Here is a 144,179-nt window from a genome sequence, read left to right on the forward strand (position 1 = left end):
GTACCCGCTAACTAGCTAGCCATTTCACATCCGTTACACTCACCCCCCTTTCAACCTCCTCCTTTTCCGCAGCAACCAATGATCCGGGTCAACAGCATCAATGTAACAGATTAAATTTACGTCGCCCCCTCGCCCCGACACGGGCGCGAACCAGGGAACTTCTGCACACATCAACAACGGTCGCCCACGAAGCAGCGTTACCCATCGCTCCACAAAGGCCGCGGCCCTTGCAGAGCAAGGGGCAACCCTACTTAAAGTCTCAGAGCAAGTGACGTAACTGATTGAAATGCTACTAGCGCGTACCCGCTAACTAGCTAGCCATTTCACATCCGTTACACAGACATATTTGTGCCTCTACAAATAAATGTTTAATACAAACATTTGTAAAATATAGAAAATTATTTATTTGAAAACAATACAAATATAACCATTATATCAGATCTTTCAGCACTCTGACGGAGTTGACTTTAGAGTTAATGTTTTATGGAGTTGACAACATTTTTGCTTTTGTTCTTCATTCAAGTGATATACAAGTTTTTCCTCAGTTGCTTTAAGGCTCTAGAACATAATTATATCATGTCCTATCTTAATCTATCAGACAGATGGAGTCAACAGTTTATGGTTGTGACAATGGTGATTTCAATATTGTTTGTTTAAATCTATCAGAAGTAGAAATCTTTACAGATCATGAGTTGTCTTGTTGCACTACATGTAATGAGGACATGAAGAAGGGGGTCCTTATGGTGTAACTGACTCTGTTAATTTCTGATTCATTTAGGATTTTAGACAAATCTGTCAGAGTTGACCAAATCTCCGGACACATTTTTTTTTAAATCATAGTTTTGAAAGAAATAATCTTTAAAGTCAGAGAGGGCCATTGAAATTTAGATTCTTTGCTCTGGACAAGGACATTTTTTAGCATAGAGCTGGCATGTACATTAACCATATTTAAAATATTTGGACAATTCCAAAAGCAAATCTTTGCCCTTGTAAAATTCCACTAAATGTATTTTTTAAGCTCAAATAATGCAACAAAATAAAAAATGTAAACTATAAAAAAGGATTGTCCCGACTTTCAAGAATCCCGGAGTCAAGATTTGTCACTCATGAAAACAGAGATTATAATGTATGGATCTGGAGAAAACTTAAGCACTTTATGACATTTGCTGATATAGAAATATGATTTCATTTAATTTACTATTGCAATATGAACTAAATATATTGTTTTTTACAAGTGACATGAGATCTAAAGTGTTATTGTGTACATATGCAATTTCACTGAGTGCATAATGGCCTCTATCTTATTGCAGTGGAAAAGAGTACTGAAGCAATCCACTAGAGGCCACAGTTGTCTGAGAATTGAATATACAGTGCATTCAGAAAGTATTCAGAACCTATGACTTTTTCAATATTTTGTTACGCTACAGCCTTATTCTAAAATGAATAAAATAAAATAAAAATCTGCAGCATTGAAGGTCCCCAAGAACACAGTGGCCTCCATCCTTCTTAAATGTAAGAAGTTTTGAACCACAAAGACTCGTCCTAGAGCTGGCCGCCCGGCCAAATTGAGCAATCGGGGGAGAAGGGCCTTGGTCAGGGAGGTGACCAAAAACCCGATGGACCCTCTGATAGAGCTCTAGATTTCCTCTGTGGAGCTGGGAGAAAGGACAACCAGAGATGGTTGTCCTTCTGGAAGGAGCACTGCAGCACTTCCCCAATGAGGCCTTCATGGTAGAATGGCCAGATGGAAGCCACTCCTGAGTACAAGGCACATGACAGCCCGCTTGGAGTTTGCCAAAAGGCACATAAAGACTCTCAGACCATGAGAAACAAGATTCTCTGGTCTGATGAAACCAAGATGCCAAGCGTCATGTCTGGAGGACACCTGGCACCACCCCTATGGTGAAGCATGGTGGTGACAGCATCATGCTGTGGGATGTTTTTCGGTGGCAGGGACTGGGAGACTAGTCAGGATCGAGGGAAAGATGAAAGGAGCAAAGCATAGGGAGATCCTTGATGAAAACCTGCTCCAGATTGCTCAGGACCATAGACTGGGGTGAAGGTTCCCCTTCCAACAGAACAACGATCCTAAGTACACAGCCAAGACAACGCAGGAGTGGCTTCGGGACAAGTCTCTGAATGCCCTCGATTGGCCCAGCCAGAGCCCTGACTTGAACCCATTCAAACATCTCTGGAGAGACCTGAAATAGCTGTGTAGCGATGCTCCCCATCCAACCTGACAGGGCTTGAGAGGATCTGCGGAGAAGAATGGGAGAAACTCTCCAATTACAGGTGTGCCAAGCTTGTAACGTCATACTGTAACCGTTATACTGTAATGCTGTAATCGCTGCCAAAGGTGCTTCAACAAAGTACTGAGTAAAGGGTCTGAAAACTTTCTGAAGGCACTATAGTACCATCAAGTCACCCGCTTCAGAGTGTGAGTACAATGCCATTTGAAGTTAATTTGAAGTTTGGCTCATTTGAAGTTTGTTTGCAGTCTTATTATTTGTTCTATTACTAATCAGCATGATTGAGGGCTTTGTACTATTAATAAACATTTATTTTGTATTTTGGTGTTTTGAATGTGCCTTTAAACATACCTGTATTCATATTGGAGGACGGTGATTATATTTAGCAGACAAGCTCCTCATTCACTCCTCCAATCTATTTCTCTTTGTCCAGACTACATGATTATAATGGTGGGGCCTTGACTGGCCACATGGCAGCATTGGCAGTCTTGGAAGGCTAGACTTCTCTGGGGCAGACAGACTGGTGTTCCCTGGGTAATAACTCCCAGACAGGAGAAGCTGTCACAGATCAGAGTTATTCATTAATAGGTCTCATCATCTCACCACTGAGTCCAGTCTCTCCTCAGTTAAGTTGATGTAGCCTGTGGGAGCATCTCCATTGGTTACCTGAATCACCTTGTTCTATACAAAAGGTAAAGGAAGAAGAAGTGTTTGATCATATCCGTTTGAAGACGTAGCACTAATGTTTAACTTTTTACCCAATGGGAGATTCAAAGTCAGCTAGAACTCTTTAAAGTGGACCTGGTGAATGTAGATTAAAATAATTAAATGTCACCTCTATTCCGTGACGAGAACTATTCAACGCTGGTCTGACCAATCAGAATCCACGTTTCAAGATTGTTTTGATCAAGCGGACTGGGAAATGTTCCGGGCAGCCTCAGAGAATAATATTGATTTATACGCTGATTCAGTGAATGAGTTTATAAGGAAGTGCATTGGAGATGTTGTACCCACTGTGACAATTAAAACCTACCCTAACCAGAAACCGTGGATAGATGGCGGCATTCGCACAAAACTGAAAGTGTGAACCACCACATTTAACCATGGAAAGATGACCGGAAATATGGCCGAATACAAACAGTGTAGTTATTCCCTTCGCAAGGCAATCAAACAAACAAAATATCGGTATAGGGTCAAAGTGGAGTCGCAATTCAACGGCTCAGACATGAAACATATGTGGCAGGATTTACAGGCAATCACGGTCTACAAAAATAAGCCAGCCACGTCACGGACATCGACGTCTTGCTTCCAGACAAACTAAACACTTCTTTGCCCCCTATGAGGATAATACAGTACCACCGACGCGACCCACTACCAAGGACTGCGGGCCCTCCCTCTCCTTCTCCGTGGCCGATGTGTGTAATACATTTAAACGTGTTAACCCTTGCAAGGCTGCAGGCCCAGACGGCATTCCTAGCTACGTCCTCAGAGCATGCGCAGACCAGCTGAACATATTAAATCTCTCCCTATCCCAGTCTGCTGTCCCCACATGCTTCAAGATGGCCACCATTGTTCCTGTACCCAAGAATGCAAAGGTAACTGAACTAAATTACTATCGCCCCGTAGCACTCACTCTGTCATCATGAAGTGCTTTGAGAGACTAGTCAAGGATCATATCACCTCCACCTTACCTGCCACCCTAGACCCTCTTCAATTTGCATACCGTCCTAATAGGTCCACAGACGATGCAATCGCCATCACACTGCACTATCCCATGTGAACAAGAGGAATGCCTATGTAAGAATGCTGTTCATTGACTACAGCTCAGCAATCAACACCATAGTACCTTCCAAGCTCATAATTAAGCTTGAGGCCCAGGGTCTCAACCCCGCCCTGTGCAATTGGGTCCTGGACTTCCTGACGGACCACCCTCAGGTGGTGAAGGCAGGAAACAACATCTCTGCTTCGCTGATCCTCAACACTGGGGCACCACAAGGGTGCGTGCTCAGCCCCTCCTGTAGTCCCTGTTCACCCATGACTGCGTGGCCATGCACGCCTCCAACTCATCAAGTTTGCAGACGACACAACAGTAGTGGGCTTGATTACCAACAAGGGTGAGACAGCCTACAATGAGGAGGTGGGTGCACTCGGAGTCTGGTGTCAGGAAAACAACCTCTCACTCAACGTCAACAAAACAAAAGAGATGATCGTGGACTTCAGGAAACAGCAGAGGGAGCACACCCCTATCCACATTGACGGAACAACAGTGGAGAAGGTGGAAAGTTTTAAGTTCCTCGGCGTACACATCACGGACAAACTGAAATGGTCCACCCACACAGACTGTGTAGTGAAGAAGGCACAACAGCGCCTCTTCAACCTCAGGAGGCTGAAGAAATTTGGCTTGTCACCTAAAACCCTTACAAACTTTTACAGGTGCACAATTGACAGCATCCTGTCAGGCTGTATCACCACCTGGTACGGCAACTGCACCGGCCACAACCGCAAGGTTCTCCAGAGGGTGGTGCGGTCTGCAGAGCGCATATCAGAGGGCAAACTACCTGCCCTCCAGAACACTTACAGCACTCGATGTCACAGGAATGCCAAAAAGATCAAGGACAACAACCACCCGAGCCACTGCCTGTTCACCACGCTACCATCCAGAAGGCGAGGTCAGTACAGGTGCATCAAAGCTGGGACCGAGAGACTGAAAAACAGCTTCTATCTCAAGGCCATCAGACTGTTAAACATCCATAACTAACACAGAGAGGCTGCTGCCTACATACGGACTTGAAATCATCGGCCACTTTAATAAATGGATCACTAGTCACTTTAATAATGGCACTTAACTAATAATGTTTACATATCTTGCACTCCTCATCTCATATGTATATACTGTATTTTATACCGTCTATTGCATCTTTCCTATGCCGCTCTGTCATTGCTCATCCATATATTTACATGTATATATTCGTATTCCATCCCTTTACTTAGATTTGTGTGTATTAGGTAGTTGTTGTAGAATTGTTAACCATGTGTATGTGACCAATAGAATTTGATTTGATGATTTAATTTGATTTATCAAAGGTGTACAACGTGGCGAGCTAGGTGCTTGCAGACACTTCTGGCCAAACAGGGGACACTGCATTAGGCATTTCCACTGCCGTATCTGCTCCATCATTCAATATTTCATACAGCTCTCCAAATAGTGGCCAATAACAACTGAATTATTCAGGAGGTTTTACATCAGGATGACTGAATCACAGACAAACAACAGACACTGCATGTGTTTAGTCCTTTAATGGATTGGCTAGGAAGGCAATCAATTACTGTTTCCATTTTATAGCTTCCATTGTCTGAGGGCACCTTTTGTTTGTGGGACGCAAAGTCAATCAATCAATCAAGTTTATTTTATATAGCCCTTCGTACATCAGCTAATATCTCGAAGTGCTGTACAGAAACCCAGCTTAAAACCCCAAACAGCAAACAATGCAGGTGTAGAAGCACGGTGGCTAGGAAAAACTCCCTAGAAAGGCCAAAACCTAGGAAGAAACCTAGAGAGGAACCAGGCTATGAGGGGTGGCCAGTCCTCTTCTGGCTGTGCCGGGTGGAGATTATAACAGAACATGGCCAGATGTTCAAATGTTCATAAATGACCAGCATGGTCAAATAATAATAATCACAGTAGTTATCGAGGGTGTAGCAAGTCAGCAACTCAGGAGTAAATGTCAGTTGGCTTTTCATAGCCGATCATTAAGAGTATCTCTACCGCTCCTGCGGTCTCTAGAGCGTTGAAAACAGCAAGTCTGGGACAGGTCAGGGTTCCATAGCCGCAGGCAGAACAGTTGAAACTGGAACAGCAGCAAGGCCCGGTGGACTGGGGATAGCAAGGAGTCATCATGCCCGGTAGTCCTGACGCATGGTCCTAGGGCTCAGGTCCTCCGAGAGAGAGAAAGAAAGAGAGAAGGAGAGAATTAGAGAGAGCATACTTAAATTCACACAGGATACCGGATAAGACAGAAGTACTCCAGATATAACCAACTGACCCTAGCCCACCGACACATAAACTACTGCAGCATAAATACTGGAGGCTGAGACAGGAGGGGTCAGGAGACACTGTTGCCCCATCCGATGATACCACCAGACAGGGCCAAACAGGAAGGATATAACCCCACCCACTTTGCCAAAGCACAGCCCCCACACCACTAGAGGGATATCTTCAACCACCAACTTACAATCCTGAGACAAGGCCGAGTATAGCCCACAAAGATCTCCACCACAGCACAACCCAAGGGGGGGGGGGGGGGTGCCAACCCTGCCATAAGGAAAGTAATTTGTTGACTTCCTGTTTAAGTGACCGCTTGTATCTCAGAACTAATTCCTGATAATGGGTTTCTGTGTTCCTTGTTTTACAAATTGTAATGAACATTTTTTTCAAGTTGACATGTAAATTATATTGTACTTTAGGCCTATATGCTTAAATAATTGTAATTTGCCAGAACGTGAATTTCACTGTCATAAGGAAACTCTTTATTTTACCACCCAATGCGAAATAACAAAGCAATCAAACCATCTTCACTGGACCTTACATAATTCCTCTGAATCTTTAATGTCCACAAAAATTTTAAAAGGCAGTTTGGTGCCCTCATTTTCCAATGGGTTTGGCAAGCTCTCACTCAGTCTCTGTAGCGTCATGAAAATCACAAATACAGTTCCCTCCACTAATACTGGCACCCTTGGTAAATATGAGCAAAACAGGCTGTTAAAAAAAAGATTTATTGTTTTTCCTCTTGGTCTTTCATTCAAAATATTCACAGAAATCTAACTTTTAATTACAGTAAAATAATTTAAAGAAAAAATGTATTCTTAACATAAAACATTTTTTTTTATATATGTGTGCCACAATTATTGGCACCCCTTCATTCAGTACTTTGTGCAACCTCCCTTTACCAAGATTACAGCTCTGAGTCTTTTCCAACCTCCTTACGCATTATAGGAGAACACATGGCAAGGAATCTGAGACCATTCCTCCATACAGGATCTCTCCAGATCCTTCAGATTCCGAGGTCCACGCATGTGAACTCTCCTCTTCAGCTCATCCCATGGGATTTATATGGGGTTTAGGCCAGGGGACTAGGAATGCCATGGCAAAACCTTGATTCTGTGGTCAGTGAACCATTTTTGTGATGATTTTGAGGTGCGCTTTGGTTCATTGTCCTGCTGGAAAATCCAACCAAGGCCCAGTTTCAGCTTACTAGCAGAGGCAGTCAGGTTGTGATGTAATATCTGCTGGTACTTGATGGAGTCCATGATACTATGTATCCTAACAAGTTGTCCAGGGCCTTTGGAAGGAAAACTGGCCCACAATATCAAAGATCCACCACCATACTTCACAGTGGGGATGAGGTACTTTTCTGCATGGCTATCTTTCTGTCTACATCAAACCCATCTTTGGTGTTTGTTTCCAAAAAGCTATACTTTGGTCTCATCTGACCATAGAGCCCGGTCCCATTGAAAGTTCCAGTAACGTTTGGCAAACTGTAGGCGCATGAGTTTGTTGTTCAATGACAGCAAAGGCTTTTTTATGGCAATCCTCCCAAACAACTTGTGGTTATGTAGGTGGTGTCTGATCGTAGTTTTGGAGACTTTCTGACCCCAAGACCCAACTAACATTCGCAATTCTCCAGCTGTGATCCTTGGAGATTTTTTGGCCACTCTAACCATCCTTCTCACTGTGGGTGGGGTCAGTATAGACACACATCCTCTTCCAGGCCGATTGTTAACATCTCCAGTTTCTTTAAACGTAATTATTGCCCTGATAGTGGAAATGGGCATTTTCAACCATTGAGCTGTTTACTCATAGCCATTTCCTGATTTGTGCAGCTCAACAACCTTCTGTCGCACATCATTACCGTATTCTCGGGTCTTTGCCATAGTGATGGATGACTATGGGAACTTGACCTGTATGTCACCTCATATTTATACCCCAGTGAAACAGGAAGTCATGGCTTACCATTTAAGTAATCCTAATCACTCAGGTGAATTTAAAAACGTAAAATATGAATGGAAATATACTTCAGTTAGATAAGAATTTCTAGGGGTGCCAATAATTGTGGCACACATTTTGGAGAAAAACATTTATTTCATTTACTTCACATACATTTTTTCAATCAATTTACTTCTATTAAAGGTTTGATTTTTTGTGAATATTTTTGAATGAAAGACCAAGAGGATAAACAGCAAAGATTTCTTTTTACAGCTCATAGATCTCATACAGCTTTTTTGCTCATATTTACCAAGGGTGCCAATATAAGTGGAGGGCACTGTACATCTTCTCAAGGAGTCTGAGAGAGTGTCTATGTGCCAGTTCAAGGCTTCAAGATAGGTACATTAACTAATACTGTATCATGATAATAAATCACAACATTCAGATTCTGCTTCAACATTTTTAATCAGTTCATTCAGAGCAAGCTGAGAATACAAGCACACAAGCACACAATCACAACACATCTGCAGTATATGACATCGTATTGTCATCATTTCACACGGTTTGAGTACATTAGCATCAAACTGACAGCATATAGTTCAGAGTGTCATAGCACCGAGGTGTGGTGTGCTCAACACGTTAGTTACTGTACTGGGGGGCAGGCGCTAGGAGCCGGTGGGCTGTGGAGGTTTAACACACTGAACCCTGACAGGCAGCAGAGAGCAAGGTGGTCTGGGGATACAATAGACAGTAGCAGACACACAACAGCATATGGGAGGAGGACTGCCACATACTGTAACACACTGGCGGACTGCAGGTACACAGACATAAGAGAGACAGGGTGAGAGTAGCACTCACATTCAATGTGAATTGATCTCATATCAATGGTTCCAGACAGGCAGCTGCATGTTCCAAAAAGCGATTTTGATCTTCTAATCCTGGCCCACATCTTATCTTTTTACACTGAACTACTGAGCCCATTGAAGAAAGTGGAGGTGATTGAGTAAATACAAAATCCTATTTCCTATATCATACATATGCTCATTTTTAACACTATACATGGTTTTGCACACAAATAGCATCACAGCTTTGTAATGGATAAAATAAAGACATATCATTAAAGAGGGGTGTATTATCAGAAATACATCAGTTTTCATACTGTATCAAATAACTGGAAAGTTGACAAAGTGGTTCTCACATTGAAGAAGGCAGTAGAACCACGTGTGTGAAGGCAGAACTACAAAGCTGGTGGGTTGACATAACAGCTTCAATAGGCACTAGAATACTACGTGCCATCTTTTGTACTGTAAGTCAGTGACAGTTTTGTTGTTTGTTTGTGTAGACACTTATGGTATGAGATCAGACTATCACTACACATGCAGTTATTCTGGAAATGGTTTGCCCCCTTTGATTTCTCATGAATGATTTCAATTACAAACTAGATTGTGACCGTGGGAATAGGATACTTGAATGCTACTATACAACCAGAAAGAGGGCCTTGCATGCAAGCTGTAGAAATGACATTACAGTTCAGCTAGTTCCTTAGCAACCAAATTGATGAAACCAGATATCTTCCCGAATAATTAAATGAAAATTAGGTCCAAAGAGTGGAGTCACTGTAACCAGGAAACGCTACAGTAATTAAGATTTTATATCTGCAGAGACCAGATAGTCATTGCAGTCTAAGAGATGGAAAAGAAGAGAGACAGTCCATCACCACTATAAGGATAGATAGTCAGAAAAATAATCAAAACCTCTCACTGCCTTCAACAGCCATTTAAGAGCCATATACGGTTCTCTACGTATACTATGTGTATCAATGACTCTCTGTTTTACAATGGTTTTCTTTCTACAAAAGATTGACAAATGCAACAAAATAATGTGCAAAATCTGTGCTGAACTTATAACAGAGAGAGTAAGTGTACACTCACACACACACACCCGCGATCACACAGACACGCACAAAGCACTATAGTTAAACGACAGCCTGGTGAAAACGTCAAAATGTCAACTTAAAAGCTCCACATCTAGTGCGTATACATAGAGATGAGGAACATGAAGGAAAATACAGAGAGAAAGAGATAGACCAAATGGATGAGAGTCCTCTAATTCATTAGGCAGCCTTTAATTCCCTAATTAAAGTAGTGCAGAGATGTTTTGTTTTTACTTTTTTGCCTCAGCCAGTCTATTGCTTATCTCTTTGCTCTTCTTTGAGATAACGCCTCCCTCTGGCTTGGACTCGTCTGGCTTGGTGCTCGTGGAGGTTTTCTTCTTGGTTGACAGTGCACCAGCGATGGTCTTCTCTTTCGCCTTTTTCACCATTTTGCTCGTTGTCGTTGTCTTTTTTGCTTTGGTTTTTGTCTTGTCCACCTACAGAGGCAGAGAGGAGGACATTTTGTACTTAACATCTTCCTAAAACTGTAGGTAGACTACGCAGCCAAAATGTCATCAGTACAGGTTACAGTATCATCTTTGGACTGATACTGTATGCTACAATGAAACAAAGAGCTCATGAATCTCTAAGGTGAACACTGGCAATTCATTTCCTGGAGATGTTACAGTAAATATTTATTCTGAGCATGCAATACATGCAGTTACATACTGTTACTAACATCAAATAAAAAGAAAAGAGCAAATGACACCATCTTGTTGGTAATATTTGCAATGCGTGGTTAGAACAAAATCTCTGTTTAGAAAAAACGGTTGTGTCTAAAATACAAACTTACAGTATGAAGTTGGGGTTAGTCTATGAACAGCTAACATGATATGCACAATCCTATTCCCTTTCCCTTGGACTAGACTATATTTTTGGTCAAATTCAACAAACTATGATTTTTTGTAAAGAAAATTGTGCTATTTTCCCTTTGTAGAAGGTGCCTCTCCTGACACCAATCAAACTAAAGGACTGAGAGGTGAAATGTCATGGAAAACAATACATTAATTTAATGAATCCAAGCTCTCTTGGTGGTCTTGAGAGAGGCAGTACAAACTCTGAGGATGTGGCTGACAGCTTTGCTGAAGGATTGAATTGTCTGGCAGTTTGGTGGCTAGTGTGGCAGTTTGGTGGCTAGTGTGACCCTAGTCCTGTTGGTTAAGGTGCATTAATCAAGGTGTGAGTTAATTTGAGGTCAACCTCCATGCCTTCCAGAATAAATTGACAACACACCTGTCTACAGCAGATCTAGAATAGAGCTGCTCTCAGTCTCAGAACAGTCCTACAAGAGTGAGAGATGGAGGGGCCATTTAAACACAGCATGCAGACACATGAGACGTTCCTACCGCTCACAAACATGCATGTGGAGATTTAATTAACTCTGATTGATTACATAAGTTTAGTGATGTGCTAATGCTTATCTTAATTTTGTAGTTTAGAAAGTTATTCTGGGACTTTACACTGTACAACATTACAAAGTTATTAGGACCTGTCACGACTTTTGCTGAAGTCGGCTCCTCTCCTTGTTCGGGCGGCGTTGGGCGATCGACGTCACCGGCTTTCTAGCCATCGCCGCTCCCTTTCTCATATGTCCATTTGTTTTGTCTTGTTCCATACACACCTGGTTTTCATTCCCCAATCAATCTACATGTATTTAGTCCTCTGTTCCCCATCATGTCTTTGTATGTAATTGTTTATTGTTACGTGATTATTTTGTCAGGCGCTGCACTTTTGTTATAGACCGTGTTTGTGGCACTAGTATGTTTTATGTGCTGTCGTTGTTGACCGGTATTAAAGTGCGCCTGTTTAATATACTCCGCTCTCCTGCACTTTACTTCGCCTCCCATATACACGCCTAACAGGACCATGAAACAGGCTACAGGGATGTTTGTAATATGTAGGATTTCCTAATCAAATTTCATGATCTAAATTGTTATTACTGTAGCACATAAATCAAAATAGTATATTGCTTGGAGAACATATACATGAAAACAACCATGTCCAATGTAACTAATGCAGTTTGAAGTTTAATTAGCATTATTTGGATTTACCCTAATTTTCACTGAGACATAAACATGAATTGGCCCGTCACAGCAACGGGTTTGAAAACTCGAAATTGAACATGTATTTTGTGCAATTAGAAACACATTTTAACATAAAATAGACAGTGTTCATTGTCACATGCATGTTGATGTGGGCTCACCTTGGTGGTCTCCTTGCCGCCTGGCTCATTGTACAGGCTGCGTATCCTCCTGCGCTCCAGCAGCTTGTTGTCAGTGGGCTGCACCTTAGCCTGCTCCCCCTTGTAGGTGGCGCTGTAGCTGGTCTCCAGGCTGGACTTGTCCTTGTCATCCACAGGCGGTTTGTACTGAGACTGGGGCTTGGTTGACTTCACTGGCTTCACATCTTTGTACGCCTTGAACTCATTTCTGAAAAACAATGAATCAGCAAACTCAGCATTAGTTCCACTGTTCATCATCAAAAAAATCATAGTTTTATTATGAATCCCAGACAAACAATGTTGTTGCCCAAAATCTGTGGAAGGAAATGGACTGAAATGACTCATCAGATTTACAGCCAAAGTCTACACAGGGAGGGTAGCATGACTCGTTAGTCACTTTACTCCCCATTACAGTAATTACAACACAGGGCTGGTTCCTTTCACCCACAGATGACAACTGCAAAACATTCTACACATTTTACACAAAAACAAATTGACCATGCAGTCAAAAATGAGGGAAACAAATGAGGGAGAGCCCCTCCAGAGAGGCCTTAGGGATATACAGAGCTCCTTTACTGCCTTGGCCCTGACATGATGTGCTACTGTATTGATCTGGTAAAACCATAGAGAAGGATGAAACGGGGAGAAATCAATGCTGCAGCAGCTATCTATGACAATATTAGATCACAGGACACTGAAATTAGAGAACATACTGTATGTTAGATCAAATATCTCACAAAAATAAAACATTTAGGAAGAATCTAGAAAAAAACGGACATGTACAGTTCATGATGGAGAGGTAGAGTGGGCTTTCTTGAGTAGATTATATAGCCCAGTAGGGATGATGTGTGTTTTATTGTCAATAGACTGAAGGCTACATGCATCTTGGCTTTGCGACTGCTAGTACAGTAACTACCAAAAATGCATGCATCAATTATTAATCAATTGTATTTAGATGTTGTGCACAATACGTTCTTAGCTTACCAACATGTGCACAACATTTAAATAAATTGATTAATAATTGATGCATGTATTTAGGTAGTTACTGCAATGATATATTAACATGTTGTGTAATAAATTGTACATTGAGTATTGTCCAGACAAAACAAAATATTGTGTTAGGCCTTTTTATTAAAATACTTTTGGGCTCCACAATAAAGTAATTTGTGGCCTACATTCCATGTTTAATTTAGGGTTAACATATTTAAACTGTGAAAAAATATATATTTCAGAGGCAGAACATGTGTGCATATTGTAATTCAATAATAAACATTCAATGAAATACATAGTCCCACTGTAGTCAGATTCTCACCTATAAGAGCTGCCAGTTGAGACGACCTGTTTAATCTGTCTGTTCAGCGCGTCTGCTGCTGCCCTTCCTTTCCTCTCCACAGTGACATCTGCCGGTGGCTGTACCTCCATTTTGGCACTCAATTTCTTCTCTACAGTTTTCTCCTTCTTCACTGGTTTCTTTTTCCTCTCTTTGGATACTTTCTCTTGCACCTTTTCTTCAATTTCACTCTTCTCCACACCGCTCTCGTGCTCTGTAGTTGCATGCTTTGTTGTGGTCCCAACGCCCCGTTCTTGGGCATCGAAGGAGGCAGTTGGGCTGGGTTTGGGGATCCAGGGGTGGTCTCCCTTTTTCGGGACAGGCCATGGCTTATAATCCTTCTGATACTGTGTTACGTTGTGGAAAGGTGTCGCGGAGGGGTGATATTCATTCTTGGGTTTGCAGCTGGGCTCCGGGCGTATATCTTTCCATTCCCTGAAATCCTGGCGCATCACAGACGCACTACAGCCATGTTTTCCTGATGCGGCACCAGTCGCGGGCGGTGCCTTTACCGCCGCCACCGCCTCCTGTTCACTGTGAGAAGGCTGGGTTTCTATGGTGATGGGGCCGGTCCTCGTCTGTCTAGATGGAGGCTGAGGGTGGAGATGTTGCACCTCAGCCACATCCGAATATTTCGTGAAAACCAAAGGCACAGCGATGTCTGCTTTGTCTAACTCACTCCAGAAGCGGTTAATGCAGCAAGCCCGTGTGATGCACGGCCAGGCCATAATCAACGATGGATATATAATAACCTATGCACTTAAAATCTGAATCAACGTTTTAGGCTACTGATGAGAGAGGCCTGAATGAACGTCCTACTCACTGACCAGAGACGGGAAAATGATGCTCCCTGCGCCCACTCAGATTCTGTCCAGTCAGAACAATGTACGTGTCTACCTATGTCTCTATTTTTCAGAAATCCTACGATGCTTGCTGGATGGTAAGAAATTGAAGAGCCTTATAATACAAATGAGGAAAGTCCTTTGTAGGCTACTAGTTCTACACAGCTAATATAATTTAAACTGAAATAGACTGAATTTGCCATTGCATTCGCGGTCTGTATCGGCTTTCTGGTTGCGCATCAGAGGGGCCCCACCCCGCTACGTTCCAGAAACCTCAGAAGGGTCTGCACGGTGAACTGTCACCTGGGTCCGTCACCGTTAGGCCGCAAAGAGGGAGGAGATGCTGCCTGGTTAACCCTCCCTTTCCCGTGGATGATGTACAGACACGGCAGACGTCGGTCTAGTGTACAGTATAGTATACCTCAGCACTCACATACTATAAATTAGAATGTATGGCGGGAGATGTACAGTTAACTGCCAAAATAATGGAAAAACTTGAGTATAAATTAGGGATACAAAGTATCACGAACTCAGGTGTGGTTCCTGAGTTAATTAAGCAATTAAAACCATCATGCTTAGGGTCATGTATAAAAATGGCCATTATTTTGGCTACTATGGCTATGTCCCCATAGGATGACATTGTCCCCATCCTCAGGGCATGAGTGGTCACTGAATGGTTTGATGAGTATGACAATTGTAACGACCTGGGTGTCGGGGGGTGTGAAATCAGACGCAGGAACAGCAGAGCTTCAATACGTTGATTCTTTAATGCCCAACTGGCAAACAAAATGTCCAACACGGACTTACTGGGTGTCATAAACAACTGTCCAAAAACACGGGAGACAAACCCAGTCCACAATACATAAACCACTCCCGAAATCCAAAGCTACAAACGAACAATCCTGCACAAAGAAGCGTACGGGCTGGCTGACTAATAAAGCCACACTAATTACCAATTACCTAAACACAGGTGATACAAATAAACACATAAGGAGGGGGAGGAAAAAGAGTCAGTGGCAGCTAGTAGGCCGGTGACGACGACCGCCGAGCGCCACCCGAACGGGAAGGAGAGCCTGCCTCGGTTGAAGTCGTGACAACAATTATGTAAACCATATGCCATGGTCGTCTCAGTCACCAGATATCAACCCAATTGAATACTAATGTGAGATTCTGGAGCGGCGCCTGAGGCAGCGTTTTCCAGCACCATCAACAAAACACCAAATTATGGAATTTCTCGCGGAAGAATGGTGTCACATCCCTCCAATATAGTTCCAGACACTTGTAGAATCTATGCCAAGGTGAATTGAGGCTGTTCTGGCTCGTGTTGTGACCCAACACCCTATTAAAACACTTTATATTGGTGTTTCCTTTATTTTTGGCAGTTACCTGTATATGTATAGCCTAAAGCTCTGTGAGTAGGCTTTAGTTATAGCATCAATACTGAATAATTATGAGTAGACCTATGGTGCTTGAGGGTAGTGGGGTGTGATTCAATGTGCTTTCCTATTTTATTGAGTATGTGAAGGTCACAAATATCAGTCACAGAAACACTGTTGGGAACAAACAGAAACACAGAGGGATAGAAAAAGCTACAAATAGTTGGAACAACCAGTACATTATTCAAAACATCTACACATGGCTGAGAGTAACACCAATTATAATGGAGGGACATATTAGATAGGCTTTGGGAAAGGATAAATTGCACAATTGTTTGGGTTTCATATCATGTGGGAAAGTTATCTGATGAGCCAATATGAGGCTTATAATGCGTTTAGGCATTTTGTTTCCATCAATGAGACTAGAAGTGGAATTGATGGATAGCCTACCTGTCATTGCTCATCAAATCAAATCACATTTTATTGGTCACATACACATATTTAGCAGAAGTTATTGCGAGTGTAGCGAAATGCTTGTGTTCCTAGCTCCAACAGTGCAGTGGTATCTAACAATTCACAACCATACACACACATCTAAAAGTAAAAGAATGGAATTAAGAAATACAGTGGGGCAAAAAAGTATTTAGTCAGCCACCAATTGTGCAAGTTCTCCCACTTAAAAAGATGAGAGAGGCCTGTAATTTTCATCATAGGTACCACTTCAACTATGACAGACAAAATGAGAAGAAAAAAATCCAGAAAATCACATTGTAGGATTTTTTATGAATTTATTTGCAAATTATGGTGGAAAATAAGTATTTGGTCACCTACAAACAAGCAAGATTTCTGGCTCTCACAAACCTGTAACTTCTTCTTTAAGAGGCTCCTCTGTCCTCCACTCGTTACCTGTATTAATGGCACCTGTTTGAACTAGTTATCAGTATAAAAGACACCTGTCCACAACCTCAAACAGTCACACTCCAAACTCCACTATGGCCAAGACCAAAGAGCTGTCAAAGGACACCAGAAACAAAATTGTAGAACTGCACCAGGCTGGGAAGACGGAATCTGCAATAGGTAAGCAGCTTGGTTTGAAGAAATCAACTGTGGGAGCAATTATTAGGAAATGGAAGACATACAAGACCACTGATAATCTCCCTCGCTCTGGGGCTCCACGCAAGATCTCACCCCGTGGGGTCAAAATGATCACAAGAACGGTGAGCAAAAATCCCAGAACCACACGGGGGGACCAAGTGAATGACCTGCAGAGAGCTGGGACCAAAGTAACTGAGCCTACCATCAGTAACACACTACGCCGCCAGGGACTCAAATCCTGCAGTGCCAGACGTGTCCCCCTGCTTAAGCCAGTACATGTCCAGGCCCGTCTGAAGTTTGCTAGAGAGCATTTGGATGATCCAGAAGAAGATTGGGAGAATGTCAGATGAAACCAAAATAGAACTTTTTGGTAAAAACTCAACTCGTTGTGTTTGGAGGACAAAGAATGATGAGTTGCATCCAAAGAACACCATACCTACTGTGAAGCATGGGGGTGGAAACATCATGCTTTGGGGCTGTTTTTCTGCAAAGGGACCAGGACGACTGATCCGTGTAAAGGAAAGAATGAATGGGGCCATGTATCGGAAAACCTCCTTCCATCAGCAAGGGCATTGAAGATGAAACGTGGCTGGGTCTTTCAGCATGACAATGATCCCAAACACACCGCCCGGGCAACGAAGGAGTGGCTTCGTAAGAAGCATTTCAAGGTCCTGGAGTGGCCTAGCCAGTCTCCAGATCTCAACCCCATAGAAAATCTTTGGAGGGAGTTGAAAGTCCGTGTCGCCCAGCAACAGCCCCAAAACATCACTGCTCTAGAGGAGATCTGCATGGAGGAATACCAAAAATACCAGCAACAGTGTGTGAAAACCTTGTGAAGACTTACAGAAAACGTTTGACCTCTGTCATTGCCAACAAAGGGTATTTAACAAAGTACTGAGAAACTTTTGTTATTGACCAAATACTTATTTTCCACCATAATTTGCAAATAAATTCATTAAAAATCCTACAATGTGATTTTTCTGGATTTTTTTCTTCTCATTTTGTCTGTCATAGTTGAAGTGTACCTATGATGAAAATTACAGGCCTCTCTCATCTTTTTAAGTGGGAGAACTTGCACAATTGGTGGCTGACTAAATACTTTTTTGCCCCACTGTATTCTTATTCCTATATTTAGATTCGTGTGTATTAGGTAGTTGTTGTGGAATTGTTAGATTACATGTTAGATATTGTTGCGCTGTCGGGACTAGAAGCACAAGCATTTCGCTACACTCGCAATAACATCTGCTAACCATGTGTATGTGACCAATGAAATTTGCTTTGATTTGGTCCACACCTAAAGTACCGTCTGTGAGAATGTGGCTTTCTCAAGCTTCTGCTATTCTATCCCAAGAAACTTACCTACGATTTACACCAGAAGTCTGATACATTTAGGAAAATCTGGTCTCCATTGTGGTCCTATGTAGTCCTCCCATAAATGCCCCATGTTATACTTATGTTTGTATATATTTTTTTCTCTATTTTGACTGCCTTTTTGTATAATGTTTTGCTGAATGCTTATTCCTTTTACTGTACTTAGTCTTTGTGGTATGCTTTGGTTGTCTATGAAACCCCTGTTAAAAGAAAATAACGTTCTAATAAAAAGAGAATTACAAAAAACTAAAGTATAAGTTCCCCAAAGCAGCCAACCACAATCAGAGGAAAACTGGGTGGTGTCAGAGTCGTGTGTGTGTATAGGTGGCAGGGAAGTCAGGCGCAGGAGAGTCAAATGGAGTGTAAATGGAGTCTTTTAATATATGTCCACTTAACATTCACCATACACTAATATGTAAATGCATAAAATAAACATGGGTACGAGGACCCGTCGCGCACCTATACAATCATAAACAACACTGACATAAAACAATCTCTGACAAAGACATGAGGGGAAACAGAGGGTTAAATACACAACAGGTAATGAATGGGATTGAAACCAGGTGTGTGGGAAGACAAGACAAAACCAATGGAAAATGAAAAATGGATCAATGATGGCTAGAAGACCGGTGACGTCGACCGCCAAGCACCCGAACAAGGAGAGGCAACGACTTCGGTAGAAGTCGTCACAGGTGGACTGTAAGAAGCACTCAAACTTTGATAACGTCAGCACCCATCATTGCTGAGGAGGCCAAAAAAAGATTAAGCTAACTCATCCTGCTAGGGTGTTATGTCATCCTGCATTGGAGAGTCAGTTTGGAGGCAAGCAAGCTGCAGCAGCATGGGCTAGTAAGTCTAATCAAATCAAATGTTGTCACATGCTTTGTAAACAGGTGTAGACTAACAGTGAAATGCTTACTTACAGGCCCTTCCTAACAATGCAGAGAGAGAAAAAAAAAAAATAGGGACATTGATAGGGACAAGGAATAAATACACAATGAGTAACAATATTTTGGCTATATACACAGGCTACCAGTACCGAGTTGATGTGCAGGGGTACGAGGTAAGTGAGGCAGTTACACTACACCAAAAGTATGTGGACACCCCTTCAAATTTGGTGATTTGGCTAGTTCAGCCACACCCGTTGCTGACAGGTGTATAAAACGAAGAACACAGCCATGTAATCTCCAAAGATTGGCAGTAGAATGGGTCGTAATGAAGAAGTCAGTGACTAGCAACGTGGCACCATCATAGGATGCCACCTTTCCAACAAGTCAATCCGTCAAATTTCTGCTCAGCTAGAGCTGCCCCGGTCAACTGTAAGTGCTGATATTGTGAAATGGAAACGACTAGGAGCAACAATGGCTAATCCGTGAAGTGGTAGGCCACACAAGCTCAAAGAACGGGACCACCGAGTGCTGAAGCGTGTAGCCTTATTCTAATATGTGTTAAATAGTTTTTCCCCCTCATCAATCTACACACAATACCCCATAATGACAAAGCAAAAACTGTTTTTTAGAAATGTTAGTGATTATTATTATTTTTTTTTTTAAATTAGATTTACATAAGTATTCAGACCCTTTACTCAGTACTTTGTTGAAGCACCTTTGGCAGCGATTACAGCATCGAGTCTTCTTGGATATGATGCTACAAGTTTGGCACACCTGTATTTGGGGATTTTCTCCCATTCTTCTCTGCAGATCCTCTCAAGCTCTGTTAGGTTGGATGGGGAGCGTTGCTGCACAGGTATTTTCAGCTCTCTCCAGAGATGTTCGATTAGGTTCAAGTCCGGGCTCTGGCTGGGCCACTCAAGGACATTGAGACTTTTTCCGAAGCCACTCCTGCATTGTCTTGGTTGTGTGCATATGGTCGTTGTCCTGTTGGAAGGTGAACCGTCACCCCAGTCTGATGTTCTTAGTACTCTATAGCAAGTTTTCATCAAGGATCTCTGTGTACTTTGCTCCGTTCATCTTTGCCTCAATCCTGACTAGTCTCCCAGTTCATGCTGCTGAAAAACATCCACCACAGCATGATGCTGCCACCACCATGCGTCACTGTAGGGATGGTGCCAGGTTTCCTCCAGATGTGACGCTTGGCATTCAGGCCAAAGAGTTCAATCTTGGTTTCATCAGACCAGAGAATCTTGTTTCTCATGGTCTGAGAGTCTTTAGGTGCTTTTTGGCAAACTCCAAGCGAGCTGCCATGTGCCTTTTACTGAGGAGTGGCTTTCATCTGGCCACTCTACCATAAAGGCCTGATTGGTGGAGTGCTGCAGAGATGGTTGTCCATCTGGAAGGTTCTCCCATCTCCACAGAAAAACTGTAGAGCTTTGTCAGAGTGACCATCGGGTTCTTCGTCACCTCCCTGACCAAGGCCCATCTCCCCCGACTGCTCAGTTTGGCCGGGTGGCCAGCTCTAGGAAGAGTCTTGGTGGTTCCAAAATTCTTCCATTTAAGAATGATGGAGGCCACTGTGTTCTTGGGGACCTTCAATGCTGCAGAAATGTTTCGTAACCACCCCAGATCTGTTCCTCGACACAATCCTGTAAAGGTGCTCTACGGACAATTCCTTCAACCTCATGGCTTGTTTTTTTGCTCTGACATGCACTGTCAACTGTGGGACCTTATATTGACAGGTGTGTGCCTTTCCAAATCATGTCCAATCAATTACATTTACCACAGGTAGACTCCAATCAAGTTGTAGAAATATCTCAAGGATGATCAATGGAAACAGAATACATCTGAGCTCAATTTTGAGTCTCATAGCAAAGGATCTGAATACTTATGTAAATAAGGTATTTCAGTTTTTTATTTTTTAATACATTTGTAAAAAATTTTAAAAAACAGTTTTTGCTTAGTAATTATGGGGTGTTGTGTGTAGATTACTGAGGATTTTTTAAAAATATAATCCATTTTAGAACAAGGCTGTTACTGTCAGGATGTCAGAACTCCCCAAGGAGATGTGGGTGTGGAGTCAGGCACAGGAGAAACAAGTTCAGAATGAAAAGGGCGTTTAATCAACCAGCTCAAAAATCACAGGACACCTGACTACAGCAGTAGCCATGAAACCCACTAAGACACAGTCCAGGGAAAAACACCTGTAAAACATGAACTAGCGAAAAACGCAACCCAAACTGACAGGAAACAAAAACAATCCCGCACAAAAACCCAAAGGAAATGTCGAGATAAATACCCCCCCTAATTAACCAAAATGAAACCAGGTGAAAAGACAAAACAGACATAACCAAAAGAAAAGGAGAAAGGATCGGTGGCAGCTAGTAGGCCGGCGACGACGACCGCCGAGCACCGCCCGAACAGGGAGAGGAGCCACCTTTGGTGGAAGTCGTGACACAGGATGGTGTATTGGAGGCAAAGTCAAGTGCAGGAGAGCAAATTGTAATGAACAGGCACACTTTTATTATAGTTCCAAAAAACGAGGCAACTACATGAATGAAACGCGCTCAAAAAACGGAACATAAAAGTAGAGCGCGTAAATTAACATCATCTAACATGAAAACAATTACACACAAAACATGATGGGAAACAGAGGGTTAAATACAAGTAGCTTAATTGGGGAAATTACCAAAAACCAGGTGTGTATGGAAACAAGACAAGACAAATGGATATACGAAAAATGGAGCGGCGATGGCTAGAAAGCCGGTGACGTCGATCGCCGAACGCCGCCCAAACAAGGAGAGGGGCTGACTTCGGTAGAAGTCGTGACAGTTACGTAACAAAATGTGGAAAAGTCAATGGGTCTGAATACTTTCCGAAGGCACTGTATGTAGGGGTAGAGTGACGAGACAACAGGATAGATAATAAACAATAGCAGCAGCGTATGTGATAAGTCAAAACAGTTAGTGCAAAAACAACCAATGCAGCTAGTCCGGCTAGGTATTTGGTTTGCTATGCTATGCTACTAATTCTATTAGCAGTGAGGAAGACTAATAAGGAGGGCTAGATATGTAACTGGCAAGAATGTGTAATATTACAATAATATTTTACAGTAATAATTAAAGTATTATTTCAAAAATACTTTCTACCTCTAATGATAAAATGCTCATTTGCATGATTCATTTGGAGAATGCTTTACACAGCTTTTCAAAATCTACCAACAGAATAAAAAATGTAAAAAATTATCAATGCAATAAAGAAAACAGGGGGCAGGAAAATGTAGAAGTGAAGGACATAAGAAGAAAGGAGCTACCTGGAAATATAAGACAAACTCTGGGCCTCTGGAAAATGGATACATTTTTTTATTGCACTACAGGAGATTATAATAAATGGGAAAAGAGATGGCACTTGACTTTACTACGAAATTGTGGTTTGAGTAGGCATATGTTATGTAGCTCTGATCTGGTGTGGAATATGTCTGACAGATGTTCCACATAGAACCATCTTTTGTTCATGGAAGGGATCACTTGTGTAGTGGTGGTGTCCATAAAAATAATTTACGGCCTGTGTCAGAGAAGACCTCTGGTTGTAAAGGAGTACAGAGGGGAGCTCCAAGACTGCAATAGAAGCCAGCAGCTATTAGAGTAAAAATGCCTTATTCCTTTTCACTGACTCCAAATAAAATTGATGCTAATAGACTGACTAAAAAACAGTCCCATTGTCACGTCTGCTCCTGCTCCTCCCCTCCGGCGTACGATGTCACCAGAGTACTAACCACCGGTCCTGGGATTCATCATTACGCACACCTGTGAATCATTATGATTCATACCTGGACTCCATTACCTTCATCATTCCCTCCCCTTTATATGTCACTCTCCCAGGTTCACTCACCAGTTGGTATTGTTCTTGTGTCTCAGCGTACTGCCTTATGTTAGTGTCGTGTTCTTAGTTTTGTTGTTTTATTAAAACGTTTCACCTGCACCTGCTTCCGACTCACCTCCCCATTGTTACACCCATGTAGATATTTGGATTAGAAAATAAAACAGAAATGTTGCAAAATATACTTTATTGTTTTTTTATATACAACATACTGTGTGATATATTTAAATTCTGCATACAAACAACAAGTTTTTCAAATAGTATATTAAGTTTGTTTTTGTAGCCTAGTGGCAGCTAAGTCCTAGCAAATACTCTGCTGTATACTTGCTACAGAAGTTCCCAGTCTTCCGGTCACAGACATCGACCAAATACTGCTCAGGTTACTAAAAGGGAGTATAAAATGAGACTTCATCATCCTACAGATAAGAGAAGTGCAGATCCCTGAAACCCTCTTAAATTCCTGTTTCAACTGTTCCACATAAAAAACATAAGTCAAATATTATACACCCTTTAGGGATTCCCGAGGGATTTCCATTCCCACAAAGATAAAGTCAATACATCAAAGATGCATGCTAATAAATTGTATTGATGGTATAACAGCAGTATATGAATAATTCTTTATAAACACACATCCCTGGCAATATTCATAGAATACCCAGTGATAGAAATATTCTGAAATGTAATGAATGTTGTTCGTCAGAATTTATATTAGGCAAGAGCTGAAAGTAAAAACATTGTTGGTACAGTTCTTTGATTTCAATCCTGGAGAAGCCTGGGTTAAGATGAAGATTTGGTTAGTTCACATGCAAACGTGTCTCTCCACTGTCCTGTGACATGTGCTACAACTCACATAGCAGCACCAGTGGAAGCTGAAGTGGCATTTCTCCACCAGCCACACTGTGTAAGGCCTCGACCACAGCACATCAGATCACAGCCGTCACTGCCACTCGACGTCTCGTTGCATTGTCTACGGAGAAAAGAAGAAACAAGCAGCTAAAATATTTACAACTGACACCTGGCTTAATGCATTTGAGTTAAGGTTGTAGACAGCCGTGTACAAATTCCCAATTTTTGTCATGTAACATATTACACACCAAGCTAATGTTTGGCCCTGAAGGTTACTACTGACTGGACACTAACCTGAATGGAGTACCCAGTGAGCCCACCTTGGCATCCATCTTGGCATGCAGAAGTCCGGTGAGCTCTGTAGATACACCAGCTCGCTGTCTCTGATTGGCCGAATGCCAATATCTCGATGCACTAGCTGCGTCCTAACCCCCACGGACCGCGGGATCACCTTAGTGGCAGACAGGTACTTAGTCTTCAGAGCTTTGGCAATCAGCTTCAGGTCCTGCAGACCTCTCCAGCAGGTCCTGATTGAGCAGGAGCCAGACAAGCCGTGACACTTACACACCACCTGCAGAGCCTCACTCAAAGCCTGAAACACACACACGCACATGCACACAATCAGTCAAAGGTTATGTCCCTTGTTTCTCAACTGTTCCTTTGAAAAACTTGAACATGTAAATCTTAGGGTGACCATACTGTAGCTGTTGTTCCCTTCCACAAGACACTTGACTTCAATTTCCTTTGTAAATACCAAGTAATAAACCATACTGTAAAATTTTGTAAATTGCTAGATGTAGGGTACCATAAATCACAACATGTGGCGGTGCATTAGTGTGCTGGCCTGGGGTCGTGACCTCTTGGCTTTCATGGGTGTGTCAGTGAACGTTGCTCCCATGTGGAGGCCGTAGTGCAGGTTGTTAGGACAGCCACCCCAGAAGAGGCCTGGTTCAGAGCTACTGCTTGGGTTCACACCACACGAACACGAGCACAGCGCCCCAGTGGAGCAGCCCTGGGATAGGGCATGGGAGAGAGCTGCTGCAGACAGGGCATAGAGAAATCCAGCCTTCCTGGTTCCTGAAACATATTTCAGATCAACAGGAGTTTTTTGTGTGTGCTCTTAGAGGTACTTCAATGTTTTTGTGCCCCAGATGTTTCTGTGCTCTAAATACAGTAAGAGGGTTATTCTCCAAACTTATCTTACAACAGCACTGGTAGGAGTGGCATAGTACATTTATGACCAGAATACACAGGGGCCATAAAATAAATAAAAAACAGACCGACCCATCCCAAGATATGCAAGTACTAGGTCTCCTGAGATACCACCTTCATCTGACTACCAAGCTGCTAAGGCAATGAAAACTATTTTTATAAGATGATATGCCATCCAACTCCCACACAAAGTGCAATAGCCATGCATGCAGGCATGAACATAGAGTTTAAGAATAAATAATAATGAGTGAAGGAAAAACATGAAAAAAGAGTGATAAGTGAAAGAGAGAGAAAAAACAATAAGCTAAAATGCGGAAGGATGGAAGGATGCTTTAAAGGATTGGAAATGTGGAATTCTACCTCTGCTGAGGTCTGCAGGAAACGTTGGCCCTTATGCTACAGAGGAGCAGTTCCAGGGCATGTTACTGAATGTATCATGGCAGATTCTCTTCACCTGTTGTGCAGTTTTGATGACGGTGGGCATGAGCTCCAGGTGGCTGTGGCACAGCTGCCTCTGAGAGGACATCGGACCTCGTAGCTGCCTGCAACTGTGGCTGGCCTTCATCGAAGGACAACTGGGATAGAGTCCTATGAGGAGGAGCGACACCAGCTCAAGTTTCAAGTTTTTATTAGTCGTATGTACTGGATATGCATGGTATACATTGTCCAATGAAATGCTTACTTGCAGGTTTCTTCTGGACAATGCAACAACAATAAGAAATAATAAAATATAAGAATACATAAAGTAAATGGCTCAGTAGAATATAAGAAACCTTTTAGAATGAGTATAATACAGGAAGGCACAATTTATAGTCCAATATTTACACGTGTATTGAGGAGGTGGGGGATGTGGGGCAGTGTATAAACTGAGCAGTATAATAATAGTCTGGTAGCAGCAGTTGTGATGTGTGTGTAGCATGAATGAACAGTATATGTGTGTGTGTGTATGTCTGTGTGGGTGTGTGCATGAGTGAGTGCATTTGTGCTAAGGTGCGGAGAATCAGAACAGGTGGTCAGTCCAGTTCAAGTGTTCAGCAGTCTGATGGCTTGTAGATAGAAACTGTCTCTGAGCCTGTTGGTATCAGACCTCATGCTCAGATACCATCTGAGCGACGGTAAGGGAGAGCAGAGGTTGGGGCTGGGGTGTGTGGGGTCCTTGATGATGCTGCATGTCTTCCTCGCGTCCCTTTTTGAGTAGATGTCCTGGATGGGTGGGAGAGGACCCAGGGCGTCATGTCAAATGTCTTCAGCCACCTTAGGGAGTAGAGACACTGTTGCGCCCTCTTGACAAGTGTGGTGGTTGGTCCACGACAAGTCCTCTGTGATGTGGATCCCTAAACATGTAAAACTCGTGACTCTCTACTGCAGTCTCATTGATATGGACTCATCGTTGTTGGTTATCAGGCCTACAACCGTGGTGTCGTCAGCAAACTTGGAGTTGGTGTCGTGCAAAGCCACGTGGCCGTGGGTGAACAGGGCATACAGCAGAGGACTGAGGACCTGGGGGGCCCATGTGTTAAGAGTCAGCGTGGAGGAGGTGTTGTTGCCAATCCTCACAGCCTGTGGTCTGCCGGTCAGGAAGTCCAGGATCTAGTTTCAGAGGGTGGTGTCCAGACCCAGATAACTGTCAACAGGGGTGTTAAACCTGATTTAAACATTTTGAGAGACAGGTGTTATAAGAGGATCTGTTCTACATTGGCAGGGTTCAGGGTACTTTAGCCCCTCGCTTCAACTCACATCTGGAATTGTATTCTCCTGAACACTTACAGAGGCAATTCAGCAGGCTATACAACTTTTTCAATGTTATTCTCCAATTAATTAGAAACTTTATTAAAGCAAAGGCATATGTACATCAGGGATGGGCAACTTTGGTGGGGGTGGGGGCCACAAAAAAACTGAATTTATGAGCGGCAGCAGTGGCTCGTGTGACTGTGTATCCACATCCATACCCCCCACCCGGCGAGCAAAACATTTTAGCTGTCCCTCTCGTGACAACGCAGTTTTAAAGTTCATTTCCTGCAATTCTGCACATTTTGCCATGGGGCATAGAGAAAATGTTGCAGTTTTAAAGCAAGTTCGTTGCAATTCTACACATTTCGCCATGGGCTGCAGAAAAGATATAGCAATTTTATAACTAATTTCATGCAATTCTATTTATTTTGCCATGGGGCGGGGAGAAAAATGTGCAGTTTTACAGTTCATTTCCTGCAATTCTACACATTTTGTCATAGGGTGTTTTTAATATGATAACTGATGATCAATGGGCCCCACCCCGGTTGGTAAGTTGAACATGCTTACAAGTTTAGATCACTGGCTGCTAGACAAATTTTACCAATCTACAAAAAAATTGCTGACATGGGCTAATTGAGTGACTGCTGATGTACAACCTCATTTCTAAATTGCACCTTGTATATTCTATTATTCTAACTCAACAGTAAATTGAGACCCCGACTGAGTTCCTATTTTATTTGCATAAAACATACAGTACCAGTCAAAAGTTTGGACACACCTACTCATTCAAGGGTTTTTCTTTATTTTTACATTGTAGAATAATAGCAAAGACATCAAAACTATCAAATAACATATGGAATCATGTAGTAACCAAAAAAAGTCTTAAACAAACAAAATATATTTGAGATTCTTCAAAGTAGCCACCCTTTGCCTTAATGACAGCTTTGCACACTCTTGGCATTATTTTAACCAGCTTCATGAGGAAGTCACCTGGAATGCATTTCAATTAACAGGTGTGCCTTGTTAAAATTAAAATAGCGGAATTTCTTTCTTTCTTACAGTTTTCCACACGTTTGCTGAATCTTTAGCCCATTTTCCCAAAAGTCTAAACACAAAACTCTACAAATCTCTAGCAAAAGCAAACACTGCTGTCAACTGTTCACTCTCCAAAATGTTTTTTTTTGCATCAAAATGAAACACACACGCATCATATGAATAGAGCTGTCTACCAACCAACAACACTCTGATGTGCTCAACACACTACTATGAATATCCCATCAGTAGGTTTATGCCTTTTGCATTTTCAGTGTTACACTGTAGCCGGTTGTAAAAGATTGTTACAGTAATGTATACCTACTCAAATATACATACACTGCTCAAAAAAATAAAGGGAACACTTAAACAACACAATGTAACTCCAAGTCAATCACACTTCTGTGAAATCAAACTGTTCACTTAGGAAGCAACACTGATTGACAATACATTTCACATGCTGTTGTGCAAATGGAATAGACAAAAGGTGGAAATTATAGGCAATTAGCAAGACACCCCCAATAAAGGAGTGGTTCTGCAGGTGGTGACCACAGACCACTTCTCAGTTCCTATGCTTCCTGGCTGATGTTTTGGTCACTTTTGAATGCTGGCGGTGCTTTCACTCTAGTGGTAGTGTAACGGATGTGAAATGGCTAGCTAGTTAGCAGTTACGTGCTAATAGCGTTTCAATCGGTTACGTCACTTGCTTTGAGACTTGAAGTAGGGTTTCATGCTACTGTAACAGTATAACATTAAACCGTCCCCTCGCCCCGACCCGGGCGCGAACCAGGGACCCTCTGCACACATCAACAGTCACCCACGAAGCGTCGTTACCCATCGCTCCACAAAGGCAGCGGCCCTTGCAGAGCAAGGGGAAACCCTACTTCTGGTCTCAAAGCAAGTGACGTAACCGATTGAAACGCTATTAGCGCGTACCCGCTAACTAGCTAGCCATTTCACATCCGTTACACTCACCCCCCTTTCGACCTCCTTTTCCGCAGCAACCAGTGATCCGGGTCAACAGCATCAATGTAACATTATAACTTTAGTACGTCCCCTCGCCCCGACCTCGGGCGCGAACCAGGGACATTCTGCACACATCAGTCACCCACGAAGCGTCGTTACCCATCGCTCCACAAAAGCCGCAGCCCTTGCAGTGCAAAAGGAAAACCTACTTCAAGTCTCAAAGCAAGTGACGTAACCGATTGAAACGCTATTAGCACGTACCCGCTAATTAGCTAGCCATTTCACATCCGTTACACTACCACTAGTGAAAGCACCGCCAGCATTCAAAAGTGACCAAAACATCAATCAGTGTTGCTTCCTAAGTGGACAGTTTGATTTCACAAAAGTGTGATTGACTTGGAGTTACATTGTGTTGTTGAAGTGTTCCCTTTATTTTTTTGAGCAGTGCACATAAACAAAATACAGTAACAAAAACATTGTCATTTATTTCCAAAATGAGGTATTTTTGAATGTAACACTTTCCATACCCAACAGGAGAAAACCAGGAAAAACATTCAGTAAGATAAAGAGTTTTCTGTACAAAAATAAACGTGTCTCATTCTTTCAAAACTAACCAAAAAAGACAAAAACACATGAAAAATGTAAGAAAAAAAAGACATGAGGCTGCATCCTGCCTCCTATTTTGGTCTGGCCACAGCACCTCATCTACATCACAAACGATGTTCTCTCTGGCTAAACAGCGGGGAAAGAATCTTTTAGAGTGACCGATCCAGCCGCCGGAAGCCCCCACATCAACTTCACCGCATGCATCCTCCATTGCCTGGAGAAGAGGTATGTGTGCGAGGGGATGGCGGTCATACACCTTCCATCGCCATGCCAAAGAAAAACTCTTCAATTGGGTTTAGGAATGGGGAATATGGTGGGAGGTAGAGAACAATAAATTGTGGGTGGTCGATGAACCAGCTGCGGACCAGAGCAGCCTGGTGGAAACTCACGTTGTCCCAGATGACAGCATACCTGGGCTGCTCTGGTCCTCTGCTCGGCTGGAATGAGGATGCCATGTAGTGTGTCCAGGAATGTGATGATAAGGGCAGTGTTGTAGGGACCAAGGTTGGCATGGTGATGGATGCCTTGAAGGCTAACGGCTGCGCACATGGTGATATTTCCTCCAAGCTGTCAAGGGACATTCACAATGGGACGGTGGCCAATAATGTTCCGTCCCCGTCTTTTGGCTAGGTTGAAGCCAGCCTCACTGTAAATATAAATGTGCTGAATTGCAGCGGCATCCAGCTCCAAGACTCTCTGAAACAGACAAGATAATATGTGACATAGACCTAGAGCAATCAATACGGTGAGGCACAATACACTGGATTACAGTACTGTAATGTGTCTATACAGTGCTGATATGATAGTAAATTCACAGTATAGAAATTACTTGCACATATTCATAGTGCTGTTCTTTAACCCTCTCTGAGTTTCGCTCAAATGGCACCCTGTAGACCTGTTTCATCTGGATTCGGTTGCGTTGTAATACATGGTCCAATGTAGACAAGCCCACCTGGTGAATGTTATTGAATATTGTGTTGTCTGCAATTATGTGGTTCTGGATTTCTCATTGTCTAATGGTATTGTTTACCACCACCATGTTCACAAGAGTGGTCTCCTGTTCTGGTGTGAACAGCCAGTGTCTTACACCATGGCCTGGCCAGTTCTCAGTTCTGCAGAAGATCCACAAATGATATAATTGGTTACAGTAAGCTAAAATAATCTATTTTCCTTCAGTATGAAATGACATTACTGTAACATTGGCCAACAATCACTGAGTAACATAGGCCTACTGATACTGCAGTATACATACATGAAGAGCATAGTGTAGATGGTAGGTAACTTACCGGTTGTCATTTCTGAATGTACGGATGATAGATACAACCGTGTAGCGGCTCAGGTTGGGCTAAACTCTACCCAGCCTCCCTCACACTCAATCCATGGTTGAACACTTGGTCAACCAATGTGGCCCTGATCTCATCTGAGATAGCTGTCCTTCCTCATCCTCCTCTTGCTCCCACTCCTTTCCCTCTAGCTCTTGCTTCACCATTGACTTCCATTTTCCTCCAGAATAGGAGAGCTCATTTGTGGCCTTTTATAGCGCTAAAGCTCTGATTTCTAAGTTAACAATTAAGCAACTAGTGTTTACACCTGTGAGGAGTGGGTGTTGCCAATTGGTGTATAGAGCTTGGCAGATATTTTAATTTTGAATGTTGTGCCTAATATAGAGAACTGTGTGTAGTGTTTTGCAAAATGTGCGATATAGAATTGTAAACTGAGTGTAAAACAGGAATTGTGCTTGCAATTTTGCAGACTGGGTTTAGGGATTTGGTATATGAGTTTCAGGTTTCGGTGATTGCATTTCAAGTTCCAATTTTAGTGTGTAAACAATTTGGAAAAACTGTGTTTGAGCCAATCAGTTGTGTTGTGACAAGGTATACAGAAGATAGACTCAATAGCCTTGGTTTTTCAAATGACTGCCTCACCTGGTTCACCAACTACTTCTTAGATAGAGTTCAGTGTATCAAATAGGAGGGCCTGTTGTCTGGACCTCTGGCAGTCTCTATGGGGTTGCCACAGGGATCAATTCTCAGGCTGATTCTTTTCTCTGTATATATCAATGATGTCGCTCTTGCTGCTTGAGATTCTCTGATCCATCTCTACACAGACGACACCATTCTGTATACATCTGGCCCTTCTTTGGACACTATGTTAACAAACCTCCAAAGGAGCTTGAATGCCGTACAACACTCCTTCCGTGGCCGTCAACTGCTTTCAAATGCAAGTAAAACTAAAGGCATGATCTTCAACTGATTGCTGCCCGCACCCGCCCGACTAGCATCACTACTCTGGACGGTTCTGACTTAGAATATGTGGACAACTACAAATACCTAGGTGTCTGGTTAGACTGTAAACTCTCCTTCCAGACTCACATTAAGCATCTTCAATCCAAAATTAAATCTAGCATCGGCTTCCTATTTCGCAACAAAGCCTCTTTCACTCATGCTGCCAAACATACCATCGTAAAACTGACTATCCTACGATCCTTGACTTCGTGATGTCATTTACAAAATAGCCTCCAACACTCTACTCAGCAAACTGGATGTAGTCTATCACAGTGCCATCCGTTTTGTCACCAAAGCCCCATATACTACCCACCACCGCGACCTGTATGCTCTCGTTGGCTGGCCCTCGCTACATATTCGTCGCCAAACCCACTGGCTCCAGGTCATCTATAAGTCTTTGCTAGGTAAAGCCCCGCCTTATCTCAGCACACTGGTCACCATAACAACACCCACCTGTAGCACGCGCTCCAACAGGTATATTTCACTGGTCATCCCCAAAGCCAACACCTGCTTTGACCGCCTTTCCTTCCAGTTATCTGCAACCAATGACTGTAACGAATTGCAAAAATCAATGAAGCTGGAGACTTATATCTCCCTCTCTAACTTTAACCAAGTCCATATTATGGCAAGAACAGCTCAAATAAGCCAAGAGAAACAACAGTCCATCCCATCATTACTATAAGACATGAAGGCCAGTCAATGCGGAAAATTTCAAGAACTTTGAAAGTGCAGTCACAAAAAACCTTCAAGCACTATGATGAAACTGGCTCTCATGATGACCGCCATAGGAAAGGAAGACCCAGAGTTACCTCTGCTGCAGAGGATAAGTTAAGAGTTACCAGCCTCAGAAATTGCAGCCCAAATAAATGCTTCACAAAGTTCAAGTAAGAGACACATCTCAACATCAACTGTTCAGAGGAGACTGAGTGAATCAGGTTTTCATGGTCGAATTGCTGCAAAGAAACCACTACTAAAGGACACCAATAATAAGATACTTGCTTAGGCCAAGAAACACGAGCAATGGACATTAGACAAGTGGAAATCTGTCCTTTGTCTGATGAGTCTAAATTTGAGATGTTTGGTTCCAACTGCCATGTCTTTGTGAGACACAGAGTAGGTGAACGGATGTGTGGTTCCCACCATGAAGCATGGAGGAGGTGTGATGGTGCTTTGCTGGTGACACTGTCTGTGAATTATTTAGAATTCAAGGCACACTTAACCAGCATGGCTACCACAGCATTCTGCAGCGATACACCATCCCATCTGGTTTGCGCTTAGTGGGATTATCATTTGTTTTTCAACAGGACAATGACGCAACACACCTCCAGGCTCTGTAAGGGCTATTTGACCAAGGAGAGTGATGGAGTGCTGCATCAGATGACCTGGCCTCCACAATCACCCGACCTAAACCCATTTGAGATGGTTTGGGATGAGTTGGACAGTAGAGTGAAGGAAAAGCAGCTAACTAGTGCTCAGTATATGTGGGAACTCCTTCAAGACTTTTGGAAAAGCATTCCAGGTGAAGCTGGTTGAGAGAATACCAAGAGTGTGCGAAGCTGTCATGAAGGGTGGCTACTTTGAAGAATCTCAAATATAAAATATTTGTTTTTACATTTTTTGGTAACTACATGATTCCATATGTGCTATTTCATCATTTTGACGTTTTCACTATTGTTCTACAATGTAGAAAATAGTAAAAATAAAGAAAAAGCAGGTGTAGGTTTCCAAACTTTTGACTGGTAGTGTATATATTTTATATATATTGGTCCGCGGGCTAATCCCTGATGTACATGAACAATAATAAAATATTTTACCTGAAGCTTCCTACCATGTTACAAGTAGTAGCCCATCAGGATGACGATTAGTTAGAAAGTTGCATGGAGCTAGTGAGAATGATTGATTTGCTTACAGCCACTTGATTCCAGTGCATAGTTTGAGGAAGGTGATGTGGAGGAACTGACAGAACAGGCAGTGGAGGTAGCTCTTCGTTGTTATTCCATAAGTCAGCGTTGAATCTTTAAAAAAGTGTGGTTCATTTCAATATCATAGAACATGTCTTGTTTGTGCCTCTTTACTTATTATTTCTGCTCAAATATGGATATAAAAATAAATTCCACAATTAAGTTCAGAATTTTGTTCTTATTACCAGAATAAATCCTGGAGTGTACATTTTAGCATTGATAATCATTCATTTATCTGCAATCTTTTTTAATCTATCCAAATAACAATGTTGCTTCCTACTTTACTGTGGATTTCCTCCACCAGGAAAACATTTAGATAAATATCCTATTAATTTAATTTCCTCTGTAGACAGAAAATAAAACCGGTGGAAAATGAACGGTTCACTGAATCGCTAGAATGAACTGTCTTGCTTAACCTGCTTGCATCCCATTAAAAAAGTGAAAGTATTTGGAGATCACAGTTGTGCACGCTTAGTTCTTGGCTCCGTGTGATGACAGACATACCAAACAGAAAAAACTGTCAACTAGCTCCATATGCATAACTCTCGCCCAATTAAGTGATGACATACTAAAACACCATATTAAGGTTGTTACCAAGACATATTACAAATTCTTGTTATTATCAGAATTGTTTCCAACAGGTAATTTTGCTCTGTAATAATGTGAATAAATTTACCATCTCGCCAATTGTAGTCCTAAAAAACGGAAATGAGTTACCTCTGGTTCATTCAACCACTCCTACGGGGAAAATTAATGCGAAAAGCAGTGTTTTGGGATAAATGCCAAAAAATAAGGTGCGAGTTTAACACAAGGTTTATAAGAGCTTTTGTTCTGTGCGATGATATCAGTCCGTTAACATGACCTTCATGAATTTACCGCAGATCTTATTTTCGGTGTTTATATAAAAAAACGGCATTGTTTTCCCCATAGGCTTTGTCCAACGAACCATTGCGGAATTAGTGTCTACAAAAAGACGCCATTACTAGGCCTATGGCTCTTTCGGGATGACGATATGTACTTTGACACTTTTGAGAGTGGACTGCCCTCTTGTGGATTTTCCCAAATAATTTCAAGACAACACTAACATCCTAGCAATAACGTAGACTACGGTAAAATTGCAACATTATATCATTACAGTATCTTGGTATCATCTTCCCGCCTCTACGCGAGGTCATGGGCAGGTCACAGTAACTGGTAGACTTGTAGACTTGTGCTTGTATCATAAAGGAGGGAAATGGTATAACCTTTTTTGTCATAAAACAGACTTGCAAATAATGATGACAAATACATATTTACCCTCCGAAGTTATAGTGGTAGCCTATAGTTTATAGGCTGTACGCCTAAAACAACATGTGTATGATGAATTCTAATAAAATAAAGAGCAGTATCATTCAAGACACCAAGTGGCATTTAATTAGAAATAAATATACATTTTTAGATTTTTTTTTAATGGCAATATTAATGCTCAAATTGTTACACAATTATGCCCAAAATAACCCCTGTCTAGAGGTCATATTTTACTCAGACTTTACAGTTACAATTCACATTAACCTACAAAACACTAAAGCTATAATACAACAGGGAGACGTCATTTGAATGTAATTTTAATTTGATTTTGTTCCCTTATACTGAACAAACTTAATATCCTATATCACCACAGTGCTGATCTCAGCCTCAACCCCATGTTCAGGCTCCTCCTCAGGGTACAGTCTGCAGTATTTGTCAACCATGACATCCAGGTCATGCTTAACATGAGAGTTTATGTGGAGCACAGCCAGACTCTTGCACCTTTGTTTGATAGGTGTGTCACTGAGATAAGTTTGCAGGCGTTTCCTGGATGTTTCAGAGCTGTTGCTGTCCTCCAGCATCAGGACAGGCAAGGTGGTCAGGACCTTCAGGAAGCAGTTGACGTTGGGGAAGAACTTGACGTCTGACAGCTGAAGTGTCTCGTGGATGGTGGAGGGCAGGCGGACCTCCTTGCTCCGGTGCTTCCATTTAATCTTCCAGCAATGCAGCTCAGCGGGCAGCGTGTCTGGGTTGGGGAGGTCCTTGCAGTACACATCTGCATGGTTCTCCTCTGAGGTGTTGAACTTCATCTGGCCCATGATGGCAGGGACCAGGGACAGGCACTTGAGGGCTTTGAGGTTGCTCTGGGAGAAGATGTCATCCACCTCATCGATGACGCCGCGGATCACAGGGACTGTCACGTACTCCTTGAAGTAAGTCTCTGGAGGGATCTCGCCTGCGTCGGCCGAACGGTGCCTCCGGAGGAACAGACGAGGCACCTTCACTGGGATCTCCATGGTACCCGCCAGATTCACAGCCTCCTCAAACCAAAACTCATGGTAGACTTCAATGTTGTCAAAAACTTCATTCAGAGAGTGCAGGACAGCTGTTAGACTGTTGGCAGCGAAAAACACATCAAGGGCTTCCCCTTGCAGGTTTTTGCCAAAGGCTCGTGTGAAAGAAAGAGCGTTTTTCAGGATGACCAAGGTGACAATGAACTCGAAGTCAGCCAGGGTCTCTGCAATCGAGTAGGCGTCCCCAGTTACAGCATCAGGGAACTTGACATTCTCATTGTCCCGAATGCAGTCCATGCACAGCAGGAGGGACTCAAGCAGGTCCACAGTCAGTTCAAACACGTTGTGCTGCTCTGTCCAGTTAGAGCTACAGGCCTCCTTCAGCTCGGCTGCCTTCTCATCATTTTCTTGGTGGTAAACAGAGATGGCCTTCTCCAGCTCAGCCTGCAAAGAGGGAGACTGCTTAAAGAAGGCATCAATCTTTCTCAGGGTTGCCATGACAACCTGCACGCTGGGGAAGGGAAGGCTGTTGGCCAGGTGGATATTCAGTGCGCAGGTGGAACAAGGCGTGTGCATTGCCATGGGGTACTTTCCCATCAGTCCGACTGCCACAGCTTTCATCTTAGTTGCGAAGGTGCCGGTGGCTACATGGGCCTGGCCGCGGCAGTCCTCCATTCTCAGCCCCCACCCGTCTGTCACCTGGGTCTCCAGCTTCTCTACCAGTGAGGCCTCGTCCCCCTCGAACGGCAGAAAGTCCAAGAATTCCTCCCTGAGAGCATTGGACTGGTCTACAAACCGCAGGAAGAGAGGCAGGTGTCTCTCCCTAGCAAACTCCACCAGATCCCCTGTGACCAGTGAGAAAAAGCGACTCTCTCTCACCTCCATGAGGACCTCCTCTCTGACAGTGCCCTCGCAGACTTCAAGGAGCTGGCTCTGCTGGGATGCGGAGAGGTACTCCACATTCACTGCTGTGGCCTCAAACCGCCTCCTCAGAGCCTCGTCTCCAGCATTAATGCGGTACTCCAATAGGGCCTGGAAATTACTGGGATCTCTCCCTACTCCTTCTGGGACATTGGTCTCCAATGGGATGTTCTGCTTTCCTAGCATGAGAACGATCTCAAACAGAGACCTCAGGTAATCTCGGAAGTTCTTTTCCTCTGCGGACAGCTTGATTTCCTCCTCAGCGGCATCTTGACCCTCGGTTGCCTCAATGTCTTTCTTTGAGTGGAGCTGTTCAATGGAGGATGCCACTGCAAGGAAACAAAAAAATTTAATTTGATGTTCATGTTCAACAGGTGTATGGATACAACAATACTTTTAAACAAAAACAATGCAACTTACATCTTCTCTCTTTAATTCTCCTTATGTCTTCTTCAGTCTGTTAAAACAATTATTTAAAACATAAGACAATGTTTATTATTAGACAATTTACTATTACATTGAAAACAGACCTACAGAAATGAAGCCAGTAGTAGTCCACAAAAATGTTCCTTTTTGAAGCAACACTAGTATATAAAGTTCTTGCAAAAAAGAAAAGATATACCAATTCTTTGATTCGCTTGCGATGTCTGCTATGAGGATTTTTGAGGTGGCTTGTTAAATCAAATATGGTTGGAATAGCAGTATCCTTCAGTACTGTTCTATAAGGGCTCTGAAAAACAATAATGAAGAGAAAACTAGTTATTCAAATACATGAATATCAAAACACAGCTCAAGACCTCTCAAATGTAAGATTATGATCATCTCTACAAAGAGATTGTTCAGTGAGGTAGACATGTTTCAAACAAAGATCTTTGTGGTTTGACACACACTTACTGTTTTACAAACCATAGCCGGGTCAAAGTGTTTGGCACACAGTCTGTAGTGTTTATTGAGTTGGTCTGATGTTTTTGCCTCCAGATCGGCCCGGCGACAGTTCTCAACCCAGAGCCTACATCTGAACAAACCATATTAGGAGGGGTTAGTTGGCTTCTTGTTGATAGGCCTAGTTACCTGAAAACTATTTGTTTTAAATAATCAAGATCCAGACTGAAGATGACGATTAATTGTGTCTCCCGACCCCTCCTGTCTCAGCCTCCAGTATTTATGCTAGAGTCGTTTGTGTGTTGGGGGGCTAGGGTCAGTCTGTTATATCTGGAGTATTTCTCCTGTCTTATCCGGTGTCCTGTGTGAATTTAAGTATGCTCTCTCTAATTCTCTCTCTCTTTCTTTCTTTCTCCACAAGGACTTGAGCCCTAGGACTATGCCTCAGGACTACCTGGCCTGATGACTCCTTGCTGTTCCCAGTCCACCTGGCCGTGCTGCTGCTCCAGTTTCAACTGTTCTGCCTGTGGCTATGGAACCCTGACCTGTTCACTGGACATGCTACCTGTCTCAGACCTGCTGTTTTCAACTCTCTAGAGACAGCAGGAGCGGTAGAGATACTCTGAATGATCGGCTATGAAAAGCCAACTGACATTTACTCCTGAGGTGCTGATCTGTTGCACCCTCGACAACCACTGTGATTATTATTATTTGACCCTGCTAGTCATCTATGAACATTTCAACATCTTGGCCATGTTCTGTTATAATCTCCACCCGGCACAGCCAAAAGAGGACTGGCCACCCCTCATAGCCTGGTTCCTCTCTAGGTTTCTTCCTAGGTTCTGGCTAGGGAGTTTTTTATAGCCACTGTGCTTCTACACCTGCATTGCTTGCTGTTTGGGGTTTTAGGCTGGGTTTCTGTACAGCACTTTGTGACATCAGCTGATGTAAGAAGGGCTTTATAAATACATTTGAATGTTGAATTGATTATTTTTCTGTGTTAGTGCTGGGGTGGAACAAAAACCAGCATGCCCATTCACTCGCCAAGACCAGAGTTTGAGAACCATTAATTAAATGGTACCTGTATATATTTCCCAATCGTTTTTCTAGAGGTACGATAGATCAACACCATGAATGCAATGGGGGCTAACTTATCTTTACAGCTCCACACACACCACCTAGCTCGTTACAAGTGTGCAGGCTAACAAGCAGGCTAGCTAGCCATTTTCCATATACTAAAGTTAGCTATGACTAGCGTGCTACTGAACACAACATAGCTATATTTAGCCAGCTATATAATAATGAATTACTCCCCGAGAAAAGTATGGGTTCATAATGTGATGATCAAACTTTGTAATACCTTTCTGGATCTCTTGGAAATCTGAAAAAAGCCAAATCGGATTGAGTGCTCTTTCTGGTGCAATTTGGAGCCGCGCAAAAATTGGGCATTGTGCATAAACGTGTACTCAATTTCAAATCAATTTAGTATTTATAAATATGTTTTACGTTTAAATAATGTAAATTACACAAGCTAGCTACCTGTTACTTTTAAATTAACCTAAAAAAACGCGCAACAGTGCTAAGCGTGGCCTGGAGGATTCATCAGAGGAGAAAGAGGAAACCGAACTGCTTCCATTCCACAAACAATGTATGTCACGTGCTCATTGGCGTTCTCTCTACGTACAGATCCAAGATCAGTTCTAACTGACAACAATTCTATATTTACATTGTAAGGGTTAAAAGCAAAACTTACCTCGGATCAGCCTAAAACCCGTGAACAGAGGCTTGCAGATGGCCAAATTGCAAAAAAAATAGATGGTTTGTCATGGCAATTGGACATGAAATGCGAAGTATAGTACGTTTTAAACCGCTACAGTTTAGAATCATAATACAGCCAATACAGGCGTGCTTCGATAAAGTGTGAATAAATTAAATACATGTGGCATTTCTGTTCTATCTGGCTCGTTGGTCTAGGGGTATGATTCTCGCTTAGGGTGCGAGAGGTCCCGGGTTCAAATCCCGGACGAGCCCTCCTTTTATGTCTGAAATCAAATAAGGGTCAACGTTGTGGATGGAAACATGGTGACTTCTCTATACATTTGCACGAGTTAAAACGATGAAAACTTATACTCGCGGCGTGAAAAGGTTATTGTTAAATCTGTTATATTCTATGTAATTTCACCAAATGAACAATTTTTACGACGTTGTTGCTATGGTACAACATTCAACTATTTCCATCTACCGTTGCTCTCCAAATTTAAAAAGATGGGCTCGTCCGGGATTTGAACCCGGGACCTCTCGCACCCGAAGCGAGAATCATACCCCTAGACCAACGAGCCACGTCATAGAATAAGCTGATCACCATTCTTATCAAGTAAGAAGTTCCAGTTGATTTATCTCTTTTTTCTTTTTTTTTCTTTATTTCACCTTTATTTAACCAGGTAGGCAAGTTGAGAACACGTTCTCATTTACAATTGCGACCTGGCCAAGATAAATCAAAGCAGTTCGACACATACACCAACACAGAGTTGGAGTAAAACAGTAGTAAAACAGTAGTAAAACAGACATACAGTCAATAATACAGTAGAAGAATAAGTCTATATACAATGTGAGCAAGTGAGGTGAGATAAGGGAGGTGAAGGCAAAAAAAAAAGGCCATGGTGGCAAAGTAAATACAACATAGCAAGTAAAACACTGGAATGGTTGATTTGCAGTGGAAGAATGTGCAAAGTAGAGATAGAAATAATGGGGTGCAAAGGAGCAAAATAAATAAATAAATACAGTAGGGAAAGAGGTAGTTGTTTGGGCTAAATTATAGATGGGCTATGTATAGGTGCAGTAATCTATGAGCTGCTCTGACAGCTGGTGCTTAAAGCTAGTGGGGGAGATAAGTGTTTCCAGTTTGAGAGATTTTTGTAGTTCGTTATAGGTCATTGGCAGCAGAGAACTGGAAGGACAGGCGGCCAAAGGAAGAGTTGGTTTTGGGGGTGACCAGAGAGAAATACCTGCTGGAGCGTGTGCTACAGGTGGGTGCTGCTATGGTGACCAGCGAGCTGAGATAAGGGGGGACTTTACCTAGCAGGGTCTTGTAGATGACCTGGAGCCGGTGGGTTTGGCGACGAGTATGAAGCGAGGGCCAGCCAACGAGAGTGTACAGGTCACAGTGGTGGGTAGTATATGGGGCTTTGGTGACAAAACGGATGGCACTGTGATAGACTGCATCCAATTTATTCAGTAGGGTATTGGAGGCTATTTTGTAAATGACATCACCGAAGTCGAGGATTGGTAGGATGGTCAGTTTTACAAGGGTATGTTTGGCAGCATGAGTGAAAGATGCTTTGTTGCGGAATAGGAAGCCAATTCTAGATTTAACTTTGGATTGGAGATGTTTGATGTGAGTCTGGAAGGAGAGTTTACAGTCCAACCAGACACCTAGGTATTTGTAGTTGTCCACATATTCTAAGTCAGAGCCGTACAGAGTAGTGATGTTGGACAGGCGGGCAGGTGCAGGCAGTGATCGGTTGAAGAGCATGCTTTTAGTTTTACTTGTATTTAAGAGCAATTGGAGGCCACGGAAGGAGAGTTGTATGGCATTGAAGCTCGCCTGGAGGGTAGTTAACACAGTGTCCAAAGAAGGGCCAGAAGTATACAGAATGGTGTCGTCTGCGTAGAGGTGGATCAGAGACTCACCAGCAGCAACAGCGACATCATTGATGTATACAGAGAAGAGAGTCGGTCCAAGAATTGAACCCTGTGGCACCCCCATAGAGACTGCCAGAGGCCCGGACAACAGACCCTCTGATTTGACACACTGAACTCTATCAAAGAAGTAGTTGGTGAACCAGGCGAGGCAATCATTTGAGAAACCAAGGCTGTCGAGTCTGCTGATGAGGATGTGGTGATTGATAGAGTCGAAAACTTTGGCCAGGTCAATGAATACGGCTGCACAGTATTGTTTCTTATCGATGGCGGTTAAGATATCATTTAGGACCTTGAGCGTGGCTAAGGTGCACCCATGACCAGCTCTGAAACCAGATTGCATAGCGGAGAAGGTATGGTGGGATTCGAAATGGTCGGCAATCTGTTTGTTGACTTGGCTTCCGAAGACCTTAGAAAGGCAGGGTAGGATAGATATAGGTCTGTAGCAGTTTGGGTCAAGTGTCCCCCCCTTTGAAGAGGGGGATGACCGCAGCTGCTTTCCAATCTTTGGGAATCTCAGACGACACGAAAGAGAGGTTGAACAGGCTAGTAATAGGGGTGGCAACAATTTCAGCAGATAATTTTAGAAAGAAAGGGTCCAGATTATCTAGCCCGGCTGATTTGTAGGGGTCCAGATTTTGCAGCTCTTTCAGAACATCAGCTGACTGGATTTGGGAGAAGGAGAAATGGGGAGGGTTTGGGCGAATAGCTGTGGGGGGTGCAGTGCTGTTGACTGGGGTAGGGGTAGCCAGGTGGAAAGCATGGCCAGCCGTAGAAAAATGCTTTTTGAAATTCTCAATTATAGTGGATTTGTCAGTGGTGACAGTGTTTCCTATCTTCAGTGCAGTGGGCAGCTGGGAGGAGATGTTCTTATTCTCCATGGACTTTACAGTGTCCCAGAATTTTTTTGAGTTTGTGTTGCAGGAAGCAAATTTCTGCTTGAAAAAGCTAGCCTTGGCTTTTCTAACTGCCTGTGTATATTGGTTTCTAGCTTCCCTGAAAAGTTGCATATCACGGGGGCTGTTCGATGCTAATGCAGAACGCCATAGGATGTTTTTGTGTTGGTTAAGGGCAGTCAGGTCTGGAGAGAACCAAGGGCTATATCTGTTCCTGGTTCTATATTTCTTGAATGGGGCATGCTTATTTAAGATGGTGAGGAAGGCATTTAAAAAAAATAACCAGGTATCCTATACTGACTGGATGAGATGAATATCCTTCCAGGATACCTCGGCCAGGTCGATTAGAAAGACCAGCTCGCTGAAGTGTTTCATGGAGCGTTTGACAGTGATAAGTGGAGGTTGTTTGACCGCTGACCCATTACGGATGCAGGCAATGAGGCAGTGATCGCTGAGATCTTGGGTCAAAACAGCAGAGGTGTATTTAGAGAGCAGGTTGGTTAGGATGATATCTATGAGGGTGCCCGTGCTTACGGCTTTGGGGTGGTACCTGGTAGGTTCATTGATAATTTGTGTGAGATTGAGAGCATCAACCTTAGATTGTTAGATGGCTGGGGTGTTAAGCATGTTCCAGTTTAGGTCGCCTAGCAGCACGAGCTCTGAAAATAGATGGGGGGCAATCAGTTCACATATGGTGTCCAGAGCACAGCTGGGGGCAGAGGGTGGTCTATAGCAGGCGGCAACGGTGAGAGACTTGTTTTTAGAGAGGTGGATTTTTAAAAGTAGAAGTTCAAATTGTTTGGGAACAGACCTGGATAGTAGGACAGAACTCTGCAGGCAGTCTTTGCAGTAGATTGCAACACCGCCCCCTTTGGCAGTTCTATCTTGTCTGAAAACGTTGTAGTTAGGGATGAAATGTCCGAATTTTTGGTGGTCTTCCTAAGCCAGGATTCAGACACGGCTAAAACATCCGGGTTGGCAGTGTGCTAAAGCAGTGAATAAAACAAACTTAGGGAGTCTTCTAATGTTAACATGCATGAAACCAAGGCTATTACGGTTACAGAAGTCATCAAAAGAGAGCGCCTGGGGAATAGGAGTGGAGCTAGGCACTGCAGGGCCTGGATTCACCTCTACATCACCAGAGCAAGAGTAGGATAAGGGTAAAAGCTATGAAAATTGGTCGTCTAGAACAGAGAGTAAAAGGACGTTTCTGGGGGCGATAAAATAGCTTCAAGGAATAATGTACAGACAAAGGTATGGTAGGATGTGAATACAGTGGAGGTAAACCTAGGTATTGAGTAATGATGAGAGATATTGTCTCTAGAAACATCATTGAAACCAGGTGATGTCATCGCATATGTGGGTGGTGGAACTGAAAGGTTGGATAAGGTAAGGTATATCAGTCATGATTTGGCCAAATTAACGACAAATCACGTTCATACGGTAATTTCAATCACAATGCTCTATAATACTACTCATCTAAAGCTAATCTACACCCATTAAATGTAGCTTGCTGTTGTGTATTATTCAAGAATCACTCAGGCTTTTTGTCAACACTAGTACTATAGTCTTGATTTGTTGTGCTAAACCGAGTTTATCAGAGTTTGAATTATAATAGGCTACACAAAGGAGTTATGAGGTTAAACAGTTATTGAGCACAAAAGTGTCCACTATCGTGGTCATTTATTTTTTATTTGTGGTGGTAATAGCATTGGTACAAGACAGTGTATTCCTGGAAGAAATACACACTGGTGTGTGTGAAGAAGTGTAGAGGAACAGAGGCTCACAACGGTTCAATTAACTTCTTTTTATATATCATACATAAGACGGTCTTAATATAATACAAAGGGCATTGTCATATACACAGCAAAGTCTTGACTAGATCTTACAATCTGTGGATACACGGACTTATCCTTTTCTCCATGCTGTTCAGTTTTATAGTGCATGTACAAATTGTTTATAAAATGTGAAATCAAAAATTGAAGGAAAATATATTCAAATGAAAATCAGAGGACTTGGGCTTCTGTAGGGTGAGGATATGTCAACAAGTACTCAAACATTTGTGTGAAACCCACAAACATAACAGCCTTATTGAAAATGGAACCACTTTTTCCCCAACCATGTGCTTTTCATACAACCAAAAAGTAAAGTCTGTGGATGTACATGCACTTACAATATACCCTGTAAAAATTAAGGTTTGAAGATCTAGCTTTCCCTGTTTGATTCAAACCCTACCTCATAGTGTTGTCCTGATGTAGTCAAGTACCTCTGCCCAGAGGCCACGTTACACCACTGACTAAGAAAACTGAGATCTTGCCCACTGAACGGTCACCAAATTGACAAACATAATCAACATACCAGCAGGAGCAAGGTAGTGAGTTCTATACTTCCTTTATTAAAAAAATATAAATATATACATAAATTCTATTTCCACTATTAAAAAGGGGCTGCATTTCATGACAACTGCTCTAGATCAGAAGTCAATCAGCATGATCTGAAACAGGCTCACACTTAAGAGGTTTTTTAAATCTTTATTTTGGAATGTTTAGTACCAGTATGAGTGTCAGCAAAACCACTGGCAGTTTCTGAGTCTCAAAAATCATGGAGGGGTATGAAAAATGATTGTGATTATAACCTAAACATTCAGATAAAATTTAAATATCATTACAGGTAGCTTTACATTTGAGTTTGTGGTTATACCAAACATGATTTTTCCTCGTGATGGTCTCTCCCCTGAACTATGACAATAGAAGTGTCCTGCGGTCTGTGTGTAACTAAGAAGGCTGTTATGAGCAGGACTTTGGTCTTGTTACTTTCCAGAGTAAAAAAACAAAAAAACAACAACAAAAAAAAACATTAAAAAAGCACTTCAAAATCCCTGATATAAAATAAAATGAACGAAAATGCCTCTACTAACGGTAGAGTTCTACAGACATGCATGTCTGCCAAAGTTGCACACATGCTCAGGACATTAGCAAGAGGGCTGACTGGTACCCTTCCCATTTGAATAGGACCAGGCTCACAAGGAGGTGCACTTCCAAATCACTTAGAAAATCATATTTACTGCAATTGTCTGTACACTGCCAGGGTAATGAGACTACAATAGTCTTGAGTTTTATGGCAGTAGCTAGCATGTTGCCAAATTATGTATGAAAGGCAGCAAAACCCTTTAAAATAGTAAAAGTGGGAGAAATGCAGAAATAGAATGCAGTGGTCTACGTTGAACCATCAGCTTTTAATTCTGCTACTCCGGAGCCTGCAGAGTAACTACCAATGTCTCTATACATACCAAGGTTAAAAGAGACTCCCAAAAATAATCTACCAATTAATATGGAAACAGGTTTGGGAAAAACATAGAAATCAAATCTGTTTAGAATATACGGTAGCTAACAGTTGTTGAACTTAACGGTTTCCAGTTTTGCTAAAGCAATATATTGCAGCGGTTTTGTATTGACGTTAAAATAAGATCTTGATAAACTGAGTCAAAAGTGGTGAACTGCTACATTATTGGTTACAGACACCTAATATGCTATAAAACTGCTTTGGTATAAAAAAAAATATCCAAAGGGGAAATAAATTCTTGTAAAATTCACAGCATAATTTGAGGAGAAAGAAAGGCAGTCACTTAACATTTTTTCCCCTCTTCAGTTTCCGTGTTTAAGATGGAGACATTTGTGCAGGTGTTCAGATGAGGAACTACATGCAAACGGGGAAAAAAATGGAAAAAAGGGATTTTATTTTTTTTTCACCACAAAATCCTTAAACTGTGAACAAGATTTGAAGGAAGTAATGTTTAGGAGATTGGTGTGTACAAGAAGACCCTGTAACGTGGGGCCCCATAGATGAGAAATCTTTGTAGAGAAAGGCCTCAAATCTTCATTCTTAAATGACCCTTTTCTATAATTTTTATTCTCCTTAAACAATTAAGGGCTGTCTACAGGGCTGTCTACAGATAAAAATAGTGGAAAGCCATCTTAATTCAAATGATAATATCCAGCTCCGACCCATTCCAAGTCCATGAGTCGTAAGGCCAAAAGGTTATCTGAGAACCAGCCACTGACTGAACCAGTCTTCCTCACGCTGGGCCGGACACTTTTCTTCTCCAGAGCCCATCTCTGCTCTCTCGTCTGTGCCAGGCCAGGGCCGGGACCAGCTCACCAGGGGGTAGCACTCCCCCCCGACATCTTTCACCTGCAGGGTATCCCCTCCACTGTCTGGGCCAGCGCACACTATAGGAACTCCACTGCTATGTGCTCCCCTCTCACAGAGTTACACAATACCGACAGACAACACGAAATATCACCGCAAACACTTTCCTCCTGGTCAAGCTAAAGGTTTTAAAAGCAGCTCTTCTGTGAAAATTCACTTTAAAAAAGGGTAAAACAATCAACAACCTGTGGAAGAAAAATGTCAGAAATTCCAGTTTGAAATAAGAGGACGTGTTAGCATTTCATTAGACAGCTACCTGTAAAACTGCTTCTAACTTCATCCTCAAATGCTCACCAGTAGATTTTGCCACCTAATACCAGATGGTGGTTATTTGTTACATGAATTTTGTGAAATGGTAGATGGATGCCTCAATTTTACTATGCTTATTCTGCAACATTATCATGTGCCTAATGATTGCAAAAAGAAAAATGACGGAAATCACATTCTTTTAACAAAGGTTTTTCTCTTTAGTAGCGGTTGAGTGATATCTCCCTTCTGACGTGAGCAGCTTTTGTTCGACACACCTGTTGTAAAAAACACCACCTTAAAATGACGCACAGGGGGAACACACAGCCAAATGTCAGTGCAGTCACGAGCTGGCCATGGAACTCTGCTGCACACACACTCCAGTCATGGGAGACTCCTCCCGGTCCATGCCCTGCCTCAAGCCCAGGTGGCCCTCCGGTAGGTAGTGAGCCGGACCCGTGTTTGTGCCCATGGGGTAAGCGGGGTGGGCAGCCATGCCTGTCTCCTGCCGGGGGTTCGAGAAGGCGCCCATCCCCATGCTCAGCCCGCCATGATGCCCAAAAGGCAGGTGGCGGAGCTGGTAGGCCTGGTTGCCGTGATTCCCAGTGGAAGAGGAAGATGTGGAGGAAGAGGAGGCAGAGGAAGACAGGGAGGTCATGGACAGATGGCCATGCACCACCTCCATGGAGTCTTGTGTGGAGGAGCTGTGTGTGGGGGAGGTGTAGTGCCGCGGGCGGGGCCGTGTGGCCATCACCTGCCCGTGGTGATGATGGGGGTGGGAGTGGGGGTGCAGGGCCTTGGGGTGCTGAGGGGGGACGTGGAAGGTGGTCTCCTGGACTGGGTGGGTCTCTCCGGTCACCGGCTCTGGTCCGACCCCACCTCCCCACACCAATGGGGGAGGGTAAGGCTTTCTTGCCTGTCAGTGCACCACAGAGAAATCAATTAATGTCTCTCGTACAAGCTCCAACTTTGCTGATCGCTACTTTGAGGAAAAATGTACTTACTATGACTGATGTGGTTGTCCCACCTAGCTATCTTAAGATGAATGCACTAACTAAGTTGCACGGGATAAGAGCGTCTGCTAAATGACTAAAATATGAAATGCTCCTTGAAAAATGTTACAATTAAATTCCCAGTGCATTTAATTACACTTAAATAATATTGACTACATTAGGACTTACATTACATTTCCGTCATTTAGCAGACATAACAGGTAGTCTATTGATTAATTAGCTTATTCAAATGAATGACAAAGACATGTCACCTGTGGACAGAGGGTGTCACCGTCGATGGCTGGCATTACTGCCCCAAAGTGCCCTCCACTGTGTAGGTGGTGATGGGTGGGGTCTGACCTCGCTCTACCACTGGTACTTGTCCCAGACGACCCTCCTGCAAGAGAAGAGGGCACAACTTCAGACTAAGTCCATCACACTCAAAGACAATGCAAAAATGACTGAACATAGAAAAGGTTGAAAATACTTTAAGCACCACCATCGGTTTGGTTTCCCACCAGTGCACTGAGAAGGGACAACTGAGACATGAGTCCACAACCGCAATATTCAGAGGAGAGATAGAGGGTCGATTGAGCCAGGGAGTGTTACCTGAGCTGGAGGAGGTGCTGGAGGTGGTTCCAGAGGACTGGGACTGCTCCAGCGCTGGGCTGGTAGACACACTGCTGCTCGTGTTGGTCCCCTCGTCTGCAGTCTTCTTAAAGAAGCTGTGCTGCAGGGCGTAGTAGGGCTGGATGCGGCTCTTGGGGTCATAGTCCAACATCCGAAGGATCAGGTCCTTGAACTTCAAATAGTCAGCAACAGCATGGCCAGACTCCCCCGCCCGCCGGCCACCTGGACCACCGGCCTCTACACCCATGATAGAGTGGAGCTTCCGAGAGGCTGGAGGCTTATACTGCTCAGAGGAGAGACAAGGGGGAGACACAGGGAGGGGTTGTCAGGTACTTGAACCTGAATACACAACACTACCAAAGCCAATGTTAGGACACCACATAGAGAAGGGAACTACAGCAAACTCACCCTTTTGCCATCTTTGGTCTTCTTAACACTCCATGTGCCATCCGATAGCTTCTCAAAGAACTTCCTGGCTTTTGGGGCTAGGTCCATAATGTGATTGGGGGGGATACCAAGAACTTCAACTATCTTATTCATCTGGTCCACCTGAGAATTATAGAACAGAACAAATATCGCCATGGATTAAATGTTAATTGCATGTATCAAATTTATTCACTCAAAGTTGGCTATATTTAAAACAACCTCCAGCTAGTCAGTCAAGCACACTGTACCTCGTTGGCTCCACTGAAGAGGGGCTCCCCAGTGTGCATCTCCACCAGGATGCAGCCAAGGGACCACATGTCGATGGCCAGGTCATAGGGCATGCCCAGCAGCACCTCTGGGGAGCGGTAAAAACGACTCTGAATGTACTGGTATATCTGAGGAAGGAGAAAGAGTCAACCACAACCCATTCTTATCAATATCATTATAGACATCAGCGTTACAACAATCTTGAAAACAGAACATATGGCAGAGGTATACAGAATATACGCAAAAAAATGAGACTTGTGCAAGATACAAGGTTAAACTCTTTTGGACCAAGACAATAAGTAGATTCGCATACCCTCTGTCCCAGTTGGCAGGAGCTGCCAAAGTCCACTATCTTGATGGCGCTCCTCTTGGGGTTGCACAGCAGGATGTTCTCTGGCTTCAGGTCACAGTGGATGATGCTGAGCTCGGGTGTGGCCAGGAACAGCAGCGCAGTGCAAAGCTGCTGAGCAAACTTCCTGGTCAGGTTGAGAGAGACACCACGGAAGTTGGTGTTTCGCAGCAGGTCGTACAGGTTGTATGAGAGCATCTCAAACACCAGGCAGAGGTGGTTCCGGAACATGAAGTGACGTTTCAGGTGAACTACATGACAGGAGAAATAGTGTGAGTCAGGTGTGGCTGATACACATTCAAGAGAGATTAGTTTAAAACATGACAGTGCACCATAATGGATTGTACAACAGAGTAGCACTAGAGTGCATTACCTATGTAGTATTTCATCTCAGTGTCATGTTTGTTCATGAGCTCTAGGAGGCGCACTTCAATCTGGGCTTGATTGAGAAAAGCTTTCTTGTTCTTGATGATCTTGATGGCAACCCACTCCTGCTCTACACGGTCATAAGCTTTTACAACCTACAGCAATCCAAAAGAGAGAAAAAACACCAACATATTTTCTTGTTGTTTTATTAAGCACTAGCTGCCCAAGTGCTCAAAATGAGAGCAATTTCCAAAGTTGATCATGGGAATAATCATTTATAAAAGTGTACCTGTCCAAATGACCCTTTGCCTATCAAGGAGTCAATCTCATAGCGGTCCATCCACTTCTCCCCATTCTTGACAATGTAATCGTAGTTGTCATCGTCGTAGCCATCATTGAAGACCTTCCTCTCTTTCTTGTGACTGGAGTCTTCACCCTGACCTGTTTGGTGACGTCGCTTCTTTTTTGCATAATAGACCTAAAGTCCAGGAAAGAAACCAAATACAGACATGAGCTTATGCACTTCCTGATCTAACTGAGAATATGAAAAATATTCTAAACTTGCATTGTTTATTACATCTGCAATTCAAACACTCAAATATGAAATTTTGTGACAATTGCAGTACATTGAACAGCAGAAACCAGTCTCACCTCATTGATCTGTTTATAGGTTTTGATAAGGTCTATAGAGAGCTTCCGCAGGGGAGCTAAAGTAGGGTCACGAAAGCACTGGGGCATGTGCCTCTGTAACAACAAATCACACAAAAAAAAACATGATCTCTGACAACAAAAAATATTTCTTACATTTTGCAATCGAAATGACAAGCTAGTTAAAGTTCTGATTTCTATTGTGCACGTATGTGTATTAAAAAGTGTATGATTCTATAAATTTTTTAACGTTTGTGTCTAACAAATTGAAAGGTTTGTGTTGCTTGTATACCGGGTTGGCAGTGAGCTGTTGCGTTTGGTCGCTGTACGGTAGGACCGCAGCAGTTTGGTCAGTGCTCGGCTGGTGGCGGTCACTGTACTGCTGGTGCGTATGGGGCATTGGAGCAGCCATCTGAAGACCAGCAGCGTGGAAAGAAAAAGAGGGCGCAAGCCGGACGGACGAAGGTTTGCATGCTGAAGTCTCTCCTCCTGAAAGAAATCAACACTGACACGAATTAACACTGAAATTGTAAAAAATAATAATACATTATACAAACTTCCCCTGAAGTAGTGACAACTCAATAAAATTTTCCAGACTGATTTCTGTCAATGGAAGGTTTCCTGCCTTGACAAACTGATCTAAAATACCACTTCAAGAGGTCTAGAAGTGTAAGACACTTCAGCACACTGACCTTTAAACCTTACTATGCAGTATGAATCTCAATGATTATCTACAATTCTGAAATACGATGTTGATAAATTCAAACTTTTATTTACTTAACTAGACACGGGTGATGTATTCTAACTAACATGTTACGGTCAGTGTAATTTACCTCATACATTGACATGAGTAGGAAGACATATTGGCCCATGAAATTACTGTTAAATAGTCCTATTATTCAAATGATATATGGTATGTTTGTTGTATTAGCTTCCATGAGGGCCTCTTTGTATCAAATGGAAGTTCTTGGCTTATACTAGTAATAACACAAAATATCTGTGCCCTTGTACATTGTGTAAAGGCCCCCAAAAACAAAAAACATACATATATACACACATAAAAACATGTTCATATGGTAAAGAAAATATAGGCATTTATATTTTCATTAGCCTTTTTGTGGGGGGGTGCTGTAAAATATGTACTTTTAAATCAGGAATAAAAAGGAAATATCAATACACCCTGGGATGTAAATCATCCTTCAATTTATGTGAAAGGGAATCAGAAAATTATTACATAGCTTGTTCATCTATCAGCATCTCTCACCAGAAAACACAATTCACCAGCGCTACACAGTAACCACTATTCAGAATCCCAGCAACAGCACCTAATTAGCATAGCCTATCACCACAGAGATACAGCGTGATTTGGCAAGCCCATCAACGCACAGGCCAATCACAACGCAGTATGCAAATAACCTACTTTTGTTGCCAGGGCAGAGCAGCTCCCATTTTCCAATGAGAAACCAAGAAATAAACAAGAAATAAAATTGAACTTTGGCACACTTAGAGGCCGCTTTCAGCACACTAGAGCCTGGCAGCAAAATAGCAGCACAGCCCAAAACCTGCACTCCATCTGAGAGCACTAGAGACAGAGCTGACCCAGCTGTGGAGGAACAAATATATCCAGACAGAGATATTAGAAAAACCTTTGAAATAAAAATGTACAGTAGCTAGTGCAGGAGAATCCAGTTTAGAATTATACAATTGTAATATGCAATTTCTGACATGTCATACTTACAATAATAAAACATGTATTAGGTATAACTGATTGTGGGGGTGACCTCAGAATCTGACAAAAACTAATATGGTAGCCTATTCTAACCCTACTACTTAATCACGATTAGTACAGTACTATACTTTATATTGTGACATATGTATAATATTGTACATTTAATATTATATAGGCCTTTATATAATTATGTACTATTATTATATCTGGGGCTGGTCAGTTCACACTTGTCCTTTGTGTAATTGTTCAACAAAGCTTGCCAGTTGTTCGAGCATGCTTCCAAGCTCACTAAATGCAAAAGACTAGTCCAAGGATGACTGGCATTTCTTTCCTTCTTCTCCACTTTCTTGGCTGACATCTTGAGGTGCACCATGGTTCTATTTTAAACTTCACTCCATTTCATGTCATCCCAATTCCAAATTGTAAACTTAATAATGCAACCAACATTCCAGGGAGAATGCACTGTAATGGTCGAGAGGAACACGACAAGGCAGTGGTAATCAAGAATTGAAAGACTGAATTTGAACATGTGGAAAGTCTAATAAATAATATAACTCTACTGTGACTGACATAATTTATGGTGGAAATGTCTTCATGTGCAATTTGCTTTGCACCGACAGACAACTGAAAGTTGTTTTTGAAGTAAGCAGGTAATTTATTTAATAATTGAAGCATTATGTTTCATGTATTTCTGATTGACAAGATATGGTTAGGCTGTGGGGGGGAATTAAGAAGAGTGCCTCCTCCCCACGAAAGATAAAATATGTCAGTTATTGCAGCTAACCTGGATGCATCGTCTCCTGTAAAATGTCATATCATCCTGGAAGGAGAGTCCAGCAGCAAACCACAACCCACTATAAAGAACAAAAAGGAGATAAGTATCATTCATTGACTGTGCATTTTAGGTGGGATCTACTTTCCAAAAGAACAAAAACTTGACGGGAAAAAAAGAGGGAGGAAAAATACCAAAACATTGCAAAGGCAAGGGCAAAAAATTGAAACTAACTGGATAGTAAAATGCACATATTTTGTAAATTTAGAAAACTATAATCACTCCAACAATCACCTTTTCCCAGTCAGTCTGGTTAATCTCAGTGAACCAATTATTCTCAACATGCCTAACACAAATAACCTTATAAATCTATGATGTATGAGGCTGTTGACTTTTTGCAAGAACAGTTCAGAAACATGGTTTCACACCAAAACAGGTGCCATCCGAACAAGCAGGTCAAATCAGCTTGACCATTGTTGTGACCTAGTAAAACTAGAGATCTCCTCTCAGAATGTCTTTAGTCATTGTCAAAGTTCTGGAGTTTCATTAACTTTATATACACATGTCATGAAGATGACCCGAATGACTCAACAGCAACTAGCTAATAAAATATTACATTATGTATTGACAGTGAGCTTAAGTAGTTTTAGTGTGGGAATGCTTGCTAAATATGATATGCAGTACAAGCCCACATTGCAACGCAAAAGTGTTTTGAAAACAAACTGTACACCATTTAAATTATTCAGAACTGTGCATATAAAGTAAAGATAATGCTTCCAACTGTACCACTAAGGATAACCAAGGTAATTGCTTGTGAAGCATAAACGATCGAAACATTCCGTTTTCAGGACCGTCTTCTGAACAGTTCCTTTCATGATGAGTTTAAGCATGAACACAGGCCTATCTACATGGAAATATAGTTTAATTTCGAATTTTAAGTGTTGTATGTAACTTCATATCTAACTGTCTACCCTATAACATTTTTTATTTATAAAAAATATTCAGTTTTGCTACATACTTGCACACTCAAAACGGCCTGTCATCAATTCAAAATAAGGAATTGTTAACTGTTAGCTAGCTACTCACAGGTGATGGACTATTTCTCGCCATGGTTGGAATTTCGAAAGCAAATCATCAGTTTAGCCTTCTCGAGAGCAGTTGTCAGTGGCAGTCTGGTTTCGTCTACAATGACAAATACTACATAACTAGTTTACTCAGTAGCTAACGTTACCCATCTAGCTTTGGTACGTTAAGGCAAGCAATCCGTTTCCTCTCGCCAGTGAGTGCAGTGACGATGTCTTCTGCGAGCGATCTGTATGGGCCTAACGTTAGCTTACTAGCCAGCTACGTTAGATGACCAGTTAGCGAGTTGGTTAACTAGCAAGCCAATAACGCTGGTTATGGGCCCTAATTGTTAACTGGCTAACGATCGTATATTCAAACGTTTGCTACCACGTTATCTTGCGCCCAACTTTCTAACAGGTTAACGTAAGCTAGCTACGGTAGTTAACGCGTCAGCTTTTCTTGCCCATAAATACTTAACGTTAGCTAGCTATGAACTTACGTTAACACTTTTACGTAACGTTAGCCGCTAGATAATATTAGCTAACGTTAGTTACAACTAAATGACAATGCTGTTAGATTTTTTTTAAACTAACTAGCTAGGTTTAAAAATGTTAGGTGTAGTTAGATCCAGAGCGCTAACGTTAGCTAGCGAATCTGTACTGGCTAATGTTAGCAACATTCTTACGACATCCGGCTAATGCAATGGTTGCTGCTGATCGTTAGCTAGATGACCGTAAGTTACATTAGCTAATTACCACACATGTAACGTTAGCTACCTTTTTTACACAACACACATAGTCAGCTTCATACACGGGCTCACCTCTGATGGCACGATCTTCATTTAAAGTCAATTAACCTGTATGGTAGGGCAACTTATCCAGCTTGAGCTTCTCCGCCCCCACTGTCGTCGGCTAAGTTAAGTCAGTCACAGTCAACCTAATTCCCGAAACGCGAAGGTGAAAAGTCTTCTCCACTGGCAAACCAAGTTAAAAAAAATGGCCATCCAAGTAAAACTTCTTGACGATCAAATGCGTCCCCAACCAACAAAATGTGTTATCCACCCAACTTCGACTAGCATCAGCTGACGACTAGCGCCAGCTAGCTATCTAGTTGACTAAACGAACGTGGCTACTATTAACTAGCGACGGTTAGCCAGTTAGCTAACACGATTCTGTAGCTAGGAATTCAAACGCTAAATAAAAGGTAGCTACATTCAAATTGTTCTGTTTTCTTGCAAGCTCACCACGGGAAACACGGACGTAGGCAACCATAACGAAAAATAATGAAGACCCCAAAATATGAAACCAATATCATGCCCTAAGATACACGCTTATTTTGGACAAAAAAAATGTATGTCAATTTTCACAAAATGGCGCGCGTCCCAAACCTGCGCAGTGAACCGGCCCGGTAGACCAGAAACACTGGCAACTATAAGTGCGGCTCCCACTAGATATATTTAAACTATGCTAAATCATTTGCCGTTTACTTGTCCTAATCCGATTCATTCGACGCATCGTTTTGAACACAAATGTCAATGGTATATCCAGTGATTGCATTATTCCGGCGGGAAGGGACAACATTTGAAAAGACCTTCTGACAAAATGGCGATTGCCTGAGTTGTTACTATGACAACTGTCAATCAATCTATCAAATCCCCGGATGAACTAATGGCGAGGATAATTCAACCATAGATTCAACGTTGTATGCTGTCAATCAGTAATTCTAATGAATAAATTGTCTCCATTGAATTATAACATTCTAAAGTAGAATACAATAATCTAGATAGGATTTCTAAATTCGAAAAAACTGCATGAATAGTTAGTTGTGTTGCAGGAATTTGCCAAACTTTATTGCATCCATGTTTGAGACAGTAATAAAACTGTATGACTGCAATAGCACATTTTCAGAAAATGAAATGCAAGACATACAGACCTAGTCTTTTTTACAGTCAGACTTGACATCATGATTCCTGAGTATAAACAAGCTGTGTGATATTGTTGCATAGAAGAACCCATCTGTAAAGTACATTCCTGATCAGGACAGCAGACTAGCTGTATAAAGGGCATGCACATTTTATTTATCTTTAGCCTATATTGTATGGCTGTCAGCTTAAAGGTTCGACATGAATTTACTAGTAACATTTAACATGTGACAAGATATTCATAAATCAGATCAAACTACTGAAAGCAACCTGATTGAAATATCCAAGTGGGATCTTATTAGTAACATTTTTAATCTCTGAATGATGATGAAGCAAATCCTTGTGCTATGTTCTTTGGCCAATGGATGGCAGTATACATCCTTTCTATGTGCAGTTCTGGATTTCTGATTATCATGGTCCTGTGTGATTCTGAATTGACTTACCAATGCCCTGCTATTAGTGTTGAGGAATGCCCAATAGTGGTCCAATTGTAAAATATGGATTTATGGATGATACGAATGAATAGCGACTGATTCTCTGGGATTTTGGGGTGTATATGTACCTATTCTCAAAGATATCTGATGGCGATACTTTTTATGATGTATTGTGAGCAGAATGACAGAGCCAACAAAACATTCTTTAACATGAGTCTTCAAAATGTAGGCTACACTTTATTTTAAACAAAAGTACAAAAACAAAAGCCAGTATTTACAATACTTGCATGGCAATATTTACCCTCTTTGGTCTTATTTCCAATTTGTTGGTTTCACATTAACTACAACGTAGGACACAAACAGCAAGCTGACAGTATGAGATATGTGGTAAAACTCATAGAAATCTACAGAAGGCTCAAAATCCACAGAAGGCTTACATTATAATTATTATTGTCAAATAACTGCAAGAAATTACTATCAATTGTTCAGTACCTTTAAAGCGGTTAAATTTTAAAGCGGTTAAAAAGTGGTTAAATTTGTGAGAATAATTGAATATAACTAACAGAGATGCTAACCTTGTAATCTTGAACAATATAAATAGCTAAAAATAACCAAAACAAATCACATTTACATCTAGGTCTGATATATTTGCAGGTTCAGTAAATGCTACTCATAACCCTGACCTAAGTTGTGAAGTATGCAACTGCTGGACAACTTGTCTCTTTACACATAAAAAATGACATAAAAGCACAGAATTTAACACTATGAATACAACTGAGATAAGACATATTCTGTAATGTAGTGGTTATGTCCAAACTAAACACAACCCACTGATACACAAACAGATGGTCAGAGTGTACTGCATGCCTAACAGCATCACTCAATCTCCTGATACTTTTGATGGCAAAAATGTACAAAAAACAAACAGGAACCATGTAACATGTCATGAAATAATTTGTACAACAGATCTTCTACTTCCTGCAATGCAAAGTGATGCATCTTGGTATAATGCTTAACTCATATTACGTTACAACTAAAGCTAGTTATGTAGCCTATACCCTTCCCTTAGCCCTTTCATTAAAATATTCAACAGTTTATTTTTCCAATGGAGACTACACAAAATGGCAGTGTATGTTCCATAAAAAATTGACAAAATGTATTGACTGCGTTCGGTTGTGTTAATGGGTGTTTGGTTGTGTTGATGATATGGAACTGAGATGGAACAGCGGTGAAGACCTTCAGATCCTCTATAATGCATTGAGGGTCAGGGAGGTCTAGGTCAATGCACACATCCTTACAGAAAAGGCATCTGGTCCAGTAGTTATTCTAATAGCAATAACGTTAATTAAATCCAAGCCAAACACTCCAATTGGCATTTTTCTCTATTTGACCAAATCCTTCTTAACCAACACTTGAAACAAAAACTATTACAAAGGATTGTTAACACATTTTATCCATAGCGCAGACAATTTAGGCTTATGTACAACACATATCCTTTCATTTAGACAGTTTTTTTCTTTCAATATTCAGAGGAAATAAAGTTTTGTGGATAAGTCCAAATCCAAATGGTCTTCATCCAGTTCAATGCCCCCTTTTCAAATTTTAACAGAAGTGAGCAAAAGCTTCTAGTTGCCGCTTCCGCACTGCAGAAAAATTGTGATGATGTTAACGGCATCTTTTAATCTAAACATAAGAAGTAAATATTATAATATACAGTAATAGACGTGTTTTTCAAGACATGTTCTTTACCTTTTTTCTCTCATTCTTTAAACATTCCTTTTCTTTACACCTCAACTTTCTGGCTGTTTTCCTCCAGCTTCTCCTCTATTTTCTCCTCCAGTTTCTTGCTCTCCTCAGTGGATCCATCCTCCTTCTCACCAGTCTTCCAGCTGCCTTGCCTTTTAACACAAATCAGGTTGTTTAACACAAATCACAGCCCTCCAATAATAATACATACATCACCATAACATGCTATATATGAAAGGCATTTTGATTTAATTAACTTACTTGGATTTCTTCAGGTACAGCCAGTATGCTAGACCCACAACTACAGTGGCCAGGAGCAGACCAACAATAACTCCCACCACCAACTTTGTTGTGTCACTGTCATCTGATGAGCCTGTAAAGGCACAGAGAGAGAGGAGAAACATCAGAAACAAGGAGAGAACATTCTGCAAATGAAGAGACTGCAAAAAATAAATTTGCGTATGTATAAACAGGGTTAGGTAGGTTACTTTCGGAATGTAATCTGATACAGTTACGAGTTACCTGTCCAAAACTGTAATCGATAATGTAACTTTTGGATTACCCAAACTCAGTAATGTAATCTGATTACTTACATTTTGATTACTTAACTATTAAGAGGCATTAGAAGAAGACAAAAAGGATCGATCAAACGCATTTGGTGTGTCATCATTAGTGGTCTCTGACCAGAGATGGACGTATTTCAATTACTTTTGAGTATTTTGTATTTCACCAGCCTGAACTACTACATCCAATGTATTTGGTAACAATATACTTTCGAGACCTGTATTACAAAAAAACAAAAAAAATACTTTTCTATACTATTTATTTTATAGCGGTTCACAATTTTGTGTCCCTCTTTCATCCTGCATTGGTATCAGAAGTCTGCTGACAATGGTGTGATAAGAGTGTCTGATAAATTACCAAAAATGTAAATGTAAAAATGAACACTTGCAAAACACTTACATTTTGGTCATTTAGCAGACACACTTATCCAGAGCGACTTACAGTCAGTGCATTCAACTAAGGTAGATAAACAACAACAACATATCACAGTAATGGCAAGTAAAACACTCAGGTGGAACAAACTTGAGTCCCAAAATAAAATGGTAAAACATGAGGATAAATATGAGAGCAGAGCAAGCAGATCAACGAAAGTAGTGAATTTCAGCTTTTTCACTGTGGGAGGCCAATGGAGTTAAACGTGTGCCTTTTTTCAATGCTGAATTGAATGTCATTAAGAAAATAGAAAGGTGTCAATGTATTTTTTCACAAAACATCCTTTCTACATTTAAAAAGAATCCAATAATCTACTTTTTCAAAAGTATCTGTAATCTGATTACAATATTTTGCTGGTAACGTAACTGATTACAGAAGAAGAAAAAATTATCAGTTTACATGTAACTGATTACATGTAATGAGTTGCTCCCCAAACCTGTGTATAAATGTCAACGAATACATATGAATGAATAAGGTATACACATTCATGCTGCAAAATTCAATGGTTGTTATAGAATTTGTAACCTTCTGTATTATGATTTAGATAAATGTGAACTGCTCCTTGTGAACATGTAATAAATACAATTTTGGCAAATGAAAGGATGGATAACATTGAGAGATTGTCAGGATGCTGGTGGCTCCACTCCTTCTGATCCTCAGAATGTGTATGTTTATCTTAACAAATATTTCCTACACCCCCAGCACCACATCTTGTTGTTCAACAGCGTTTCAGCAGTGGGGCTATTTGTGGATGATGTTAATCTGAGATTGTGCTCTGGAGGGTATAATGCACAATAGCAGATTCCACTTTCTCTGGGAAGCTTATATATTTTTCTACAGAATCCCTCCTCTCCTCCATCTTGCTACAGGAAATGTTAAATAAGATCATCACAACTTACCTTGTTTATCCATTCTCACCTCCTCAAATACTGAAATCAGATATAAAGTTATATTAACGTCCAACCCAGAAATCAATTAAGTATACTGTATAATGTTATTGGTCAGACAGTGTGTTATCGGCTATGTTAGACTCTAGATTGACTGTAACACGGTGTTGGTTGTTTAGATTTCCTGGTCGCATGCAAACTGAGAACATGACATCAGAGGGGGGAAGGATAGAGTCCAGCATCCTGACAAACAGACCAAAAGTGAGGGAGAAGAATGAAAAAGGGAAAAATGCTTTTCCAAAAACACAAAATGAGTGAGATATGGCTGTCTGTATTGATTTATCTAATCAAATACTGCAGAAACCAAAGGGAAATTATTGCCAAGGAGCATGCATAGTATGTCCAGTATGCATAGTAGCATGTTTTAGGTTGGCTAGAGACAAGAACTAGGTCCCCATGGCCAAGGTTCCCTCCATAAAACATTTCCATACTTTTTTACTAATCATCATGCATACAGACAGTGGGGGAATTTGTTAGCATCAGGAGAGGGTGATCGACCAGATCCACACAAGGATTAGTGAGTTACCCTTTAGAGAGGAAGGAAGGGGATAGGACAGGGAATTTTAGGCCATACCACCACACTGTACTTACAGGTCGACACGTTAATAGCCCTGGTGTCCTGGCCAAGCTCATTGGACACAGTGCAGACAACGGTCAGGTTGACTGTAGGCACAATGGTCAGCTTGTGTGAGATCTTCCCATTGACGTAGGGACTTTCATCAGCCTGAAAATTAAATAGACGCAGCTGTTAGTGTACAATGGCTTATCGTATATCTTGTGTATCTGATGGAGATTTAAATGCCATGCAGAACATAGCTGCTTCCTCTCCAGTAATAGCACAAAGATGCATTTCATAGAATTCTATTGCGAAGAATATATGGAATCTTATATTATTCCATGGCATAATGAATGTTGCTAGAATCAAATAAAATATGTATATTTCATGTACTACCACTAGGAGGTGGTGTTGTATTTTCGTGAGGCTCAACCTATTCGTGATAAGGAGTACCTTCAGGGCATAGAGGCAGAGGACTAGAGAAACCCCCAAACAAACAGGCAACACCCTTTTCACATCTTCTAAGAATACGATATGGTGCGTCTGCTATGAAAAGAGCCAGCACTAATTTTACATTTGATGTCTTATCCTATTTACTGTGAACAGGTTTTATAGAACTCTAAACTTTGAATGCACTGGTGTGTTTGTCCCCAGATGCGCAGAAATGTGAGCTGTGACTAAATTATTGTGTGTGAGTGACTCAGCCGTAGAATATTAATTGAAAGAGGTCAGTGCAGCTTTGGAGTGGATTGATCATGCAGACCCAATGGGTGTGTGTGTGGTCATGTCCCACACACACACACACACACACACACACACACACACACACACACACACACACACACACACACACACACACACACACACACACACACACACACACACACACACACAGGCTCAGGTACGCCAAGAACAAAAATCCTTTGTCTTCATGACAGACCAATGCATAATAAACGTGGTGTGCATCTGAGAGAAGGAAACCTATCTACAAAAACACTGAGCCCATCAGTTTGGGAAGTCAGTCAGAAAATGTTCAAGAAAAGAAGTTACTTAGGAAGTCACAAATACACTGCTCAAAAAAATAAAGGGAACACTTAAACAACACAATGTAACTCCAAGTCAATCACACTTCTGTGAAATCAAACTGTCCACTTAGGAAGCAACACTGATTGACAATAAATTGCACATGCTGTTGTGCAAATGGAATAGACAAAAGGTGGAAATTATAGGCAATTAGCAAGACACCCCCAATAAAGGAGTGATTCTGCAGGTGGTGACCACTGACCACTTCTCAGTTCCTATGCTTCCTGGCTGATGTTTTGGTCACTTTTGAATGCTGGCGGTGCTCTCACTCTAGTGGTAGCATGAGACTGAGTCTACAACCCACACAAGTGGCTCAGGTAGTGCAGCTCATTCAGGATGGCACATCAATGCGAGCTGTGGCAAAAAGGTTTGCTGTGTCTGTCAGCGTAGTGTCCAGAGCATGGAGGCGCTACCAGGAGACAGGCCAGTACATCAGGAGACATGGAGGAGGCCGTAGGAGGGCAACAACCCAGCAGCAGGACCGTTACCTCCGCCTTTGAGCAGGAGGAGCACTGCCAGAGCCCTGCAAAATGACCTCCAGCAGGCCACAAATGTGCATGTGTCTGCTCAAACGGTCAGAAACAGAGTCCATGAGGGTGGTATGAGGGCCCGACGTCCACAGGTGGGGGTTGTGCTTACAGCCCAACACCGTGCAGGACGTTTGGCATTTGCCAGAGAACACCAATATTGGCAAATTCGTCACTGGCGCCCTGTGCTCTTCACAGATGAAAGCAGGTTCACACTGAGCACATGAGCACATGTGACAGACGTGACAGAGTCTGGAGACGCCGTGGAGAACGTTCTGCTGCCTGCAACATCCTCCAGCATGACCGGTTTGGCGGTGGGTCAGTCATGGTGTGGGGTGGCATTTCTTTGTGGGGCCGCACAGCCCTCCATGTGCTCACCAGAGGTAGCCTGACTGCCATTAGGTACCGAGATGAGACCCTCAGAGCCCTTGTGAGAACATATGCTGACACATGCACATTTGTGGCCTGCTGGAGGTCATTTTGCAGGGCTCTGGCAGTGCTACTCCTTGCACTTGCACAAAGGCGGAGGTAGCGGTCCTGCTGCTGGGTTGTTGCCCTCCTACGGCCTCCTCCACGTCTTCTGATGTACTGGCCTGTCTCCTGGTAGCGCCTCCATGCTCTGGACACTACTCTGACAGACACAGCAAACCTTCTTGCCACAGCTCGCATTGATGTGCCATCCTGGATGAGCTGCACTACCTGAGACACTTGTGTGGGTTGTAGACTCCGTCTCATGCTACCACTAGAGTGAGGGCACCGCCAGCATTCAAAAGTGACCAAAACATCAGCCAGGAAGCATAGGAACTGAGAAGTGGTCAGTGGTCACCACCTGCAGAATCACTCCTTTATTGGGGGTGTCTTGCTAATTGCCTATAATTTCCACCTTTTGTCTATTCCATTTGCACAACAGCATGTGCAATTTATTGTCAATCAGTGTTGCTTCCTAAGTGGACAGTTTGATTTTACAGAAGTGTGATTGACTTGGAGTTACATTGTGTTGTTTAAGTGTTCCCTTTATTTTTTTGAGCAGTGTAGTAACATAGTGAAAGACATTATGGGGGAAGTTTGTCTGTCTGAAATAGTGTGGACAGTAAAATACCACAAGCACTGATTCACTACAAAGACATCCAAAGGTTCATTGACTGTAAACCTCCCAGATTTAGAGTTCTCTGGCTTCCTGACAGATTCCAATAAAAGGAAGCTTAAATTGACTGTTTTTATAAGGTCAGGAGCTGCTTTCATATCGGCAGTAACACATCCGGAAAGATGGCGAGGATTTGTGTGTTCCGTTCCATTCATGTGGTGGCACGCCACAGAAAAATGGGTGCATGGCACAAGGTGTTGCTTTGAGAGAATTCCAGATAAACTAATGATTTTGTGAGTCTTTGCTGCTATTCCAGGATAGATAAGGGTGTTGTGCGTTTTACAGTAACTGATGGATAAATACAGTGTGATCTGTATAATGAGTGTCCCTGTGAGTGTGAAGTCTAATGCCACCTCCTGTGTGTCAGTGGAGTGTCCTGGCACCTTAGTGAAGATGTCTGTGTTTGTTCATACCGATGTGCCGTTGACGCTCCAGGCCACAGTGGGTTTGGGGGAGCCCTCAGCCTCGCAGGTCAGTACCTTGTGCTGGCCGTCCTCGCCACGCTGCTTTGCCAACCGCCGGATGACTGGAATACCTGCAAGAAGACGCATGGTCTCCTCAACTACACCAAAACGAACAAGAAAATGATCGCACCATGCCATGCAACAACACCACATGATGTATGGACAACACAAACAAATATGGAGAAAGCCTCTCCCTGAAGTGAAACAGCTACTGGGGAATCAGTATCTTTGAATAAAAGTCTATCATTAGGAACACGTACAAAAATCTATCTTTGAAAAACAGTGTTGAATGTGCCCAGTAAGAGCACAAAAGCCTTAACTGAGTAAATGTCCCAAAGTCTTTACCTTCAACGACCAGCTCGAAAGAGGCTTTCTTGATGAGAGCGCCCATGGTGACCACAACCTCATACTTTCCAGAATCAGAGTAGGTCAGCTTGTCAAACTTAGGGATTTTGTCTAGTTTGCCATTGTCCTGGAATGATATAAGATCAACCATTACATTTGCATTTTGGTCATTTAGCAGACACTCTTATCCAGAGTAGCTTACAGGAGCAATTAGGGTTAAGTGCCTTGCTCAAGGATGCATCGCCAGATTTTTCATGTAGTCGGCTCGGGGATTTGAACCAGCGATCTGTTGGTTACTGGCCCAATGCTCTTAACCGCTAGGCGCCCTTCACATACATTTAAATTATGAAAAACAAGCTGAAGTCATCTTATTGCTTTGATAAGGTTTTATCACCCATTTCCAACCAAAAACATAAATCTAGGCCTTATAAAAACTTTGGTACTGTTTAGTCTTACCTTAGTCCAGGACACCCTGAGTTCTCCAGACGCATCGGTCTGCAGGTTCAGAGCCAAGCTTTCGCCGGTGCTCTTCATGACCTTCCCAGAGGGGCTCAAACTCATATCCAGGTCTGAAAGGGAGGAAGGGAGGAGAAAGACACACTGTAAACAGGCAGTTAACCGCCTCGAGGAGAAGGGGCCACAGCACTCCTGTTGAAAACCATATCAGCTCCCTATAGAAGCCTCAGCACGTCCGCATTGATCCAGCTCATTTAACGCATTAAAGGACGTGAGCTTTCCAAGTATTTTCACCTCACAGCGTGAGACGAGATGCTCGGCTTCTATTCTCTCTAACAAACCGTATATCCTTTCCTGCTGAGGGATGTAGTTGCAAACGGAAATATACTCTGACAATGTTCCCCTTTTAGAAAAATAACCCTAATGACTTTATACAGCCGGACAAAGAATGAATTATGAATTAGATGATAAGTAATTTTCCCACACACTTCCAAACGCAATCTATAGTAGCAGGAAATGGGCTATCATTATGGCTGTTTTTTCCCATGAATCCATTGCTGGCCTAGCATTGTTAAATAAATTGCTGGCAGTATTAAGATAATACAGAACTTAATTGAAGAACTAATGCTAGCTAGCTTAAAACATTGATCAAGATATCTGTAGATAAAGAGTGACTTACAATTGATGGTAATGTTCTTGGAGTCTTCCATCTTGGCATTGTCAATGATAGAACACTTGTATTCCCCTGTGCTGTCACGTGTGACATCAGTCACAGTGTAGGAGTCAGAGTTCTCCACCTTCACCACCCTTTTCTTTAGGAACATAAGGAAGGGATACATTTTGAAACTCTCAGATGGGCTTGAGTCTAGGTTAATGTAGCGCTTCACAGACAGGGTGGATAGTGTAAGACATGTAGAGTTTGACCAGGTGTAGGGTTTGACTGGGTTAAAGAGGACAATGGCAGTAGAAGGCAAGTAATTAAAGGGGTCAGATTAGGAACTAAGGGCATATGCCAGGTGGGGTTTCTGGTTGTGTGGGAGGATAGTGGAGTCATGTCATTGAGAGCTTGCCTGAATGTGGAAGTTGAAGCTGGTGGGAAGTGGGTTCCCGTCGGCCTTGCACTTCAGAGTCACGTTGTCTCCTTCCATAAGGGGCCCTTTAGAAATGACATGTAGACTGACCCTCTCTGTGGGGTCTGTAGGGAGAGGAGAGAGAGAAAGACCAGGAGAGAGAGAACAGGAGCAAGAGAACAGCAGAGATGGAGAGAGGAGAGACTGAGGCTGAGACCTGAAACACAGTGACCCTGGGCAGACAGGGCTTCTGAGACCATCACAGTAAGCAGACTAGCCAAGCTAGTGAAGTCCTCAGGGCTGTACACTCCATTTCTGAGTGTGTTCTTGTGGCGATGGCTGCTTTTGAATGCAGCGGCGGAGCTGGTCGAACGGCAGCCACACCCCGAGGCGCTAGACAAAATGTTCCTTTCAAACATCAATGATGCTGCTCCAGACAAGCCAAATTGCCAACATTTCTTTAAAAACAGGATTCAAACAGCCGCTGAGCCCTGATAGGTCCTATTGAAAGGGCCATTTCGAGTGAATAACATCGACTATGCTATTCCTCGAACGCTACGCTCCGAATCACTCCCACAACAGACTCATGGACACATAATTTTTAAATTAGTGTCATTATTGTGTCATTATTCTTGTCTGTCTGGGCTGCAAGAAAAGAGCCACAGAGGCACAAATGATCGGACTATAACTTGAAAATAAAACAGCCATCAATCTGGTTGTCGATACACTGACTGCTGGCTGCTGAGGCTGATAGCAAATCAATAGCCTTCCTAGGACAGACAGCGGTTAGGGAAGTTGTGTCGGGTTAGGGCAGTTACAGGCAGTTAGGATAGTTGAGGCAGTTAAGGTAGCTGGGGCATCTTGGGTAGTACGGGTAGTTGAGGGAGTTTGAGGTTGGTTTGGGAAGTTTAGGTCTTTGGGGCAGTTTGGCTAGTTAGTTGGGGCCTTTTAGGTAGTTGGGATAGTTTGGGTAGATAGTTGGAGCAGTTTAGGTAGTTGGGCTATTTTAGGTAGTTGGAGTAGTTTGGTGGCTCTCTGGTTACTTACAGGTGACAGTGAAGGAGACTGGGGAGGACAATGCGTTCAGGGCCCCACAGGTGAACAGAGCATCTGTGTCTCCCTTCTCAGCTGTGTACTGAAGAGTGGAGGAAGTGGTGGTGAGGCCAGTGACTTCGTCCACCTTCACTTTGGAACTGATTATAATGCCTAAAAATAACAACAATACTAATTAGAAATGGTATGGTTACAGAGTAGCATATCGACACACAGATAAACAATAATATGATCACCAAGTTACTGACATTTTGGATCCTGTAGAAACAGACACATTTATGAGAATTGAAGAAAATATGTAGCTCGAGAGGTAATATTTCACTACTCGGTTCTTGTGGAATCTCACACCAAACAAGTGAAATGTGTGAATGTGCAATCTTCAGCCCCCTGCAGTTGTTTACCACTTGTAAATAATCCATCAACACTTCAATAACGTACCTTTCCCATCCGCCACCAGATGTTTCTTGTTCTTGAACCATGTGATGTTGGCAGCTGGGTTGGCATCAGGGGCGCTGCACTGCCCTAGCTGTGCAGACGATAAAACAAAGTGAGGAAAAATACGTAAAAATCCTATTTTAGAACAATCCACAAGGGCATACTGTCACGTTCTGACCTTAGTTCCTTTTTTATGTCTTTATTTTAGTTTGGTCAGGGCGTGAGTTGGGGTGGGCATTCTATGTTGTTTTTCTATGTTTTGTTCTGTTGTTAGATTTCTATGTGTTGGGCCTAGTATGGTTCTCAATCAGAGGCAGGTGTCAGTCGTTGTCTCTGATTGGGAGCCATATTTAGGTAGCCTGTTTTTCATTGTGTGTTGTGGGTGATTATTTTCTGTTCTGTGTTTTGCTTCACCGTACAGGACTGTTTATGTGTTGTTTTATTGTTTTTGTTCAGTGTTCAGTATTCTTATTAAAACAATATGGACACTTACCACGCTGCACATTGGTCCGATATCTCTTACTCCTCGTCAGAAGAAGAGGAGAGTCGTTACAGAATCACCCACCAACCAAGGACCAAGCAGCGTGGTATCGGGCAGCAGTGAGTCCTGGACTCCTGGACATGGGAGGAGATTTTGGACGGAAAAGGATCCTGGGCACAGGCTGGGGAATATCGCCGCCCCAAGGCAGAGCTGGAGGCAGCGAAAGCTGAGCGGAGGCAGCACGGCAGCGCGACAGGCACGAGAGGCAGCCCCCAAAAATTATTTGGTGGAGGCACACGGGGAGTGTGGCAGAGTCAGGTTGGAGACCTGAGCCCACTCCTCGTGCTTATTGTAAGCAGCGCGTTACTGGTCAGGCACCGTGTTATGCGGTTAAGCGCACAGTGTCGCCAGTACGCGCCCATAGCCCGGTGCGCTATAGGACAGCCCCCCCAAAGGTGTCATGCGAGTGTGGGCATCCAGCCAGGGCGTATTGCCGTTTCGGTCTAGGGTATCCTGCGCCGGCTCTGATTGCTGTGTCTCCGGGGCGCTGGGAGAGTGCAGTGCGTCCTATGCCTGCGCTCCGCTCATGCCGGGCGAATGTGGGAATTGAGCCTAAGGGAGAGGTGCGCGTAGTATGCACCAGATCTCCAGTGTTCACCCACAGCCCGGTTCAACCTGTGCCTGCACTCTGGAGGGTCGGGCTAGAGTAGTCATCCAGCCTGGGGGAGTGGTGCCAAGGCAGCGCACCAGAGTTCCAGTGCTCCCCCACAGCCCGGTCCTTCCGGTGCCTCCTCCAAGCACCAGGCCTCCTGTAGGTCTCCCCAGCCTGGTGGGTCCTGTGGCAGCCCCACGCACCAGGCTGTCTCTCCGTCTTCTCCCTCCAGGTTCTCTCTCCAAGCCTGAGCCGCCCGTCTGTCCTGAGCTGTCTGAGCCGCCCGTCTGTCCTGAGCTGCCTGAGCCGCCCGTCTGTCCTAAACCGCCTGAGCCGCCCGTCTGTCCTGAGCCGCCCGTCTGTCCTGAGCCGCCTGAGCCGCCCGTCTGTCCTGAGCCGCCTGAGCCGCCCGTCTGTCCTGAGCCGCCTGAGCCGCCCGTCAGTCAGGAGCCGCCTGAGCCGCCCGAGCTGCCCTCCTGTCCGGAGCTGCCGGAGTCGCCCTCCTGTCCGGAGCTGCCGGAGTCGCCCTCCTGTCCGGAGCTGCCGGAGTCGCCCTCCTGTCCGGAGCTGCCGGAGTCGCCCTCCTGTCCGGAGCTGCCCCTCAGTCCAGTGGTGCCCTTTACTAGGGTCTCCAATCCAGGGTCAGTGATGAGGGTTGCCGCTCCTAAGGTGTCACAGAAGTGGGCCGAGACTATGGTGGAGTGGGGTCCTCGTCCCACTCCAGAGCTGCCACCGCGGTAAATGCCCACCCAGACCCTCCCCTATAGGTTCAGGTTCTGCGGCCGGAGTCCGCACCTTTGGGGGGGGTACTGTCACATTCTGACCTTAGTTCCTTTTTTATGTCTTTATTTTAGTTTGGTCAGGGCGTGAGTTGGGGGTGGGCATTCTATGTTGTTTTTCTATGTTTTGTTCTGTTTTAGATTTCTATGTGTTGGGCCTAGTATGGTTCTCAATCAGAGGCAGGTGTCAGTCGTTGTCTCTGATTGGGAGCCATATTTAGGTAGCCTGTTTGTCATTGTGTGTTGTGGGTGATTATTTTCTGTTCTGTGTTTTGCTTCACCGTACAGGACTGTTCGTTTGTCGTTTTATTGTTTTTGTTCAGTGTTCAGTATTCTTATTAAAACAATATGGACACTTACCACGCTGCGCATTGGTCCTCCTCTTCTTCCACCCACGACGAGCGTTACACATACGAAAGGTTGGAAAATCCTTACGTTATAAAAGTAGCCCAATAAAATTCCAATATTTTTGTTGCTTAATTGATCAAATATCTGTTCAAACTAGTTCTCATCTGTGGTGGATCTACTGCATTTGTGAACCCCCCCCCCCCCCCCCCCCCCCCCATGTAGCATGAAATGCCCAAAGCATTTTAAACCTCCTCTTAGATCCATCCCATGGTTGTTTTAATTGGAGGAGGGATATTCTGCTGTTTACTAATTCATCAGGATCACTTCAAAGCACTCTTCATTCCAGCCGCACCGTCCTTCTTTAGTTTGCCTCAAGATACTTCATCTCCAATGAACAATTTCCCTTGATATTCCTGCTTAATATAATGTAGGCATAAGCAAAGCATATGAACCTACCTGGGTTGGTTTGCCAATCTCCAGCTCTGCGGCTAGGGCTGTGATCTCCACTCCGGTTGGAGCCTCTGTAGAACAGTTAATAACATTAACAAGCTGTAGGCATCTCAGAAAGCACTCACTATCACTCTGGCTAACCATCATATCACACAGCACAGCATTGACCTGTACCTCAAAGGCCCATTCCATAGCATGCATTAGTATGGCTGCAATATTGCCCTTATGTACCCACTGTGGATAAGGAGTTTGACAGGGTATTCTGAGATGTCAGCCCCAGCCACCACCATGCAGGTGAAAGTCTTCTCGTCCTTCAGTGATGCTGCAGCAATCAGCAGGCTAGAGTTTTCGGCCATGCTGACACGGTCTTTGTACTTGTCGGTGGCTATGACAGAGGCATCCTGGTCTTTCAGCTGGGTCAGCAGGTCTCCATTGTCCTGGAAATATAAAACAGTTTGGGTTTTTAAAAAATTGCTAACTGAGCTGCACTACTGTAGGACTTGGTATAGAAACCATTGAACATATCATTCACCCACTAATGGTGAAGGAGCTAAATAGACTTAGTTTATGACTTATTAATAGCTATTTTAGGATATTTAATCATTATTTTTACACTGTTGCTGCTCTGGAAGCTTGAAAACTTGAAGAGGACGTGTATACATATATACTGAACAAAAATATAAATGCAACATGCAACAATTTCAAAGATTTTACTGAGTTACAGTTCATAAGGAAATCTGTCAATTTAAATAAATTCATTAGGCCCTAATCTATGGATTTCACATGACTGGGAATACAGATATGCATCTGTTGGTCACAGATACCTTAAAGAAAAGGTAGGAGCGTGGATCAGAAAACCAGTCAATATCTGGTGTGACCACCATTTGCCTCATGCAGCACGACATATCTCCTTCATATAGAGTTAATCAGGCTGTTGATTGTGGCCTGTGGAATGTTGTCCCACTCCTCGTCAATGGTTGTGCAAAGTTGCTGGATATTGGCGGGAACTGGAACATGCTGTCGTACACGTCGATTCAGAGCATCCCAAACAGGCTCAATGGGTGACATGTCTAGTGAGTATGCAGGCCATGGAAAAACTGGGATATTTTCAGCTTCCAGGAATTGTGTACAGATCCTTGCGACATCATGCTGAAACATGACGGCGGCAGATGAATGGCACGACAATGGGCCTCAGGATCTCGTCACGGTATCTCTGTGCATTCAAATTGCAATCGATAAAATGCAATTGTGTATGCTGTCCATAGCTTATGCCTGCCCATACCATAACCCCACCGCGACCATGGGGCACTCTGTTCACAACGTTGACATCAGCAAACCACTCGCCCACACAACGCCATACACGTGGTCTGCAGATGTGAGGCCAGTTGGACGCACTGTCAAATTCTCTAAAACGACGTTGGAGGCGGCTTAACATTAAATTCTCTGGAAAAAAGCTCTGGTGGACATTCCTGCAGTCAGCATGCCAATTGCACAGTCCCACAAAACATGAGACATCTGTGGCATTGTGTTGTGTGACAAAACTGCACATTTTGGAGTGGCCTTTTATTGTCCCCAGCACAAGGTAATGATCATGCGGTTCAATAAGTTTCTTGATATGCCACGCCTGTCAGGTGGATGGATTGTGTATCAAGAATGTTCCACCACCCAAAGGATATCCAGCCAACCTGACACGACTGAGGGAAGCATTGGAGTAAACAATGGCCAGCATCCCTGTGGGATACCTTGCAGAGTCCATGCCCTGACGAATTGAGGCTGTTCTGAGGGCAAAAGGGGGAAACTCAATATTAGGAAGGTGTTCCTAATGTTTTGTACACTCAGTGTATATGAACAACTTACGTATTTCCATTTTGTTATGAACAGGTCCTTTGGTTTGGGGGCTCCATTGTTGCATGGCACCTCAACGGTCTCTCCATACAGGCCGATAACAGTATCCATAGCGCTCACTGAGAGAGAGAGAAAAACACATGGTCATTTACTCATTCAGTTGGAAAATATTTTTTTATATATTTATTTTTTTACTTTACCCCTTTTTCGTGGAATCCAATTGGCAGTTACAGTCTTGTCTCATCGCTGCAACTCCCGTACGACTCGTGAGAGGCAAAGGTCGAGAGCAGTGCGTCCCCCGAAACACAACCAAGCCAAGCTGCACTGCTCTCGACCTTCGCTTCTACCGAGTCCGTACGGGAGTTGCAGCGATGAGACAAGACTGTAACTGCCAATTGGGTACCACGAAAAAGGGGTAAAAGTAAAAAAATAAATACAATCTAATTATATTTAACACAGTCCGAGATCTATTGACAGTCCGAGATCTAAAGAAATCAGGTCTTACTGATTGTTGTGGGGAATGTCAACTCATCTTCAGAAATATCTCTAATCTATCAGGTTGTTAATTGACAGGTGTCAGTCTACCTTGTAGCACATTAACGAAATGCACAAGTGTAGCCAACATTTGAAATTGCTTATTTACAGCCACATTACTTCACAACCTTTCCCACCCCCAATCTGTACAATATGTTGCTGTGTAGACAAAGTCCAGCATGAGAGAGTGAGAAAACAGGGGCAAAGTCCAGCATGAGAGAGAGAGAGACTGATGGAAGGGATTGTCACACAGGCATAGAGAGGGGGAAAAAAGAGGTCCTCATTGTCATGATGTGGCCCTTTCTGGGTGTAGATCATAGCTTCCCCCTCTCTCACTCTCTCCTACACCCAGGTTCTGTTATCTCAGGTCGTAAATTCCTGGCGGAGACTCTCTTCCCCTTTTCATGCAGAGAGAAAGACCACAGAGTGAACAAAGGATTTCATGTGGGAAGGGTCAGTGGACACTTAAGGGACAGTTATGTTGAATGTGTTTCATTTGGTGACCTCACGAAGGACAGGAAACACACATAATATATCTCTGAATGTGTACATTTCTCAATTATGGTGTTTGCATCTAATTCTTGTATAAAATGAATGAGTAAATATGAAACTATTTGTGAAATGATATAATGTGATGTTCCCTTTAAAGTTTAACTAAGTCATTCACCCGTTCCCGTGAGCACAGGCATGATCTGGCGTCATGGAAAAGCCTTTTCTATTGTAACGAATAAAAAACCCTCCTGAGGAAATCCTCTTCAGACTAAGCAAACCCACAACGTGAGATGTGATTGTGATTAGTTAAGACCATGCATACCTCGGTGTAAGCTGAGGTGGCACAGGTTTGAGACCCAAAACTAAAGAACTATACCACATGGAACATTGGCAACACGTCTGGAAATGGTTAAACTCTGAGACTATTGATCCCTACAGAATAAGAGCAAATCTTAGATACTAATTACTAGTCTGCAGCTAGAAATTATGTAAACCTGGGATGAGAATATCGACAGCCGCCGAAACACCTATTCTATGATAACATTTCTGAATGGTACTCTGAAGTATCCATTCTCACCACGAAATACTTTGATCTTCAGGGAAACAGAAAGAGAGAGAGAGAGACTCAGATGAATTCTCCAGCAGACGGACCGGATTCCAACAGAGAAGCCAACAATGACATACACCGTAAATATGTACTTGCAATTATCCTCGAATGAGAGAATATCCTCGTTCATGTGCAAATGACAAGCATTTCAATGTCCACACCCACTTTCCTTTGTCCACTAAGCCGTCATATCGGCTTAGCCCACTAGGGAATCTTCCCTATCATTGTTAGTAACCAATATCCACTGTTTGTTTGATTATGCATTTCTGTGATTATTTAGTTAGTTAGTAAATACATGATTAAGCTGATTGGTGTATGGATGATTTATAGTAAAGGCTGGGTTTGTGCAGATAACCAACAATTTACGATGTTCAAATGAGACTGACGTGAGGTAAAGAATAATTCAGAAATAGAAGACTAATTGATCAGATGTTAAAATATCTGAAGAGTTATATTCGGAAAAGTATAACTTTGTAATCTGAAGATTTTCTGTGGTGCCCCGACTTCCTAGTTAATTCAATTGACATGATTAGTTTAATCATGTAATAATAATTACAGAGAATTGATTTGATAAAATAACAGTCTTCACCTTTAATGATGCCAAAGACACGACATCATGGAGCAACTGACTACAAGGTGTTGCTCAGCTAGGCATCAACAGCACTCACATTTCAGCCTTTTCAGAGTTCAGGTCGGGGTTAGGGGGTGGTTAGGAAAGGAAATGCCCTAGCAGAGCCATGGAACTAACAAAACACCTAGACTGGAGGCTAAAGGACGGCAATTAACAAACTGTACCTGCTAGATTTACTGGTAAAAAGCCTTAACCCCATACGTAAATAATAAACAAAGTACTCAACTGTCCTGAGCAATTTTACAGTAAATGAATCGCCTCCATTGCAACATCAGGGGATCTAATCTCCCCAACAAAAGCAGCAGAGTATGCTATCTCTATAGACGCTACTGTCACGCCCTGGCCATAGAGAGGCTTTTATTCTCTATTTTGGTTAGGCCAGGGTGTGACTAGGGTGGGCATTCTAGTTTCTTTATTTCTATGTTTTCTGTTTCTATGTTTTGGCCGGGTATGATTCTCAATCAGGGACAGCTGTCTATCGTTGTCTCTGATTGGGAATCATACTTAGGCAGCCTGTTTTTCCACCTTAGTTGTGGATAGTTGTCTGTGTTAGTTGCCTGTATAGCCCTAGTCAGCTTCACATTCGTTTTTGTTGTTTCTTGTTTTTGTTGGCGACATTTAAAATAAAAAGAAATGTACGCTCACCACGCTGCACCTTGGTCCGGTCATTTCCCTGACAATGTTCGTGACAGAACTACCCACCACAAACGGACCAAGCAGTGTGGTAAGGAGGACTGGACACGGGAGGACATCCTGAATGGGAAAGGATCCTGGACGTGGGAGGAGATCCTGGCGGGAAAGGATCGCCTGCCGGGGGAGCAGGTTCAAAGCAGCGAGGAAAGCGGAGGCAGCGAGTAAAAGGGCCCAGGATTACACAGGGTCATGGCTGGCACGAAAGACCGAGAGGCCACTCCAAACATTTTTTTGGGGGGGGCACACGAGGAGATTGGCTGAGTCAGGTTGGAGACCTGAGCCAACTCCTCGTGCTTACCGTAGGGAGCGTGGTACTGGTCAGGCACCGTGTTATGCGGTGGAGCGCACGGTGTCTCCAGTGCACGTTCACAGCCCGGTGCGCTACATTCCAGCTCACTGCATCGGCCGGGCTAGAGTGGGCATCCAGCCAGGACGGATGGTGTCGGCTCAGCGCATCTGGCCGCCAGTGCGTCTCTACGGCCCAGGATATCCTGCGCCGGCTTTGCACACTATGTCTCCGGTGCGTCTGCACAGCCCAGTGCGTCCTGTGCCAGCGCCCCCGCCTTTGCCGGGCGAAGGTAACCATCCAGCCAGGACGGGTTGTGCAGGCTCTACGCTCGAGACCTCCAGTGCGCCTCCACGACCCAGTGTATCCGATGCCTGCTCCAAGAACCTGGCCTCCAGTATGTCTCCCCAGCCTGGTGAGTCCTGTGCCTGCTCCCAGAACCAGGCCTCCTGTATGTCTCCCCAGCCTGGTGAGTCCTGTGCCTGCTCCCAGAACCAGGCCTCCTGTATGTCTCCCCAGCCTGGTAAGCCCTGTGGCAGCTCCACGCACCAGGCTGTCCATACGTCTCCTCACTCCAGTGATGATCCATGGCACAAAGCCTCCAGTGATGATCCATGGCACGAAGCCTTCAGTGATGATCCATGGCATGAAGCCTTCAGTGATGATCCATGGCACAAAGCCTCCAGTGATGATCCATGGCACGAAGCCTCCAGTGATGATCCATGGCACGAAGCCTCCAGTGATGATTCATGGCACGAAGCCTCCATTGATGGTCCATGGCCCGGAGCCTGCAATGAGGATCCATGGCACAAAGCCTCCAGTATTGATCCGCGGTCCGTAGCCTGCAGCGACGGTCCCCAGTCTAGAGCCTGCAGCGACGGTCTCCAGTCCAGAGCCTCCAGCGACGGTCCCCAGTCCAGAGCCTCCAGCGACGGCCTCCAGTCCGGAGCCTACAGCTAGGGTCCCCAGTCCGGGGCCTGCAGCGAGGGTCCCCAGTCCGGGGCCTCCAGCGACGGCCTCCAGTCCGGAGCCTCCAACGACAGCCTCCAGTCCGGAGCCTCCAACGACGGCCTCCAGTCCAGAGCCTCCAGCGACGGCCTCCAGTCCGGAGCCTCCAACGACGGTCTCCAGTCCGGAGCCTCCAGCGAGGGCCTCCAGTCCGGAGCCGCCAGCGAGGGTCCCCAGTCCGGAGCCTGCAGCGAGGGTCCCCAGTCCGGGGCCTGCAGCGAGGGTCCCCAGTCCGGGGCCTGCAGCGAGGGTCTCCAGTCCGGAGCCTCCAGCGACGGATTACAGTCTGGGGCCTCCAGCGACGGAGCTTCCAACGACGGCCTCCAGTCCGGAGCCTCCGACGATGGCCTCCAGTCCGGAGCCTCCAGCGACGGTCTCCAGTCCGGAGTCTCATGCGACGGTCCCCAGTCCGGAGCCGCCAGCGAGGGGCCCCAGTCCGGGGCATGCAGCGAGGGTCTTCAGTCCGGGGCCTGCAGCGAGGGTCCCCAGTCCGGGGCCTGCAGCGAGGGTCCCCAGTCCGGGGCTTGCAGCGAAGGTTCCCAGTCCGGGGCTTGCAGCGAGGGTCCCCAGTCCGGGGCCTGCAGCGAGGGTCCCCAATCCGGGCCTGCAGCGAGGGTCCCCAGTCCAGGGCCTGCAGCGAGGGTCCCCAGTCCAGAGGCGCCATCAAAGTGGGGGGAGCCAGAGGTGGAGTGTGGTCTGCGTCCCGCACCGGAGCCGCCACCGAAGTAGATGCCCACCCGGACCCTCCCCTATAGAGTCAGGTTTTGCGGCCGGAGTCCGCACCTTTGGGGGGGGTACTGTCACGCCCTGGCCATAGAGATGCTTTTATTCTCTATTTTGGTTAGGCCAGGGTGTGACTAGGGTGGTTATTCTAGTTTCTTTATTTCTATGTTTTCTGTTTCTATGTTTTGGCCGGGTATGATTCTCAATCAGGGACAGCTGTCTATCGTTGTCTCTGATTGGGAATCATATTTAGGCAGCCTGTTTTTCCACCTTAGTTGTGGGTAGTTGTCTGTGTTAGTGGCCTGTATAGCCCTAGTCAGCTTCATGTTCGTTTTTTGTTGTTTCTTGTTTTTGTTGGCGACATTTAAAATATAAAGAAATGTACGCTCACCTGCGCTGCACCTTGGTCCGGTCATTTCCCTGACAACGTTTGTGACAGCTACACTGCATGCCAGTGCTTGATTTGGGATGAAAGAAGTGCTGTCTTTTTCCAAGTCGGTCCATTAGACTATATTCACCAAAATTCACAAATGACTATATGCTATAGAGACCTGATTATTCAGGGTTTATTTACAATTTCCATTACTTTTGACCAAATTTCCATGACTATTATTATAATATACATTAAAAAGTAAGCATTTTTGACACTGGAAGGCTGCTGTGTCTGATCCCATGTAGACCTACATCTCCTGCCGTTGTGTCCTTGATCAAGGCACTTAACCTCTCCACAAAGTAGAACTGCACTGTTAGTCACATGTTGTCAAAATATGGTCAACCCTCTATCTGGAGAGCTCCTGGGTGTGCAGGCTTGGCTATTGATCCAGCCCAAGTCTGCTTATCAAGGTACTGTTGAGCAGCTGATATTTAGGCTACAATGTAGTTAGACCAGGGCTTGAACAAACGTCTGCATACCCAGTAGCTATCCTGGAGGATGGTTCCCACCCTTGATATAAAATATTGCAACATTATGACCAAATACTTTTGTCTTTCTAAAATTATTCCCTCGTTCAACGAATCAGGGATCAAATGGATAAAGTAGGCTACTTCAAAGCAAGGTATCTAACTAGACATTTGTATTATATATAAGGTTCAAATATTCATGTTTTGGGAGAGATTATTGGTCAATTAGGCTATTCTTCAGCTCTTTCTCAATTAATCTTTCCTCGACTCCTGTCCTCGTCTCCTTCTAAAAACCCATTGGAGAAGAAGGTCCGAGGGGAGGGACAATACAGTTGCAATACAATAAAGGTGAGGAGATAGGATGCGAGTAATCAAGGAAAGACAAAGTAAGAAAGCCCTAGTAGCCATCGTGTGGTGATCTCACCTGACCACACCTAAAGTACTGTTATCTTAGCCCAACCAAGATCATAGTTTTGGTATGATAATGGACGCTGCTTTGTGGGTATGAAGTGCTGTTGTGTACAGAGGTTGCATCCTAGGTCAGCCATTCACGGATTGTTACACCCACACCAATGATTAAGGACAAATCTGTGCAGTATCATCAGACAAAAGGAGAGTGAATGACAAACAAATAAAACAGACAAACAGGGAATGTTCAATAACCAAAAAATACACAACGCTGAATTAAACACTTTATTTCATATCATACAAAGAACACCTATGTAAATGGTTAGTTGTCACGACTTCCTCCGAGGTCGGTCCCTCTCCTTGTTCGGGCGATGTTCGGCGATCGACGTCACCGGTCTTCTAGACATCGCCGATCCACCTTTCATTTTCCATTTGTTTTGTCTTGTCTTCCCACACACCTGGTTTCAATTCCATCATTACATGTTGTGTATTTAACCCTCCATGTCCTCCATTTAACTCTCCATGTTCCCCCCATGTCCTTGTCCGGAATTGTTTATTGCAATGCTTGTGCACGTTATGCTGGTGTGTGACGGGTTTTACCCATTGATTATTGTACTGTTAACGATGGTTTTTATTTACTAAACTGCGCTGTTGTAAATCAGTTTTGCTCTCCTGCGCCTGACTTCTCTGCCACCAGTATGCACCCCTTACATTAGTGGGTTTTGACATTCATCTTACTCCAAAGCAAGAGATGTGCTACACATTATTCTGGCTCTGCCACCTCCTGCTGCTGCTAATGTTACTATCCATGCAGGCAATGCAGCCTACTGCGAGGCTTCTTTGGGAAATGTAAGGACCATCCCACTCGCGAATGCTATGGTAAAAAAATACAAATAATAGACTAAGTTAGCTTAGCCAACTAGCTATTTTCAGCCATGACGGAACAGCTCTTGTTTACAAACTCACTGGAAGTTCTCTGGGGTTCCAGGGTTCACTTCCGCTGCTCCTCAAAATGCTGTTAAAAAGGTTTAAAGAGGTGGTACGCAATTCCCCAAAATGTTGAAGTGGCGGTACAGCGCTCCGGACAACTCCGGCCCAAGTCAAGCACTGCTGCTTGCACATGCCACATCAATTTAGTATTTAGTTTTTCCCAAAGAAATACACTGAGTTCCTGTTAGCACGCAGTAAGCAACCATTGGAAGTGTTTTCATTTGTTTCCCATGCCCCATTGAATTTGAATCCCTTTTGAATGGGAGTAAATGCTTTTACCATGGTTACCATCGTTTCCACACAGATCTGTCCAGATTGACCAGTGGCATCCTGCAGCCTGTACTGTATGTGCACATCAGATCTAATAGCCCAACGTGGGATTTTCAACACGCAATACCCCTTCTGTTACACATCAAACTGAACACCGTAATATAACCTGGTATACCTGCAAATACTGGACAGTGACAAAAGGAGTTACAAGGATTTACAAAAGAACACAACATTATTCAATATAAATGTTTCACCAAAAGTCTGAAATCCAAGTTCTAAACCTTACACCCCCCAAGAACACAAAACCATACAGTATAATCTCGAACACAGCAGTTGTCAAGTTCTCCTATTTCCATTGAATATTAGCTACTCCTTTCATATTCAAATTGTTATTTTTGAATAGTCAAATAAAGCTGTGTTCACCCTCTTGGAGAACTTTAAATTATTTTGTAAGAAAAAAAAGACTGTCCAGAGTGCAATGGACAACAATGGGAACGAATCGCAATGTGCTAAATTACACAATTGCAGAGGATAAAGCTCCTGCTGCCTGTTGAGATAAGGTTATCCTCAGCAACAGGAGCAGGTGACCATCAACATGACACAATGGTAACCATGAACTGAAAAAATCAGCCATTTAAATTACTAGCCTTAACACTCCACTCTGTTTTTAATTACAAATGAGGTGTGCACTCCATTTAAAGTTTAGTATCAAAAACAGTCTCATAAAAAGCATAAGCTGGCGCACACCAAGAGAAAATTATTTAGTGTAGAGGTGCTGACTAACAGTAAATAAACTGTAAGCTATAGTGCCTTTCAAAAGTATTTACCCCCCTTCGTGTTTTTCCTATTTTGTTTCATTACAACCTGTAATTGAAATTAATTTTATTTGGATTTCATGTAATGGACATACACAAGATAGTATAAATTGGTGAAGTGAAATTTAAAAAATAACTTGTTTAAAAAACCTCTGAAAAATAAATAAACTGAAAAGTGGTGCGTGCATACTGTATGTATTCCCCCCCTTTGCTATGAAGCCCCTAAATAAGATCTGGTGCAACCAATTACCTTCAGAAGTCACATAATTAACTAAATAAAATCCACCTGTGCGCAATCTAAGTGTCACATGATCTCAGTATATATACACCTGTTCTGAAAGGCCCCAGAGTCTGCAACACCACTAAACAAGGGGCACCATCAAGCAAGTGGCACCACGAAGACCAAGGAGTTCCCCAAAGAGGTCAGGGACAAAGTTGTGGAGAAGTACAGATCAGGGTTGGGTTATAAACAAATATCAGAAACTTTGAACATCCCATGGAGCGCCATAAAATCCATTATTAAAAAATGGAAATAATATGGCACCACAACAAACCTGCCAAGAGAGGGCCGCCCACCAAAACTCACGGACCAGGCAACGAGGGCATTAATCAGAGAGGCAACAAAGAGACCAAAGATAACCCTGAAGGAGCTGCAAAGTTCCACAGCGGAGATTGGAGTATCTGTCCATAGGACCACTTTAAGTCGTACACTCCACAGAGCTGGGCTTTACGGAAGAGTGGACAGAAAAAAGCCATTGCTTAAAGAAAAAAATAAGCAAACACGTTTGGTGTTCGCCAAAAGGCATGTGGGGGACTCCCCAAACATATGGAAGAAGGTACTCTGGTCAGATGAGACTAAAATTGAGCTTTTTGGCCATCAAGGAAAATGCTATGTCTGGCGCAAACCCAACACCTCTCATCACCCCGAGAACACCATCCCAACAGTGAAGCATGGTGATGGCAGCATCATACTATGGGGATGTTTTTCATCGGCAGGGACTGGGAAACTGGTCAGAATTGAAGGAATGATGGATGGTGTTAAATACAGGGAAATCCTTGAGGGAAACCTGTTTCAGTCTTCCAGAGATTTGAGCCTGGGATTAAGGTTCACCTTCCAGCAGGACAATGACCCTAAGCATACTGATAAAGCACCACTCGAGTGGTTTAAGGGGAAACATTTAAATGTGTTGGAATGGCCTAGTCAAAGACCAGACCTCAATCCAATTGAGAATATGTGGTATGACTTAAAGATTGCTGTACACCAGCGGAACCCATTCAACTTGAAGGAGTTGGAGCAGTTTTGCCTTGAAGAACGGGCAAAAATCCCAGTAGCTAGATGTGCCAAGCTTATAGAGACATACCCCAAGAGACGTGCAGCTGTAATTGCTGCAAAAGGTGGCTCTACAAAGTATTGACTTTGGGGGTGAATAGTTATGCATGCTCAAGTTTTCAGTTTTTTTGTCTTATGTCTTGTTTGTTTCACGAGAAAAAATATTTTGCATCTTCAAAGTGGTAGGCATGTTGTGTAAATCAAATGATACAACCCCCCAAAAATCTATTTTAATTCCAGGTTGTAAGGCAACATAATAGAAAAATGCCAAGGGGTGAATACTTTCGCAAGCCACTGTATAAAAACAAAGAACTGTAATGAAACAGGCAGGGAGCAGGTCTCGAACCCTCGACCTTCTAGCCCGAAGTCCGGCGCGCTATCGACTGTGCCGCAAAAGCATGCTCGAGCGGCAGAGTCGATTTCCGTGCTTATAACCCCAGGGTCGTTACACCACTCCCTCCTTTCAAAGAGCGCGTCCTCGCGCTAGCTTGCGACTCTACGTCTTACAGGAACGAGTTCACCGGCCAAGCACACGCACTGTTGTGGATGCAAGGTCCGATCACTTCTGACACCAGTGTAATGAAACAACAGGGAGCAGGTCTCGAACCCTGAACCGTCTAGCCCGAAGTTCGGCGGGTTATCGATTGTGCCGCAAAAGCATGCTCGAGCGGCAGAGTCGATTTCCGCGCTTATAAACCCAGGGTCGTTACAGAACATTAGTAGTAGAACGGTGTGTATAACTACTGAAGAAATAAGCCAAAAAGGATTTTCACCTCAGGCCTAAGAACAGCCCTTAGTAGGGAGTTATCACACGATAGTCGCCGGGTTCAAGGGCCTTATTGCTTTTATAAAGTGCTTGCCAACATATTAATACAAATATTATACTTTTTTTCATAAAAAATTCTGAAGTTGCTAGTTATTTTCTCATGTTTTGACCCAGTCGTTATTTCTAATCATTCTATTAATTTGACATAGCTATGCTAAACAAATCATTGGCATCTATAGTACCTTCTGAAAGTATGCATTACCCTATACTTAATCCACATTTTGCTGTGTTACAGCCTTAATTCAAAATGGATTAATTATAAACATTTTCTCAACCATCTGCACACAACACTCCATAATGACAAAGTGAAAACATGTTTTTAGACATTTTTGCAAATGTATTGAAAATGAAAATGGTAAGCAACTCCAGTGTAGATTTGCCCTTGTGTTTTAGGTTCTTGTCCTGCTGAAAGGTGAATTAATCTCCCAGTGTCTGGTGAAAAGCAGACTGAAACAGATTTTCCTCTAGGATTTTGCCTGTGCTTAACTCCATTACGTTTCTTTTTTATCCTGAATAACTCCCCAGTCCTTAACGATTACAAGCATACGTATAACATGATGCTGCCACTACTATGCTTGAATTTAAAATATGGAGTGTGCTACTCAGTAATGTATTCTATTGGATTTGTCCCAAACATAACACTTTGTATTCAGGACAAAAAGTTAATTGCTTTGACACATTTTTTTGCAGTATTACTTTAGTGCCTTGTTGCAAACAGAATGCATGTTTTGGAATACTATTCTGTATAGGCTTCCTTCTTATCACTCTGTCAATTAGGTTATTATTGTGGAGTAACTACGATGTTGTTGATCCAACCTCAGTTTTCTCCTATCACGGCAATTCAACTCTGTAACTGTTTTAAAGGGTGACATCCCTGAGCTGTTTCCTTCCTCTCTGGCAACTGAGTTAGGAAGGACGCATGCATCTTTGTAGAGGCTGGGTGTATTGATACACCATCCAACGTGTAAATAATTAACTTCACCATGCTCAAAGGGATATTCTATGTCTGTACTTTACCTATTTACCAATAGGTGCCCTTCTTTGCAAGGCACTGGAAAATCTCCCTGGTCTTTGTGGTTGAATCTGTGTTTAAAATTCACTGCTCAACTGAGGGACCTTACAGATAATTGTATGTGTGGGGTACAGAGATGAGGTAGTCATTCAAAAATCATGTTAAAGACTATTACTGCACACAGAGTGAGTCCATGCAACTTTTTATGTGACTTGTTAAGCAAATTCTTACTCATTAACTTATTTAGGCTTGCCATAACGAAGGGGTTGAATTCTTATTGACTCAAGACATTTTAGTTATTCATTTTAAATTAATAAGTAACAATTTTGAAAGACATAATTTCACTTTGAAATGATGGGGTATTGTGTGTAGGCCTGTGAAAAAAATTGCAATTTAATCCATTTTAAATTCAGGCTGCAACACAACAAAATGTGGAAAACGTCAAGGGGCGTGAATAATTTCTGAAGGCACTGTTGCTAGCCGCACTGTGCTGGTTAATTCATTAATGGAACTCTAAGAGTTTACGGTTTCCATGGTGAATTATTAGTTTCATGTTCATTCTTGGGCTAGCTACCCTACTGGTCCAGGAGAGATCACATTTGTAAAATGATACATTGCTGCACAGTTAGGTTTATACAACCCCCAATTGTTGCAAACCAAATAGTAGCATGGACTAATAATGTTTAGACACCATTTTCCCGAGGGAGATAAAGTTTACCAATTTCCTACCTGGGCTGCGGGACAGTGGAATTATGACGTTAACACGTCATAGTATTTTTCAGGAATTAAATAGTGAAATATATTTAAAATGTCAGGTCTATAATGAGTGTAACAAGGTTGGTTATGTTTCCACTTGCCTCTGCAAATATGTATTCGATGTTTATGTATTCCTATTGGCTTGCTGAATTTACATATTAATAAGGTGTTATGCCATTGGTCATGCTTGCAGATGGGGGGGGGGGGGGGGGATCGTGAACGGCAATTCTTCCCAGTCTGATATTGATATGCAAGCAGTAGGTCACCTTCTGAAATAGTATTTACAATGTGTACGTACGAGTTCACTAGGCGACAGACATTGAGATATATATACAGTGCCTTCAGACAGTATTCAGACCCCCTTTTTCTCTCAACAAGCCTCATGAGGAATGATTTTCAACAGTCATAGTTTTGATGTCTTCACTATAATTTTACAATGTAGAAAATAGTAAAAATAATGAAAAACCCTTGAATGAGTAGGTGTCTCCAAACTTTTGGCTGGTACTGTATATGTGTGTGTGTATATGTTATTAATTACATGTTGGATATATATATATATATATACACTGCTCAAAAAAATAAAGGGAACACTTAAACAACACAATGTAACTCCAAGTCAATCACACTTCTATGAAATCAAACTGTCCACTTAGGAAGCAACACTGATTGACAATAAATGTCACATGCTGTTGTGCAAATGGAATAGACAAAAGGTGGAAATTATAGGCAATTAGCAAGACACCCCCAAAAAAGGAGTGATTCTGCAGGTGGTGACCACAGACCACTTCTCAGTTCCTATGCTTCCTGGCTGATGTTTTGGTCACTTTTGAATGCTGGCGGTGCTCTCACTCTAGTGGTAGCATGAGACGGAGTCTACAACCCACACAAGTGGCTCAGGTAGTGCAGTTCATCCAGGATGGCACATCAATGCGAGCTGTGGCAAAAAGGTTTGCTGTGTCTGTCAGCGTAGTGTCCAGAGCATGGAGGCGCTACCAGGAGACAGGCCAGTACATCAGGAGACGTGGAGGAGGCCGTAGGAGGGCAACAACCCAGCAGCAGGACCGCTACCTCCGCCTTTGTGCAAGGAGGTGCACTGCCAGAGCCCTGCAAAATGACCTCCAGCAGGCCAAAAATGTGCATGTGTCAGTATATGGTCTCACAAGGGGTCTGAGGATCTCATCTCGGTACCTAATGGCAGTCAGGCTACCTCTGGCGAGCACATGGAGGGCTGTGCGGCCGCACAAAGAAATGCCACCACACACCATGACTGACCCACCGCCAAACCGGTCATGCTGGAGGATGTTGTAGGCAGCAGAACGTTCTCCACGGCGTCTCCAGACTCTGTCACGTCTGTCACATGTGCTCATGTGCTCAGTGTGAACCTGCTTTCATCTGTGAAGAGCACAGGGTGCCAATGGCGAATTTACCAATCTTGGTGTTCTCTGGCAAATGCCAAACGTCCTGCACGGTGCTGGGCTGTAAGCACAACCCCCACCTGTGGACGTCGGGCCCTCATACCACCCTCATGGAGTCTGTTTCTGACCGTTTGAGCAGACACATGCACATTTGTGGCCTGCTGGAGGTCATTTTGCAGGGCTCTGGCAGTGCACCTCCTTGCACAAAGGCGGAGGTAGCGGTCAATCTATGTTGTATTTCTATGTTGGCCTGGTATGGTTCCCAATCAGAGGCAGCTGTCTATCGTTGTCTCTGACTGGGGATCATACTTAGGCAGCCTTTTTTCCACCTTAGTTTGTGGGATCTTGATTTTGTATAGTTGCTGTGTAGCCTGCAGAACTTTACGTTCGTTTTGTATTTTGTTGTTTTTCGGTGTTCATTTTAATAAAAAGTAAGATGTTCGCCTACCACGCTGCACCTTGGTCCATTAATTCAACCAACGATCGTAACAGTTACACTGGTGCCGAGACCAGTCTTCTTGTCTTTGTGGGACATCTGCTACATTAGCATAGTATCACAACCATACTGTAACACATTATCCTATCAAACTATGTCCTCTGAAACTTTAAAAGGCCCATTGCAGTCAAAAACGTGATTTTCCTATGTTGTATATATATTTCCACACTATGAATGGAATAATACTGTGAAATGGTGAAAATGTTGATAACGCCCTTTTAGTGTAAAAGCTATTTGAAAAGACCTCCCGAAATTTCTGCCTGTTTTGGTGGGATAGAGTTTTGGCCTACCTGGTGACATCACCATGCTGTACATTAGTTAATAGACCAATAACAAATAGAGTTCCAAACCTCTCTGCCAATAACAGCTTGTTTTCAGTTTTCCCCTCCCCACTCAGACCACTCCCAGACAGTCCTAGCAAAATTATTGAGTGAGAAATTGCTCTTGGCTAAGAAGCTATTTTTGTTAATTTTTGAAAATGTTTATTGAAAGCATTCACAGTAAGCATTCACGGACGGACGGACGGACGGACGGACGGACGGACGGACGGACGGACGGACGGACGGACGGACGGACGGACGGACGGACGGACGGACGGACGGACGGACAGACAGACAGACAGACAGACAGACAGACAGACAGACAGACAGACAGACAGACAGACAGACAGACAGACAGACAGACAGAGAGAGAGAGAGATATAGAGATATAGAGAGACAGACCGAGAGGCACCGGCACCACAGGACAGGAGATACTTTCATGTTCCTGATTAAGGTGGCTCTGTCCCTGAGGAGATACGCGCTCACTGGGGAAATCAGCCCCCCCCCCACACCAAACCCTGTCTGCACTCCTCTCCTCTGCCTCTCCCTGTTGTTCCTCTTCCTCTCTATCTCTCTCTCTTTCTGTGCCACACACCTCTTCGGCGAGAGATACAAAAATAAGCTCACACTTATTAAGTGCTGAAACTGATGGGCTGTGCAATGAATGGTGATCCCATGGTGCATGTCCACAAAGTCACCATGGCAAATAGCTGGGAATGCAGGGGTTAGAGAGCAGCTAGGAGAACCACTCTAACTAGATCAATACTGGTTGCAGAAAGGCCAGACTCCTACAGTGAACACTACTTGTATAGGCAGCAGAAATCAAAGGAAACTTAACTCTGCATGACATTTTTCCATCTATTCTTGAATTATTAACCAAGAAGCACAGCATTTTGATTCCCATATTCCTAGATTCTCTTGTGTGAGCACAGAGAACAGTAATTTAACAAACTAATTTAACAAATTTAACAAACGAATCTGAAAAAACAAAACAATACAGAGCAGTTTAGCCTACCATTTCTTCATAGCTGTTCAGTACTATGAGCTAACTAATGTAACTAGATTGGAATGTGAGGCTGAAGATAAAAGCTGAACTACTGTATGTTTGTCTTGTCCATGCTTTATCAATGGGGCTCAGTCAATGATTCATCAAGCTCATTGTAAGCCAATTTACAATGGCAGGGCTACAGCTGCAACGTTTCATATCCTAATTTGCACAATGATTCCAAGTAAACCATGTTTTAACTGATTCATGTTCGTAAACATTTTTGACATGCATAGAGCTACCAGTTGAACAGGTTTGTGACACACAGCTGTACATCTCTTTCTATCTCCCTCTCTCTGTCTCTTTTACTCTCATTCTGAGGAAGGGGTGTAATCATCTCACTGATGGATAACTGACAGCACACCTTATCACACAGGGTCCTTTTTGTTCAGCGCACCACGCAGGCTATACCATGGGAGTACCCGGCCATCTGTGTTGTGCTTTTTAGTGTCCATTATTCCTGCCTGATGCTGTCCCCTGACAAGCTACATGTTGTTCTGCCTGATGCTGTCCCCTGACAAGCTACATGTTTTTCTGCCTGATGCTGTCCCCTGACAAGCTATATGTTGTTCTGCCTGATGCTGTCCCCTGACAAGCTACATGTTGTTCTGCCTGATGCTGTCCCCTGACAAGCTACATGTTTTTCTGCCTGATGCTGTCCCCTGACAAGCTACATGTTGTTCTGCCTGATGCTGTCCCCTGACAAGCTACATGTTGTTCTGCCTGATGCTGTCCCCTGACAAGCTACATGTTTTTCTGCCTGATGCTGTCCCCTGACAAGCTACATGTTGTTCTGCCTGATGCTGTCCCCTGACAAGCTACATGTTTTTCTGCCTGATGCTGTCCCCTGACAAGCTACATGTTTTTCTGCCTGATGCTGTCCCCTGACAAGCTACATGTTGTTCTGCAGCCTAGCTCCAGTCCAGCTAGGTAATGATTCGACACGACACACAGGGTAAATGCAACTGAAATGAGTGGGAAAACAGAAAGCACACACATTGAGATTTTTATAGACTGGTTTAAGCTGGGTTCTTATCAATTCAGGTCAACACATCTAGGTCCGAGGGCAATTATGACTAAAACATTTTGTACTGAGAGTCTGAGAAGCAGAAAAATTAGGAGGAACCCAATGTTCCTTTCTCACTTTCTCACTCACTATATATTTTGCGATCAATTGTTAATTGAAAAAGATCAATTTAAATGTTTATATAGTTTGTTTAACACTGAGACCAAAACTAGCATCTTCCAGGGCTCTGTTGAATTGTGCAATGATGAATCAGTCCTCTATAGCAGATGTGACTTACTGTAGATTCCCCAGATATTAGTCAATCATGTATGGTGACAAAACCTTCAGAAGGATAACATATATTAGATCAATATCTGGCCATTTTCAGTGACTATGAAATAAAACTGTGCATAGCCGCGGGAAGTAAGGGTGCTGATGGTGTTGCAGCACCCCCTGAAAAATCGGGGGAAAAAAAATATATTTTTAAAAAGTAGTGCACTGGGCCTTTACTAGTCCTGTATTAGCGGACCGATATAGCCATCTGTAGCGAGGGCTACACAATGTTTTCAGGACCCCCACCCCCAAACTACTTCCCGCGGCTATGACCTTGTGTAGTGATTGTAATGGCTATGGGGTCTGGATGAACACAGAGTAGTCATGTGCTAAAAAGTAAATATACAGTGCAGAGTGCAATCTATCTGGAACATTGGCTTTATTTTCTCCACACAGCTAGTATAGCAACACTTAGGCCTACAGCCCCATTTTCGAAACAACCGACAGAACTGACAAAATTGCAGCCTCTATGACGAGTAGTAAATAATATGGAGTTGTTGATGCACGGAAGGGCATTGTAAGAAACACAGTCCTTGTGAGTTCCTGTAAATGCTTCCTCCTGTGTACCAGAAGAACAAAATAACACAAAGGAAAGATGCAGCTATAGTGAATACTCTATTCACTGACCACACCAAAAAACGGCTGTGTTACACTGACAGTCACTCCAGAAATGTACAAGATATATTGAACATGCAGCTCTGAGAGGAGCAGGGACAATATACCTCAGCTGAAAAGGAACTTCTCCTGAGCTGAGCCTCTGTGCCTGTTAGTGATGACTGGTGAGATCTTCATGTAAAGAAGTCAACACCTTAAGTCTAAGGTCTCATACCATACCTAGCCTGCAGTCCCACCTGTCCTGCGTCCTGCGTCATCTAATGACTGAAATTCCCCCTCCTGTCATCTCTGTCCAAGACAGTTCCTGAGGAGAGCTCAATCAGTACCTGTGCAGACTTGCCACTAGACAAGATCAGGTCCCCCATTTTCCCTCTCTTTGTGGTAGCAGAAAATACTCAGGAAAAAAAGGACAAGAAAGACCAAGGAACATGAGAGAGTAGACACTAGTCATCTTTCAACTGCTCAATGTCAATTTAAAAAAATTGTGGTGCACGATACACAGTTACCTGTGCTTGTTTGAACGGTGCATAATGATACTATTCTACTACTCTCTAAGATGTGGCCTTGAAAAGACACCCAACAGGGTTCCACTAATAAGGGTAGGATTAAAAGTAAAAAAAACAGTGATTTTCAAAAACTTCAATGAGTTTCTAGCCAGAGGGAGGGTGTCTTCTTGCTCCCCATGTCACCGCGAATCTCCTAGTGTTTGAAAATCACTGTTTCTAAAATGTTTTACCTATTGATGATGTCATCGGGTAGAACTTTTTAACTTCATATTTATTTTATAATGCGTAGAAATGCACCGTTTTCACATATGTAGACAGTAACACTGGTATGGTACAGGAGATAATGAAAATGATGTTGAAAAGTGTTGGAATTGCCCTTTAACACATTTCTTCTATCACTCCACAATACAGGCACCAGCAACACCTGCTGAAAAGTCTATTCTAGATTCTCCATCGCCAGAGTTTATTTTGAAGAGTAAACACACAGAGGCAGACAATATGAAGCCTCTCTCTGTTGCTTGTCTCCTTTGAGACCTAAGCCATCGCCAGGTGAGGCAAACAAATTACCCAGCAGTCTGTGCATTGTTTGTGAACAGGTGCCTCATTTTCCCCCACCTGCTGTCCCATGAGAGAAGTTTTCCACATCCCAGTGTCACAGAGAACAAAAAGGCCTTGATATTCACACAGGTTCCAGCTCAATAGCATTCAAGATCAGGAGTCACTGAACAGAACAAATGTGTGTTACTGATCTTTGCTGCCAACAGTAAATGCCGAAAATAGCTTAGTCGATTTTACAGTGATGAAACGAGGAAAGCATTGTCAGATCATTTCTGTAAATTATTAATACTTGAATTTTCCATTTCCAACATGCAATTTATCCTATGTTTTGAATCTTGCTGACAGCACAATCGTGAGAGAAAATCTTGTATCTCTAACTTCCAAATAACTGAAATTGTTTAATTAAAAATGTTCACATGCTTGAGCAGAGTACTCACTTAGAAAGAGGAATATCTAGGGATGCTGTTTACCTTAGTGCTGTGAGTAAGTAGGAATAAACGCTTACCATGAAGCTGAAACAAATACATGATATATACAGTTGAAGTTGGAAGTTTACATACACCTTTGCCAAATACATTTAAACTCAGTTTTTCACAATTCCTGACATTTAATCCTAGTAAATGTTCTCTGTCTTAGGTCAGTTAGGATCACCACTTTATTTTAAGAATGTGCAATGTCAGAATAATAGTAGAGATAATTATTTATTTCAGCTTTTATTTCTTTCATCACATTCCCAGTGGGTCAGAAGTTTACATACACTCAATTAGTATTTGGTAGCATAGCCTTTAATTGTTTAACTTGGGTCAAACGTTTCAGGTAGCCTTCCACAAGCTTCCCACAATAAATTGGGTAAATTTTGGCCTATTCCTCCTGACAGAGCTGGTGTAACTTAATCAGGTTTGTAGGCCTCCTTCCTCACACACGCTTTTTCAGTCCTGCCCACCATTTTTCTATGGGATTGAGGTCAGGGCTTTGTGATGGCCACTCCAATACCTTGACTTTGTTGTCCCTAAGCCATTTTGCCACAAATTTGGAAGTATGCTTGGGGACATTGTCCATTTGGAAGAACCATTTGCAACCAAGTTTTAACTTCCTGACTGATATCTTGAGATGTTGCTTCAATATATCCACATCATATTCTTTTCTCATGATGCTATCTATTTTGTGAAGTACACCAGTCCCTCCTGCAGCACGCCCACAACATGACGTTGTCACCCCAGCAGTCTGTGCATTGTTTGTGCATTACCTGCCGGCCTGGTGCGGCAGGTAGCCTAGTAGTTTGTCCCCATGTGCAGTTGCAAACCGTAGACTGGCTTTTTTATGGCGGTTTTGGAGCAGTGGCTTCTTCCTTGCTGAGCGGCCTTTCAGGTGATGTCGATATAGGACTTGTTTTACTGTGGATATAGGTAGGCCTTGAAATACATCCACAGGTACACCCCCAATTGACTCAAATTATGTCAATTAGCCAATCAGAAGATTCGAAAAGCCATGACATAATTTTCTGGAATTTTCCAAGCTGTTTAAAGGCACACTCAACTTAGTGTATGCAAACATCTGACCCACTGGAATTGTGATACAGTGAATTATAAGTTAAATAATCTGTCTGTAAACAATTGTTGGAAAATTACTTGTGTCATGCACAAAGTAGATGTCCTACCTGACTTGCCAAAACTATAGTTTGTTAACAAGATATTTGGGGAGTGGTTGAAAAACAAGTTTTAATAACTCCAACCAAAGTGTATGTAAACTTCAGACTTAAACTGTATATATATTTTACAGTTTAGTTTGATATTTTTTATAGAAAGTTTGTTAGCTACCTATATTAGTATAGCTGGATTTATGTACGAATACAGACACACGAGTTCAAATTTGGGACACTACAAAGCTATATCTATGCTGTGCTTTGCCATTACATCTGAGGACCGAAAGGCCATACTGCAGTACAGAGAATAGGATGGTCAGTAGCCATTAGGGTGAATGAGGGTATGTTAGCGTATGTATGTGGACGAGACAGACAGGAAGAGAAAAAGCATTATAAGAAAAAAGAAAAGCCACCAATTTAGAAAGACCAGCATGAGGCTGGCTGGCCTGAAATTGATCTTGTGGGCATCATTAGTCTTTCAAATGTCCTCTTCTATGCACTCAAACCCGATGCAAGGTCCAGAAAAGCCTCTTTAAAAAACTCATAAATTACGTCCGTGGATGAGCAGGGAGGGTACAGGAACTGCTTTCAGAAACAGCAGCCTTCTGTCGGGTTACGAGACAAGTGCACTCTGAAATCACATACATTATGTTGTGAATTATGAATTTGAGGGGTGCAGCTGGGGAGTGGGACCCAAGGGGAGGGGTGGTTAAGGAATGTCTCTCCAGACAAGGGAGAGCCAGATCATGGGAGGCTCACAGTACTGACCCCAAAGATCCACCAATATCTCCCATTAACGGGGTGCCATTAAAGCCAACATCATACCATTAACAAAATACAGCCACACTGCTTCCCTTGTGGTCCATTAACTCCTAAACTATTTCACCGCCTCCAGGCTTTTAGCAATGACTTCATTCTGCTGCTTCTGCAGAAACTGAGATTACCTCAGTCTCGTAGTCTATGAGTTACGTACCGTATATTACGGAAGCACTTAATGTAACATTGAACTAGTTAGACTACAGAGTGAAAGAACAGTGTGGGAGGGCTTGATTACCAAGTGAGAACCACGTTTTGGAGTCTGACTTTGAATGAACTGACAAATCAGACATTCTTACCTCAGGAGGGAAAGTGTTATTTCTGCTCAACACCTATGTCGACATGTGACCTTTAAAGAACATGTTTCTCCTAATTGCTGCAGAAATGTAATTGATTCCGCCATGTCTATGGAAAAGACAAGGAGATGAATTGGGAGCATTAAAAGTGTGCGGGCCTTTCTATTCTTTACAAAGACATTAGCCTCCTCACAAGTAAATCATTACATAGCACACTGGTCCATTCTGACAGGTTTGGTCTGACTGCGCTGTGACAAAAGTGTTATTGAGGCAACTTCAAAATGGTATTGGCACTTGAAGACAACATTCTTGACATCAAAGTGTTCCTACTCTCAACACACCTCTTCAACAGGTATTGCATCAGACAGGAGGTGTCTGACTTTTTCTCTCCATACGGCCAGCCATAAAATTCTTCTCTTATCATTCCCTGCCTGAGGCAAAGCTAGCACACAAGCAGCAGAGCATGAGCACAATTTCTAGGGCCAGTATCTGTCCTCTCTCTCAGACTGGGTTCGTTTGATATTCAATTTACCATTCAGTTCCATTTCATTATTAGCCCTTTCTAACAATGTCCCTGTAACAAATCACTTCACAAGTAAACCTGGACCCCCAAACCGCCGTAGCTGGCCTATTATGTCAACAACGACAAGGAAAGGACCTTTGGAGTAGTCAGTTTAAAACAGAGAAGAACAAGCGTAAAGCTATAGGCTGCTCTTAACCCATTGCTGTTCGTGAATGAATGACTGGTGTTTTACCTGCATTCAGATACCTAGTATGTTTCAGACAAGCTAAATCACTTCTATGCTCGCTTCGAGGCAAGCAACACTGAGGCATGCATGAGAGCATCAGCTGTTCTGGACGACTGTGTGATCACGCTCTCCGTAGCCGACGTGAGTAAGACCTTTAAATAGGTCAACATACACAAGGCTGCGGGGCCAGATGGATTACCAGGATGTGTGCTCCGGGCATGTGCTGACCAACTGACATTTCACTGTGACAATGTCAGTGTCTTCTGACAACGTCAGTGTCTTCACTGACATTTTCAACATGTTCCTGATTGAGTCATACCAACATGTTTCAAGCAGACCACCATAGTCCCTGTGCCCAAGAACACAAAGGCAACCTGCCTAAATGACTACAGACCCGTAGCACTCAGGTCCGTAGCCACAAAGTGCTTTGAAAGGTTGGTAATGGCTCACATCAACACCATTATCCCAGAAACCCTATACCCACTCCAATTTGCATACCGCCCAAACAGATTCACAGATGATGCAATCTCTATTGCACTCCACACTGCCCTTTCCCACCTGGACAAAAGGAACACTTATGTGAGAATGCTATTCATTGACTACAGCTCAGCGTTCAACACCATAGTACCCTCAAAGCTCATCACTAAGCTAAGGATCCTGGGACTAAACACCTCCCTCTGCAACTGGATCCTGGACTTCCTGACGGGCCGCCCCCAGGTGGTGAGGGTAGGTAACAACACATCCGCCACGCTGATCCTCAACACTGGAGCTCCCCAGGGGTGCGTGCTCAGTACCCTCCTGTACTCCCTGTTCACCCACGACTGCATGGCCAGGCACGACTCCAACACCATCATTAAGTTTGCAGACGACACAACAGTGGTAGGCCTGATCACCGACAACGACGAGACTATAGGCTATAGGGAGGAGGTCAGAGACCTGGCCGGGTGGTGCAAGCATAACAACCTATCCCTCAACGTAACCAAGACTAAGGAGATGATTGTGGACTACAAGAAAAGGAGGACCGAGCACACCCCCATTCTCATCGATGGGGGCTGTAGTGAAGCAGGTTGAGAGCTTCAAGTTCCTTGTTGTCCACATCAACAACAAACTAGAATGGTCCAAACACACCAAGACAGTCGTGAAGAGGGCATGACAAAGGCTATTCCCCCTTAGGAAACTGAAAAGATTTGGCATGGGTCCTCAGATCCTCAAAAGTTTCTACAGCTGCAACATCGAGAGCATCCTGGTTGCATCACTGCCTGGTACGGCAATTGCTCGGCCTCTGACCGCAAGGCACTACAGAGGGTAGTGCGTACGGCCCAGTACATCACTGGGGCTAAGCTGCCTGTCATCCAGGACCTCTACACCAGGCGGTGTCAGAGGAAGGCCCTAAAAATTGTCAAAGACCCCAGCCACCCCAGTCATAAACTGTTCTCTCTACTACCGCATGGCAAGTGGTACCTGAGTGCCAAATCTAGGACAAAAAGGCTTCTCAACAGTTTTTACCCCCAAGCCATAAGACTCCTGAACAGGTAATCAAATGGCTACCCGGACGATGTGCATTGTGTGCCCCCCCTCCCCACCCGCCAACCCCCTCTTTTACGCTACTGCTACTCTCTGTTCATCATATATGCATAGTCACTTTAACCATATCTACATGTACATACTATCTCAATCAAATGGTGCTGGAGGGGCCCCTTGTATTTATACTATCTGCATATGGTTGCATACGGTGCTGGTAGATACCGATCACACTTGGTGCCACAAAATACCTCTGTTTAGGGTAAACTAAACCTTTTCCTTAGCCTGGATCATGCTAGCAGCCCCACTCCTCCCCTGGCTCTGTAGATGGCGGCGTGTGTGGAGGGAGTCAGGTGATAAGACCCCAAGGCTGATCACTAATATCAATGTGTAAACAAAACACCGTACAGCTATTGATCTGAAAGTGCTTCATTAGATGGTATAAGAAGCAGGAGCTGACATTTCCCTGATGCAAAATTAATGATTAATGGATGTATACACTCAGCAGAGCCTACAGTTTCATTATTGTCAGATTTTAAAGCAAGGCCCACTTTGGCTATCAATAATATATGTCTTATTATGTTGTAAAAGAGTGCCGGTGATGGCTTTCATCTTGTGTAATTGCCATAGCGGTGCTTGATGCTTCCTTATGATCCCAGTAAGTAGTGTACTGTGTTGTGGAACATCTAATGACAGAACTGATCTTTCAACCCTTCCCAATGAAACAGACCAGGTCTGTCTTCCATTCCGATAAGTTCCACAGCCTGGTTGGTAATAAGAGAGCATTAGCGGTTGAATTCGGAGTATTTGTGTTCTGCTTGACATTCTAAACACTGGGTCAGAGGTCATTCAGAAGGCTACACAGGCCAGATAACATGAATGAGCACACGGAATGCAGATAATACACACAGAGGATTAAATACCTGCATGGGCATCCTGTCTGTTTATTTTAAAATGTCCACCAACTGACATCACATGTTTTGGAGGACTGCTGTGACAGGTTGAAAATGAACATGAGCTACAGAACTCCACCATAGTCGCCCAAAGTCTAAGGCTATATAAGAGACTCCAGCCATCCAAGTCATACACAGTTCTATCTGCTAACACAAGGCAAGCGGTACCGGGACCAAAAACCTCCTGCATTTTCCGTAGTTATCTACATACCACCACAGACTGATGCTGGCAATAAAACCACACTCAATGAGATGTATACCGCCATAAGCAAGCAGGAAAACGCTCACGCAGAGGCGGCACTCCTAGTGACCGGGGACTTTAATGCAGGGAAACTTAAATCAGTTTTACCAAATTTCTATCAGCATGTTAAATGTGCAAAAAACACTCTAGCCCACCTTTACTCCACACACAGACACGCGTACAAAGCTCTCCCTCACCCCCCATTTCGCAAATCTGACCATAATTCCATCCTCCTGATTCCTGCTTATAAGCATAAATTACAGCAGAAAGCACCCGTGACTCTGTCTATAAAAAAGTGGTCAGATGAAGCAGATGCTAATCAACAGGACTGTTTTGCTAGCACAGACTGGAATATGTTCCGGGAATCTTTCAATGGCATTGAGGAGTACACCACATCAGGAACTGGCTTCATCAATAAGTGCTTCAATGACGTCGTCCCCACAGTGACTGTACGTACATTCCCCAACCAGAAGCCATGGATTACAGGCAACATTCGCATTGAGCTAAAGGGTAGAGCTGCCGCTTTCAAGGAGCGGGACTCTAACCCGAAAGCTGATAAGAAATCCTGCTATGCCCTCAGATGAACCATCAAACAGGCAAAGTGTCAATATAGGACCAAGATTGAATAGTACTACACCGGCTCTGACGCTCGTCGGCTGTAGCAGGGCTTGCAAACTATTACAGACTATAAAGGGAAGCACAGCCGAGAGCTGCCCAGTGACACATGCCTACCAGACGAGCTAAACTACTTCTATGCTCGCTTCGAGGCAAGTAACGATGAAATATGCATGAGAGCATCAGCTGTTCCAGACGACTGTGTGATCACGCTCTCCACAGCTGATGTGAGTAAGACCTTAAAACAGGTCAGCATTCACAAGGCCGCAGGGCCAGATGGATTACCAGGATGTGTACTGCGAGCATGCGCTGACCAGCTAGCAAGTATCTTCACTGACATTTTCAACCTCTCCCTGTTTGAGTCTGTAGTACCAACATGTTTCAAGCACACCACCATAGTCCCTGTGCCCAATAACAATAAGGTAACCTGCCTAAATAACTACCGACCTGTACCACTCACGTCTGTAGCCATGAAGTGCTTTGAAAAGGCTGGTCATGGCTTACATCAACACCATTATCCCAGAAACACTATTCCCAATCCAATTTGCATACCGCCCAAACAGATCCACAGATGATGCAATCTTTATTGCACTCCACATTTCCCTTTCACACAAAAGGACAAAAGGAACACCTATGTGAGAATGCTATTCATTGACTACAGCTCAGTGTTCAACACCATACTGCCCTCAAAGTTCATAACTAAGCTCAGGACCCTGGGACTAAACACCTCCCTCTGCAGCTGGATCCTGGACTTCCTGACGGGCTGCCCCCAGGTGGTAAGGGTAGGTAACAAAACATCCGCCACACTGATCCTCAACACGGGGGCCCCTCAGAGGTGCGTGTTCAGTACCCTCCTATACTCCCTGTTCACTCATGACTGCATGGCCAGTCACGACTCCAACACCATCATTACATTTGCCGATGAGACAACAGTGTCATCACCGACAACGATGAGACAGCCTATAGGGAGGAGGTCAGAGACCTGACCATGTGGTGCAAGGAAAACAACCTATCCCTCAAAGTGATCAAGACAAAGGAGATGATTGTGGACTACAGGAAAAGGAGAACCGAGCATGCCCCCATTCACGTCGATGGGGCTGTAGTGGAGCAGGTTGAGAATTTCAAGTTCCTTGGCATCCACATCACCAACAAACTAAAATGGTCCAAGCACACCAAGACAGTCGTGAAGAGGGCACGACAAAACCTATTCCCCCTCAGGAAACTGAAACGATCAAATCAAAACAAATTTAATTTGTCACGTACACAGGGGTAGCAGATGTTAATGCGAGTGTAGCGAAATGCATGTGCTTCTAGTTCCGACAATGCATTAATAACCAACGAGTAATCTAACCTAACAATTTCACAACAACTACCTTATACACACAAGTGTAAAGGAATGAAGAATATGTACATAAATATATATGAATGAGTGATGGTACAGAACGGCATAGGCAAGATGCAGTAGATGGTATCGAGTACAGTATATACATATGAGATGAGTAATGTAGGGTATGTAAACATATAAAAGTGGCATTGTTTAAAGTGGCTAGTGATACATTTTTTTCATACATTTTTACATAGTTAAAGTGACTGGAGTTGAGTCAGTATGTTGGCAGCAGCCACTCAATGTTAGTGGTGGCTGTTTAACAGTCTGATGGCCTTGAGATAGAAGCTGTTTTTCAGTCTCTCGGTCCCTGCTTTGGTGCACCTGTACTGACCTCGCCTTCTGGATGATAGCGGGGTGAACAGGCAGTGGCTCGGGTGGTTGTTGTCCTTGATGATCTTTATGGCCTTCCTGTGACATCGGGTGGTGTAAGTGTCCTGGAGGGCAGGTAGTTTGCCCCCGGTGATGCGTTGTGCAGACTTCACCACCCTCTGGAGAGCCTTATGGTTGTGGGCGGAGCAGTTGCCGAACCAGGCGGTGATACAGCCCGACAGGATGCTCTTGATTGTGCATCTGTAAAAGTTTGTGAGTGCTTTTGGTGACAAGCCAAATTTCTTCAGCCTCCTGAGGTTGAAGAGGCAAGGCTGCGCCTTCTTCACCACGCTGTCTGTGTGGGTGGACCAATTCAGTTTGTCCGTGATGTGTACACCGAGGAACTTAAAACTTACTACCTTCTCCACTACTGTCCCGTCGATGTGGATAGGGGGGTGCTCCCTCTGCTGTTTCCTGAAGTCCACGATCATCTCCTTTGTTTTGTTGACGTTGAGTGTGAGGATATTTTCCTGACACCACACTCCGAGGGCCCTCACCTCCTCCCTGTAGGCCGTCTCGTCGTTGTTGGTAATCAAGCCAACCACTGTAGTGTCGTCTGCAAACTTGATGATTGAGTTGGAGGCGTGCATGGCCACGCAGTCGTGGGTGAACAGGGAGTACAGGAGAGGGCTCAGAACGCACCCTTGTGGGGCCCCAGTGTTGAGGATCAGCAGAGTGGAGATGTTGTTACCTACCCTCACCACCTGGGGGCGGCCCGTCAGGAAGTCCAGTACCCAGTTGCACAGGGCGGGGTCGAGACCCAGGGTCTCGAGCTTGATGACGAGTTTGGAGGGTACTATGGTGTTAAATGCTGAGCTGTAGTCGATGAACAGCATTCTCACATAGGTATTCCTCTTTTCCAGATGGGTTAGGGCAGTGTGCAGTGTGGTTGCGATTGCGTCATCTGTGGACCTATTGGGGCAGTAAGCAAATTGGAGTGGGTCTAGGGTGTCAGGTAGGGTGGAGGTGATATGGTCCTTGACTAGTCTCTCAAAGCACTTCATGATGACGGAAGTGAGTGCTACGGGGGCGGTAGTCGTTTAGCTCAGTTACCTTAGCTTTCTTGGGAACAGGAACAATGATGGCCCTCTTGAAGTATGTGGGGACAGCTGCACCATCGAGAGCATCCTGACAAATTGCATCACTGCCTGGTATGGCAACTCTGACCGCAAGGCACTACAGCGGGTAGTGTATACGGCCCAGTACATCACCGGGACCAAGCTTCCTGCCATCCAGGACCTCTATACCAGGCGGTATCAGAGGAAGGCCCTAAAAACTCCAGCCACCCTAGTCATAGACTGTTCTCACTGCTACCGCACGGAAGGCTGACATGCATCTCCTGCATGACCATGCCACCAGCCATACTTCTCATTCTGTGCGTTATTTCCAGCAAGACAGGAATGTCAGTGTTCTGCAATGGTCAGCGAAGAGCCCAGATCTCAATCCGATTAAGCACGTCTGGGACCTGTTTGATGGGAGGATGAGGACTATGGCCACGGTCTCCGACCGGGGTCCTCAGTTCTAGTCCCGGTTCTGGAAGGCATTCTGCGCCCTCATTGGATCGTTGGCCAGCCTGTCCTCTGGGTTCCACCCACAGTCCAATGGCCAGTCGGAGCGAGCCAACCAGGATCTTGAAACTACTCTGCTCTGCCTGGTCTCTGCCAACACCACCTCCTGGAGCCAGCAGATGGTGTGGGTTGAGTACGCCCGCAACACTCTTCCCTGTTCTGCCACGGGCCTATATCCGTTTGAGTGTTCCCTGGGGTATCAGCCCCCCCTCTTCCCCGAGCAGGAGGAAGAGGTCGGCGTACCTTCTGCCCAGATGTTTGTTCGCCGCTGTCGTCATACCTGGATGAGAGACCGGTTGGCCCTCCTCAAGACCACCTTCAGGTAACGACGACAAGCGGATCACCATCGGACCCCGGCTCCCCAGTATCGTCTTGGGCAGAAGGTATGGCTATCCACCCGGGATCTGCCCCTCCGGGTGGAATCCCGCAAACTTTCCTCACGGTTTATCGGCCCATTTTCCATCTCCAAGATTATTAGCCCTCTTCTGTTCGTCTTCTGTTGCCCCGTACCCTTCGTATACATCCCACCCTTCATGTGTCCAGAGTCAAACCTATGTCTCACAGCCCTTTGTCTCCTGTTTCCAGGCCCACCCCCTGTCTCATCAACGGTCAACCAGCTTATACGGCGAGGCGTCTCCTGAAGGTTCGACCTCAGGGCAGGGGGTTCCAGTACCTGGTTGACTGTAAGGGTTATGACCCGGAGGAGAGGTGCTGGGTCCTCGCTAGGGACATCCTGGACCCAGGTCTCATCGCAGATTTTCAATGCCGACACCCCGGTGAACCAGGTATGTGCCCAGGTAGAACGCCAGGTGGCGCCCCTGGGGGGGGGGGGGGGGGGGGGGGGGGGTACTGTCACTCCCTGATCTGGTTCACCTGTCCTTGTGATTTTCTCCACCCCCCTCCAGGTGTTGCCCATCATCCCCATTTATCTCCTGTGCATTTATTGTTTGTCATGTCAACCAGCATTTTTGTTATTAGCTCCTGGCTTTTCCCAGTCTCTCTTTTTCTCGCCCTCCTGGTTTTGACCCTTGCCTGTCCTGACTCTGAGCCCGCCTGACCACTCTGCCTACCCTGACCCTGAGCCTGCCTGCCGAACCTGTACCTTTACCCCACCTCTGGATTGTTGACCTCTGCCTACCCTGACCCTGAGCCTGCCTGCCAACCTGTACCTTTTCCCCACCTCTGGTTTACTGACCCCTGCCTTCCTTTATCTGTCTATTGCCTGCCCCTGTTGGAATATTAAACCATTGTCAATTCGACGTGTCTGCATCTGGGTCTTCCCTTGATACCTGATACATTCACTACTCTACCCACACACTCACACATACTACACTGACACTCCAACACACATAATTACACTACATATTCTCACACACAAGCATATTGACACACACACACACACACACACACACACACACACACACACACACACACACACACACACATGTACATACTGTATTACCTCATTTACCTAAACTACTTTGTACCCCTGAACATTGACTCGGTACTGGTACTCCTTGTATATAGTCTCGTTATTGTTATTTTCTTGTGTTACATTTGATTTGATTTACGAGGGGGATATCATGCTTCTAGTTACTGTTGCTATCAATTCCAAAAGGAACATATGTCTTGAGTGTCTTCCTTGCAATAACATTGTTTACTCTGCTTTAGTAAATGGATAGTCCAAATGCTCTATTTATGGTAATACTATCAACAAACTATCTGTTGATAAGCAACTGCTTGCTGAGGTTAAGTTAGGTTTAGAATAAGGGTTAGGGTTAAGGTTAGGGCTATGGTGAAGTTTAGGGTTAGGATAAGGGTTAAGGTTAGTGTTAAAGCTAGGGTTAGTAGATAGTTAGTTGAAATGTTACTGATAGTCTGTAGAGCATTTACAGATGCACTAACCAAATAAAGTGTTAACGGGAAGTAACATCCAATGTGCTGGACAAAACAGAGAAAGCTTTCTGAGTGGGACTTGGCACACTCTTTGGAAGAGAAACGAACAACACTCGAGAATGTGTTATTCTTTGGCTGGACTATGAGTGAAAGATATCCCTCTTGGGCAGTAAAATTTGTGTGTGGTAGTAATTTACCTGGGACAGGTGTGACTGACCTCCATCACTGATGAGCAGTGCTGGCCCCGCATGGCACCAGCACCAAATTATGACCCACCTTCCTCAAAGGAGAGCCCCCCCCCCCCCCCCCCCCCCCCCCCCCCAGGTCACAAACAGCCATTCTAAGGTTCTGGGCTAGGCTGCCAAAGGTTCTGCCTGTTGACCCTGAGGTCAATGTTGAGCCATGGATCTAGAGTAGAGTGCAGTGATCCCCCTCCCCCCACCCCACTCCCTCAGAGAGATAAACACAGAGATTAAGGAGAGAAAGAACGCTGTGTAGGTCCAATAACAGACTGAGCACACTGACTAACATGGATCCCTCCAGGACAGCACGAGTTGAAAACACACCACTTTCACTGTCTCCACACCTGGCCTCGCTGGCAAAGGGCGACAGTTACAACTTCTGACAAAAAACAATGGTCTTTTTCAAACTGGTTGAGCATGATACAGGCTATAAAGCTTGGGGGTCAGTAGGTTTTAATACCTGCAGATGTGTTTTTCAATTTAAGTAGGCTTTCAGTCAATTAAAGAGTGCAATGCTAAACGATTCCCCAACAGGCAACTGTACAGAAAATATAATTAATTTACTATCAACCTTCATAAGATGTGATTAAATCCTCAAGAAGCTGCATTCACTAACATTCTGACCACACCACTCGCGTCGCATGTGCGAACGTTGGAAAATAAATGTACACATACATGTTATTCAATCATTGCACGCACACTGCTCGCGAGCCTCAGCAAGCGTCTGCGTGGCCAGGCGCTAAAATAGAAATAGATTCTATTTGTGACGCTCAACGCGGTGCAAGTCCGGCCACTCCCATCTCCTCAATGGTTTTTAAGAGCATATACCCCAGATGAACTGATGTCCACACTCCAATCAGTTGTAGTAATGCACCATAAAGTTGGTTGCCAACCGCCATATAAAGTCCAAAGAAGTAAAAAAGAAGCCTGAGGAAGGAGGAAATTCAGTTTACCATTTTATCTATAGATTATGTTGTGCATAATTGTGCATTTCAGGTAAAATAACAACCCAATGTTTATATCCCAGGACAAAATAGCTAGCAACAGCAAGCTAGTTAGCTAAATTGCCATACATGTTTAATGCTTTTCGACCTGTCCTCAAATTAATATAATTGGTTCAGAGTTTGTTTTGATATTTCAACCTGCATGTCCTGATCGTGTCTGGTGTGGGGGTACAAAATCAACATGCGTGCAATGGCGCATGCTAGGCACGCCATTTGTAATAATTTCTGTGCCGTGATTTTGTCGGGATTACAGTAAGCCTAAAATGGTAAGTCTACTACATACAGTACACAACAAGAGTAATATATGTTTGTGTCACGTTCCTGAACTGTTTTCCCTTGTTTTTGTATTTATTTAGTATGGTCAGGGCGTGAGTTGGGTGGGTTGTCTATGTGTGATTTTCTATGTTGGGATTTTGTGTTCGGCCTGGTATGATTCTCAATCAGAGGCAGCTGTCAATCGTTGTCCCTGTTTGAGAATCATAATTAGGCAGCCTGGGTTTCACGTGTGTTTTGTGGGTGTTTGTCTACCGTGTTAGTGTTTTCACCACACGGTACTGTTTCGGTTTTCTGCACTTCGTTTATTGTTTTGTATTTCAGTGTTCAGTTTCGGTTTTAATAAATCATCATGAGCACGAACAACTCTGCATATTGGTCCGATCCTTCTCGCCTCTCCTCGTCCGATGAGGAGGACGAAATAGACAATTGTTACAGTTTGCCTTTGACCCATTATTATAAAAAATGGCATTGCCACAAATATGAATATGAGAATATGCATACATTCAAATGTCATTCAAGCTCTTCAAGAAAATGGCATACTTCAGCGACACTTCACTTCACAATTACAAAGCAAAATTGCTTATGTAAGTTCACTGCAGACTGCCGTCCAATTAAACCTTTTTCAAAGGCTTGAAAACACAGGGGTATTATAAAACTACAATTAATACACTTTATATACTGTGTGGGAGAGAACATTAAATCTGGACCCTGTATAAAAATGTTATGCTCTGGTAAGATTGTTACCTTCTTCAGATTCAAAGGAGAGAAGTTGAACACTTGTATTTTAATTTCAAATCAATCAATTGTTAGAACTGTCACCTCACATTGAGAATTACCATTCACTTCGATGTCTCTTGCTTATGAGGATTCATTCTCAGGCGTAACATATTTTCATTCGTTTTACTACAAATGACTCGATGGCCATTACATTTTCTCCTGCTATCATCACACAAGAGGAGCAGCCATATATCAACATAAGTGCTTTAAACCACTTAGCCTGGCGCCATGCTATGCGTATTTCCCTATTATCCCTTCCTGTCTGTCTGTAGAGAACAATTTCCAACACTGGTGCTTCTGAACAGGAGCTTTGTAGATTCCCCTGATAATGAGCTGAGTTGCCACCAGCAGCAGAAAGACACAATAACTTCACAGAAGCCTGTCGATAAGCAACATTTCAGCTGTATGACTCATATCCTTCCAACAGAATCAATCCACGCAGCAAACATCTCCTGATTAAAGAGTCTGTTGGCTTGGAGAGCCCTTGGGCCGGATCCTCATACTTTGAATAGTCAAATGAAAAACCTCCTCTAGAACATTCCGTACGTACAGAACAACAGCCTCTCAACAGTCCACACGGACAAAAGAACAAGCAACAGCAACATTCTGAGTGGGGATCACAACATAAAACAACACTGAATGAAGCATGAACATCAATGAAGAATGTATGTATATCAGAATCCGGAAAAGTGCTGTCTGGTGCCGAAGGGTGACAAAGCGATCCAATTACTGGCGAGGACATCTGGAGACATTACTGTCTGGGTAAATGTGCATGTAATGGCAGATAGGGGTAGTGATGATCTCCACTGTGATGCATTGCCTGTGTCATATCTGTTTATAGGCAAACACACCGTGGCAAGGCCTGGAGCATGGGATAGGTAATCCAGAGATTTCTTCCGAGAGAGAGGGGGAATGCCATACCCATTCATCCCTACAACACATAAACTAATATGACTAGTCAATTGTTATGCATTTTCCATTGTTAGAATCTCTTATTGCTTAACCCGGAGGATTTAAATGAATCACTATCATTACATTAGGAAAAGCGATATCCTCTCCTCGCTGTATCTACTACAGGTGAGAAGGCAAAACAAATTCAGAATGGATTATGGCACCTCCATTACTCAAAATGAAACACCTCGAAGTTTATTTGACAATTCCTTTGCTCTCATATACTGGGCTGGCACTTCGAATAATGCAGCATTTACTTGACACGGAACTATGCAGCTGAATTTATTTGTGATTCCTTAGAAAACATTATTCCTTCTCTCTAACATGAAAGGTTTTTCTAAAGCAAAAGACTCCATTATTGTAGAGCAGATTCTAGTGTTTTATTGAAGATTCCTGTGCTCCATCTTAAACTGTCTCGAAAGATGAGCGGGAAAATGTCACAGTTTAACACGGTGTTTCCCAAACTCGGTGCTGGGGACCCCATGGGTTCTGATTCAAATTATCAAAGCTTGATGATTATTTGATTATTTATATCAGCTGTGTAGTGCTAACGCAAAAACCAAAACGTGCACCCATTGGGGTCCCGAGTACCAAGTTTGGGAAACCCTGGTTTAACACTCCGATGGGAGTTAAAGTACTTTTTAGAATTCTCTGCAGGAACATGGGGCTACTTGACCTCTCAAGATGGGTCCCATTAGACAATTAGGTTCTCCATCTAATTAGTGCACAAGAGGTTCTTCGCCTACCCACTAATGTCTGACTGTAAGAGCCGACGCCGGACAGGAGAAGCAGGTACGGGGAGTCAGACATTTATTCGGGAACAGACATAGAACAAGACAGGAACAGCGTCAGCACACGGGTAACACGAACATATGACAAACAATGCAGCAGTGGGGAACAGAGCTGAGGAACTGACAAATATAGGGGAGCTAATAAACAGGTGATTGAGTGAGTCCAGGTGAGTCTAATATCGCTGAAGCACGTGATGGGGGAAGGCAGGTGTGCGTAAAGGATGGTGGCAGGAGTGCGTAATGCAGGCCAGCCTGGCGCCCTTGAGCGCCAGGGTGGAAGAGCGGGAGCAGGTGTGACACTGACAATGGAAGTGTTAGAATACAACTACTGCACAGTAGCAACTAGCTAATCAAACCCAGTTTTACATGGCATTCATCTTCAACGATGTCCATACAGTGACACATTTGCAAGAGCATAATTTTACTTCACTGAATGTGAAGTGGTTCAACATCTAAGATAATAGGGCTGGTGTGAAGAATTCTGAGTATTTAGAGTTCATTCTAAAACTACACTGTACTGTATATACCTTCTATATAAACAGTAAATTGCAGTTCGCGCTCACAGGGTAGTTTTATGAGTATCCCGCCTTTAAGACCAGAATCAACCAGTGACTGACCAGTGAATATATCTAGTTCTCAACCTCACCAGAAACCTTTTAAAGTACTTTTTATCATTTGGTAAAAGGAAGAATTCAGCTTTCTGTTTAGAATCTATAAAATATTCACTAAAATGTATTGTTACAAATGATCACAAAGGCCTTGGTGCTGGCTTTTTTTTATATGTACCCTTCAGGTGAAGGAACTCCATACATCCAAGGCTAATACAAGGCTTTGAATTCCAGGCAGCGAGAGCTCCACAGCCAGATAAGTTTCAGCATAAAAAACACTCTTTTACAAAGCCCTTTACCACCTGGGATTTACAGCCAGGAATCCAACGCATGAGAGGAAGCATGCATTTGAAACTTCCTGAGCAAGACGTTTAAGACCAAAAAGAATGCTTCAAAGCAACTAAGGAAGAGTACACTCTGCACTCTTGACATGTGAATGTGCTGTATTTTTACCAGTTTACATACCCTGGCATGCAAGAATGGCAGGCGTTTACTCTCCAGAAAGCAGAGATATGCAGTGACTGCATGTCTGTCCCTTGTTGAAAGTTAGGGACTCTGGGATTGAATGACAACTCCTGCAGGTTCATCTGAAGCAGCATGTAATCATAGATAGCTCCAGGCACCACAGTGTGCTGCCATCTCAGAAGGATAGATGAGGGACATCAGCAGTGCTAGAATGGGGGACTACTGAGGTCAAATGCAGACATAAAACACTTCTGTTTGGATCCCTGGGGCAGGATTCGTCATGGAGCAACACTAAATATGACACTGTCTTTTCATGGCTGATAATTGCAAAATAACGTTGGAATGAATAGAGACCAGTCACTACTGATGTTACTGACCAAACAGAAAGCGATTTAAAAGTGAATGGGAAAGGGAAAATTGCATGACATTTTATTGCCCACCGCTTCGAATTTCTGCTTTATCTTTAGGACAATGCCATTGTCATCACAATAGACCACTCTGGACTGCAGAGCGAGTAGAAAATGGGTGTGGTAGAATAGTACCATCCGTTTCAGCCCTTACCCCATGTAAATAGGTGGCAATATAATCACTTTATGGGGAGTGTAAATCTTGGCAGTTTACCCATTGACCTTTAGTGGGTCAGGTTAAGTTCCTGGTGCTTGGGGCTCCCCTGCCTCTTAATAGGCTCTCAATAATGGGACACACTGTTTTTGCTTTGTCTCTTTTCAGAAAACATCAGGCAATGTGAGGAAAAGAAGAAGAAGAGAAATGATCTTCTATGAGTTCTGAGAACTCACGTGTCAAAAAGAGCGGGTCCTTGGGGAACCATGTGTGACTACCAATCCAGCTAATGGTATAGCTCATGAACTATTCTAATTAAATCACACCTAGTAAAAAGCTTACGGCTTTCCAATGGAATATTTCAACTAAGATCATTGTGTCATTCGGATGAGCCATGTCATTAGCTTTTCATATGGACCAGAGCTACTTTCCCCGAGTAGGCTTGGCTTGCCTTGCGCATATGAGGTGGGCGAACAGGGGGAAGATCCTCAATGCCCTCCCAGAGGGGTGTGTGCTGTTCCATCTTCATGACAAAGAGAGGAGTTGGCAGGAGAAGTCACCATCAAACCATGTATTTGTTTCAAAAGAAACTTGCTTCACAATACCGTCGGGGGGAGTCCGCAGGAAACTAGAGAAAGCAGGAGGGATAGTGTGAATAACAAAAGCGAGAAACAACCTCACATTTTTGTCCCAAAACAGGGGCAGAGCTGATTCCAGTGCGCTGTAGGCTTTCACCAAAACCAAAGATACACTCATGCATTTCAATGGGTGCATTTCGGCATAAGGGACCAGGGAGACAGTGCTGTTGCAGTCATCTCACTCCTGTTGTTAAGGCTTTCTCAAAAATGTAGTCACTCCCTTCATATAACAAATAAAGCATTTTTTTGTGTGTGAATAGCAGAAGTGCTATGATGAAGAAAGATTGCTGTGAGAAAATGGGGAGTGAAATAGATAGAGACTCTAAGGCTGGCATCTTCATTCAAAGAAATACCAGGGTGTTCTGTGCCTTTCTACAAAATTGTAACATTTTGGCTTTCACGCAGGAATGTGTGACTGGAAATGTAATCTATATGTAAAACATGTCCTATATCTTAAGCTGTCTAATGAAAACCCACCCAGGCCTTTATTACCTGTCTAACCAGTGACAATACAAACCGAGTTGTGAGTTTTCTGGATAAGGGGGGATTAAGGGGAAATCTCAATCGTGACTGTTGAAACAGAACGTATCTCCCACTCTCTAAAATTGGGACGAGCCAATCACACTAGCTAGCGTAATTGAGACTCCTTTGGCTGTTTTACTGATACCCTCGTGTGTAAAACTGTCACAGGCAGACAAAATACTTTTTTCACCAGTGAGTCATTGCTTGAGACTGATTACATTGGCCACACAAGCCCTTTAATTTTCTCTAAGCAAAGCTGTACATCTTATCGCTGTGTGTGTCCAGTCTGTAAATACTCTCTTTTACATTGCGGAAATACACTGTTTTCTGGGCTGGCTTACATGTTCTCATTGCTGCCTGACTACAGCTCTGTAGAGCGGAAACATTTTACATCTACGTCAGTGAATCCTGAGCTCTTGACAGAAAGTACCAATACTTTTCCCTAAACTAAGTGAATACTGAGAATTGAACATTACAGGGGAGAAATCAGAGAATGAACCAGAGTGAATAAACCTAGTATGCTAGACGTGTGCATATCACAGCCTATTCTCACTCAGGTACACTCTTAGAAAAAAAGGTGCTATCTAGAACCTAAAAGGGTTCTTTGGCTGTCCCCTTAGGAGAACCCTTTGAAGAACCCATTTTTGTTCTGAGTAGAACCCTTTTGGGTTCAATGTAGAACCCCTCTACATGGAACCCAAAAGGGTTCTACCCAGAACCAAAACGGGTTGTCATATGGGGACAGACGATTTGGCCCGCGGGCCGCCAGTTGGGGAACCCTGCCCTATTGGCTAGCTCACCCTCATCCACTGCATTTGGGTAAAAGGATAGGTTCTATCTTTGACCCACCCCTTTTCTCGAGAGGCCTCAAAGTGGATTAAAACGAAATGAGTCTCTGTGACCCTAATCTGAATTAAATGAAAAAGACGCAGGGCCACAATAGTGCAATTGCTTTACTAGAATGAATATGTCCTCTCCCAGATTGCCAAAAGCGAGAAGACCCTTATCGAAATATACAAGTTATTTTATTTTTCCCCCCAGAACATGAATGATACTTTGGGAAGACTGAGAAAAGCATGTGATACCCTCAGAGAATGAAACCATTTAAACTCTAACACATTGCTCATGGCAATTTCCTATGACATACATAAAATGTCAGTTCAAACACAACATTGACGGTCCCGCATTGCCTTTGAAGAAAATTAAGAGCTACCAGTGTGAGTTGAGAATTTGTAAAGCTGGATAAAAGGGGTATGTTTATTGGGTATGATGTGTGATTGAGGCCCTTTTCAATAATTCATATCTAAATGAGGGGTAGGAAATGAATTCAGAAAAGGCGTGAAAGACACTCATAGGAATACGTCTATAGTCTTGTATACCAAAACTGGCGATACTGTAATGCAAGGCACAAATAACTAACTAAAAACATCCATATTTTCAGTATCATGACATTTCTCACATCATATCATGATCTGCAGATTGAAGGCCTGTAAATGTAAGGTTAATGTACAAATGATGATGTCATCATGAGTGACATCCTCTATGTTCAGAGCTAAGAAGAGTGACATTTTCCTCAAGGTTAATAGCACATTATTTCTATTCTAATATGTCACCGCCCTGTAATACTGTCATAAAACATGTAATTAGCATATCACTGTAGGACACCTAGTTAATATTAATAATTATATTACATTTGTATTATCTGATATCACTGTCTTGCACCACCCGCATACAATTTCCTTTGTAAATAGAATCTGGATCATAAACATCTACGATTAAGGATGAATAGATTCATGTTATTGTGCTTTCCATCTATGAAACAAAATGTTGCATGAAGGGTCACATTGCATAAGGAGTCAATGGGAGATAGAACAACCACCTCTAAACAAGACGTGAAATGCACAGTCATACAAATAAACAGGCACAAAATCACAAGTGCAAACTGAGAATACAGATCACCCAAGTCTTCCTCTGCACCAGTCATCTGAACACTTATCTATAATGTCATGACAAAAACTGGTTGCGGAGAGTGAGAAAGTGGATGAATACATTTCAAGTGTGGTCCCCACGAGAACAGGGGCCGGATTAGTCCTTTAGCAAGCTTGACGCGTAATACCAGGTGTGACACTGAATGGTGTCTATTCCATGGGGGGTTGGGGGGTGGGGGAGTGGGGGGGTGTGGAAAGCAGGGAACAAAATAACAAATGCATCTATACAGACTATTTGTTCTAAAAGACATTCAGGACCCTGTTTTTCAGCACAATCTGGTCTAGGCCGAGGGTCACAGCTCTCAGTGTTTGAGCCGGAGGAACTGCTTTTAACAACCTGAACAGGAGTTGTTTTTTCTAGCATCTGTTTCCCTCTAAAACAACAGAATCAGAATCACCAGGTACATTTACACATACTCAGAATGTGACTTGGTGATATGGTGCTGCTAGTGATAGACAACACTTAGAGACAGAATACAGACAGAAAAATTTAAACAAAGTTTACCTACATTATATACAACTAGGTAGAGTGAGCATAACACTATAAGAGAATGAGCAGTGGGTAAACAAATATACAAATAATATTTATAGTATCAGAATGAATATAAACTACATGACCAAAAGTATGTGAACACCTGCTCGTTGAACAATTCTCATTCCAAAATCATGGGCATTAATATGGAGTTGGTCCCCCCTTTGCTGCTATAACAGCCTCCACTCTTCTGGGAAGGCTTTCCACTAGATGTTGGAACATTGCTGCGGGGACTTGCTATCATTCAGCCACAAGAGCGTTAGTGAGATTGGGCACTGATGTTGGGTGATTAGGCCTGGCTTGCAGTCAGCGTTCCAATTCTTCATTAAGGTGTTCGATGGGTTTGAGGTCAGCGCCCTGTGCAGGCCGTCAAGTTCATCCAGACCGATCTCGACAAACCATTTCTGTATGGACTTTGCTTCGTGCACGAGGGCATTGTCATGCTGAAACAGGAAAGGGCCTTCCCCAAACTGTTGCCACAAATTTGGAAGCACAGAATCATCTAGAATGTAATTGTATGCTGTAGCGTTAAAATTTCTCTTCACTGGAATTAAGGAGCCTGACCCATGAAAAACAGCCCCAGACCATTATTCCTCCTACACCAAATGTTACAGTTGGCACTATGCATTAGGGCAGGTAGCGTTCTCCTGGCATCCGCCAAACCCAGATTTGTCCGTCGGACTGCCAGATGGTGAAGCGTGATTCATTACTCCAGAGAATGCGTTTCCACTGCTCAAGAGTCCAGTAGCGGCAAGCTTTACACCACTCCAGCCAACGCTTCGCATTGTACATGGTGATCTTAGGCTTGTGTGTGGCTGTTCAGCCATGGAAACCCATTTCACAAAGCTCCCGACGAACAGCTATTGTGCTGACGTTGCTTCCAGAGGCAGTTTGTAACTCGTTAGTGAGTATTGCAACCAAGGACAGACGACTTTTAAGTGCTACGTTTCAGCACTCAGCGGTCCTGTTCTGTGAGATTGTGTGGCCTACCACTTCGCGGCTGAGCTGTTGTTGCTCCTAGACATTTCCACTTCACAATAACAGCACTTACAGTTAACCGGGGCAGCTCTAGGAAGGCAGAAATTTGACCAACTGGCTTGTTGGAAAGGTGGCATCCTATGACAGTGCCACATTGAAAGTCACTGAGCTCTTCAGTAAGGCCATTCTACTGCCAATGTTTGTCTAAGGAGATGGCTGTGTGCTCAATTTTATACACCTGTCAGACACGGGTGTGGCTGAAACAGCCAAATCCACTAATTTGAAGGGGTGTCCACATACTTTTGTATATATAGTATACAGTTAAAGTCAGAAGTTTACATACACTTAGGTTGGAGTTATTAAAACTAATTTTTCAACCACTCCACAAATTTCTTGTTAACAAACTATAGTTTTGGCAAGTCGGTTAGGACATCTACTTTGTGCATGACAAGTTTTTATTTATTTATTTTTATTTCACCTTTATTTAACCAGGTAGGCTAGTTGAGAACAAGTTCTCATTTACAACTGTGACCTGGCCAAGATAAAGCAAAGCATTTTTATTTTATTAATTTTTCTAAAAATTGTTTACAGACAGATTATTTCACTTATAATTCACTGTATCACAATTCCAGTGGGTCAGAAGTTTACATACACTAAGTTGACTGTGCCTTTAAAAAGCTTGGAAAATTCCAGAAAATGCTGTCATGGCTTTAGAAGCTTCTGATTGATGCTAATTGACATCATTTGAGTCAATTGGAGGTGTACCTGTGGATGCATTTCAAGGCCTACCTTCAAACTCATTGCCTCTTTGCTTGACATCATGACACATCATGATATCATGACACCTAAACTAAAAACAAAAAAATTGGAGACCTCCACAATTCTGTCTCATCCTTGGGAGCAATTTCCAAACGGCTGAAGGTACCACGGTCATCTGTACAAACAATATTATGCAAGTATAAACACTTTCGGACCACGCAGACGTCATACCGCTCAGGAAGGAGACGCGTTCTGTCTCCTAGAGATAAATATACTTTGGTGAGAAAAGTGCAAAATTAAAGGACGTTGTGAAGATGCTGGAGGAAACAGGTACAAAAGTATCTATATCCACAGTAAAACGAGTCCTATATCGACATAACTTGAAAGTCCACTCAGCAAGGAAAAAGCCATTGCTCCAAAACCGCCATAAAAAGCAAGTCTACGGTTTGCAACTTCAATTGGGGACAAAGATTGTACTTTTTGGAGAAATGTCCTCTGGTCTGATGAAACAAAAAGTGAACTGTTTGGCCATAATGACCATCGTTATGTTTAGAGGAAAAAGGGGGAGGCTTGCAAGCCGAAGAACACCATCCCAACCGTGAAGCACGGGGGTGGCAGCATCATGTTGTGGGGGTGCTTTGCTGCAGGAGGGACTGGTGCACTTCACAAAATAGATGGCATCATGAGGAAAGAAAAATTATGTGGATATGTTGAAGCAACACCAAGACATCAGTCAGGAAGTTAAAGCTTGGTTGCAAATTGGTCTTCCAAATGGACAATGACCCCAAGCACACTTCCAGTTATGGAAAAATGGCTTAAGGACAACAAAGTTAATGTATTGGAGTGGCCATTACAAAGCCCTGACCTCAATCCTATAGAAAATTGTGGGCAGAACTGAAAAAGCGTGTGCGAGCAAGGAGGCCTACAAACCTGACTCAGTTACACCAGCTCTGTCAGGAGGAATGGGCCAAAATTCACCCAACTTATTGTGGGAAGCTTGTGGAAGGCTACCCAAAACGTTTGACCCAAGTTAAACAATTTAAAGGCAATACTACCAAATACTAATTGAGTATATGTAAACTTCTGACCCACTGAGAATGTGATGATAGAAATAAAAGCTGAAATAAATTATTCTCTACTATTATTCTAACATTTCACATTCTTAAAATAAAGTGGTGATCTTAACTGACCTAAGACAGGGATTTTTTTCTAGGATTAAATGTCAGGAATTGTGAAAACTGAGTTTAAATGTTTTTAGCTAAGGTGTATGTAAACGTCCGACTTCAACTGTATCTAAATGCAGTAATAGTGCAGTTATTCTGTGTACCATTCAAAGATACAGTAGCTGTTTGCTGTGTGCAGCATAGAGTGCATAGTCCTTTAGTTTCTATGGGCCAGATGGCCGGTTGGTGAGGGACACAGCCCAGGGAAAGAAACTGTTCAGGTGGTAGGAGGCTTTGGTCATGATTGACCTGAACCGCCTGCCAGAGGATAATTTTTGGAATAAAAGATCAACAGTGTATCTAATTACTGACTGATGGTGTCTATTCTGAAAACTACCTTCACAAACAGAGCACTTAGTTTAAAACCTACAATTCAACATTTACAATGAGGCATGTAGTGATAGATGAAACGGGATTCTGTGATTTGACCAAGATAGATAACTAGAGGGTTGCCTAGTGATTCTTAAAATGACACTGCATATGAAGGTGTAATGAGTAACCAGCACATTGAAAAGTTATCATCAGTCCTCCATAGAACAAGCAAACAGACACATGGTTTCCCCATTTATGGAGGACGGCCTGTCTGCCAGCATCATGTTTACTCATCAAATGTTGGTGTGGAGGGCTATAAACCAAATTAAAACCAGGGGCAAATGGCAACGGAGCTACAACACACAGTCCAACTAGAAAAACTGTCAACACGTGACATGCTATTATCTTAGGGGATGCTCTTTTTTCCACCCAGTTCAAATAAAAACAACTGAGAGTGGGTGACAGTGACAAGTGAGGCACACTGTAATTTACAATGACAGGCATGTCATGTAACAGTGTCAGACAGAGGAGGACCTAAGTCAGATCACCCACCTCCCTTCCCAACCTGGTCTCAGAGCATTTCGTATTATTCTGTACGTTATTCCGAGACACTCCATTAGTACGATATGTTACGTATGGTATGGTTACATAAGACACATAGTTACTTAAGACTAAAACAAAATGAGGGTGGTTGGTTGGGCGTATAACGCCAACGTCTAGCTACCCAGAGGTTGCGAGATCAAATCTCATCACAGACAACTTTAGAATTATAGCAAATTAGCAAACTTTTCATCTACTTACTACTTTTTAGCTACTTTACAACTACTTCGCATCTTAGCTAACTGTTCCCCTAACCTTAACAGTTTTAGCTAACCCTTCCCCTAACCTTAACCCTTTAACTTCTTTGGGATAGGGGGCAGCATTTTCACGTTTGGATGAAAAGCATGCCCAGAGTAAACTGCCTGCTACTCAGTCCCAGTTGCTAATATATGCATATTATTAGTAGATTTGGATGGAAAACACTCTGAAGTTTCTAAAACTGTTTGAATGATGTCTGTGAGTATAACAGAACTCATATGGCAGATGAAAACCTGAGAAAACTCCAACCAGGAAGTGGGAAATCTGAGGTTTGTAGTTTTTCAACTCTTGGCCTATCGAATACACAGTGTCTATGGGGTCATATTGCACTTCCTAAGGCTTCCACTAGATGTCAACAGTCTTTAGAACCTTGTTTGATGCTTCTACTGTGAAGTGGGGGTGAATGAGAGGGGATTGAGTAAGGTCTCTCCCAGAGTGGCATGAGCTGACCATGCGCATTCATGTGAGAGTTAGCTTGAGTTCCATTGCATTTCTGAAGACAAAGAAATTCTCCGGTTGGAACATTATTGAAGATTTATGTTAAAAACATCCTAAAGATTGATTCTATAATTTGTTTGATATGTTTCTACGGACTGTAACGGAACTTTTTGACTTTTCGTCTGCACCTAGTGATCGCGCGCCATGAATTTGGATTACTGGCTAAACGCGCGAACAAAAAGGAGGTATTTGGACATAAAGTTGAACTTTATCGAACAAATCAAACATTTATTGTGGAGCTTAGATTCCTGGGAGTGCATTCTGATGAAGATCATCAAAGGTAAGTGAATATTTATAATGTTATTTCTGACTTCTGTTGACTCCAACATGGCGGATATCTGTTTGGCTTGATTTGTTGTCTGAGCGCCGTACTCAGATTATTGCATGGTTTGCTTTTTCCGTAAAGTTTTTTTGAAATCTGACACAGCGGTTGCATTAAGGAGAAGTATATCTTTAATTCTGTGAATAACACTTGTATCTTTTATCAATGTTTATTATGAGTATTTCTGTAAATTGATGTGGCTCTGTGCAAATTCACGTGATGTTTTGGAGGCTAAGCCAAATGTAAACTGAGGTTTTTGGATATAAATATGAACTTGATCGAACAAAACATACATGTATTGTGTAACATGTTGTCCCGGGAGTGTCATCTGATGAAGAATATCAAAGGTTAGTGATTAATTTTATCTCTATTTCTGCTTTTTGTGACTCCTCTCTTTGGTTGGAAAATGGCTGTATGCTTTCTGTGACTAGTTGCTGACCTAACATAATATGTTCTGCTTTCGCCGAAAATACTTTTTGAAATTGGACACTGTGGTTGGATTAACAAGAAGTCTATCTTTAAAATGGTGTCTAATACTTGTATGTTTGAGAAATTTGAATTATGAGATTTCTGTTGATTGAATTTGGCACCCTGCAATTTCAATGGCTGTTGGCGAACCCCATTCCCAGACAGGTTAACCTAACTCCTAATCCAAACCCTAACCTTAACCCTTAGATTAGCTAACGAAATGGGTGATGGACATACACAAATTAATACATACCATACGAAATGTAACATATCATACTAAATGCAATGTCTCGGATTTACATACAAAATATTACGAAATGCTCTGAGACCAGGTTTCCCTTCCCTCTCCCGATGGACTATTCAGAGCTCCACTGCAGTTTAGTTAAATGTTACACACATGGTGTGTACCTGTTGGCTTGGAAAAAGTATTTATTTAAAGAAATGTACAGAACGTAAAACAGCCAAATTTCAATATTTTTCCTCATCTAATGTAGTTACCCCCCTCCCCCAACACACAGCACTCTCATTCCTATAATACCCCATCATCCCTGCCCCCAGTTCCTAGAACTGACTCACCACGAAATCACCCCATAACACCACCTCACCCATCTCCAGCATTCATTCAATTGAACCCATTCAGCATGACAAAAACACTGAAATTATTAACTCTTAGGAGCTTCAAATAATTTCAGCTACTATTTGGTCAATAGACTGTATAATATACAAGGGATGGGGCCCCATGAAGGAACACAACACATATCCATCATGTTAATGTTGAAAAGGGTGTGTGGAATAACATCTTACTATGAGATATGTCAGATAGCAGGTTATCTGACTGCAACTCGGTTATGCACCAAATCAGGTCCACATTTCAAATAGTAATTCACTCACATTCCAAAAAAAAGTTTTCTTTTAAACAATGTAAAATATGATGCATGTTAGGCTACATACAGTACCTTGGTAGACAAGCGCGACGAGGAGGGTACACAGACAGCTGGAAAAGTGCATCCTGGCAAATGTCAGATATCCTTGTTCTGCTGTTCCTAAAGTTTGATAATATGTTCGTTGATATCGATCAGTTAACTTCCTTCCGTAAACGTCAGGGTTAAATACTGAGATATTCACTAACTGTGTTCAGTTACAGTTGTATAACATCTGCTCTGTCGCTTGGCTTGGCTAACAGGTAAAATGCGGGAGCGCGTCGAGTGAGCGACGACGGGAAGCTCTGTAGGGTAGGGATTTACAGCAACTCCGCCCAGGATCTACCACTGTCTTGTGGACCCCACTCCGCACTGCATTACACACACACACACACACACACACACACACACACACACACAGTAACTAAAGGTCGCTAGTTCGAATCACCGAGGCGACAATGTGAACAAATCTGTCAATGTACCATTGAGCAAGGCACTTAACCCTAATTGCTCCAGGGTCGCCGTTGATAATGGCAGACCCTGGCCGTGGCCCCACTCTCCGAGGGTCTCAGGAAGAGTGGGATATGCAAAAAAAACAAAAACATTTGGAAATAGGACAAATATAAGCACACACACACACACAACTGCCAAAATAACCCACTGGGCACAGACGTCATTTCAACTTCTAGTTTGATTTACAGTACCAGTCAAAAGTTTGGACACACTTTTTATTTATTTATTTATTTAACCTTTATTTAACCAGGTAGGCAAATTGAGAACACGTTCTCATTTACAATTGCGACCTGGCCAAGATAAAGCAAAGCAGTTCGACACATACAACAACACATAGTTACACATGGAGTAAAACAAACATATAGTCAATAATACAGTGGGAAAAAAAATAAGTCTATATACAATGTGAGCAAGTGAGGTGAGATAAGGGAGGTGAAGGCAAACAAATATATGTATAAATAAATAAAAATATAAAAGGCCATGGAGGCGAAGTGAGTACAACACAGCAAGTCAAATAGAAACTAAAAAAACACTGGAATGGTTGGTTTGCAGTGGAAGAAAGTGCAAAGTAGAGACAGAAATAATGGGGTGCAAAGGAGCAAAATAAATTAATAAATAAATACAGTAGGTAAAGAGGTAGTTGTTTGGGCTAAATTGTAGATGGGTTATGTACAGGTGCAGTAATCTATGAGCTGCTCTGACAGCTGGTGCTTAAAGCTAGTGAGGGAGATAGGTGTTTCCAGTTTCAGAGATTTTTGTAGTTCGTTCCAGTCATTGGCAGCAGAGAACTGGAAGGAGAGGCGTCCAAAGGAAGAATTGGTTTTGGGGGTGACTAGAGAGATATACCTGCTGGAGCGCGTGCTACAGGTAGGTGCTGCTATGGTGACCAGCGAGCTGAGATAAGGGGGGACTTTACCTAGCAGGGTCTTGTAGATGACCTGGAACCAGTGGGTTTGCAACGAGTATGAAGCGAGGGCCAGCCAACGAGAGTGTACAGGTCGCAGTGGTGGGTAGTATATGGGGCTTTGGTGACAAAACGGATGGCACTGTGATAGACTGCATCCAATTTATTGAGTAGGGTTTTGGAGGCTATTTTGTAAATGACATCACCGAAGTCGAGGATTGGTAGGATGGTCAGTTTTACAAGGGTATGTTTGGCAGCATGAGTAAAGGATGCTTTGTTGCGGAATAGGAAGCCAATTCTAGATTTGACTTTGGATTGGAGATGTTTGATGTGAGTCTGGAAGGAGAGTTTACAGTCTAACCAGACACCTAGGTATTTGTAGTTGTCCACATATTCTAAGTCAGAGCCGTCCAAAGTAGTGATGTTGGACAGGCGGGCAGGAGCAGGCAGCGATCGGTTGAAGAGCATGCATTTGGTTTTACTTGTATTTAAGAGCAGTTGGAGGCCACGGAAGGAGAGTTGTATGGCATTGAAGCTCGTCTGGAGGGTTGTTAACACAGTGTCAAAAGAAGGGCCAGAAGTATACAGAATAGTGTCGTCTGCGTAGAGGTGGATCAGAGAATCACCAGCAGCAAGAGCGACATCATTGATGTAAACAGAGAAGAGAGTCAGTCCAAGAATTGAACCCTGTGGCACCCCCATAGAGACTGCCAGAGGCCCGGACAACAGACCCTCCGATTTGACACACTGAACTCGATCAGAGAAGTAGTTGGTGAACCAGGCGAGGCAATCATTAGAGAAACCAAGGCTGTCGAGTCTGCCAATGAGGATGTGGTGATTGACAGAGTCAAAGGCCTTGGCCAGGTCAATGAATACGGCTGCACAGTATTGTTTCCTATCGATGGCGGTTACGATATCGTTTATGACCTTAAGCGTGGCTGAGGTGCACCCATGACCAGCTCTGAAACCAGATTGCATAGCGGAGAAGGTGTGGTGGGATTCGAAATGGTCGGTAATCTGTTTGTTGACTTGGCTTTCGAAGACCTTAGAAAGGCAGGGTAGGATAGATATAGGTCTGTAGCAGTTATGGTCAAGGGTGTCCCCCCCTTTGAAGAGGGGGATAACCGCAGCTGCTTTCCAATCTTTGGGGATCTCAGACGACACGAAAGAGAGGTAGAAGAGGCTAGTAATAGGGGCGGCAACAATTTCAGCAGATAGTTTTAGAAAGAAAGGGTCCAGATTATCTAGCCCGGCTGATTTGTAAGGGTCCAGATTTTGCAGCTCATTTAGAACATCAGCTGACTGTATTTGGGAGAAAGAGAAATGGGGAAGGCTTGGGCGAGTAGCAGAGGGGAGGGCAGTGCTGTTCTCCGGGGTAGGGGTAGCCAGGTGGAAAGCATGGCCAGCCGTAGAAAAATGCTTATTGAAATTCTCAATTATAGTGGATTTGTCGGTGGTGACAGTGTTTCCTATCTTCAGAGCGGTTGGAAGCTGGGAGGAGGTGTTCTTATTCTCCATGGACTTTACGGTGTCCCAGAACTTTTTTGAATTTGTGTTGCAGGAAGCAAATTTCTGCTTGAAAAAGCTAGCCTTGGCTGTTCTAACTGCCTGTGTATATTGGTTTCTGGCTTCCCTGAAAAGTTGCATATCACGGGGGCTGTTCGATGCTAATGCAGAACGCCATAGGATGTTTTTCTGTTGGTTAAGGGCAGTCAGGTCAGGAGAGAACCAAGGGCTATATCTGTTCCTGGTTCTAAATTTCTTGAATGGGGCATGCTTATTCAAGATGGTGAGGAAGGCATTTTTAAAAAATGACCAGGCATCCTCTACTGACGGGATGAGATCAATATCCTTCCAGGATACCCCGGCCAGGTCGATTAGAAAGGCCTGCTCGCTGAAGTGTTTCAGGGAGCGTTTGACAGTGATGAGTGGAGGTCGTTTGACCGCTGACCCATTACGGATGCAGGCAATGAGGCAGTGATCGCTGAGATCTTGGTTGAAAACAGCAGAGGTGTATTTGGAGGGCAAGTTTGTTAGGATGATATCTATGAGGGTACCCGTGTTTACGGAATTGGGGTGGTACCTGGTAGGTTCATTGATAATTTGTGTGAGATTGAGGGCATCAAGCTTAGATTGTAGGGTGGCTGGGGTGTTGAGCATGTTCAAATTTAGGTCGCCTAGCAGCACGAGCTCTGAAGATAGATGGGGGGCAATCAGTTCACATATAGTGTCCAGAGCACAACTGGGGGCAGAGGGTGGTCTATAGCAGGCGGCAACGGTGAGAGACTTGTTTTTAGAGAGGTGGATTTTTAAAAGTAGAAGTTCAAATTGTTTGGGAACAGACCTGGATAGTATAACAGAACTCTGCAGGCAGTCTTTGCAGTAGATTGCAACACCGCCCCCTTTGGCCGTTCTATCTTGTCTGAAAATCTTGTAATTGGGGATGAAAATGTCTGAATTTTTGGTGGTCTTTCTAAGCCAGGATTCAGACACGGCTAAAACATCCGGGTTGGCAGAGTGTGCTAAAGCAGTGAACAAAACAAACTTAGGGAGGAGGCTTCTAATGTTAACATGCATGAAGCCAAGGCTATTACGGTTACAGAAGTCATCAAAAGAGAGCGCCTGGGGAATAGGAGTGGAGCCAGGTACTGCAGGGCCTGGATTCACCTCTACATCACCAGAGGAACAGAGGAGGAGTAGGATAAGGGTACGGCTAAAAGCTATGAGAATTGGTCGCCTAGAGCTACTAGAGCAGAGAGTAAAAGGAGGTTTCTGGGGGCGATAAAATAGTTTAAAGGAATAATGTACAGACAAAGGTATGGTAGGATGTGAATACAGTGGAGGTAAACCTAGGTATTGAGTGATGATGAGAGAGATATTGTCTCTAGAAACATCATTGAAACCAGGTGATGTCATCGCATATGTGGGTGGTGGAACTGAGAGGTTGGATATGGTATAGAGAGCAGGGCTAGAATCTCTACAGTGAAATAAGCCAATAAACACTAACCAGAACAGCAATGGACAAGGCATATTTACATTAAGGAGAGGCATGCTAATCGAGTGATCAATAAGGGTCCAGTGAGTAGAGGTTGGTTGGGGTCGTGGCGATCCAGACAGCTGGCCGGGTATATGGCTAACGGTAGCAGCATAGGATGGAGGTCTGTTTGTAGATACCTCGTGCGTTTCCGTCGGTGGGTTAGTGGGGTTCCGTGTAGTGGGGTTCCGTGTGGTAGAGGGGATCAATCCAAATTGGCAAAATAGATATAGTGACCCAAGGAAAAAAAAAAAAAAAAAATAATAATAATAATAATAGTTGTCCGATATACTTGTTCAAATAGCAGCCGATAAGACAGCTAACGATTAGCGGGCCTCAGATGAGCGTTCAGGTAACGTCGGGACGGAGGTGCCAGTTGGATAAATCCCTCGGGCAGATAACGTCGGCAGTCAGTCGCGGCAGTCAGTCGTGAAGGCCCGGTGGGGTTCCGTATCTGCAGCAGCAACAAAAGAAACGGGTCCGGATGGTGATGGAACTCCTCAGCTGGCTAGCTCCAGAATGATTTGAGTTTGCTCCGGGGTCGACGTAAGCCAATAGTCACACGGTTTGCAGCTAGCTAGCTGCGAAATCAAGGTGCAAGTGTCCAGAGCCTGCGGCTGGAATCCGGGGAAACTTAGAGAAAAAGAGTCCCGGAATGCTCCGGTCCGAGTCGCGTTGCACAAAAGTGCCGGTAGATTATCGAGCTAAAGGAATAGCTGATGACCACTAAACGTGGGCAGCTGAAACACCAACGCTAGCCAGCAAACCGGCTAATTTCGGGGCAGCTACAGATTAGCTTCTGGCTAGCTATCGGAGTAGCTTCTGGTTAGCTTTCAGGCTAGCTTCTGAATTAGCCCCTGGCTATCTTCCACGATGGATTTTCAGATTGAGGTAAGTAATACTTTTTGTAATTGGTGAAGCGGGTTGCAGGAAAGCTTTTGCAGGAAAGCTTTTGTAGTTGAGTTCTTGGATAATAAAATAAATAAAAGATATGCGAAGAAAGGTGTAAATATATATATATACAGGACACGACAATACGGAACAGAAAAAGACGTCTGAACTGCTAAGCCACCTTGGACGAATATGACACCTACTCATTCAAGGGTTTTCCTTTATTTTTACTATTTTCTACATCGTAGAATAATAGTGAAGACATCAAAACTATGAAATAACACATAAAGAATCATGTCGTTACCAAAAAAGTTTTGAACAAATTCAAATATTTTTTATATTTGAGATTCTTCTAAGTAGCCACCCTTGGCCTTGATGACAGCTTTGCACACTCTTGGCATTCTCCCAACCAGCTTCATGGTTAGTCACCTGTAATGCGTTTCAATTAACAGGTGTGCCTTGTTAAAAGTTCATTTGTGGAATTTCTTTCCTTCTTAATGCATTTGAGCCATTCAGTTGTGTTGTGACAAGGTAGGGTTGGTATACAGAAGATAGCCATATTTGGTAAAAGACCAAGTCCATATTATGGCAAGAACAACTCAAATCAGCAAAGAGAAATGACAGTCAATCATTACTTTAAATAAAATAAAATAAAATGTTATTAGTCACATGCGCCGAATACAACAGGTGTAGACCTTACAGTGAAATGCTTACTTTCGAGCCCCAAACCAACAGTGCAGTTTCAAAAAATGCGGATAAGAATAAAAGATAAAAATAAAAATAAGTAATTAAAGAGCAGCAGTAAAAAATAACAATATATACAGGGGGGTGCCGGTACAGAGTCAATGTGCAGGGGCACCGGTTAGTTGAGGTAGTACGTACATGTAGGTAGAGTTAATTAAAGTGACTATGCATAGATGACAACAGAGAGTGGCAGTGGTGTGGAGAGGGAAGGGGGGGAGGCAATGCAAATAGTCTGGATAGCCATTTGACTAGATGTTCAGGAGCCTTATGGCTTGGGGGTAGAAGCTGTTTAGAAGCCTCTTGGACCTAGACTTGGTGCTCCGGTACCACTTGCCGTGTGGTAGCAGAAAGAACAGTCTATGACTAAGGTGGCTGGAGTCTTTGACAATTTTTAGGGCCTTCCTCTGACACCACCTGGTATAGAGGTCCTGGATGGCAGGAAGCTTGGCCCCATTGATGTACTGGGCTGTTCGCACTACCCTCTGTAGTGCCTTGAGGTTGGAGGCTGAGCAGTTGCCATACCAGGCAGTGATGCAACCAGTCAGGATGTTCTCGATGGTGCAGCTGTAGAACCTTTTGAGGATCTGAGGACCCATGCAAAATCTTTTCAGTCTCCTAAGGGGGGAATGGGTTTTGTTGTGCCCTCTTCACGACTGTCTTGGTGTGCTTGGACCATGTTAGTTTGTTGGAGGACACCATGTGGACACCAAGGAACTTGAAGCTCTCAACCAGCTCCACTGCAGCCCCGTCGATGAGCATGGGGGCGTGCTCGTTCCTCTTTTTCCTGTAGTCCACAATCATCTCCTTTGTCTTGATCACGTTGAGGGAGAGGTTGTTGTTCTTGCACCACACGGCCAGGTCACTGACCTCCTCCCTATAGACTGTCTCGTTGTTGTCGGTGATCAGGCCTACAACTGTTGTGTCATCGGCAAATATAATGATAGTGTTGGAGTCGTGCCTGGCCGTGCAGTCATGAGTAAACAGGGAGTACAGGAGGGTACTGAGCACGCACCTCTCAGGGTTGTGGATCTATGTTGTGGATCTATGTTGAGGATCAGCGTGGCGGATGTGTTGTTAGCTACCCTTACCACCTGGGGACGGCCTGTCAGGAAGTCTAGGATCCAGTTGCAGAGGGAGGTGTTTAGTCCCAGGGTACTTAGCTTATTGATGAGCTTTGAGGGCACTATGGTGTTGAACACTGAGCTGTAGTCAATGAATAGCATTCTCACATAGGTGTTCCTTTTGTCCAGGTGGGAAAGGGCAGTTTTAAAGTTTAATAGAGATTGCATCATCTGTGGATCTGTTGGGGCGGTATGCAAATTGGAGTGGGTATAGGGTTTCTGGGATAATGGTGTTGATGTGAGCCATGACCAGCCTTTCAAAGCACTTCATGGCTACAGACGTGAGCGCTACGGGTCGGTAGTCATTTAGGCAGGTTACCTTAGTGTTCTTGGGCACAGGCACTATGGTGATCTCCTTAAAAAATGTTGGTATTACAAACTCGGACAGGGAGAGGTTGAAAATGCCAGTGAAGACACTTGCTAGCTGGTCAGCGCATGCTCGAAGTACACATCCTGGTAATCCATCTGGCCCTGAGGCCTTGTGAATGTTGACCTGTCTAAATTGTCTTACTCACATTGGCTGTGGAGAGCGTGATCACACAGTCTTCCAGTACAGCTGGTGCTCTCATGCATGTTTCAGTGTTACTTGCCTCGAAGCGAGCATAGAAGTAGTTTAGCTCGTCTGGTAGGCTCGTGTCACTGGGCAGCTCTCGGCTGTGCTTCCCTTTGTAGTCTCTAATGGTTTGCAGGCCCTGCCACATCTGACGAGCGTCAGAGCCACTGTAGTACGACTCGATTTTAGTCCTCAATTGACGCTTTGCCTGTTTGATGGTTCGTCGGAGGGCATAGCGGGATTTCTTATAAGCTTCCGGGTTAGAATCCCGCTCCTTGAAAGCGGCAGCTCTACCCTTTAGCGCAGTGCGGATGCTGCCTGTAATCCATGGCTTCTGGTTGGGGTATGTACGCACGGTCACTGTGGGGACGACGTCATCGATGCACTTATTTATGAAGCCAATGACAGATGTGGTGTACTCCTCAATGCCACTGGAGGAATCACGGAACATATTCCAGTCTGTGCTAGCAAAACAGTCCTGTAGCTTAGCATCTGCTTCATCTGACCACTTTTTTATTGATATAGTCACTGGTGCTTCCTGCTTTAATTTTTGCTTGTAAGCTGGAATCAGGAGGATGGAATTATGGTCAGATTTGCCAAATGGAGGGCGAGGGAGAGCTTTGTATGCATCTCCATGTGTGGAGTGTAGGTGGTCCAGAGTTATTTCCCTCTGGTTGCACATTTAACATGCTGATAGAAATTTGGTAAAACTGATTTAAGTTTCCCTGCATTAAAGTCCCCGACCACTAGGAGCGCCGCCTCTGGGTGAGCGTTTTCTTGTTTGCTTTTGGCAGAATACAGCTCATTCAATGCTATCTTAGTGCAAGCCTCTGACTGCGGTGGTATGTAAACAGCTACAAAGAATACAGATGAAAACTCTCTCGGTAGGTAGTGTGGTCTACAGCTTATCATGAGAAACTCTAACTCAGGCGGGCAATAGCTTGAGACTTCCTTAGATATCGTGCACCAGCTGTTGTTTACAAAAATACATAGACCGCCGCCCCTTGTCTTACCAGACGCCGCTGTTCTATCCTGCCTGTACATTGTATAACCAGCCAGCTGTATGTTGATATTGTCGTCGTTCAGCCACGACTCTGTGAAGCATAAGATGTTACAGTTTTTAATGTCCCGTTGGTAGTTTAATCTTCCCAGTAACTCGTCCATTGTATTGTCCAAAGATTGCATGTTTGCTGGAAGAAATGATGGAAGTGGGGATTTTTTCGATCGCCTCCGACTTCTCAGAAGGCAGCCCGCTCTCCGGCCTCTCTTTCTCTGCCTCCTCTTCATGCAGATTACTAGGGTCGGGGCCTGTTCCCGAGGGAGTCATATATCTTCTGCCTCGGGCTCGTCAGAGTCGTGAAAGAAGAAAAAGGATTCTGCTAGTCAATGGTGAGTAATTGCAGTCCTGAGGTCGAGAAGTTATTTTCGGTCATAAGAGACGGTAGCGGCAACATTATGTACAAAATGAGTAAAAAAAGAAGTTACAAACAACGCAGATAAACAAACAAAAAAACACAATCGGTTGGGGGCACGTGTAACAGTATAACTTTTACGGCGTCCCCTCGCCCCGACACGGGCGCGAACCAGGGACCCTCTGCACACATCAACAACAGTCACCCACGAAGCATCGTTACCCATCGCTCCACAAAAGCCGCGGCCCTTGCAGAGCAAGGGGAAACCCTACTTAATGTCTCAGAGCAAGTGACGTAACTGATTGAAATGCTACTAGCGCGCACCCGCTAACTAGCTAGCCATTTCACATCCGTTACACTCACCCCCCTTTCAACCTCCTCATTTTCCGCAGCAACCAGTGATCCGGGTCAACAGCATCAATGTCACAGTATAACGTTAAACCGTCCCCTCGCCCCGACACGGGCGCGAACCAGGGAACCTCTGCCCACATCAACAACTGACACCCACGAAGCGTCGTTACCCATCGCGCCACAAAAGCCGCGGCCCTTGCAGAGCAAGGGGAAACCCTACTTAATGTCTCAGAGCAAGTGACGTAACTGATTGAAATGCTACTAGCACACACCCGCTAACTAGCTAGCCATTTCACATCCGTTACACACGTAAAACGTCTGCCTTCTGCTTACATGAAGATTAGTCAATACGGAACATTTCAAGAACTGAAAGTTTCTTCAAGTGCAGTCGCAAAAACCATCAAGTGCGATGATGAAACTGGCTCTCATGAGGACCGCAACAGGAAAGAAAGACCCAGAGTTACCTCTGCTGCAGATGATAAGTTCATTAGAGTTACCAGCCTCAGAATGCAGACCAAATAAATGCTTCACAGAGTTCAGGTAACAGACACTTCTTAACATCAACTGTTCAGAGGAGACTGCATGAATCAGGCCTTCATGGTCGAATTGCTGCAAAGAAACCACTACTAAAGGACACCAATAAGAAGAATAGACTTGCTTGGGCCAAGAAAGATGAGCAATGGACACTAGACCAGTGGAAATCTGTCCTTTGGTTTGATGAGTCCAAATTTGCGATTTTTGGTTTCAACCGCCATGTCTTTGTGAGACGTAGAGTAGGTGAACGGATGATCTCTGCATGTGTGGTTCCCACCGTGAAGCATGGAGGAGGTGTGGGGGTGCTTTGCTGGTGACACTGTCTGTGATGTATTTAGAATTCAAGGCACACTTAACCAGCATGGCTACCACAGCATTCTGCAGTGATACGCCATCCCATCTGGTTTGCGCATCTTGGGACTATCATGTGTTTTTCGACAGGAAAATGACCCAAAACACACCTCCAGACTGTGTAAGGACTATTTGACCAAGAAGGAGAGTGGTGGTGCTGCATCAGATGACCTGGCCTCCACAATCACCCAGCCTCAACCCAATTGAGATGGTTTGGAATGAGTTGGACCGCAGGGTGAAGGAAAAGCAGCCAACAAGTGCTCAGCATGTGTGGGAACTCCTTCAAGACTGTTGGAAAAGCATTCCTTGTGAAGCTGGTTGAGAGAATGCCAACAGTGGGCAAAGCTGTCATCAAGGTAATAGTAGCTACTTTGAAAAATATCAAATCCTTTTTTGGTTACTACATGATTCCATAGGTGTTATTTCATAGTTTTGATGTCTTCACTATTATTCTACAATGTAGAAAATAGTTCAAATAAGGAAAAACCCTTGAATGAGTAGGTGTGTCCAAACCTTTGACTGGTACTGTACATTTGATTGAGTTGTCAACAAACATGAAAAAAAAATGTCACCATGTTCATTGGATTTAGTTGGGTGAAAATATTTTTTATTTTCCTTACCAATGATGGCAGAGAGAGACAGTAGGTGTTCAAACTAGTGCCTCACTAACGTCCTGATTAGAGGCTCAGAATTGTTCAACGTCAGGTGTTAAACTTTAATCCTGTGTTGAATAAAATGAGGACAAAGGCTGGAGAGGATGTGAGCTGTCAGTACTTGTGTTTGGGTAGGTAGTACTATAGTACTAACACTCCTACTAGCCTCAGACTTTGTCGCTGCTGGCTTTACCTGTTGTGGTTGATATACATTTCAAGGCTGAGGTGTGCTGCTGCTGCAGTTAACTGAGATGGCAGTGTTTTTTGGATGGTTTCTATTACTCAGAGTATATTTCTGTTGAATGTCATATCTTACCTTGAAGCCTCTACCAGTGACATCACCAGAGCATCAACTTCATGAGGTTGTTCTCTGATCCGATGAGCAGAGCATGTTTTCTAATGCTGCTTAGACATGCAGAGGTGTTGGAGGCAGAACATGTGAGGGGAGTTGAGCGGTTGGAAGTCCTGCTCATCGCTTCAGCGCTCCATGTGCTTTCCTACCGCTCCGCTAAAAACCGCTCCGGCTCACAGCTACAACAAAAATACGCTGCTCCAAATTCGCTCCGTTCATTAAAATCACAATTTAACCAACACCCATCTATTTTTGCAAGATAACGTGAACCTACCAATTGGTTTTTAAGTATTGAAACCAAACCATATGGATTTGAATAAAAAGTATTTGAATAAACATGATAAGGTGAATGTAAGAATTGAACAGCATTTCAAATAGGCTCCATGTCATATTAAACAGCATATACACATTCTAAATAGGCCAGGAGCCAGGCAGGGAGCCTAAGAAGGAACGAAAATGAATTATTTAGTAAGGCTATATTATTTCAATTATTTCAAGGCTATAGCCTACAAAGAAATACATTGTGAAGCATTTGCGAGTGCAACACAATAGGCTGGCAGGGACATAAAGCTCTCAGCATTTAAACCACATTTTGCTGTATTCAGTCATTATAGTCTATAAATTGTGCATATAGGCTGTGACTTAATTAGAATTAAATACAAATTAAACGAAAAATGACTTAATCAAATGAAAAGCTCCTTGAACGTGGAAATATGCCAGGGCTATTGGGCAAAAATCAAGTATGGCCTATTGAATAGGTAATAGAACGAAAATGAACGAAACTTTAAAGAGATCTGATTTTTAGTTTATAAATAATTTGCCACAGTGATACACTTAGTTATCTACCCACCTTGTTCACTTCTTTTAGCATGTGCATGTAGCATGCTTTTGGGATATGTGCCTTTTCAGATTCCACAATTATTCTTTAGTTGTGGACACTAAATCACCGCATTCCCTCTCTTCCTCTTGGTCCTCATCTTTGTAAATTACTTTAATTTAGCATCTGTGTGTTTTATCAGTTTCTTTATGAAAATATTTAGCGACTTCCATGACAGTAGCTAAAGCAAGGGGCTATAGCAGCACACAAGTAGACTACAAATGCAAGCTGTAAGGGCATGCCCTGAACTCTTGAAGTGAGCACTACTTGGAGAGAAATTGTAGGCGAGAAGACCGATGGTCCAGCCTTTGGGAATCTCGCTCCATGCTCCAGTCAAATTGGGCACACTCCGCTCACAAACTCTGGTTGGAGCTATAATCAGAAGTGAGTGAGATTATGGAGTTTGCATTTGACAAAACTAGACATTGTGAACTCTCACTGTGCTGTTAACTAAGTGGCTATGCTTGAGTAAAAAGCCAATTTGTGGGGGTGAAAATATATCTTGCTGGGGAAGGATTTCAAGTAATATAGTTTTGTAAGGACGTATTGAGTGCGCTGGTGGTGAAAAACGAAATGCAATATTCTGTGAGAGTGATATGCCTGACTGCTGTAACGGCTGTCTAAGTCGTTCTCCTCCTCAGATGAGGAGAAGCAGTAAGGGTCGGACCAAACGAGCTTTTGTGAAATAGCACAGTTACAAGTGGAAATAAAATTGGATGGACAACAGAAATAGAGGAAGGACTAAGAACAAATAAGAGAGAACTATTGTAAAGTGGACTGTGTCTGTAAGATAGGTATAAGATGTAGAAATTGAAGGTAAAAGCAGAAGTGTTTATAAGTTTACTCCAATTGGGGGATTGGTGGTAGGGTCGCGGGGAATAATAATAAAGGCATATTCTTGAAAAAAGTATGTATGTCTATATAGGTATGTGTATGTATATAGGTGTATATGTATGCATACGTGTATGGATATATATATTTACCCCAAAAAATATGGGGGAATGGAAATGATGCAGACAATTACATTGGAAGCAACATTCTTTCCGCAATACTAAGCTGATCCACCCCTAGAAAAAAAATAATAATAATAAATAAATAAAATAAAAAATAAAATAAAAAATTCTGTGAGAGTGATATGCCTGACTGCTGTAACGGCTGTCTAAGTCGTTCTCCTCCTCAGATGAGGAGAAGCAGTAAGGGTCGGACCAAACGCAGCGTTGTATGATGACATAATGAATATTTATTAATTAAACAAGACGAAAACACGAAGAACACTTGAATAGAAACAAAACAACAAAAAGACGTAGACAGACCTGAACTTGAGAACTTACATAGACACGAAGAACGCACGAACAGGAAAGACTAGCCAAACGAATGAACAAACGAAACAGTCCCGTGTGGTGCAACGGACACAGACACAGGAACAATCACCCACAAACAAACAGTGAGAACAGCGTACCTTAATATGGTTCTCAATCAGAGGAAACGTCAAACACCTGCCTCTAATTGAGAACCATATCAGGCAACACATTCAACCCAACATAGAAACACATAACATAGACTACCCACCCAGCTCACGTCCTGACCAACTAAACAAAGTAAAACAAAGGCAAATAAGGTCAGGAACGTGACAGTACCCCCCCCCCCCCCCACCCAAGATGCGGACTCCGGCCGCAAAACTGAACCTCAAGGGGAGGGTCTGGGTGGGCATCTGTCCACGGTGGCGGCTCCGGCGCAGGACGAGGATACCACTCCACCATTGTCTTTGTCCCCCTCCTTAGCGTCCTTTGAGTGGCGATCCTCGCCCCCGACCCTGGTCTAGGAACCTTAACACAGGTCCCCCCTAGATAACTCAGGACATAGAGGTAGCTCAGGACAGAGAGGTAGCTCAGGACAGAGAGGTAGCTCAGGACAGAGAGGTAGCTCAGGACAGAGGGGCAACTCTGGACTACTGGTAGCTCCGGGCTGAAGGGCAGCTCCGGGCTGAGGGGCAGCTCCGGGCTGAAGGACAGTTCCGGGCTGAAGGCCAGCTCCTGGCTAAGGTACAGCACCGGACTGGCTGGCGGATCCTGGCTGGCTGGCTCTGGCGGATCCTGGCTGGCTGGCGGCTCTGGCTGCTCATGGCTGGCTGGCGGCTCTGGCTGCTCATGGCTGGCTGGCGGCTCTGGCTGCTCATGGCTGGCTGGCGGCTATGGCTGCTCATGGCTGGCTGGCGGCTATGGCTGCTCATGGCTGGCTGGCGGCTCTGGCTGCTCATGGCTGGCTGGCGGCTCTGGCTGCTCATGGCTGGCTGGCGGCTCTGGCTGCTCATGGCTGGCTGGCGGCTCTGGCTGCTCATGGCTGGCTGGCTGCTCTTGCTGCTCATGGCTGGCTGGCGGCTCTTGCTGCTCATGGCTGCCTGGCGGCTCTGGCAGCTCCTGACTGGCTCTGGCTGGCGGCTCTGGCAGCTCCTGACTGGCTGGCGGCTCTGGCAGCTCAGACGGCGCTGGGCCGACGAGCAGTGCAGGCGGCGTTGGGCAGACGGCCGACTCTGACCTGCTGAGGCGCACAGTAGGCCTAGTGCGTGGTGCCGGAACTGGTGGTACCGGACTGGAGACACGCACCTCAAGGCTAGTGCGGGGAGCAGGAACAGGGCACACTGGACTCTCGAAGCGCACTATAAGCCTGGTGCATGGTACCGGAACTGGTGGTACCGGACTGGAGACACGTACCTCAAGGCTAGTGCGGGGAGCAGCAACAGGGCACACTGGTTTCTCAAAGCGCACTATAGGCCTGTTGCGTGGTGCCGGAACTGGTGGTACCGGACTGGAGACACGCACCTCAAGGCTAGTGCAGGGAGCAGGAACAGGGCACACTGGTTTCTCAAAGCGCACTATAGGCCTGGTGCGTGGTGCCGGAACTGGTGGTACCGGACTGAGGGCACGCACCTCAGGGCGAGGGCAGGGAGAAGGAACAGTGCGTACAGGGCTCTGGAGACGCACAGGAGGCTTGGTGCGTGGTGTAAGCACTGGTGGTACTGGGCAGGGCACGCACCTCAAGGCGAGTGCGGGGTGCTGGAACTGGAGACCTGGTACGTGGCGCTGGCACCAGAGAGCTGGTGCATGGGGCTGCCACAGGAGAGCTGGTGCGCTGAGCTGGCACAGGACGTGCAGGGCTAGGGAGGCGCATAGGAGGCCTGGTGCGTGAGGCTGGCACGGTCTTCACCAGACGGCTAGCCCGCACCTCAGGACGAGTATGGAGAGCTGACTCAGGTGGCATCAAATCCCCCACACGCTCCGTCGGGCGGATGTCGTGCCTCATGCACCAAACCAGCAAATCCCTCATTACTCTCTCCTCCAATTTCCCCATTAAATCCTTCACAGTCTCTACCTCGCTCACCTCCAATACCGCCCTCACCGGCTCCTTACGGTAATCAGGAGGAGTTGGCTCAAGTCTCCTGACTGACCCAACTACACTCCCCGAGAGCCCCCCCAAGGGTTTGACTCGCGGGCTTCCAGCCTTGTTTCCGTGCTGCCTCCTCATATCGCCGCCTCTCAGCTTTAGCTGCCTCCAGCTCTTCTTTGGGGCGGCGATATTCTCCTGGCTGTGCCCATGGACCTTTACCGTCCAATATCTCCTCCCATGTCCATGAATCCTTTGTGCGCTGTTGCTTTCTATTCCGCCGCTTGGTCCTTGGTTGGTGGGTGATTCTGTAACGGCTGTCTAAGTCGTTCTCCTCCTCAGACGAGGAGAAGGAGTAAGGGTCGGACCAAAATGCAGCGTTGTATGATGACATAATGAATATTTATTAAACAAGACGAAAACACGAAGAACACTTGAATAGAAACAAAACAACAAAACGACGTAGACAGACCTGAACTTGAGAACTTACATAGACACGAAGAACGCACGAACAGGAAAGACTAGCCAAACGAATGAACAAACGAAACAGTCCCGTGTGGTGCAACGGACACAGACACAGGAACAATCACCCACAAACAAACAGTGAGAACAGCGTACCTTAATATGGTTCTCAATCAGAGGAAACGTCAAACACCTGCCTCTAATTGAGAACCATATCAGGCAACACATTCAACCCAACATAGAAACACATAACATAGACTACCCACCCAGCTCACGTCCTGACCAACTAAACAAAGTAAAACAAAGGCAAATAAGGTCAGGAACGTGACAACTGCACAGGAAGAAACATTTAAATATTTATTTTCTTCTGCACGGATGAGAATTATTGGGTCTGAATGGCGACAATGCCTTAGACTTCGGCATTCAATTACCAAAGAAAAACAGGTTGGTATAATTGACACTTGAGCTGGGATCTCAGGAGACCCATAGGTTAGCTAGGTAGATAAGGCTAAAGCAAGTAACTCCAAGACTGAACGTCTGAAGGAATGGATGGCCAACATAAATAGTTGAGATAGTTGAACAGGAACATTTAAAATTTTATCTCTAAGAGTCTCGAACTCCACAGACTGTACACGATTGCAAGATAATACAGCATTCTTTTTGTGTTATAGATTACGAATGACATATTATGCAAATCCTAGCAAATGTAGCATTGTTAGTTGTAAAACGTACACACAAAATAGTACAATACTAAATTAATCAAATGTATTTATAAAGCCCATTTTACATCATCAGTTGTCACAAAGTGCTTATACAGATAAGTTACTCAGCCTAAAACCCCTAAGAGCAAGCAATTTTTTATTTATTTTTTATTTTATTTCACCTTTATTTAACCAGGTAGGCTAGTTGAGAACAAGTTCTCATTTGCAACTGCGACCTGGCCAAGATAAAGCATAGCAGTGTGAACAGACAACACAGAGTTACACATGGAGTAAACAATAAACAAGTCAATAACATGGTAGAAAAAAGAGAATCTATATACAATGTGTGCAAAAGGCATGAGGTAGGCAATAAATCGAATAATTACAATTTAGCAGATTAACACTGGAGTGATAAATCATCAGATGAACATGTGCAAGAAGAGATACTGGTGTGCAAAAGAGCAGAAAAGTAAATAAATAAAAGCAGTATGGGGGGTGAGGTAGGTAAATTGGGTGGGTAGTTTACAGATGGACTATGTACAGCTGCAGTGATCGGTTAGCTGCTCGGATAGCAGATTTTTAAAGTTGTTGAGGGAGATAAAAGTCTCCAACTTCAGAGATTTTTGCAATTCGTTCCAGTCGCAGGCAGCAGAGAACTGGAAGGAAAGGCGTCCAAATGAGGTTTTAGCTTTAGGGATGATCAGTGAGATACACCTGCTGGAGCGCGTGCTGCGGGTGGGTGTAGCCATCGTGACCAGTGAACTGAGATAAGGCGGCACTTTACCTAGCATAGCCTTGTAGATGACCTGGAGCCAGTGGGTCTGACGACGAACATGTAGCGAGGGCCAGCCGACTAGGGCATACAGGTTGCAGTGGTGGGTCGTATAAGGTGCTTTAGTAACAAAACGAATGGCACTGTGATAAACTGCGTCCAGTTTGCTGAGTAGAGTGTTGGAAGCTATTTTGTAGATGACATCGCCGAAGTCGAGGATCGGTAGGATAGTCAGTTTTACTAGGGTATGTTTGGCAGCATGAGTAAAGGATGCTTTGTTGCGGAATAGGAAGCCAATTCTAGATTTGACTTTGGATTGGAGATGTTTGATGTGAGTCTGGAAGGAGAGTTTACAGTCTAACCAGACACCTAGGTATTTGTAGTTGTCCACATATTCTAAGTCAGAGCCGTCCAGGGTGGTGATGCTAGTCGGGCGTGCGGGTGCAGGCAGCGAACGGTTGAAAAGCATGCATTTGGTTTTACTAGCGTTTAAGAGCAGTTGGAGGCCACGGAAGGAGTGTTGTATGGCATTGAAGCTCGTTTGGAGGTTAGATAGCACAGTGTCCAAGGAAGGGCCGGAAGTATATAGAATGGTGTCGTCTGCGTAGAGGTGGATTAGGGAATCGCCCGCAGCAAGAGCAACATCATTGATGTATACAGAGAAAAGAGTCGGCCCGAGAATTGAACCCTGTGGTACCCCCATAGAGACTGCCAGAGGACCGGACAACATGCCCTCCGATTTGACACACTGAACTCTGTCTGCAAAGTAGTTGGTGAACCAGGCAAGGCAGTCATTAGAAAAACCGAGGCTACCGAGTCTGCCGATAAGAATATGGTGATTGACAGAGTCGAAAGCCTTGGCCAGGTCGATGAAGACGGCTGCACAGTAATGTCTTTTATCGATGGCGGTTATGATGTCGTTTAGTACCTTGAGCGTGGCTGAGGTGCACCCGTGACCGGCTCGGAAACCGGATTGCACAGCGGAGAAGGTACGGTGGGATTCGAGATGGTCAGTGATCTGTTTGTTGACTTGGCTTTCGAAGACCTTAGATAGGCAGGGCAGGATGGATATAGGTCTGTAACAGTTTGGGTCCAGGGTGTCTCCCCCTTTGAAGAGGGGGATGACCGCGGCAGCTTTCCAATCCTTGGGGATCTCAGATGATACGAAGGAGAGGTTGAACAGGCTGGTGATAGGGGGTGCGACAATGGCGGCGGACAGTTTCAGGAATAGGGGGTCCAGATTGTCAAGCCCAGCTGATTTGTATGGGTCCAGGTTTTCCAGCTCTTTCAGAACATCTGCTATCTGGATTTGGGTAAAGGAGAAGCTGGGGAGGCTTGGGCGAGTAGCAGCGGGGGGGGCGGGGCTGTTGGCCAAGGTTGGAGTCGCCAGGAGGAAGGCATGGCCAGCCATTGAGAAATGCTTGTTGAAGTCTTCGATTATCACGGATTTATCGGTGGTGACCGTGTTACCTAGCCTCAGTGCAGTGGGCAGCTGGGAGGAGGTGCTCTTGTTCTCCATGGACTTTACAGTATCCCAGAACTTTTTGGAGTTAGAGCTACAGGATGCGAATTTCTGCTTGAAAAAGCTGGCCTTTGCTTTCCTGACTGACTGCGTGTATTGGTTCCTGACTTCCCTGAACAGTTGCATATCGCGGGGGCTCTTCGATGTAGATGTAGGAAAAATGACTAGAGAAAATGTATTCTTGTTTAGGAGGGAAAGAATGATGGTGAATACACAGTCATATTTAGTATTCACTGGAAAGCATTTGATATCCACAGAGTTGAATAATAAGGTTTCACAGAGAATAATTAATTACAGTATATGTCATATGTCATATATATAATGTCATATCAAGGCCACTGTACCGGTGTGCACATCTTTTATTTGATGAAAGAGAATGTTCTCACTTTGATATCTTTTGAGACATCTTGTGACATTGCCCTTGCTATCAGGGTGAATACAAAGAACCATGCGTTGCTATGGATTTGTAGAATAAAGCTAGTTATATCTAGGGGCAGTACACATACCTACACAGTGAATCTTTCATGGGTTGAAATCATTACATTACTGATGAGTTTTTATTACTTATTTCAGGGATCTAAGTGACTGTAACATAATGATATATTGATTACCTAAGTGTGTTTTATCATCTCTTGCTCTGAATACGCTATATAAGGCATTGAGCAGGACTTTCAGCAGAGTGACATTGTGCATTAATTACACCATTATAGCCTAGATACTAATCATGTTTCTGTCTCTGTGCTCTGTTGTGGAGAAGCAGCATGTATGATATGACACAGGCAGTGGCGATTTTAGCATGTAAATCTTGGTGGTGCAAAAAAAATATATATGTGGGATGCATGCCAGTAAAGTCACTACACAACACAACACAACACTAAACAATACATCAATTGCACTATAACGGTGACAAACGGTGCCCACAAAGTTTTAGGGCCTACTTAAAGCTGTCCCAACAGCAGAGTCGCAACAGCAGTCCCGACACCTTACCACTGCTACATCTGGCTATCAGCGGAGCCTTGTCTGGCAGCGAAACAGTTTATTCAGCCTCATTTACTGCCTGTTAAAAAAACATAGCTGATATGGCTGACTTGCTTAAACAAATGTGGTTTCTACTGAAAATTGAGATGTACAAACTCAAATAAAATAAAAATATGTATTTATTTATTTGTCACATACACATGGTTAGCAGATGTTAATGCGAGTGTAGCGAAATGCTTGTGCTTCTAGTTCCGACCATGCAGTATTATCTAACAAGTAATCTAACCTAACAATTTCACAACAACTACCTCATACACACAAGTGTAAAGGAATGAATAAGAATATGTACATAAAAATATATGAATGAGTGATGGCCGAACTGTCACGCCCTGAGCATAGAGAGCTTTTTAATCTCCATGTTGGTTAGGTCGGGGTGTGACTAGGGTGGGTCATCTAGGTGATTTATATTTCTATGTTGGCCTGGTATGGTTCCCAATCAGAGGCAGCTGTTTATTGTTGTCTCTGATTGGGGATCATATTTAGGCAGCCATTTCCGCTTTGTGCTTTGTGGGATCTTGACTATGTATAGTTGCCTGTGAGCACTCTAGCAGCTTCACGTTTCGTTTTGCATTTATTGCTTTCTTTGAGTTTCACTTCATAATAAAGAGGATGGAACCATTCTACGCTGCATCTTGGTCCACTCATTATAACGAGCGTGACACGAACGGCATAGGCAAGATGCAGTAGATGGTATAGAGTACAGTATATACATATGAGATGAGTAATGTAGGGTATGTAAATATTATATAAAGTGGCTAGTGATACATTTATTACATCAGGATGGCAAGATGCAGTAGATGGTATAGAGTACAATATATACATATGAGATGAGTAATGTAGGGTATGTAAACATTATATAAAGTGGCATTGTTTAAATTGGCTAGTGATACATTTATTTCATCAATTATTAAAGTGGCTGGAGTTAAGTCAGTAAGTTGGCAGCAGCCACTCAATGTTAGTGATGGCTGTTTAACAGTCTGATGGCCTTGAGATAGAAGCTGTTTTTCAGTCTCTCGGTCCCCGCTTTGATGCACCTGTACTGACCTCGCCTTCTGGATGATAGCGGGGTGAACAGGCAGTGGCTCGGGTGGTTGTTGTTCTTGATGATCTTTATGGCTTTCCTGTGACATCGGGTGGTGTAGGTGTCCTGGAGGGCAGGTAGTTTGCCCCCGGTGATGCGTTGTGCAGACCTCACCACCCTCTGGAGAGCCTTACGGTTGTGGGCGGAGCAGTTGCCGAACCAGGCGGTGATACAGCCCGACAGTATGCTCTCGATTGTGCATCTGTAAAAGTTTGTGAGTGTCTTTGGTGACAAGCCGAATTTCTTCAGCCTCTTGAGGTTGAAGAGGCGCTGCTGCGCCTTCTTCACCACGCTGTCTGTGTGGGTGGACCATTTCAGTTTGTCCGTGATGTGTACGCCGAGGAACTTAAAACTTTCCACCCTCTCCACTACTGTCCCATCGATGTGGAAAGGGGGCTGCTCCCAATGCTGTTTCCTGAAGTCCACAATCATCTACTTTGTTTTGTTGACATTGAGTGTGAGGTTATTTTCCTGACACCACACTACGAGGGCCCTCACCTCCTCCCTGTAGGCCGTCGTCGTCGTTGTTGGTAATCAAGCCTACCACTGTAGTGTCGTCTGCAAACTTGATAATTGAGTTGGAGGCGTGCATGGCCACGCTGTCATGGGTGAACAGGGAGTACAGGAGAGGGCTGAGGACGCACCCTTGTGGGGCCCCAGTGTTGAGGATCAGCGGGGTGGAGATGTTGTTACCTACCCTCACCACATTGGGGTGGCCCGTCAGGATGTCTAGGACCCAGTTGCACAGGGCGGGGTCGAGACACAGGGTCTCTAGCTTAATGACGAGTTTGGAGGGTACTTTGTTGTTAAATGCTGAGCTGTAGTCGATGAACAGCCTTCTCACATAGGTATTCCTCTTGTCCAGAAGGATTAGGGCAGTGTGCAGTGTGATTGCAATTGCGTCGTCTGTGGACCTATTAGTGCGGTAAGCAAATTGGAGTGGGTCTAGGGTGTCAGGTAGGGTGGAGGTGATATGGTCCTTGACTAGTCTCTCAAAGCACTTCATGATGACGGAAGTGAGTGCTACCGGGCGGATGTCATTTAGCTCAGTTACCTTAGCTTTCTTGGGAACAGGAACAATGGTGGCCCTCTTGAAGTATGTGGGGACAGCAGACTGGGATAGACCAGCCAGCTGGTCTGCGCATGCTCTGAGGACGAGGCTGGGGATGCCGTCTGGGCCTGCAGCCTTGCGACGGTTAACGCGTTTAAATATTTTACACACGTTGACAGCAGTGAAGGAGAGCCCGCAGGTTTTGGTAGCGGGCCGTGTCAGTGGCACTGTATTGTCCTCATAGCGAGCAAAGAAGTCGTTTACTTTGTCTGGGAGCAAGACATCGTCGTCTGCGAGGGAGCTGTTTTTTCTTTTGTAATCCGTGATTGACTATAGACTCTGCCACATACCTCTCTTGTCTGAGCCGTTGAATTGCGACTCTGCTTTGTCTCTATACTGACGCTTAGCTTGTTTGATTGCCTTGCGGAGGGAATAGCTACACTGTTTGTATTCGGTCATGTTTCCGATCACCTTGCCCTGATTAAAAGCAGAGGTTTGCGCTTTCAGTTTTGCGCGAATGCTGCCATCAATCCACGGTTTCTGGTTGCGGAATGTTTTAATAGACGCTGTGCGTACAACATCACCGATGGACTTGCTAATAAACTCGCTCACCGAATCAGCATATTCATCAATGTTGTTGTTCGACGCTATGCGGAACATATCCCAGTCCACGTGATCGAAGCAATATTGAGCGTGGAATCCGATTGGTCGGACCAGCGTTGAAAAGACCTGAGCATGGGATGCTTCCTGTTTTAGTTTCTGTCTATAGGCTGGGAGCAACAAAATGGAGTCGTGGTCAGTTTTTCCGAAAGGAGGGCGGGGGAGGGCCTTATATGCATCGCGGAAGTTAGAGTAACAATGATCCAGGGTTTTGCCAGCCCGGGTCGCGCCTTGTTTTCAGATTAGCCTTGTTAAAATCCCCAGCTACGACAAATGCAGCCTCAGGATATGTGGTTTCCAGTTTACATAGAGTCAAATGAAGTTCGTTCAGGGCCGTCGATGTGTCTGCTTGGGGGGGAATATACCCGACTGTGATTGTGATCGAAGAGAATTCTCTTGGTAGATAATGCGGTCGGCATTCGATTGTGAGGAATTCTAAGTCAGGTGAACAAAAGGACTTGAGTTCCTGTATGTTGTTATGGTCACACCACGTCTCGTTAATTATAAGGCATACACCCCTGCCTTTCTTCTTACCAGAAAGATGTTTGTTTCTGTTGGCGTGATGTGTGAAGAAACCAGGTGGCTGTACCGACTCCGATAGCGTGTCTCGAGTGAGCCATGTTTCCATTAAACAAAGAACATTACAGTCTCTGATGTCTCTCTGGAAGGCAACCCTTGCTCGGATTTTGTCTACCTTGTTTTCATGAGACTGGACATTGGCGAGTAGTATGCTTCGGGAGCGGTGCGTGATGTGCTCGTCTACGGAGCCTGACCAGAAGACCGCTCCGTCTGCCCCTTCTGCGGCGCCGTTGTTTTGGGTCGCCGGCTGGGATCCGATCCATTGTCCTGGGTGGTGGGCCAAACAGAGGATCCGCTTCATAAAAGTCGTATTCCTGGTCGTAATGTTGGTGAGTTGACGTTGCTCTTATATCCAATAGTTCCTCCCGACTGTATGTAATAAAACCTAAGAATTCCTTGGGTAACAATGTAAGAAATAACACATAAAAAAACGAAATACTGCATAGTTTCCTAGGAACGCGAAGCTAGGCGGCCATCTCTGTCAGCGCCGGATGTAGTTAACTATGGCATAAGGGGTCGAAAAGCGGATAGAGGCAATCCGTAATTTCGATTTAGTCAATATAACTATTTGTTGAGCACTTTTGAAATGTACAGCGACAGAATTCAGAACATGGGCTGTTCTTACAGTGTTCTCCCTGTACACCAAGTCAGAACCGTAGGATGAATAAAGGGAGCAAATAAGCAGACAATGAAGCTCTTAAAATATTCAAGGATACATTTCTCAAAAACAGGTTATAGGCCACATGTGCACCACCAAGTCAGAACAGTAGGCGAAATTAAGAGGTGAAAATTGACTAAATTATTAGGGTGAGGCACATGGGCTACTAACAGCTTACTACACAACTGTAATGAGCGCGCTGAGAGTCGGGAAGCAAGTTCAGGGAGTGAGGGTGTCACGCCCTGGCCATAGAGAGGCTTTTATTCTCTATTTTGGTTAGGCCAGGGTGTGACTAGGGTGGGCATTCTAGTTTCTTTATTTCTATGTTTTCTATTTCTTTGTGTTTGGCCGGGTGTGGTTCTCAATCAGAGGCAGCTGTCTATCGTTGTCTCTGATTGAGAATCATACTTAGGTAGCCTTTTTCCCACCTGTGTTTGTGGGTAGTTGTTTTCTGTATAGTTGTAGTTACCTTACAGAACTATTTGTTTTTCTCTTTGTATTTTTGTTTCAGTGTTCAGTTTATTAAAATATCATGAACACGTACCACGCTGCGCTTTGGTCCAGTCATTTCCAGGAAGAGGATCGTGACAGACCTACCCACCACAAGCGGACCAAGCAGCGTGGTAAGGAGGAGCAGCAGGTTCAGATTTCATGGACTTGGGAGGAAATCCTGGACGGGAAAGGACCCTGGAAGCAGGCTGGGGAATATCGCCGTCCAAAAGAGGAACTGGAAGCAGCTAAAGCTGAGAGGCGACGGTATGAGGAGGCAAGTCATCGAAGCAAGCACGAGAGGCAGCCCCAAACATTTTTCACACAGTGTCTCCGGTGCGCATGCACAGCCCGGTGAGCTCGGAGCCAGCTCTCCGTAAGTACCACGCTACAGAGGGCTTCCAGGCAAGGCAGACTGTGGCAGTTCAGCGCGCTTGGTCTCCGGTGCGCTGTTTCGGCCCAGGGTATTCTGTGCCGGCTCTGCGCACTGTGTCTCCGGTGCCCTGTGATTGCTCCTTCAGCGGCGGTCTCCAGTCCGGAGCCTCCAGTGACGGCCTCCAGTCTGGAGCCTCCAGCTACGGTCCCCAGTCCGGAGCCCCCAGCGACGGTCTCCAGTCCGGAGCCTCCAGCGACAATCCCCAGTCCGGAGCCTCCAGCGACGATCTCCAGTCCGGAGCCTCCAACGACGGCCTCCAGTCCGGAGCCTCCAGCGACGTTCTCCAGTCCGGAGCCTCCAGCGAGGGTGCCCAGTCCGGGGCCCGTAACGAGGGTGCCCAGTCCGGGGCCCGCAACGAGGGTGCCCAGTCCGGGGCCCGCAATGAGGGTGCCCAGTCCGGGGCCTGCAACGAGGGTGCCCAGTCCGGGGCCCGCAACGAGGGTGCCCAGTCCGGGGCCCGCTACGAGGGTCCCCAGTCCGGGGTCGGCGGCGAGGGTCCCCGCACCAGAGGCGCCACCAAAGTGGGGGGAGCCAGAGGCAGAGGGGTTGTCTACGTCCCGCACCAGAGCCGCTGCCGTAAAGGAAGCCTTTTTTTGCGTCCGGAGTCCGCACGTTTGGGGGGGGGGGGGGGGGGGGGGGGGGGTCCAGTCATTTCCAGGAAGAGGATCGTGACAGAGGGTTTTCATAAATAAACTCAACTAAATACAAAACAAGAAACACAAACAACGCACAGACATGACACTGGAACAGAAACAATAACGCCTGGAGAAGGAACCAAAGGGAGTGACATATATAGGG

General features: G+C 43.9%; 4 protein-coding genes, 2 non-coding genes and 1 pseudogene across 11 annotated transcripts; 1 reads left to right on the top strand and 6 right to left on the bottom strand.

Moving 5' to 3' along the window:
* Positions 1–8,678: 8,678 nt before the first annotated feature.
* Positions 8,679–14,892, bottom strand: LOC129822154 (microtubule-associated protein 6 homolog). 2 transcript variants are annotated; one of them, XM_055880165.1, is made up of 4 exons: positions 13,699–14,892; positions 12,369–12,594; positions 11,399–11,447; positions 10,515–10,602 (listed from the first exon to the last, which is right to left on the bottom strand). In XM_055880165.1, the coding sequence occupies exons 1-3, from the start codon at positions 14,442–14,444 to the stop codon at positions 11,403–11,405; spliced, it is 1,017 nt and encodes a 338-aa protein (XP_055736140.1). In that variant the 5' UTR covers positions 14,445–14,892; the 3' UTR covers positions 10,515–10,602; positions 11,399–11,402. The 2 variants fall into 2 exon arrangements, with proteins under 2 accessions (XP_055736139.1, XP_055736140.1); XM_055880164.1 differs by lacking the exon at positions 11,399–11,447 and having other exon boundaries at positions 8,679–10,602; positions 13,699–14,890.
* Positions 14,893–23,971: 9,079 nt separating this feature from the next.
* LOC129821705 (protein Wnt-11-like) lies at positions 23,972–25,795 on the bottom strand (annotated as a pseudogene).
* A 9,401-nt stretch (positions 25,796–35,196) lies between these two features.
* LOC129822155 (52 kDa repressor of the inhibitor of the protein kinase-like) lies at positions 35,197–39,807 on the bottom strand. Of its 2 annotated transcripts, none has more exons than XM_055880168.1 (5): positions 39,668–39,807; positions 37,927–38,047; positions 37,655–37,762; positions 37,453–37,489; positions 35,197–37,361 (listed from the first exon to the last, which is right to left on the bottom strand). In XM_055880168.1, the coding sequence occupies exons 2-5, from the start codon at positions 37,939–37,941 to the stop codon at positions 35,458–35,460; spliced, it is 2,064 nt and encodes a 687-aa protein (XP_055736143.1). In that variant the 5' UTR covers positions 37,942–38,047; positions 39,668–39,807; the 3' UTR covers positions 35,197–35,457. The 2 variants fall into 2 exon arrangements, with proteins under 2 accessions (XP_055736143.1, XP_055736142.1); XM_055880167.1 differs by lacking the exon at positions 39,668–39,807 and adding an exon at positions 39,275–39,556.
* Positions 39,808–39,873: 66 nt separating this feature from the next.
* Positions 39,874–39,945, top strand: trnap-agg (transfer RNA proline (anticodon AGG)). Its single transcript has one exon. It is a non-coding gene; the product is annotated as a tRNA-Pro (tRNA).
* A 236-nt stretch (positions 39,946–40,181) lies between these two features.
* Positions 40,182–40,253, bottom strand: trnap-cgg (transfer RNA proline (anticodon CGG)). The gene has a single exon. It is a non-coding gene; the product is annotated as a tRNA-Pro (tRNA).
* A 4,048-nt stretch (positions 40,254–44,301) lies between these two features.
* On the bottom strand, positions 44,302–55,835 carry LOC129822156 (dual specificity tyrosine-phosphorylation-regulated kinase 1A-like). 3 transcript variants are annotated; one of them, XM_055880169.1, is made up of 12 exons: positions 55,029–55,835; positions 53,156–53,225; positions 50,935–51,131; positions 50,646–50,738; positions 50,284–50,472; positions 50,002–50,149; positions 49,593–49,879; positions 49,261–49,407; positions 48,995–49,135; positions 48,566–48,869; positions 48,229–48,353; positions 44,302–47,880 (listed from the first exon to the last, which is right to left on the bottom strand). In XM_055880169.1, exons 2-12 carry the CDS (start codon positions 53,163–53,165, stop codon positions 47,308–47,310), a joined length of 2,214 nt encoding a protein of 737 aa, XP_055736144.1. In that variant the 5' UTR covers positions 53,166–53,225; positions 55,029–55,835; the 3' UTR covers positions 44,302–47,307. The 3 variants fall into 3 exon arrangements, with proteins under 3 accessions (XP_055736144.1, XP_055736145.1, XP_055736146.1); XM_055880170.1 differs by lacking the exon at positions 55,029–55,835 and adding an exon at positions 54,230–55,021; XM_055880171.1 differs by lacking the exon at positions 53,156–53,225.
* A 945-nt stretch (positions 55,836–56,780) lies between these two features.
* Positions 56,781–118,578, bottom strand: LOC129822157 (CD166 antigen homolog). 2 transcript variants are annotated; one of them, XM_055880172.1, is made up of 16 exons: positions 118,298–118,578; positions 71,953–72,059; positions 70,331–70,532; positions 70,102–70,166; positions 67,389–67,476; positions 66,945–67,103; positions 65,898–66,022; positions 65,507–65,639; positions 64,828–64,940; positions 64,372–64,498; positions 63,976–64,097; positions 60,844–60,976; positions 60,205–60,234; positions 58,571–58,682; positions 58,313–58,461; positions 56,781–58,206 (listed from the first exon to the last, which is right to left on the bottom strand). In XM_055880172.1, exons 1-15 carry the CDS (start codon positions 118,347–118,349, stop codon positions 58,347–58,349), a joined length of 1,683 nt encoding a protein of 560 aa, XP_055736147.1. In that variant the 5' UTR covers positions 118,350–118,578; the 3' UTR covers positions 56,781–58,206; positions 58,313–58,346. The 2 variants fall into 2 exon arrangements, with proteins under 2 accessions (XP_055736147.1, XP_055736148.1); XM_055880173.1 differs by lacking the exon at positions 60,205–60,234.
* Positions 118,579–144,179: the final 25,601 nt, after the last annotated feature.

Source organism: Salvelinus fontinalis, chromosome 24, assembly GCF_029448725.1.
Source record: "Salvelinus fontinalis isolate EN_2023a chromosome 24, ASM2944872v1, whole genome shotgun sequence".
NCBI classification, from domain to species: domain Eukaryota; kingdom Metazoa; phylum Chordata; class Actinopteri; order Salmoniformes; family Salmonidae; genus Salvelinus; species Salvelinus fontinalis.

What these genes read in the sequence shown, in the direction of transcription:
- LOC129822156 (XM_055880169.1), bottom strand. An exon ending in CCTATAAACAGATCAATGAG is followed by an intron (nt 50,473 to 50,645) that starts GTGAGACTGGTT and finishes CCTGGACTTTAG; the next exon opens with GTCTATTATGCAAAAAAGAA. An exon ending in TCTTCAGTGGAGCCAACGAG is followed by an intron (nt 49,136 to 49,260) that starts GTACAGTGTGCT and finishes TATAATTCTCAG; the next exon opens with GTGGACCAGATGAATAAGAT.
- LOC129822157 (XM_055880172.1), bottom strand. Translation starts at nt 118,349, where the DNA reads ATGCACTTTTCCAGCTGTCTGTGTACCCTCCTCGTCGCGCTTGTCTAC. An exon ending in TGTCAAACTCCTTATCCACA is followed by an intron (nt 70,167 to 70,330) that starts GTGGGTACATAA and finishes ACTGTTCTACAG; the next exon opens with AGGCTCCAACCGGAGTGGAG. An exon ending in AGTCTCCTTCACTGTCACCT is followed by an intron (nt 66,023 to 66,944) that starts GTAAGTAACCAG and finishes CTCTCCCTACAG; the next exon opens with ACCCCACAGAGAGGGTCAGT.
- LOC129822154 (XM_055880164.1), bottom strand. Translation starts at nt 14,444, where the DNA reads ATGGCCTGGCCGTGCATCACACGGGCTTGCTGCATTAACCGCTTCTGG. An exon ending in TCAACTGGCAGCTCTTATAG is followed by an intron (nt 12,595 to 13,698) that starts GTGAGAATCTGA and finishes ATTGTTTTTCAG; the next exon opens with AAATGAGTTCAAGGCGTACA. An exon ending in GCGGCAAGGAGACCACCAAG is followed by an intron (nt 10,603 to 12,368) that starts GTGAGCCCACAT and finishes CTGCCTCTGTAG; the next exon opens with GTGGACAAGACAAAAACCAA.
- LOC129822155 (XM_055880167.1), bottom strand. Translation starts at nt 39,363, where the DNA reads ATGCCCAATTTTTGCGCGGCTCCAAATTGCACCAGAAAGAGCACTCAA. An exon ending in GCAAGCGAATCAAAGAATTG is followed by an intron (nt 37,490 to 37,654) that starts GTATATCTTTTC and finishes TTGTTTTAACAG; the next exon opens with ACTGAAGAAGACATAAGGAG. An exon ending in GAGAATTAAAGAGAGAAGAT is followed by an intron (nt 37,362 to 37,452) that starts GTAAGTTGCATT and finishes GTTTCCTTGCAG; the next exon opens with TGGCATCCTCCATTGAACAG.